General features: G+C 66.9%; 8 protein-coding genes and 1 long non-coding RNA gene across 15 annotated transcripts; 5 read left to right on the top strand and 4 right to left on the bottom strand.

Moving 5' to 3' along the window:
• The first annotated feature begins 15,804 nt into the window (after window positions 1-15,804).
• LTBP4 (latent transforming growth factor beta binding protein 4) lies at window positions 15,805-42,019 on the top strand. Its single transcript, XM_074937932.1, is given in 33 exon segments — window positions 15,805-16,042; window positions 21,121-21,336; window positions 21,545-21,756; window positions 22,827-22,929; window positions 23,295-23,369; window positions 23,993-24,115; window positions 24,570-24,734; window positions 25,697-25,846; window positions 26,274-26,378; window positions 26,556-26,684; window positions 26,806-26,931; window positions 27,446-27,538; window positions 27,541-27,570; window positions 27,757-27,882; window positions 28,513-28,638; window positions 28,890-29,015; window positions 29,528-29,647; window positions 29,839-29,964; window positions 30,037-30,162; window positions 30,491-30,505; window positions 30,508-30,612; window positions 31,036-31,167; window positions 31,474-31,605; window positions 31,804-31,929; window positions 32,173-32,316; window positions 35,710-35,913; window positions 36,822-36,890; window positions 37,349-37,477; window positions 37,763-37,912; window positions 38,871-39,023; window positions 39,689-40,135; window positions 40,600-40,740; window positions 41,144-42,019. Coding segments are annotated over 33 exon segments (4,617 nt in total). The 3' UTR covers window positions 41,299-42,019.
• Window positions 42,020-42,708: 689 nt separating this feature from the next.
• LOC141976405 (HHIP-like protein 1) lies at window positions 42,709-49,393 on the top strand. The gene is given in 11 exon segments (XM_074937394.1): window positions 42,709-42,753; window positions 42,789-43,139; window positions 44,070-44,716; window positions 45,184-45,327; window positions 45,629-45,675; window positions 45,678-45,956; window positions 46,631-46,757; window positions 47,226-47,371; window positions 47,754-47,835; window positions 47,984-48,081; window positions 48,402-49,393. Coding segments are annotated over 11 exon segments (2,958 nt in total).
• A 365-nt stretch (window positions 49,394-49,758) lies between these two features.
• Window positions 49,759-57,172, bottom strand: KCNK6 (potassium two pore domain channel subfamily K member 6). Of its 2 annotated transcripts, none has more exons than XM_074937222.1 (3): window positions 56,851-57,172; window positions 52,167-52,562; window positions 49,759-50,958 (listed from the first exon to the last, which is right to left on the bottom strand). In XM_074937222.1, the coding sequence occupies exons 1-3, from the start codon at window positions 57,158-57,160 to the stop codon at window positions 50,429-50,431; spliced, it is 1,236 nt and encodes a 411-aa protein (XP_074793323.1). In that variant the 5' UTR covers window positions 57,161-57,172; the 3' UTR covers window positions 49,759-50,428. The 2 variants fall into 2 exon arrangements, with proteins under 2 accessions (XP_074793323.1, XP_074793324.1); XM_074937223.1 differs by having other exon boundaries at window positions 50,630-51,002.
• YIF1B (Yip1 interacting factor homolog B, membrane trafficking protein) lies at window positions 56,984-69,776 on the top strand. 3 transcript variants are annotated; one of them, XM_074937225.1, is made up of 8 exons: window positions 56,984-57,109; window positions 64,549-64,772; window positions 64,979-65,083; window positions 65,778-65,856; window positions 66,386-66,443; window positions 67,500-67,655; window positions 68,076-68,169; window positions 68,514-69,776. In XM_074937225.1, the coding sequence occupies exons 2-8, from the start codon at window positions 64,584-64,586 to the stop codon at window positions 68,667-68,669; spliced, it is 837 nt and encodes a 278-aa protein (XP_074793326.1). In that variant the 5' UTR covers window positions 56,984-57,109; window positions 64,549-64,583; the 3' UTR covers window positions 68,670-69,776. The 3 variants fall into 3 exon arrangements, with proteins under 3 accessions (XP_074793326.1, XP_074793325.1, XP_074793327.1); XM_074937224.1 differs by lacking the exon at window positions 56,984-57,109 and adding an exon at window positions 63,090-63,195; XM_074937226.1 differs by lacking the exon at window positions 56,984-57,109 and adding an exon at window positions 63,576-63,603.
• A 629-nt stretch (window positions 69,777-70,405) lies between these two features.
• On the bottom strand, window positions 70,406-74,702 carry C23H19orf33 (chromosome 23 C19orf33 homolog). 2 transcript variants are annotated; one of them, XM_074937227.1, is made up of 4 exons: window positions 74,493-74,702; window positions 71,827-71,891; window positions 71,548-71,616; window positions 70,406-70,650 (listed from the first exon to the last, which is right to left on the bottom strand). In XM_074937227.1, the coding sequence occupies exons 1-4, from the start codon at window positions 74,685-74,687 to the stop codon at window positions 70,602-70,604; spliced, it is 378 nt and encodes a 125-aa protein (XP_074793328.1). In that variant the 5' UTR covers window positions 74,688-74,702; the 3' UTR covers window positions 70,406-70,601. The 2 variants fall into 2 exon arrangements, with proteins under 2 accessions (XP_074793328.1, XP_074793330.1); XM_074937229.1 differs by lacking the exon at window positions 74,493-74,702 and adding an exon at window positions 72,293-72,419 and having other exon boundaries at window positions 70,436-70,650.
• Window positions 72,929-76,997, top strand: LOC141976304 (uncharacterized). Its single transcript, XR_012636097.1, has 4 exons — window positions 72,929-73,019; window positions 74,513-74,644; window positions 75,747-75,791; window positions 76,217-76,997. It is a non-coding gene; the product is annotated as an uncharacterized LOC141976304 (long non-coding RNA).
• Window positions 76,998-78,360: 1,363 nt separating this feature from the next.
• Window positions 78,361-90,382, bottom strand: SPINT2 (serine peptidase inhibitor, Kunitz type 2). Its single transcript, XM_074938083.1, has 8 exons — window positions 90,247-90,382; window positions 82,831-83,001; window positions 82,296-82,355; window positions 81,174-81,224; window positions 80,510-80,671; window positions 80,063-80,233; window positions 79,747-79,788; window positions 78,361-79,520 (listed from the first exon to the last, which is right to left on the bottom strand). Exons 1-8 carry the CDS (start codon window positions 90,356-90,358, stop codon window positions 79,354-79,356), a joined length of 936 nt encoding a protein of 311 aa, XP_074794184.1. The 5' UTR covers window positions 90,359-90,382; the 3' UTR covers window positions 78,361-79,353.
• A 6,026-nt stretch (window positions 90,383-96,408) lies between these two features.
• Window positions 96,409-104,247, top strand: PPP1R14A (protein phosphatase 1 regulatory inhibitor subunit 14A). The gene is made up of 4 exons (XM_074938085.1): window positions 96,409-96,677; window positions 101,686-101,766; window positions 102,490-102,522; window positions 103,864-104,247. The coding sequence occupies exons 1-4, from the start codon at window positions 96,471-96,473 to the stop codon at window positions 103,954-103,956; spliced, it is 414 nt and encodes a 137-aa protein (XP_074794186.1). The 5' UTR covers window positions 96,409-96,470; the 3' UTR covers window positions 103,957-104,247.
• Window positions 104,248-110,060: 5,813 nt separating this feature from the next.
• LOC141976269 (cdc42 effector protein 2-like) lies at window positions 110,061-118,666 on the bottom strand. Of its 3 annotated transcripts, none has more exons than XM_074937176.1 (2): window positions 118,647-118,666; window positions 110,061-112,790 (listed from the first exon to the last, which is right to left on the bottom strand). In XM_074937176.1, exon 2 carries the CDS (start codon window positions 112,512-112,514, stop codon window positions 111,798-111,800), a length of 717 nt encoding a protein of 238 aa, XP_074793277.1. In that variant the 5' UTR covers window positions 112,515-112,790; window positions 118,647-118,666; the 3' UTR covers window positions 110,061-111,797. The 3 variants fall into 3 exon arrangements, with proteins under 3 accessions (XP_074793277.1, XP_074793276.1, XP_074793274.1); XM_074937175.1 differs by lacking the exon at window positions 118,647-118,666 and adding an exon at window positions 118,286-118,339; XM_074937173.1 differs by lacking the exon at window positions 118,647-118,666 and adding an exon at window positions 117,342-117,467.
• Window positions 118,667-124,581: the final 5,915 nt, after the last annotated feature.

Genomic DNA, 124,581 nt, shown 5'->3' with positions numbered 1-124,581 from the left:
GCTGGGGGACTGAGACCCCCCTTTTCACCCCTGGGACCCTGAGCAAATGCCAGGCCCATGGCTTATAAGTGCAGCCTCTGAAACAGCTTGTGGGGCCAGGTGGGAGCCAGCGCCCCCGAGGGGAAAGGCCCTGGGCCCCATTCCCTGCCCCCTTCCAGTCACATCCCCCCAGTGGTCGGTTGTCGAGATTCTCTGTTTTTGTGGGCTGTCGGCTCTTTCCTGGCTCATCAGAGGGAGTTGCCCTGCACCCACAGCCTTAACCCCCAGCCGCCCCACAGGACGGGGCATCTACCCCACGGGGGTCCAGCTGCCACTGCCCCAAGGAGGGGACGGGGGCTCTTCCCATCCAAGTGCTTTATGGGGTGTCAGACAGCCGCGCTGGCTCAGCGGGGCTCTGTGCAGCCCCCGGCACTCTCCGGCCTTCCTCTCCAAGCACTCGGGGGGGGGGATCCCTGCCCCCCACCCCACTGTGCAGAGCCTGGGGAATGAACACAGTCCAACTCCTCCCTGGGGAGAAAAATTTCTCCCCACTTCCCAGGCCGGCACTGGGGCGAACACTCCTTGCAAGGGGGCTGCAAAGTCCGGCGGAGTCTGGGCCCCTTTCCAGCTGCAGCCGGCACGGCATGTCCGGGGGGCACCGAGTGAGCCTGCAGGGTGAGCCCCTCACCGGCCCAGAGAGCCAGGAGAGTCCCCGAGGCCCCTGCCCAGGGGGGCCCCTGGCTCTCGACCCTCCAAACACAACGGCCTGAGCTGGGAAGAGTTCCAGACTTTTCTACCCCCTGCCCCCGGTTCTTCCATGCCCGGCGTTTGCTCTGGCGAGGGAATTGTGCCAAACACGTGTGTGTGTGGGGGGGTCTTTGTTCTCCTGCTGGGGTGGGGGGGAGCTTTTGTACCTATCCTGTAGGAATTGGTGGTTTTATATGCAAGGGGGGGTGTGTGTGAAACAATCACAATGAAATATTGATGGACTTCAGCCCCTGGGTGCTGGAATTGCTGCTGGAGGCGGGAGCAGGTGCATGGAGCCCCTGGGCCACCCCCCAGGCTCTGGCTGGGTGTCTCCGTGTCGCGGATCCGCCGTCCTGAGGAGGAACGTCTCCAGCATGCCAGAGCCCCAGCGCCGGCCACGCAGCCCCCCCGCCGGAGTCTCCCGGCCAGGCCCACCAGGCCCGGCTCCAGGCCAGGGGCTCATCCGCTCCACAGGGCCTGACGCACCCAGCCCGGAGCCGGGGGCACCCAGGCCGCCTGGCCAAAGGCGGGTTCACTGGGCCCCAGGAGTGGGAGCTCTCAGCTTGGCCTGGAGACCCCAAGGTTAAGACGTCCTCTGTCCTGGCGTTTCTCCTCTGTCTGTCCGTCCTTCTGCCTGTCCCCGCCCCGCATCTGGCACCTTGCGGCCCCATCGTCCAGCTCTGCAGAGCCCTGCTGAGCTCCCGGGACCCAGCGGCTGGGGATTCCCGGCCTCTGGGGTCAGCAGTCAGGCCAGGAAGCTCCGTTCTCTCTGGACCCTTCATTGACCCGGCTGGGCTCAGGACCCATCCGTCCCAGCCCCTCCCATCTCTGTGCCACCCCCCAGAGCGGCTTTAACCCCTTTGCACCCGCTGGGTAGCTAGGCCAAGTGCTGAGGGAAACTGAGGCACGCATTGGCACCATCAGATGCTGGCTGTTCTGTCAGCCCCTTGCCTTCCTCCTATTGCCCTGGCTACAGCAGGGGCAGAGGGGCTGCCCATGGGGGGCGGGCGTTGCAGAGCAAGCCCAGCCAGCAGGGCCAGCTCCTGTCCCGTGGGGCTGGCTTGGCCCCCGCTCTGGCCACAGGCTGGCAGATGAGGCCTGACCCCCACCCCACAGCCAGGAAACAATACAGGTGGGAACAGTTAGAAGGGGGTGGGAGGTGGGCTGGAGCCAGGACTCCTGGGTTCTCTCCCCAGCTCTGGGAGGGGCTGGTGGATCAGAGCAGGGGGCTGGGAGCCAGGACTCCTGGGTTCTCTCCCCGGCTCTGGGAGGGGTGGCTGGTGATCGTGGGGGTGGGAGCCTAGACTTCTGGGTTCTCTCCCAATCTGTCCCCCGGGGCCCAGGGGTGACTCCCCCTCTCCCGCTCGGCCCCGCCCAGGGTTGCAGCCCCCTCCAGGCACCTGCGCTGCGGGGCCCCTCCCCGGCCCCCGGCCATTGGCTGCGGGGAGGGAGGGCCGGGGACCGGGCCTGGCCGGGCTCCCATTGGCCGGGCGGCGAGGAGCCGGCTCCGCCGCTTCGCTCTTGTCTCCTGCCGGAGGGAAGCCCGAGCCGCGTCCCCCCTGCACCCCGAGCCCCCCCGAACCCCTGCACCCCGAGCCGCGCGCTCCAGGCCCCCCCTGCACCCCGAGCCCCTGGACCCCCCCGAGCCGCGCGCTCCAGGGCCCCCTCCCCGCGCCCCCGCCGCCGCCCCAGCCCCGGGGGATGCCCTGGGGCTCCCGGCCAGGATGCAGCCCCCCGCCCTGGCTGCCCTCACCCTGCTGGCCTCGCTGCAGCTGCTGGAGGTGCGAGGGGAGGGCGCGGCTGGGTCCCAGGTGCTGAGCCCCGCCCCTAGGGACCAGCCCCCCCGGCCTGGCCGCCCCGTCCCCGCCGGGCCCCAACCCCCCCGCCTGGAGAAGCGCAGCCGGACCCTGGCCCGTCGGGGGCAGCGAGCACCCAAGGCAGCCAGGTGAGTGGGGGGAGGTTGGGGGCCACCAGGGGCCATGGGCTCAGATCTGTCTCCACCCCCGCCACTGCTCCCTGCCCCTCGCCTGGCCCTGGCCCCAGCCCCGTCCCCACCCCCCCTCCGCCCTCGCTCCCTGCCCCTCGCCTGGCACTCCAGCCCCAGAGCCCAGGCCGGGAGGGAGAGCGACACCCCCAGCCTCTCGAGTGTGGGGGGCTTGGCAGGGGCTGGCTCCCCATCCGGGACCCCCGGCCTGGCAGAGCAAAGGGGGGTCCTAAGGGGGCCGAGCTGCCCTGAGCGCCCAGGCTGGAGGAGCCCAGAGCTGGGGGGCAGGGGCCGAGTGGGGGGTGGAATCCCAGGGTGGGACGCTCCGCGCAGGGGCTGGGCGGCGTCTGTTCCCCTCGTCAGGCCGCGGGGGGTGGCCGGGGCCCGGGCTCGGCTCCATCTGGAAACACGCTCAGGGGCCAGGCAGGCGCTGAGCTGGCAGACCAGCCCCCCCCCATGGGGCGGGGCTGCTGTGCCCGCCCCCTGCCTGGCCCCCCCCACCCCTCCGCCCTGGCCCCCACCTGCCCTCGCCCCCCGCCCCTCCCCTGCCCCCGGCTCCCTTAGGGAAGGCACCGGAATGGGCCTCTTCCCACCCAAATTGAGCAGGTGCCATGACCCCTGTGAGGTCCTAGAGCTGTGACCCCTGCCCGGCCCTGCCGGTGCCCCTCACGCCCGACCCGCAGCCCCTCACCAGCCCGGCCCTGCCGGTGCCCCTCACGCCCGACCCGCAGCCCCCTGCTAGCCCGGCCCAGGACTCCCCGCAGCCCTGCCGGTGCCCCTCACGCCCGACCCGCAGCCCCCCGCCAGCCCGGCCCCGCCAGTGCCCCTCACGCCCGACCCGCAGCCCCTGCCAGCCCGGCCCTGGGCTCCCCCGAGCTCTGCTGGTGCTGAGGGAGGCGGGTCTGGGGAATTTGCATTTGAGGGGGTTTTGGCCCATGGCTGCCCCAAAGGGAAATGCCTTCAAACTGCACCCAGAGGGGATGGGGCCAGACCTGGCAGGGAGTGGCTCAGGCTCCAGGCCGAGTTGCTGTGCGGGATAGAGACCGAGCCCTGCACCCCCTGACCGGGCTGCTCCTTTCCAGTTCTCCCCACTGGCTCAGCACTACAGGGCTCATGACACACACCCAGCTCCCAGCAGGTGCAGCCCCTGGCACGCCGTTCAGCCCCCGGTCCAGTGCCCTGGGACCCGACTGCCGCAGCCGAGCGTCTGGGGTTCTCTGGGGCGTTGCCCCCCACAGGCACACTGGAGTGGCTCAGCCCAGTCTGGGGCGTCCTGCCCGGGGACAAGCTGGCAGGAGCTGTGGGCGGGGGGGACTGCTGGACCCCCGCCTCAAAGAGGGGCTGAGGGAGGCTGAGTCCCAGTGTGTCCTGCCCCACAGGGACCTGGCTCTGGGGTCAGCGCTGGGCAGAGGCGCTGGAGCCCATCGGGGTTCCTGCCTCGGAACATCCTGGGTTACGCCGGGGCCCCCACTCCTGCCCCCCACTCCTGCCTCTAATCCTCACTCCCGCCCCCGCCACCCTCCATTCCCGCTGCAAATCCACCTTGTAATGGGATCATGAAACCGTGGGATCATGGCTGAGGGGCACCAGCAGAGCTGGGGCAGGGGGGGCCCCAGGGCTAGGGCAGCAGGGGGCTGGGGGTCGGGAGTGAGGGGCATCGGCAGAGCTGGGGGGTGTCAGTGGGCTGGGAACTGGATCAGCCTTGGCCCCGGGTTGAGAGTCGGGGCCCTGTGCCGGGGGGGGCGGGGGTCAGATGCCCTGGCTGGTCTAGGGGTTGCCCCGCTGCACCCCCCAGGCCTGGCCCCCAGGCTGCGTGTTGCGGGGCGGGGGGCAGGCGGCTGATGGCTTTTCCGTGCAGCTGGGGGGCTGCAGGGGAGGGGGCCCTGGCAGCTCCTGGAGGAAACGTGGCTGAGGAATTTCGGGGCCAAGTTTCCGCCTTCTGGAGCCGCCCCTCCCCCACCACGTCTCTGCAGCGCCGGGGGGGCCTGATTCTGCCAGGAGAGGAGCCCCCGCCTCTGCGTGCGCGTGGCGGGGGGGGGCGGGCTGGGGACAGGGCAGGGCAAGGAGGGGCCCCGGCCAGTACAGCTGGGGGGCTGCCCCAGGCCGGGGGGGTGGCTCAGTTGCTGGGGGCCGGTTCCTGCACATGGCTCCCAGCTGCAAAAGCCATTTGGGGCACAGGAGGCTCTGCTAGAGCCCTGCCCCCCCCACCCCCCCCTCTGCCCCCCCCAGCCCCCCCATCCAGAGCGTCCCCAGCCCCCCTGTCCAGAGCGTCCCCAGCCCCCCCTCTGCCCCCTCCAGCCCCCCCATCCAGAGCACTCCCTGCCCCCCTCCATCCCTCCCCCACCCAGAGCGTCCCCAGCCCCCCCGCCACCCCTCCAGCCTCCCCATCCAGAGTGTCCCCAGCCCCCACTCTGCCCCCTCCAGCCCCTCCCACCTTCCCACCCCCGGATCTGCTGGGGGGGCCGCAGGGCACAATGTTCCCTCTAACGTTTCCCATCCACATGCAAATGAATTTGTATAATGTGCCCCAATGTGGAGGTGATGTGTGGTGGGGGTGGGGCCAAGGGGTGCAGGGGGCGTGAGGGCTCTGGCTGGGGGGTGCAGGCTCGGGGTGGGGCTGGGGATGAGGAGTTTGGGGTGCAGGCTGCCCTGGGGCTGTGGCAGGGAGAGAGGACTCCCCCACCCCACCCCGCGCCCTCTCTTCAGGCAGCTGGGGGAGGGGCACCCTTGATAGCCTGCTGCACCGCCCCACAGGTTGGAGGGGACTTAGGCGCGGGCTGGGAGCCAGGACTCCTGGGTTCTTTCCCTGGCTCTGGGAGGGGGGTGGGGGCTAGTGGTTAGAGCGAGGGGGGCGGGCTGAGAGCCAGGATGGGCTGTCCCCACCCCTTCCAGCCACTCCTTTCCCATCTGTCCTATGGAATTGCCTCCTCCTGTCCCCCCCCCACGGAGCCAGGTGACCCCCCGACCCATTGTGCTGCCCACAGGGGGAGGGTCTGACCATGCCCCTCCCCCACCATTTTCACTCTAACTTGTGATGGGGCCTTGGGGCCAGGAGACCCTGAGCTGCCGTCCAGCCCCTCTACCAGTCCCGTCCCCCCCATTCCTGCAGGACTGGGTGGGGGGGTTGTGTCTATGCAGCCCCCCGGCGAGATGGGACCCAGGGTCTCCTCCAGCCCCAGGGTCAGGGCAAAATAAGTCCACTGACCAGGCGTCCCAGGGGTGAGAACCAGAGACCAGCTCTCAGCCCAGCCCCCTGCTCTGCCCCCGCCAACCCCCCTGTCACGGGGTCCTGGGCGATGCTCTGGACCTGCTCCCCAAGAAGTCAGGCAGGACTCTGGGGGAGTCTCCTCTCGGGGAGCAGCCTGTCTGCAGGACACACAGCTCCCCCGGCTCCACCTTCCTGGCTCTGACCTCGGAGCCTTCAGCCTCCTCTGCCCCTCCCTGCGCTTCCCACAGCCAGTCCGCCCAGGCGGGGTCCTGGGGGAGCCAGAGGGTCCTGCCCCCCAACTCCGCAGTCAGACGGGACTCTCAGCCAGCCAGGGAAACAGAAGGTTTATTAGACGACAGGAACATGGTCTAACACAGAGCTTGTAGGTGCAGAGAACAGGACCCCTCAGCTGGGTCCATTTTGGGGGCAGTGAGCCAGACAACCACGTCTGCCCTTCACTCCATGTCCCAGCCAGCCCCAAACCGACTCCCCCTCCAGCCCCTCCTCCTCTGGGCTTTGTCCCTTTCCTGGGCCAGGAGGTCACCGGATTCCTTTGTTCTCCAACCCTTTCGCTCGCACCTTGCAGGGGGAAAGGGCCAGGCCATTCTCTGTGCAGACACCATCACACAGGCCCCCTAGGGCTCTGCCACAATCACACCCCCTGATCCCCCCACCTAGATACTTAAGAAATGCCTAGGGGAAACTGAGCCACCCCTACAGTATTCAGAGGAAACATTAAGAACAGTCCCACTTCATCACATCTCTCCCCCCTTCAAGACCGAACTGAGCGGGGTCACTTTAGCTGGTGACCTGGGGAAGTTCGAAGCCACCAACGTTCCCATGGATGCCCCAGCATCTCTCCCCTTCCTTGGTGGGAGTTACACCAGGCCCTTCCAGTATCACGCCCTCCCTTCAGTCGGGGGTGGTCGATAGCACTCGCAGGCCGCATGTGGGAAGGTTTATGCGGCTTGTGCCCTTTGGCCACCCCAAAACCCCAGGGGGTCAAACTGGGATCGGGTCTTCTCCCAGCGCTCCAGTCTGGAAGGCTGTGATTTGGGCTCTCTTGGTTAAGAGCCCCCATCTTGACCTGGGCCGGCTCTGGGCTTGGGCAGACGGTCCCCACCTTGTGGCCCAGGTACAACGCCTCTGTCATCCCCACCTTACATCCTCCAGCTGTTACCGTCAGTCCTGCCTGCTTCAGGCGACCCAGCCCCCTCTTCACCTCGGACACGTGTTCCTCCCAGGCCTGGCTAAAGACACCGATATCCTCAACGTATGCCAGGGCCAAGTTCTCCATCCCCCTCAGTAGCGGATCCACCCGGTGCTGGGGGGTGGCCGATGCGCCCTTGAGATCGAAAGGCAGGACCAGGAACTCAGAGAGCCCCAAAGGGCTGGTGAAGGCAGATTTCAACTTGGCAGCTGGGTCCAAAGGCACCTGCCAGTCGCCTTTGGTGAGATCCATAGTAAAGAGGTAACGAGCCCCCCCAGCTTGCCTAGGCCTGGTGAGATCCTAGACATGGGGTAGGCATCGGACACGGTGATGGCATTGAGCTTCCGATAGTCCCCACAGAACCAGATCGACCCGTCTTTCTTGGGGACCAGCCCCCCGGGTGAGGCCCATGGGCTGTTGAAGGGCTGGATCATCTCTAAAGCCCGCATGTCCTTGACCTCTCTCTCCAGGCTCTGGGCTGTTTTCCCAGTGACTCTGAACGGGGGACACCTGATGGGAGGACTGGCTCCCACCACAGGGAAGAGATCCCCCAGGGGATCTCCCCCCTTCACCTCCCAATCCTCCCTTTCCAGGTCCAGGGGTCCCCTCACTCTCCTCCCCCAGCTCGAAAGGGAAGAACCCGGTGGATTCCTGGGGCACGTCCCCGTACCACGGGTAGGGTAGGAACTTGTCCCCGTCCTGCGGATGCTGATCCATAGAAGTCCTCAGCATCATCCCCAGGGTCCAATAGACTCTCTCCACCAGCCCGTGGGACGGAGGGTGACCTGCAGAGGCCTAGGTGGGCCAGACCCCCCCATTTCTCCCGCCAGCCCCAGAGCCGGGCTGACAGGACATTGGACCCCTGGTCTGTAAGGACCTCGCTGGGGACCCCCCCTCTGCTGAAGACGGTCAGCAGCGCGTCTGCCCTGGTATCTGCCTCGGTGGAGGACAGAGCCCCGGCCTCTGGGTAGCGGGTGGCGAGATCCATCACCCCCAGGACGTATTTCTTCCCTGCCCGGGTCGCCTTGCTGCGGGGCCCCACTATGTCCATAGCCCCCTTCTGGAAAGGTTCCTCTATGATGGGTCTGGGTCTCAAGGGGGCTTCACCCTGATCCCGGCCTTCCCCCCCCGGCCGGGGTCGCAGGACCTGCCGTGCCGCTGGGCCACGTCCCAGACTCGGGGCCAGTCACAGTTCTGCGGCAGCTGCTGCCTGGGGCATCATGGGTTAGCTTTGGGGTCCAGTGAGGGGGTGAGAAACTGGAGCCTGTCTCCAGGGTCAACCCTGTGCATCTCGCAGGCCTTCTCAAAGGCCGTCAGGAAGCTATCTATGTCCTCCCCCTCCTTCCGCTGAGCCAGGAAGCACTTATCAAAGCTCCTTGCAGTCTTGGGTCCCCCCGCACTCACCTCAGCCGGGGCCCCACTGCTCCTCAGCTTGGCCAGCTCCAGCTCATGCTGTCTTTGCTTCTCTTCATGCTGCCTCTGTTTCCCCTTCTCCTCCTGCTCATGCCGACGCTGCTTTTCATGATCCTCCAGCTCCCTCATTTTCATCTCCCTCTCTCATTCCAGCCGCCTCCGCTCCAGGGATGGGGAGCTCCGCCGGGAGGATCCCCTGCTGGCTGCTGGGGTCAGGGTGCCCTCGGTATTCGCTGGGCTTCCCTCCGGGACAGGGATTGGGGCATCCAAGCGATCCCTCTCCTCCAACTGGGCAATCAGCTGTTCCTTGGTGGACCCCCCAATGCGCAGCCCCCTCTGCCTGCACAGCTCTACCAGGTCGCTCTGAAGGCGTTTAGCGTACATCTCCCTGCTGGCCACTCGCAGGCCGGGCAGCTCCCCACGGTTTCCAAGGAGAACCCCTCGTGTGCCAGTCCTTCTTGAGGTCACCACCTCTTTGCCAGGGTCGAGCTGCAGACTCCTCCGCCCCTTGGACCGCTCGCTGCAATCCCCCGGGGGACCCTGTTACTGCAAAAGTCCTTCTCTCTGGTCACACACTCCTAGGGGTTAACCGCCCCCAGAAACCGTCTCTCTCTGAATCTTCAGCACGCCTGGTCCTCGTCAATCCCCCTTCGTTTTACTGCTCCCCAGTCACTTACTGCAGGAAGCACTGTTCACGGGGTGCAGTAGATCCCGCCTCGGCCACCAGTTGTCACGGAGTGTGGGGGAGTCCAGGCCCTGCACCCCTCTTCCTGGGATTCACCGTGACTCTCAGCCAGCCAGTAAAACAGAAGGTTTATTGGACAATAGGAACACAGTCTAAAACAGAGCTTGTGGGTACAACCAGGACCCCTCAGTCAAGTCCTTCTGGGGGGCAGGGAGCTTAGACCCCAGCCTTGGGGTTCCCTGCGTTCCACCACCCAGCCCCAAACTGAAACCAAAACCCCTCAGCAGGCTCCCTCCTGCAGCCTTTGTCCAGTTTCCCAGGCAGAGGTGTCACCTCCCCCTCCCACTCCTGGCTCAGGTGACAGGCTCTCAGGTCTCCCATCCCCAATGAAACTCCCCTGCCACATTCCCAGGTCAACACCGCTCCCTACTGTGTCACAGTAGCTCCTCTGCCCCCCGAAACTGCTCCTCTCTGAGCCTTCAGCCCGCCTGGTCCTTGTTAATCCCCCTTCGTTTTACTGCTCCCCACTCACTTACTGCAAGAAGCGCCATTCACGGGGTGCAGTAGATCCCACCTCTGCCACCAGTTGTCACGGAGTCCCCGGGTGATGCTCTGGAACTGCTCCCCACGAAGCCAGGCAGGACTCTGGGGGAAGTCTCCTCTCTGGGAGCAGCCTGTCTGCAGGACAAGAGACTTCCCCAGCTTCCCCCTTCCTGGGTCTGACCTTGGAGCATTCAGCATCCTCTGCCCCTCCGTGCGCTTCCCACAGCGAGTCCGCCCAGGCGGGGTCTTAAGGAAGCCAGAGGGTCCTGCCCCCCAACTCCGCAGTCAGACGGGACTCTCAGCCAGCCAGTAAAACAGAAGGTTTATTAGACGACAGGAACATGGTCTAACACAGAGCTTGTAGGTGCAGAGAACAGGACCCCTCAGCCAGGTCCGTCTTGGGAGGCAGGGAGGCCAGAGCCCCATCTTGCCCTCCTTCCATGTCCCCAGCCAGCTCCAAACTGAAACTCTCCAGCCCCTCCGGCCTTTGTCTCTCTCCTGGCCAGGAGGCCACCTGATCCCTTTGTTCTCCAGCCCCCTCAGTTGGCACCTTTGCGGGGGGGGGCCAGGCCATCAGTGGCCAGGAGACAGGGTGTCGGCCATTCTCTGTGCAGATGCCATCACACTGGCCCCAGGGCTCTGCCACAATCACACCCCCTGATCCCACCACTACTTAAGAACTGCCTAGGGGAAACTGAGGCACTCACACAGTATTCAAAGAAAACATTAAGAACGGTCCCACTTCGTCGCGCCCCCTCCCAGAGCCAGGACAGAACCCAGGAGTCCTGGCTCTTCCCTCCCCAATGGGAGGACCCGCATTGATGGCCACCTCATGGGGGGAGGGTCCTGTTAACTCAGGCAGCCTCAGCCCCCTCTACCTCTTTGGCCCCCCACCCTGGAGGGCCTGGGTGTCTCAGCAGCAACCCCCCATGAGGCTGGGTGTGGGGGCTAGGCCTGGTTCTGCAGGGGATGGGGGCTGGATCTTGGGGGGCTATTGGGGGGCTGTTCTGGTGGGGGGCCCTGCTGGTGGGGGCTGGATCTGGTCTGTGCCCCAGGACTGAGTGGGGGAGGGGAGCCAGGTCAGGCAGGGCCTTGCGGGGCACAGAGTCCTGGGGCAGGGGTGGGGGTGGGGCTGGCCCTGGGGTCCCCCCCTCACTGCATCTGTCTCCTCTGCAGCCCCCATTTGTGCGGAGTGACCTGCTGCCCCGGCTGGAGCCTGGCCCCCAAAACCCAGAAGTGCACAAAAGGTACTGGGGGGCGGGGGGGAGACAGGGGACCTGGGACACTGGTGGGGGGGCCAGGAACACCGAGTGGGGCCCCCATCTCCAGGGCAATCACTGAGGAGTTCTGTCCCCCCTCCCCCGGGAATGTGCCCCCCCCTTCCTGGTTCCTTCCTGCCCCACTTCCCCCCCAACTCCACCCCCCCGGTGCTGCTCCCAGTCTGGGCTGCAGGTGGCAGCAGACCCCCACCTGCAAAGCCCAGGGCTGGTGATGTGGGGGGGGACACGTGACTCCTGGGGGGAGCCTGCCCAGACCCCCTTCCTTCCCTCCACCCACATGTTTGGGGTCAGCATCACCCTCCCCACCCCCCAGGCCAGGAGAGGGGACCCTGGGGAGGAAGGCAAGCTGTCCCCTGTCCTGGTTTGGGGGCACAGCCCCCCGGGCCATGGGAAGTGGCGGGGCTGTGGTGAATGGGAGCTGGGAAGTGGGGGAGGACCTGGGGGGAGCAGGGGCCTGGAAGCAGTGGGGGCTGGGAGGTCGGGGGGAGTGGGGGCTGGGAAGTGGGGGACCTGGGGGGCAGGGGCTGGGAAGTGGAGGGGGGAATGAGGAGGTTGGGGATTGGGGGTTACTGGGGGAGTTGGGGGAGGGAAGCAGCGGGGGCTGGGGGGAGCCAATGTTGGGGAGGATGGGGAGACCCCTCGTGTCTCCCCCTCCCCCGTGACCTCTCGTGTCTCCCTCCAGCCATCTGCACCCCGAAGTGCCGCAATGGGGGGCTGTGCCGGGAGCCCCAAGTCTGCACCTGCCGCCCGGGGTTCGCTGGCCGCCGGTGTGAGCAGCTGGTGCCCCCTGAGCCCCCCTTGGGGCTCCCCCCAGGGCCCAGCCCCCGCCCAACCAGCGCCTCCGCCCCGCGCCCCACAGCCCCCAATGCTAGGAGGGGCAGCGTCCGTGCACTGGCAGCCGCTGACGTAAGTGGGGCGGGGGCCATGGGGTGATCGGGGGGAGCGATGGCCATGGGGAGGGGAGTGATCAGGGGGTGAGGGCTGTGGGGAGGGGGTTGACCTGGGGGGTGAGGGCCTTGGGGAATGGGGTGATTGGGGGGTGAGGGCCGTGGGGTGACCGGGGGGGCAGGGACCAGGGGGTGATTGGGGGGCAGAGGGCTGTAGGGTGACCGGGGAGGTGAGGGCTGTGGGGAAGGGGTGACCGGGGAGGTGACGGCTGTAGGGAAGGGATGATTGGGGGGGGCGAGGGCCGTGGGGTGATTGGGGGGTGAGGCCTTTTGGGTGATTGGGGACTAACTGAGGGGGGGCCTCTGTGGTTCTGATCTGTTCCTCTAAAATCTCACTGCAAATTATTCCCTTGGGTCCGGCCATGCCCCATGGGGAGCTGGGGAGCCCCCCCCATTAGCCTGGCTGATTTTGGGGTGCTCCGGGGCCCTGGTTTGGGGTGCATGGGGTGGATCGGCTATGAGTTCTTTGGGGGCAGGGGCAGCGCAGACTCCCCATGAGCCCCCCAACACCCCCCAGGAGACATGCCCCCCCATGGGGGAACAACATGGGGGGCTAATGGCCAGGGGGCAGCGCCCCCAGAGTGGACCCCCCCCCCAGCCTGGAGCCTGGGGGGCGACTCTGTGTCTCTCCGGCCGCTCCGGGGCTATTTATAGACCTATTAAAATTCCCCCCGCCCCCCGGCCTGCTGCTGTCGGCCCCTATTTGGTAGCCGATGCTCTAGGGTGGCAGGAGAGGGGGCTTGCGGGGGGCTCAGCAGCATCGGGCCCCTGGGCTGCTCGGCCTCCCCCCAGGGGGCTCTGATGCCCCCCAGCCCCCCTCCCAGCTGCTGGGGTCTCCTGTGCTGCAGGTGGGGGCCCCCAGCCTGGGGGGCAGAGTCTGTCCTGCTGCGGGGGTCAGGTTCCCATGCAGGGGCTGATCCGTGTGGTTTGGGGGGGCCCCGGCGGTTCCCAGGCCCTGCCCTTCCTGGCTGGCCGGGGCGGGGGCCCAGGCAGCCAGCCAAGGCCCTGAGCTCATGTCCCAGCTGAAATGGGGGTGGGGGAAGACCAAGGAGCTGCCCAGCTTGGCCATGGGGGGGTCGGTGGGTGGGGGAAGGGGCAGGGGGTTCGTGGGGGGGCAGCGGGTGGGAGGCAGGCGGTCACTAGGGGGAGGGGGTTCCTGGGGGGAGAGGTGGGGGAAAAGGCAGAGGGGGGCAGGGGGTTCCCGGGGGGGGGAGTGGGTGGGGGAAGGGGGTTATGGGTGTCAGCGGGTGGGAGGCAGGCAGTCACTAGGGCGAGGGGGTTCCTGGGGGGAGAGGTGGGGGAAGGGGAAGGAGAGTCACTGTGGGCAGGGGGTGGTTGGGGGTGGGGGAAGGGGCAGAGGGGGCACTGGGGGGTAGGGGGCCACTAGGGGGTCGGCAGAGGCGGGGCACAGGGAGGTCTCTGGCCGCGGTGCCCCCCGCTCAGTGCCCCGCTCCCCCCCAGGCTGGCAGAGCTCCAGGCCGTGCTGCAGCGCCGGGCCGCTGGCCCCACGGACAAGATGGCGTCGGTGCTGGCCAAGCACCTGGAAGCCCAGCGGGGCCGGGCCGCCCGCCCCGCGCCCCCCCCAGCACCCGGCCCCCCAAGAGCGGGCAGACCCTGCACCACAGCCCTCGGCCTGGTAAGGGGGCAGGGTGGAGTTGGTGGGGGGCGAGCCATGCAGGGGGTGAGGGGGCAGTGGGGAGGGTCTGGAGGGCAGGGCGGGGGAAGGGTGGCCCCACCAGCCAGGTCCTTCCCCTGCCACTTGCCCCAGCAAGGTAGTTGCCCTCCAGCCCCCCATTGGCAGGGAGGGGGCTCACTTGGGCCAGCTGCTCCCTCCCTGGCTCCCTCCCCCCTGACCCTGGCAGCTGTAACGAGCATTTAGCTAATTAACTGGCACTTTTCCCAGGCTCTGACATGAGAATGAAACGGCTGCGGGGGGGGGCACCAGAGAGGCCCCCCTGGGCCCCCCAGAGCCAGGGCAGAGCCCCACCCCCCTTGCTGCACAGGGGTCACTGGGACAGGGAGTCACAGAGTCGCTGGGGCGATGCCCGGGACCTGCTCCCCGCGAAGCCGGGCAGGACTCTGGGGACCCTCCCCTCTCGGCGCCCACTGTCCCCAGGGCACGACGCGTCCCCAGCTTCCACCTTCCTGGGTCTGGCCCCGGAGCCTCCAGCCTCCCCTGCCCCACTGTGCGCTTCCCACAGCCAGTCCCCCCGGGCGGGGTCCTGGGGGGGCCAGAGCCCTGCCCCCAGCTCCGCAGTCAGACGGGACTCTCAGCCCGCCGGGGAAACAGGAGGTTTATTGGACGACAGGAACATGGTCCAACACAGAGCTCGTTGGTGCAGACCACGGGACTCCCTCAGTCAGGTCCATCTTGGGGGGCAGGGAGGCCAGAGCCCCCCTTGGCCCTCCCTCCATTTCCCCAGCCAGCTCCAAACTGAAACTCTCCAGCCCCTCCGGCCTTTGTCTCTCTCCCGGCCAGGAGGCCACCTGATCCCTTTGTTCTCCGGCCCCTTCAGTCGGCCCCTTTGCAGGGCGGGGCCCAGGCCATCAGTGGCCAGGAGACAGGGTGTTGGCCAGTCTCTGTGCAGACACCATCACACTGGCCCCAGGGCTCTGCCACAATCACACCCCCTGACCCCCCCACCTAGAGACTTAAGAACTGCCTAGGGGAAACTGAGGCACCCAGCCAGTATTCAGAGAGAACATTAAGAACAGTCCCACATTGTCGCACAAGGGCATGCGGGGAGCCCAGGGCTGGGCTGGCAGGGGCTGTGTGTCGGGAGCGAGGGGCACCGGCAGGGCTGGGGGGGCCCAGGGCCGGGCTGGCAGGGGCTGTGGGTCGGGAGCGAGGGGCACCGGCAGAGCTGGGGGGAGCCCAGGGCCGGGCTGGCAGGGGCTGTGGGTCGGGAGCGAGGGGCACCGGCAGAGCTGGGGGGAGCCCAGGGCCGGGCTGGCAGGGGCTGTGGGTCGGGAGCGAGGGGCACCGGCAGAGCTGGGGGGAGCCCAGGGCTGGGCTGGCAGGGGCTGTGGGTCGGGAGTGAGGGGCACCACGGAGCTGGGGGGAGCCTCTCTTGTTTCCCACTCAGGAGATGTGCAGGGTTGGGTGACTGGCAGGCAGGAGCTTGGGGGGGACCACAGCGAGGGGGGGCAGCTGCTTCTTTGCTCCCCTCCCCCATCTCCTTCCCCCCCCCCCGGACTTTGGCAGGAAAAGGTGACATCACAGCTGTTTCCATGGCAACTGGGCATGACCTCATGGGTGAATTGTCCCTCTGGGGACGGCCCAGCACCCCCCCGCCCCCCGCCCCGGCCAGGACACCTGGCACCCAGCCTCTGCTCACGCTGCCCCCACCCCAATGCCGAGGAGGGTCTCCTGCCCATTGCCTGCTACGTTGTTTGCAGCAAAGGAGGGGGACTCGGCTGGGGGGGTCGTGGTCAGGTCACTGGGGGGCACAGCCGTGGCTGGGGGGGGAGGGGGGGCACGGCTGCTGGTGCCCATGAGCTTGCACTAGTGAATCTGGGCGACACCCGTGAGCACCTGGTGAGGGCAGGTCGCAGGCGAGGGCCGGGCGGGGGGCAGCAGGGCGGCGGGGGGCCGGCTCCGGGCGCCGGGGGTGGCCGCGCGGGGCCGGGAAGAGTTAACGCAGCCGGCGGTGGCTCAGGTCCCTCACAAACATTGTTGCTGGAACCCGGCCCAGCCCAGCTCCCCGCGCTGCTTCCAATTAGCCGCCCGGGCACTCGGTGCGGAGCCGGAGCCGCGCGCCACCGCTCCCTGCCTGCTCCGCGCCGGCCCCGGGGCAGAGGCGCAGGCATGGCCGGAGCCCTCGCCCGCCTGCTGGTGCCCGCGGCCCTGCTCCTGCTGGCCGCCCGCCGGCCCCCGGCCGCCGCCCAGGCCCCCGGCCAGCTGCGGGTGCTGTTCACCCCCACGGTGTGCCGCGTGCACTGTGCCGGGCCCCGCTGCGCCCACCGCTGCGAGCGCGGCAACGCCACCGTGCTCTACAGCGGGGACCACGCCGGCCCCGCCGCCCGCGCTGCCGGCTTCCGCGTCTGTGAGTACCCGGGGCCGCGCCCGGCTTCCCGCCGGCTGCAGGGCGCCCTCGGCAGCCGGGCCGGCCGGGCCCCACCCCGCTGCGCCGGGGGGCTCTGCAGCCCCCGCCCCCGGGCCAGCCGCAGGGCTCCCGCTGGCCCCTTCGCTCCCTGCCCGGCTGCCAGCCGGCAGCCAAGGGCCTGCACCTGCAGGCGCTGGCTGGCGTCGCAGCTGCGTGGGGCTGGGCCACTGGGACGCCGTGGGGCTGGGCAGGGGGAGGTTTGGGGTCTCTGGCTGAGGGGGGCTGCGGGGTGCGTGGCTGGGAGCTGAGCTGTCCGTCTCGGCCCGGACCCCGGTTCCGTGGGGTAGGAGGTGCCGGGCTGCCCCGTGTGCTCCTGTGTGGGGTTGCCCCTACCTCGCCACATCAGGCTGAGCGGGGGGAGGGGGCCCCATGCTGTATCCTGGACCCCCAGGCTGCCCCACAGCATGGGAGTGCCAATGCCCCCCCATACTCTCTCCAGGCACCCCCATGCTGTGGGGCAGCCTGGGGGTCTGGGATGCAGCATGCCCCCCACCCCCCCAGCTCAGTCACTGTCCTCCGGCCTTTCCTGTCCCTGCTGCCTGCACCGGGGTGGGGGGAAGGCTTGGGGGGCTGTGGCTGAGGGGCTGTCAGAGGTCAAGGCTGGCTGGGGACTGTTGGGGGTCCCAGCTGGATGTGGGGGGCTGGCGGGGGTCAGAGCTGGCTGGGGGTTGGCTGGGGTCACAGCTGGATGGGGGGACTGATGGGGTCAGGGCTGGCGGGGGTCAGGGCTGGTCGGGGACTGTTGGGGGTCACAACTGGATGTGGGGGGCTCTGGGGGGCTGGAAGAGGTCAGGGCTGGCTGGGGACTGTTGGAGGTCACAGCTGGATGTGGGAGGTTCTGGGGGCCTGGCGGGGGTCACGGCTGGCTTGGAACTGTTGGGGGTCACAACTTGTTGTGGGGGCTCTGAGGGGCTTTCACAGCTGGATTTGGGGGATTCTGAGGGGCTGGCGGGGGTCAGGGCTGGCTGGGGACTCTTGGGGGTCACAGCTGGATGTGGGGGGCTCTGGGGAGCTGGCGGGGGTCAGGGCTGGTGGGGGCTGTAGGTTTAGCTCTGGCCGGGAGCTGGGGGAGGCTTTTCCCAGCCTGTCCCAGCTGCTCTGGGTCCCGCCCACGCTGCCCCATGAGCTCATCCCCAGCCCCTCGTGTGTGACCGCCCCAGCCCCCCCGCTCCCCGCCCCAGCCCCAGGTGGGTGTGGACCCCTCGTCCGGAGCCAGCTCCTCCCCGGCTCGGCGACTGGACCCACCCAAACGTCCGGGGGCGAAACCTGGGAATTTGGAGAATAAACAAGGGCCTCAGGCAAGGGAGTCCGAGTCGCTGCCTCCGGACGCCTGGGTTCTCGCCCGGCTCGGGGAGAGGAGTGGGGCCAGTGGTTGTAGCGAGGGGGGGGGGGGGGTGTGGGGCAGGCTGGGCGCCAGGGTGCCTAGATTCTACCTTGAGTGAGGCCCTTCCCCGCCCGGTGCCTCAGTTTCCCTGGGCGTGGAGCTGAGCGGAGGCGCCGTCTCTCCAGCTGAGGTTACCCAGCCGAGCCCCCCGTGTCCCCAGCGCTCTGGGCTGGGGGGTGTCTGTCCTGCCGGGGCCGTGTCCCCAGCCCAGTTCCCGTCCCCTGGGACACTGCCCAGCCTGCGCCCCAGCCCTGGAGGGTCCGGGGGAGGCGGCCCCCGATGTCAGGGGCCGAGGGGAGAGCGCAAGCCACGGCCCGGTCGTCTGGGTCGCGCGGGGCACCCTTCGCCCCCCCCCCCCGGCACAGCCCCCCTGAGCTCTGCCAGCTGCTGCCGAGTGCCAGACACCATCTCCTCTGGCCCCCCGCCGCGTCCTGCTGCGGGGCCCCCTTGCCGGGGTCAGGCTGGCATTGGGCTTCGCCGGCCCTGGCGCCCCCCCGCCTCAACCACCCAGTGCGTCCGGGCCAAGCCCCCTGCCCCCCCCCGGCTGGACCCACAGCCACGCCCTGGGCAGGTGCCGCCCACCCCATAGCTGTGGGGCTGGCGGTGGGGCCCCAGCTATGCTGGGAACAGCGGGGGGGCAGGATGGGAGGGGAGCTTTCTGAGGAATGCCCCCCCCGGGCCACTTCCCAGCACCCCCCTTCCTCAGCGGTTCCCAGCTGCTGATGGGGTCCCCGGCCACGGGGGGTGTTCCCCTCAGTCCTGGGCACTTGGGGGGCGGTTGGGCTGCAGACGCCCCCTCCCCCAGCTCATTTCACGCAGGGGGCCTGCGAGAGGATGAGGCAGAGCCCCCCTCCCCGGTACTCGGCGTCTGATGGGGAGCAGGGGGGGTGCAGACAAAGCCCCCCCCCCCGTGCCCCCAGGAGGGCTCTGCCCCCTTCCCGTGAGGGGCTGGTTTAAGCTCAGGGGGCCCCGTGCCAGCAGCTCTGAGGCTGCCTGACCCCCACATCTCGGATCCTGGCGTCCCCTCGAGCTGCTCAGCCCCCGCGTGGGGGGGACTCGGCCTGCCAAGGGTCCACTCACGTCTGGGGCGGGGGAGGGGGCACAGCTGGCTGGGCTGGGAACATCTGTGCATTCGGACCACAGCCAGTTTGGGGGGAGGCGCTGGGGTGAGGGGGAGGTGGCTGGGTCTGGGGGGGCACCGTGGCTGGGAGGGGGCGCTGGCTGGGGGGGCACTCAGCTTTTGTGGGTCCAGCCCAGCCCCAGGCTGCTCTGGGTCGGTGTGAGATGAGCTGCTGGGTCTCTGCCCGTCCCTGGCGCGGGCCCCCCCCCGCCTCCCCCCGCAGCCCTGGCGCCGGGCTCTTGGGCCCATTTCCCAGCCATCGCAGCCCAGAGGGACCCAGGCGTCCTGGGGCCTGGCTGAGCATTTCCCACAAGGGGGTGGGTGTGTCAGGGCTGAGGTGGCTCCTGGTGGGACCTCGGCCCAGCTGGGGGGCAACAGGGCTGGAGCTTTGGGTCCCTGAAGGTCCCCCCAGGACGGACCCTCCACGGCGTCCTGCCCAGGGCCGGGGAGCGGGGGGGATGGCGGTAACTGGCCCCAGCACCCTAAGGGTTAATGGCTGAACTGCGTGGGAGGAACATCTGGATCCAGCCAGGCCCCCCCGCCCCCCACCGCCCGGCAGCTGTGCCTTTGTGCTGGGAGCCTGCAACGGCCAGAGGAGGGACGAGCTGCCTCACTCCCGACCCACAGCCCCCCACCCCGGCCCTGCCCCCCGGCCCTGCCGGTGCCCCGCACTCCCGACCCACAGCCCCCCCCGCTACCCCGGCCCTGCCCCCCCAGCCCTGCCGGTGCCCCTCACTCCCGACCCACAGCCCCCCGCTACCCCGGCCCTGCCCCCCGGGCCCTGCCGGTGCCACTCACTCCCGACCCACAGCCCCCCCCACCCTGGCCCTGGCCCCCCAGCCCTGCCGGTGGCCCGCACTCCCGACCCACAGCCCCCCCCCACGCCGGCCCTGCCCCCCCGGCCCTGCCGGTGCCCCTCACTCCCGACCCACAGCCCCCCCCACCCTGGCCCTGGCCCCCCGGCCCTGCCGGTGCCCCGAACTCCCGACCCACAGCCCCCCCGCTCCCCCGGCCCTGGCCCTGCCAGTGCCCCTCACTCCCGACCTGCAGCCCCCCCCACCCCGGCCCTGCCGGTGCCCCTCACTCCCAACCCACAGCCCCCCCCACCCCGGCCCTGGCCCCCCAGCCCTGCCGGTGCCCCTCACTCCCAACCCGCAGCCCCCCCCCACCCTGGCCCTGCCCCCCCGGCCCTGCCGGTGCCCCTCACTCCTGACCCGCAGCCCCCCGCTACCCTGGCCCTGCCCCCCCGGCCCTGCCTGTGCCCCGCACTCCCGACCCGCAGCCCTCCGGCTACCCCGGCCCTGTCCCCCACGGCCCTGCCAGTGCCCCTGTCACGGGGTCCCGGGGCGATGCTCTGGAACTGCTCCCCATGAAGCCAGGCAGGACTCTGGGGAAGTCTCCTCTCTGGGAGCAGCCTGTCTGCAGGACACACAGCTCATGCAGCTTCCACCTTCCTGGGTCTGACCTCAGAGCCTCCAGCTTCCTCTGCCCCTCCGGGCGCTTCCCACAGCGAGTCCACCCAGGCAGGGTCCTGGGGAAGGCAGAGGGTCCTGCCCCCCAACTCCGCAGTCAGACGGGACTCTCAGCCAGCCAGTAAAACGGAAGGTTTATTAGACGACAGGAACATGGTCTAACACAGAGCTTGTAGGTGCAGAGAACAGGACCCCTCAGCTGGGTCCATTTTGGGGGGCAGGGAGCCAGACAACCCCGTCTGCACTTCACTCCATGTCCCCAGCCAGCCCCAAACTGAAACTCTCCCCAGCCCCTCCTCCTCTGGGCTTTGTCCCTTTCCCAGGCCAGGAGGTCACCGGATCCCTTTGTTCTCCAACCCTTTAGCTCTCACCTTGCAGGGGGGAAGGGCCCAGGCCATCAGTGGCCAGGAAACAGGGTGTCGGCCATTCTCTGTGTCCAGACCCCTGCACACACCTGCCCTCTAGGGCTCTGCAAGGATCATACACCCTTACCCCACCACTGAGATACTTAAGAACTACCTAGGGGAAACTGAGGCACCCCCACACTATTCAGAGGAAACATTAAGAACAGTCCCACTTCGTCACAGCCCCTCACTCCCGACCCGCAGCCCCCCGCTACCCCAGCCCTGCCCCCCCAGCCCTGCCGGTGCTCCGCACTCCTGACCTGCAGCCCCCCGCTACCCCGGCCCTGCCCCCCCCAGCCCTGCCGGTGCCCCTCACTCCCGACCCACAGCGCCCTGTGTGTAGCTCAGGGTCTGGGCCAGCCCAGCCCCATCTATCCAGACGCGCTGGTTCAGCGAGACACAAGCCAGGCCCTGTCACAGCCCACCACCGAAGGCGCTTGGCTCCCACCCACGATGTGACCCAACCAGACCTCCCCAGCTGGCCCCTCCCACCGCAGGCAGGCAGCCCTGGGAGGGGCACTCGGGGGTGGGGGGTCCCTGGGCCCTGCCCTTCGCTCCCCAATAGACAGCAGACCCCTGCAGCCCCCCTCGGGGGAGACGCCCCCCGGTACCTCCTGACTTGCGCCTTTGCCTTGCAGTCCTGTGCCCCCTGCTCTGCCAGAACGGGGGGGTCTGCATCAAGAAGGACCAGTGTCTCTGCCCCCCCAGCTTCACTGGCAAGTTCTGCCAGATCCCGGCCCCCCGGCCCCAGGCCCCGGCCCCAGCGCAGGAGGAAGACAGCCCGGGGGGGCCGCAGCCCCTCACCAAATCGGTCTACACCCTGCCCCTCGCCAACCACCAGCAGGAGCGGGACGGTAAGGGGCCCCGGGGGGGCTAGGCTGGGACCGCCTGGGGGGTGGAAATGTGTCTCTCTGGGGAGCAGGTCGGGGGGGTGCACCGTGGGAGCTGAGCTGGGGGCTTTGCAGGGACTGGCCCCATACACAACCTCCTCCCCTTGGATCGGCCCGGTCCCTGGCTCTGCCCCATCCCTCACCCGGGCACTGCCCCTCTCTGCCCCCTCAGGTGCCCTGTCCATGGTGAACGTCCACGTGCAGCACCCCCCCGAGGCCTCGGTGACCATCCACCAGGTGGAGCGGGTGAGTGAGGCCAGCGCCCCGGGGCAGCCGCCCGCCAACGCCCTCTACACCGTCCTGGCCCAGAGCAGCCCCCGCGCCAGCGGGTACCACGAGGACGCCGGCTACGGGTACTGCTTCCGGCAGCTCCACGCCGGGGAGGTAACGGCCCGGGGGGGGGACTGCATGCAGGGTGGGGGCTCAGCAACAGGCAGGGGGAGCTGGGCAGAGGCCTCACACCCACCCGTGGCCACGTGGGACGCTCACCTGCTGGCACTTGTGTGCGCGGAGCGTGCCGGACCGGCCAAGCCCCCCGGGCTCGTGTGGCACAAACACGCTCAATCACCCCCATGGGTGTGATCCCCGGCACACGCACTCCCGCCGGCACACGCACTCCCGCCAGCCCACGCCCCCTTGGCACACTCGCCATGCAACCAGCCGTGCACCCCAGCACACACACTCCCGCCAGCCCATGCCCCCTTGGCACACGTGTCCCCCAGCGAGTCCACCCAGGTGGGGTCCTGGGGAAGCCAGAGGGTCCTGCCCCCCAACTCCGCAGTCAGACGGGACTCTCAGCCAGCCAGTAAAACGGAAGGTTTATTAGACGACAGGAACATGGTCTAACACAGAGACCATGTAGGTGCAGAGAACAGGACCCCTCAGCTGGGTCCATTTTGGGGGGCAACGAGCCAGACAACCCCGTCTGCACTTCACTCCTCATCCCCAGCCAGCCCCAAACTGAAACTCCCTCCAACCCCTCCTCCTCTGGGCTTCGTCCCTTTCCCGGGCCAGGAGGTCACCGGATTCCTTTGTTCTCCAACCCTTTAGCTCTCACCTGGCAGGGGGGAAGGGCCCAGGCCATCAGTGGCCAGGAGACAGAGTGTCGCCATTTATGTACCCTGGCTCTTTGCTCTGCAACAAATTACACTCCTGCCTTATCCCACCACCCAGAGACTTAAGAACTGCCTAGGGGAAACTGAGGCAGCCCTACAGTATTCAGAGGAAACGTTCAGAACAGTCCCACTTCGTCACACCCGGCACACGCACTCCCGCCAGCGGAGGTCCCGTTAGCACCCTTGGCCGCGTGAATCGACGGGCGCTGGGCAGCAGCTGGGACAATTCCAGCCACGCAGCCGGGAACGTCTCAGGCTGGGGCGCCCAGGGGCCACGGCACAGCCTGGACCCCCTCGAACCCCCAGCTGGCCGCGCTGACCCGGCCCCTTTCCCTGCAGTGCAGCGCCCCCCTCCCCGGCCTGCGGACCCAGGACGTCTGCTGCCACGGTGCCGGCGTGGCCTGGGGCGTCCACGAGTGTCTGCTCTGCGCCACCCAGACAGGTGGGGCTGCGGCCGAGGGGCGGGGGCAGGGCCAGGGTGGGGTCAGTGAGGGGCGGGGGCTGGGGATCAATGCAGGGTGGGGGCAGAGGCTGGGGTCAGTGTGGGGTGGGTCAGTGAAGGGCGGGGGCTGGGGTGGAGTCAATGCAGGGTGGGGGCAGGGTGGGGTCAGTGATGGGCGGGGGCAGGGGCTGGGGTCAGTGTGGGGTGGGGCCGGGGGCAGGGCAGGGGCTGGCGGGGGGGACCCACCCTGGGGCTGTTGGGACCCTGGGGGTGGAACAGGGAGCTTGGGTGGCTCTGGGGAGGGCAGTCTATGGGGAGCGGGGGGAGGGGCACTTCTGGCTCTGAGCCCCCCTCTCTCCCCACAGCGAATGCACCCGCCCTGGGGCAGCAGGAGGCCCCGTGCCCCAAAGGCTTCCAGCGGGTCAATGGCTCCTGCCAGGGTGAGTTGGGCCGAGCCCTGGGATGGGGGGGGCGGGCGTGTGCCCGGGGGGCTCTGGGGACCCAGCATCCCAAGCCCTTAGTTAACGAGGGGCGGGAAAGTCCTAGCCGACCCCCAGCCCCCCCAAGTCCCAGGCTGGGAGCGTCTCCCGCGTCCCCCACAGAACAGCCCCCAAGGGCCCCACCTCCGACCTCTGTCCTTGGTCCCGGGCAGACGTGGTCCCCGGGCCTCCTCCTGGCCCTTTGCCCCAGCGGGTCGCGCCCGGCTGCCTCCCTGCCCGGGGCACCCCTCCCTGGGCGTCGGGTGCCCAAAGTCCGGGCCATTGGAGCGGCTGGTGTCTTCGTGGACTCCCCATGGGCGTGGGGCCAGGCCCCCCCCGCTGGCGTCGGTCACGCCTGGGTCTCCGCGAGGAGCCAACTGCCTTTTCCCATCCCCTCGTTACACCACGCAGGGGAAACTGAGGCACACACAACCGTCATCCAAATTATGCTGAAAAATTCCCACTCAGCCACACATGGCCCCAGCCCCCTGCCCCTCCCGTCTCTGTAGGGCACCAGAGCAGCCAGCTCCCTGGGCTGGGGGCGCCGGCTGGCCCTGCTCTGACCCCCTCCCGTTTCTCCCCAGATGTGGACGAGTGCCGGGAGGGCGGGTTCTGCCAGAACGGGCTTTGCACCAACGCGCCCGGCAGCTTCTCCTGCCTCTGCCACACGGGCTACATCCTCGACTCCTCCCGCAGCAGCTGCATCTGTGAGGGGGCAGCCGGGGGGGTCCCTGGTCTCGCAGAACTGCGGGGGGGGAGCAGGCTCCCAGGAGGCCCAGGGTGGGGGCTGGCTGACTCGGGGGGCTGGGGAACGGGCCCTGGGGGGGGGCTGGCTCAGGGGGCTGGAGAATGGGTGGGGGGCGAGGGCGGGGGCTGGCTGACTCGGGGGGCTGGGGAACGGGCCCTGGGGGGGGCTGGCTCGGGGGGCTGGAGAATGGGTGGGGGGTGAGGGCGGGGGCTGGCTGACTCGGGGGGCTGGGGAACGGGGCTGGGGAATGGGCTGGGGGCGGGGGCGGGCAACGGGCTGCAGGGGGGCTGGCTCGGGGGGGTGCACGGGGCGATTCCCCGGCGGGGGCCCCGGCTCCCATCCGGCCGGGAGCCCCGGCAGCGGCTCCGTGGGGGGCTGAGCGCCCGTCTGTCCGCGTGTCCGTCTCTCCCCAGCCCACCACGTGATCTCGGAGGCCAAGGGCCCCTGCTACCGGGTCCTGCGGGATGGGGCCTGCTCCCTCCCCACCCTGCGCAACATCACCCGCCAGATCTGCTGCTGCAGCCGGGTCGGCAAGGCCTGGGGCTGGGGCTGCCAGCGCTGCCCGCCCTTCGGCTCCGGTGAGCCCCCGCCCGGACGCCTGGGTTCTCTCCCGCTGCTGGGAGGGGTGAGAGCAGGGGCGGGAGCCAGGACGCCTGGGTTCTCTCCTGGCAGTGGGAGGGCAGTGGGGGCTAGTGGGGGGGGGGGAGCCAGGACGCCTGGGTTCTCTCCTGGCAGTGGGAGGGCAGTGGGGGCTAGTGGGGGGGGGGAGCCAGGACGCCTGGGTTCTCTCCTGGCAGTGGGGGCTAGTGGTGGGGGGCAGGAGCCAGGACGCCTGGGTTCTCTCCTGGCAGTGGGAGGGCAGTGGGGGCTAGTGGTGGGGGGGGGAGCCAGGACGCCTGGGTTCTCTCCTGGCAGTGGGGGCTAGTGGTGGGGGGCAGGAGCCAGGACGCCTGGGTTCTCTCCTGGCAGTGGGAGGGCAGTGGGGGCTAGTGGTGGGGGGGGGGAGCCAGGACGCCTGGGTTCTCTCCTGGCAGTGGGGGCTAGTGGTGAGGCGGGGGAGCCAGGACGCTTGGGTTCTCTCCTGGCAGTGGGGGCTAGTGGGGGGGGGGAGCCAGGACGCCTGGGTTCTCTCCTGGCAGTGGGGGCTAGTGGGGGGGGGGAGCCAGGACACCTGGGTTCTCTCCTGGCAGTGGGGGCTAGTGGTGGGGGGCAGGAACCAGGACGCCTGGGTTCTCTCCTGGCAGTGGGAGGGCAGTGGGGGCTAGTGGTGGGAGGGGGAAGCCAGGAGGCCTGGGTTCTCTCCGGGCAGTGGGAGGGCAGTGGGGGCTAGTGGTGGGGGGCAGGAGCCAGGACGCCTGGGTTCTCTCCTGGCAGTGGGAGGGCAGTGGGGGCTAGTGGTGGGGGGCAGGAGCCAGGACGCCTGGGTTCTCTCCGGGCAGTGGGAGGGCAGTGGGGGCTAGTGGTGGGGGGGGGAGCCAGGACACCTGGGTCCCCGCATAGCTGGGGGCTCCGGGCTCCTGATGCTGCCCCCCCCGTGCAGATGGCTTCAAGGAGATCTGCCCAGCGGGTCCCGGCTACCACTACTCTGCCTCCGACCTGCGCTACAATGCCCGGTTCCTGGGCCCCGACCTGCCCCGCGTGCCCGTCGGCCGCCAGCAGGGGGCGCGCACGGCCGCCCCGCCCGCCACGGGTGAGAGCCGCCCGCTGTGCCCCTCCCCCCCACCCCGTCCGTCCCCCTGCCCCGTCCGTCCCCCCCCGTGCCCTGCCCCCGCCATGGCCCCCCCCACAGCGACCCTCCCCCACCCATCCCCCCTTCCGCACAGCACAGCTCCCCATCCGTGCCCCTCCCCCCCAGCACCCCCCCACTTGTCCGTCCCCCCCCCCGCATCGCGCTCTGCTCCTCTTCCCCCTCCCCGGCAGGCCCAGCTGAGGGGCTGGATGGGCCACGGCGCCTGAGTCCCCCCCCCCCCCGGGGCAGGGCTGGTGGGGGAGGGGCAGGGGAGGTGAAGGTGCCCGGGTGTCCCTTAGTCTCACCCTCCCCCCCCCCGTACCCACGTATGGGCCCAGCCCCTCCCCCCCACTCCACCATGCTCACCCCCCTCCTTGTCCCCCTGCAGCCCGCTGGAGTGCCCAGCCCACGGCACCGGGGGGGCAGCACCCTGCCCAGCCCCCCGCAACCCTGCCACCTGCCCCCAAAGCTGCCCAAGAGGGGCCGACCTCAGGTAGGGATGGGGGGAAGGAGTGAAAGGGAGGGGAAGGCAGCAGGGTGGGGGGTGGAGATGCTCGGGGTGGGGGTGCTGAGGGGTGGGGCACCCCTGCGAGGGGTTTGGAGGAGTGTGGGGGGGCTGTTGGGGGTGGGGATCAGGGGACAGACCCCAATCACCCCCCGTTCTCGGCAGAGCCCAGCAGCGTGTGTGAGCGGAACCCCGAGATCTGCGGCCCGGGGCGGTGCGGCCCCCGCCAGGGCGGCTACACCTGCCTCTGTCACCCCGGCTTCTGGCTCAGCACCCAGGGCACCCACTGCATCGGTGAGGGGGGCGCCGGGGGCGGGGCGGGGGGTCTCGGCCTGGCCCCCCTCTCTCTGGGCCGCCGAGGGGGCCCCCCGTGCCCTCGCGTGGCTCAGGGACTGACTCCGTCTGTCTGCGCCAGACGTGGACGAGTGTCGGCAGAGCCCGCGCCCCTGCGCCAACGGGCGCTGCGAGAACACCGTGGGGGGCTACCGCTGCGTCTGCGCCCCCGGCTACCACGCTGCCCCGCCGGGCACCGAGTGCCGAGGTGAGAGCCGGGGCGGGGCCCTGGGCGCGGGCGGGGGCCCGGGGTCCTGCTGTCTGGGCTCCGCAGGGCCTCGGCCCTTCCGGGCCGCCAGAGCCCAGCCAGCCTGGAGCAAAGGCTTCTGTCCAGGCCTGGCCGGCCGGCCGGCCGGCTCTCCTTCCTCAGGCCGAGGTGAGCCCGACTCCTCTGGCACCCCCCAGTCCTGCCCTCCCGCCTCCCGGCGATCGGCCTCCAGCCGGGGGGAGAGGCGGGTGGCCGGACCCTCCGGCTCGTTGGTCGCCAGCGTCCCGGTGGCTGGATCTGCCATGGTCTTCTCCTGCTCCGTGGAGACGGGGGAGGCCAGAGCATGGACCTCAGGAATAAGGCCGCAGAGGGGGGAAACTGAGGCACACACAGGTTTTGTAAAAGTATTACAAAAAATTTGTCCCTTTGTCACCGCTAGGGCCTTGGGGCGGGGGGAGTGAGTCTCTGACCCCCCCCCACTAACACTGCTCTTTTCTCCCCTCTGCCCGAGCAGACATCGACGAGTGTGCCCAGAGCCCCCGCCCGTGCGCCCAGGGCCGCTGTGAGAACACGCCCGGCTCCTACCGCTGCGTCTGCCCCACCGGGTACCGGCCCAACCCCCTGGCACCAGCTGCAGCGGTAACATAGCGCCCGCCAGGGCTGGGCAGGGCCCTAGGTTTGGGGGGCTGGGTGATGCCACTTGGGAGGCAGCTGTGCCACGGGGAGCAGACGGGGCTGGGTGGGGGGCTGCCATAGGGGGAGGGACGGGCAGGGGGAAGGAGGTGCGGGGGGACCAGGGGTTCACAGCCCCGCTGTGCCCTGCAGACATCGACGAATGCGCCCAGATCCCCCGCCCGTGTGCCCAGGGCCTCTGCGAGAACACGGCCGGGAGCTACCGCTGCACCTGCCCCCGGGGCTTCCGGGCCAGTCCGGCCGGCAGCGAGTGCCTGGGTAGGTGCCCCGCCCCCGGGGGTTCCCCTGAACTGCCCCGCCCCCGGGGGTTCCCCTCCCCCACCTCCCGGGGGGGTCCGGGGGTTCCCCTCCACTGCCCCGCCCCCGGGGGTTCCCCTGCCCCCTGCGGGTTCCCCTCCCCCGCCTCCCGGGGGATCCGGGGGTTCCCCTCCACTGCCCCGCCCCCGGCAGGGTCTGGGGGTTCCCCTCCACTGCCCCGCCCCCAGGGGTTTCCCTGCCCCCCGGGGGTTCCCCTCCACTGCCCCCCCGGGGGGTTCCCCTCCCCCACCCCCGGCAGGGTCTGGGGGTTCCCCTCCCCTGCCCCGCCCCCGGGGGTTCCCCTGCCCCCCCCGGGGGTTCCCCTCCACTGCCCTGCCCCCGGGGGTTCCCCTGCCCCCCCCGTGGGTTCCCCTCCCCTGCCCCCGCCCCCTGGCGAGCCCATTTTTGCAGGGAGCCCGGATGCCGTTCCCCTGGGCACGGGGGCCCTGCGGGGGCTCCCCGTCCCATGGCTCCAGACACAGACCTGAGCAGGGACGGGTGCAGCAGGGCCTAGGGGCGGGGCTTGGGGATCCCCGGGGGGGTCCCATCTCGAGGCCGAGCAGCTCTGATGCCCAGCCGTGACCGTTGCAGACCTGGACGAGTGCCGGCGCAGCCCCCCGCCCTGCGAGCCTGGGCGCTGCGAGAACGTGGCCGGCGGGTACCGCTGCACCTGCCCCAGCGGCTTCCGCCCCAGCCCCGCGGGCACCGAGTGTGTGGGTAAGAGCTGGGCTGGGGGGCGGGTGCAGAGCTGCCCCCGGTGTCTGGCGGGGCTGGCGGCGTGGGGCGGTTGTGACTGGGACAACCTTCCCCCCTGCCAGCACATCCCTGCTCCAGGGCGGGCTGGACCCAGGGGCATGAATCTGTGGGGCCCAGGGCACTTCCCCATGGGGAAGCACGCGGCTTGGGGGCAGTGGGCTGTGCCAGGCAGCGCCCCCCGCCCCGCTGTCGCTCTCTGTCTCTCCCCATAGACGTGGACGAGTGCCGGCAGAGCCCACGGCCCTGCAGCTACGGGCGCTGTGAGAACACGCCCGGCGGGTATCAGTGCGTCTGCCCGGCCGGCTTCCGGCTCGACCCCCAGCAGCGCCAGTGCCAGGGTGAGCTGGGGGAAGGGAGTAGGGCACTGGAGGGGCAGGGAGAGGGCTCTGGGGGGCAGGAAGGGGGGTGGGGGGTAGGGCACTGGATGGGGCTCTGGGGGACATGGAGGGGGGCACTGGAGGGGCAGAGATGGGTCTCTGGGGGGCAGGAAGGGATAGGTGACTGGGGACAGGGGGTCCTCTCTTGTACACTGTTGGGGGGCTCTGTGCCTGTCCTGGGGCCTCCGTGTGCCCTGGGGGCCCCGTGTCTCTGTGGTGCTGCCCAGCGGGTCCGATGGGACCAGCCCCTGGCCGTGGCCCCTGTTGGCAGTGATGCCGGGTGGCCCCGTCCCTAGGGACCCGGCCGGGCTGTCTGGCCCCGGGCCTTAGCCTGGGAAAGCCCCGTGGGTGCAGCCCCCGGCCTCGGCTCCGAGCCCCCAGCTGCCCCGGGGCTCCCCGCCCGGCCAGGCGGCTGAAGGGGCCCGGGGGGGACAGGCGGGTCGTTAACCCCACATCCCCGTTCGCCCGCGCAGACATCGACGAGTGCGAGAACCACCTGGCCTGCCCGGGGCAGGAGTGTGTCAACGCGCCCGGCTCCTTCCAGTGTCTGCCCTGCCGGGATGGGCACCGGCTCCACAATGGGCACTGCACAGGTACCGGCTGGCCCCGGCACTGACCCCCGCCCCGGGCCCCTTCCCGGCCCTCCCTCCGCGGGCACTGGCCCCCTCCTGCCCTTCCCCCCCCGATTTCCCCCCCAGCCCTTCCCCCACAAGCACTGGGCCCCCCAACCTCCCTCTGAGGGCGCTGCCCCCCCGCCCGCTCTGACTCTGCCCCTCGCTTGCAGACGTTGACGAATGCGCGACAGGCTCGCCCTGCGGCCCCCACGGCCGCTGCTCCAACACCGAGGGCTCTTTCCGCTGCCAGTGCGGCCAGGGGTACCGGGCGGGCGCGCCGGGGGGCCCCTGCGCAGGTAAGTGCGGGACACGAGGGGGGCCGGCCGGGCTGGGCCAGGTCCCCACCCTGCTGACACCCCCCTTTGCAGATGTCAACGAATGCCTGGAGGGCGAGTTCTGCTTCCCGCACGGCGAATGTCTCAACACCGACGGCTCCTACACCTGCCTGTGTGCTCCGGGCTTCGCCCCTGCGCCAAGCGGCACCGCCTGCCTCGGTACGGGACCCAGGCGTCCGGGGACCACAGCGCCTCCTGCGGGGGGATGGTGGAGGACCCAGGTGTCCGGGGAATTCGGTGCCTCCTGCATGGGGACCCAGGCGTCTGGGGACCTTGGCAATCACTGCATGGGGACCCAGGCATCCGGGGACCGTGGCGCCTCCTGCAGAGGGAATGGGCGAGGACCCAGGCGTCCGGGGACCACGGCACCTCATGCAGACAGACCGCAGCGCCTCCTGTGGGGGGACCCAGGCGTCCGGGGAGCAGAGGACACCGTGCGTGTGGGGGAGGGTCCATCCCGCCCGCTGAGCCGTGTCTCCCTTCGCAGACGTTGACGAGTGCCAGCGCGGGGGGTGTGCGAGGGCGGGCGCTGTGCCAACACGGATGGCTCCTTCGACTGCCACTGCCGGGCCGGCTTCCGGGCCAGCCCCGACAAGCGCACCTGCCAGGGTGAGACGCTGCGGGGGAGCTCTGTGGGGAGGGGGCTGGGGTCCCCGCTTGCTGGGGCTGGTTCCGGCCCCCCCGGGCAGAGCACGCGCTGCACCCCCCAGATCCAGGCTGGGACGTGACACCCCCTGCCCCCGGGGCAGGGCCTGGGGTAGACCAAGCTCCGGGGGCGGGGGCAGGGCAGGGAGCTGGGCACATGGGGCTCTGCCGCCCCACCCCGTGTTTGGGGTGTTCTGTCCCCTTCCCACTGGGGTGTGGCTAAGCACCGCCCGGACACCGGGGTCCCGCGACAGGTGCATCCCGTCCTGTCAGTGCTCTGCTGGATTCTTCTCAGCTCCGGGGGGGGGGGGCGGGACGGACCCTGGGGGCTCAGCCCAGCGCCCTCCCACCCCTGCTTGTGCCTCTGACTGCCCCCCCACCCCCCAGATGTGGACGAGTGCCAGCAGTACGGGGGCGCCCTCTGCGGGGCCCAGCGCTGCGAGAACCAGCCCGGCTCCTACCGCTGCGTCCCCGCCTGCGAGCCGGGCTACCGGGCCGGTGCTGCCGGGGCCTGTGTCGGTGAGTGCTGGGGGCGGGGGGGGGGTGTCAAGGAGGCAAGGGGGTTCATGCCCATGGGCGGGGGGATCCGGTTCTGGAGCTTTGGGGGTAACGTGCCCTGTTCCCTGGGGGTTGCGCTGGGGTCGTACCTGCTGGGCAGCCCCTGCCCTGGCCATGCAGAGTCCTGGGGGGCTGCAAAGGGTCCTTGCCCCCCAGGGGCACAGAACCAGCCCTGCCCCCCCTTAGCCCCTTTTTGGGCCGAGCTGCCCCGCCACCCCACATTCCCCCCATGGCCGGATCCTGACAGTGCCTCCCCCCACCCCCCAGATGTGGACGAGTGCCAGGAGTATGGGGGTGCCCTCTGCGGGGCCCAGCGCTGCGAGAACCAGCCCGGCTCCTACCGCTGCGTCCCCGCCTGCGAGCCGGGCTACCGGGCCGGTGCTGCCGGGGCCTGTGTCGGTGAGTGCCGGGGGCGGGGGGGCGGGAGCAGGGGGGGTTTGCCTGGGGAGGGGCCGTGCCGGTGGGTGCTGGGCTCGAGCTTGGAGAACAGGCCATGGGGAGTGGGTCCGTGGGAACCGCGGGGGGGTCTGCGGCGCCGTGGGAACCGTGGGGGGGGGCTGCGGACGCCGTGGTGACCGGCTGTTGGCTGTGTTTCAGACGTGGACGAGTGTGCAAACGGGACGCTGTGCGGGGACCACGCCATGTGCCACAACCTGCCGGGCTCCTTCCAGTGTCTCTGCGACCAGGGCTACGAGACTGCCCGTGACGGGCGCCACTGCCAGGGTCTGGGGGGCTGCTGGGGTCGGGGGGGGCAGGCCAGGGGTGTGGGGGGGCTGCTGGGATTCTGGGGGTCGGCCAGGGTCTGGGGGGCTGCTGGGATTCTGGGGGGCTGCCAGGATATGGGGTGGGGGGTCGGGATCGGGGGGCTGCCAGGGGCAGGCAGGGGACAGGGCGGGTGGGGGAGCTGGAAGCTGGGCCATGGGCCCCCCCCCCCGCCCTGCTCACCAGCTGCCCCCACCTCCCCAGATGTGAACGAGTGTGAGACGCTGCAGGGCGTGTGTGGGGCCGAGCTCTGCGAGAACGTGGAGGGCTCCTTCCTCTGCATCTGCCCCAGCAGCGCCCAGGAGTTTGACCCCATGACGGGGCGCTGCACCCACCCGCCCAGCCCCCGTGAGTGAGGGGGGTGCAGGGAGTGGGGGCAGGCACCAGAGGGAGGGGGGTCAGCTGGGGGTGGGCAGGGAGTGGGGGGGCACAAGGGGAGGGGGGCTGGTGAGTGGGGGAGGGAGAGGGGTGTGACGGGTTCCCCCTGGGGTGCCGCTTGGAACTGGGGTACCACTGACCCCGCCTCACCCACCAGCCTGGGCTCCCTGCACACTGCACTTTACCAGCACACACGGGTAGGGCCACACGCAGCCGCAGAGCTCAGCCCTGCATGGCAAGACTCAGCTAAGGACCTGCCCAGCTACTCAGGCGCACCCCGCTCTGGAGGGCAGACCCCAAATTGTACCGTCTTGCGCAGCACAGAGATCTGCACAGCGTGAGCTCCTGAAATTCGCCCCCTCCCTCAATGTGGAGAGAGACGCAACAGCTTTGGCCCCCGGTTATGTTTTCCATGCACTGATCTTAGACAAAACAAGTTTATTAATTACAGAAGATGGATTTTAAGTGATTATCAGGGACAGCGAACAGATCACCCAGCAAATAAACAAACAAAGCTTAGTATACTAAAGCGAGGGTGAGAATTTGCTACTCGTGTCTGAATTGTTGATTTAGGCAGCTGGCAGAGATTCTTGAGGGGCAGGCTGCACTCGCTTGCGGCGTGAAAACGCCAGGCGCTCCTTTCACAGGCTAGAAATCTCTCGAATCATAGAATCATAGAATATCAGGGTTGGAAGGGACCCCAGAAGGTCATCTAGTCCAACCCCTGCTCGAAGCAGGACCAATTCCCAGTTAAATCATCCCAGCCAGGGCTTTGTCAAGCCTGACCTTAAAAACCTCTAAGGAAGGAGATTCTACCACCTCCCTAGGTAACGCATTCCAGTGTTTCACCACCCTCCTAGTGAAAAAGTTTTTCCTAATATCCAACCTAAACCGCCCCCACTGCAACTTGAGACCATTACTCCTTGTTCTGTCATCTGCTACCACTGAGAACAGTCTAGAGCCATCCTCTTCAGGTAGTTAAAAGCAGCTATCAAATCCCCTCTCATTCTTCTCTTCCGCAGACTAAACAATCCCAGTTCCTTCAGCCTCTCCTCATGAGTCATGTGTTCCAGACCCCTAATCATTTTTGTTGCCCTTCGCTGGACTCTTTCCAATTTATCCACATCCTTCTTGTAGTGTGGGGCCCAAAACTGGACACAGTACTCCAGATGAGGCCTCACCAGTGTCGAATAGAGGGGAACGATCACGTCCCTCGATCTGCTCGCTATGCCCCTACTTATACATCCCAAAATGCCATTGGCCTTCTTGGCAACAAGGGCACACTGCTGACTCATATCCAGCTTCTCGTCCACTGTCACCCCTAGGTCCTTTTCCGCAGAACTGCTGCCTAGCCATTCGGTCCCTAGTCTGTAGCGGTGCATTGGGTTCTTCCGTCCTAAGTGCAGGACCCTGCACTTATCCTTATTGAACTGCATCAGGTTTCTTTTGGCCCAATCCTCTAATTTGTCTAGGTCCTTCTGTATCCTATCCCTCCCCTCCAGCGTATCTACCACTCCTCCTAGTTTAGTGTCATCCGCAAATTTGCTAAGAGTGCAATCCACACCATCCTCCAGATCATTTATGAAGATATTGAACAAAACCGGCCCCAGGACCGATCCTTGGGGCACTCCACTTGACACCGGCTGCCAACTAGACATGGAGCCATTGATCACTACCCGTTGAGCCCGACAATCTAGCCAGCTTTCTACCCACCTTATAGTGCATTCATCCAGCCCATACTTCCTTAACTTGCTGACAAGAATACTGTGGGAGACCGTGTCAAAAGCTTTGCTAAAGTCAAGAAACAATACATCCACTGCTTTCCCTTCATCCACAGAATCAGTAATCTCATCATAGAAGGCGATTAGATTAGTCAGGCATGACCTACCCTTGGTGAATCCATGCTGACTGTTCCTGATCACTTTCCTCTCGTGTAAGTGCTTCAGGATTGATTCCTTGAGGACCTGCTCCATGATTTTTCCGGGGACTGAGGTGAGGCTGACTGGCCTGTAGTTCCCAGGATCCTCCTTCTTCCCTTTTTTAAAGATTGGCACTACATGAGCCTTTTTCCAGTCATCTGGCACCTTCCCCGATCGCCACGAGTTTTCAAAGATAATGGCCAATGGCTCTGCAATCACATCCGCCAATTCCTTTAGCACTCTCGGGTGCAACTCGTCCGGCCCCATGGACTTGTGCACGTCCAGCTTTTCTAAATAGTCCCTAACCACCTCTTTCTCCACAGAGGGCTGGCCATCTACTCCCCATGTTGCGATGCCCAGCGCAGCAGTCTGGGAGCTGTCCTTGTTAGTGAAGACAGAGGCAAAAAAAGCATTGAGCACATTAGCTTTTTCCACATCCTCTGTCACTAGGTTGCCTCCCTCATTCAGTAAGGGGCCCACACTTTCCTTGGCTTTCTTCTTGTTGCCAACATACCTGAAGAAACCCTTCTTGTTACTCTTGACATCTCTCGCTAGCTGCAGCTCCAGGTGCGATTTGGCCCTCCTGATTTCTTTCCTACATGCCCGAGCAATATTTTTATACTCTTCCCTGGTCATATGTCCAACCTTCCACTTCTTGTAAGCTTCTTTTTTATGTTTAAGATCCGCAAGGATTTCACTGTTAAGCCAAGCTGGTCGCCTGCCATATTTACTATTCTTTCGACTCATCGGGATGGTTTGTCCCTGTAACCTCAACAGGGATTCCTTGAAATACAGCCAGCTCTCCTGGACTCCTTTCCCCTTCATGTTAGTCCCCCAGGGGATCCTACCCATCCTCGAGACTGGATTCAGCCCTTCCCCAGTTCAGTCCTTGCCTCTCTGGTGTTTCCAGGCCTTGTGAAGACCCTGGAGGATGTCACTCCCCTGCCTTAAATAGGGTCGGTGGAGAAACACGGGTAGCCCAAGGCGGGGCGCAGGACCAGGCCACGTGGTCACATGACCCCAGAGTGTCATCGCAGCCAGGAGTCAGAGGCGGTTTGTAGGGTCCCCGGGAAGGCGCCCCGGAGCGAGATTAGCCCCTTCTCAGGGCGGCTGTCCCCGCAATGGCCCGTCCCAGCCGTCTGGCCTGGCTGCATCCTGCCTCGCGGGCGTTCCCCGGGGTAAACGCTTGTCAGAGGTGCCCAGACAATCTTCCCGACTCGGATGCCGCAGGGACACCTGCATCCGAACAGGACAATCCGCTCAGCAGGTCGAGACCTTGCCGACGACCCCCCCCCCGGACCCTCCCATCCCAGACTCGTAGCGTAATTCGACTAGAAGAACCCGGGGCGTAACTGGGTGGCGTCGCCCCAGGCCAGGTGGGGCCGGGCCGAGGGCCTGGCCTGCCCGTCTCACTGGGGCTTCCCGCCCCCCGCTTGCCTTGCAGCCCAGCGCCCCGGTCGCCTGCCCGCCCCCCAGCCCGAGCCCGAGCCTGGAGCGCCCGTGCGGGACCCCAGCCGCCAGGAGTGCTACCACCAGGCCTGCGAGAAGGTGCTGGCCAGGAACGCCACCCGCCAGGAATGCTGCTGCAGCCTCGGGCACACCTGGGGCACGGCCTGCCCGGCCCAGCCCTGCCCCCACCCGGGCACAGGTATGGGGGGGCCCGGCCCGGCCCCGCCCCCACCCGGGCACAGGTATGGGGGGGCCCGGCCCGGCCCTGCCCCCACCCGGGCACAGGTATGGGGGGGCCCGGCCTGGCCCCGCCCCCACCCGGGCACAGGTATGGGGGGCCCGGCCCGGCCCCGCCCCCACCCGGGCACAGGTATGGGGGCCCGGCCCAGCCCTGCCCCCACCCGGGCACAGGTACGGGGAGCCAGGCCCCGCCCCCACCCGGGCACAGGTATGGGGGGCATGGCCCAGTCCTGCCCCCACCACCTTCCCACCCCTAATCCTGCTCCTCCCCGCCCCCCTCTGCCCCTAGCCCTATGCCCCCTCAGTGCCCAGCCCAGGTCTGGGGGTGGAGCCAGGGCTCAGATCCAGCCTTGCTGTGAGCCCACAAGTGACAGCCCCCAGCACCCTGCCCCACCAGCCCCCCTCCCTGTCAGAAACAGGTGTTGTTCAACCCCCCCGCCCCCCCCCCAATCTCGCCCAGCCAGTGCCCGCAGGTTCAGGAGCTGGGTGCTCGCCAGGATCTGCCCTGGCAGCTGGAGCCGGCCCCTCTGTGGCTCCCAAGCCAGCCGGCCCCTGTGCCCGGCCCAGCATCCCAGATGGGACCCCCCCTGCCCCCGCTCATGGTGTCCCGCTGGACAGCCAGGGGGGGTTGCCCCAGTGCCAGTCCCACCCTGGGGCTCATAGGCAGGGGTTCTCTCCCAGCTCTGGGGGGGGAGGGGAGCTGGTGGAGGAGGGGGAGCTGGGAGCCAGGACTCCTGGGTTCTCTCCCAGCTCTGGGAGGGGAGTGGGTCCCACGGTTGGAGCGGGGGGCTCCCTGTGAGTGCTGGGGGGCGCCGTGGGATACAGGAGGAGGTTCCCGGCTCTCACGCTCGCTCTCTCCGGCTCTAGTGGAGTACCAGGCCCTGTGCCCCCGTGGGAACGGCTACGCCGCACCAGGACCCCTCGACGCGCTCACAGGTCGGTGCTGCCTGGCGCCCCCTTGTGGGGGTCTGAGCGGGGGGAGGGGTGGGTGGCAGCTGGCGGGAGCCAGGCCTCTGGGTGCTCCTGACTCCCCTGGCCAGCGTCCGTCTCTCTCCAGCCACCGGGGCAGAATTGGGGCGGCCCAGGCCAGCGTTCGTCCCGGCCAAGCTGCCATGGGACCCGTTTCTCCTCTTGTCTGTCCCAGGTCCGAGCTCCGCGTCCTCTCACCGGGCTCCCCGACTCCTCCTGCCCGCGCTCGAGCTCAGGCCTGGGCTCCCGGTGTCTTTTTGGACCCGCTCTTGGCCCGTCCGTCCCACCCCCTGTGACCGACCCCCTCCCGTCTCTGCGCTGCCCCCCCCCACGGGTCGCGAGGCCAAGTGCAGAGGGAAACTGAGGCAGGCAGAGGACGCCAGACAGTCCCCCCATGGTCAGGCCGTGTGTGTCTCCCCCGCTAGACGTGGACGAGTGTGCGCTGTTCAACACCCAGCTGTGCCGGGGGGGCGTCTGCGTCAACAAGGCCCCCGGCTACGCCTGCTACTGCCCCAATGGCTACTACTATGAGACGCACCACCTGGAGTGCATTGGTGAGACCCCCGGCCCTGCTCCCCCGGCCCCCCACCCCGGCCCCCCACCCCGGCCCCTGCTCCCCCGGCCCCCCAACCAGCCCCTGCTCCCCAGGCCCTCCTCCCCCGGCCCCCCAACCCAGCCCCTGCTCCCCAGGCCCTCCTCCCCCGGCCCCCCAACCCAGCCCCTCTTCCCCCCACCCCAGCCCCCCAAACTGGCCCCTGGCGCAATGGCTGCTGCTCTGAGACGCGCCGCCTGGAGGGGCCGTGGGGGCGACGCCGCGGTGACCCCTGTGTCTGTCCCAGATAATGACGAGTGTCTTGACGAGGAGGCAGAGCCCTGCGTGGGCGGGGGCTGCGTGAACACCATCGGCTCCTTCTACTGCGCCTGCACCCCCCCCCTCGTGCTGGACGGGTCCCAGCGCCGCTGCGTGGCCAACGACAGCCAAGCCCTGGGTGAGTGACGCCCCCCCGGACCCGCCCGCACATGGCCTGGGCCCCCCCATGTCCTAGGCCCCCCTCCATGCTCTGGGGTCCCAGCATTGGCCAGGGCGAGTTTCTCAGTCACCTGGTGCCCAGCCAGGCAAAGGAGCAAGGCTGGGCACGTTGCCGGCCCTGGCTCTGTGGCCCGGAGCCCAGCTCTGAGCTCCCCGACACCTCCCCTCTGTTCCCCAGCTCGGCCCCTGCGGAGGGGTGGGGAATCTACTTCCTCGCTGGCCGTGAGGCATGGCTGCCCCGGTCGCAGGGGTCCCCTTGTCCGTCCGGACCCCGCAGTGACCCAGGCCGGTCCAGCCCCCACAGCAGCGCCACCGACCCTGACATCTCCACCCGGCCTGGGAGCAGCTTTAACCCTTCGGAGCCTGCAGGGTCGCCGTCCCCAGTCCGCCAGGCGCCTCCCTCGCCAAAACGTTACCGGCAACTTGCGGGTCGTCCCCCCGGCGCCCACAGGGGAGGGCCAGACAGTCCGTGTGCACGTGCTGAGACTCGGCACGCAGCTCCGGGGGGCGCTCGCACACTCCTCGCACATACAGAGTGACAGGGCACATGCAGGCCCTGGGTCGCTCACAGCACGCTCATTGCACAGCACGGTCAGGCTCACACGCTCCATCACGCCCACTTGCGCACACTCATCGCACGCTCACGGCCCGGCACTGTCAGGCTCACACGCTCCATCACGCCCATGTGCAGACACTGATCGCACGCTCATCGCACGCTACTGTCTGGCTCACACGCGCCGTCACGCTCACATGCACACACTCATCGCACGCTCATCGCACGCTACTGTCTGGCTCCCACGCTCCGTCACGCTCACATGCACACACTCATCGCACGCTCACGGCCCGGCACTGTCCGGCTCACACGCTCCGTCACGCACCCCCACCACACGCTCGTGGTCGCACCTGTGTCTCCCCAGACGAGAACCAGGCCGTGTGCTGGCAGGAGGTGGGGCCGGACCTGGTCTGCAGCCGCCCGCGCCTCGACCGGCAGGTCACCTACACCGAGTGCTGCTGTCTGTACGGGGAGGCCTGGGGCATGGACTGCGCCCTGTGCCCCGCCCGAGACTCAGGTGAGGGGCCCAGCCCACCGCCCCTCCCCCGGCTGGAGCCTGTCGGACCTGGGGCTGCGGGGGGGCGCCGGCTCAGTACCCGGGTCGCTGCGGAGGGGCGCTGAACGGGCCAGAACCCCCCGTCGCTCCCCAGTGAGTGCTGGAGCCTGGGGTCCCTGCCCCACGGTTCCTACATCCCCCCAGTGAGTGGCGTCTGGGGGGGGTGTGGCCGGGGGCCCTGCACCCTGCAGTGGGGGGCAGCGGGCTCCCTAGGGGTGGCGGCCAGGGGCCCTGCAGTGAGGTGGGGGGTCGGGGGCCCTGGGGGGAAGCCGGGGGCCCTGCAGTGAGGTGGGGGGGTCAGGGGCCCTGGGGCGAAGCCGGGGGCCCTGCAGTGAGGTGAGTGGTCGGGGGCCCTGGGGGGAAGCCGGGGGCCCTGCAGTGAGGTGCGGGGGTCAGGGACCCTGGGGCGAAGCCGGGGGCCCTGCAGTGAGGTGGGGGGTCGGGGGCCCTGGGGGCAAAGCCGGGGGCCCTGCAGTGAGGTGGGGGGTCGGGGGCCCTGGGGCGAAGCCGGGGGCCCTGCAGTGAGGTGGGGGGTCAGGGGCCCTGGGGGAAGCCGGGGGCCCTGCACCCTGCAGTGGGGTCCCCTGGGGTCCCGCGCCCCCCAGCAAAGGTCTTTTCCCCCCCAGATGACTTTGAGGCTCTGTGCAACGTCCTGCGCCCCCCGAGCTACGGCCCGGCCCGGCCCGGCCTGGGGCTGCCCTACGAATATGGCCCCGAGTTCGTCCCCGGCTACGGGCTGCCCTACGGCCCCGAGCTGTTTGCCAGCTCCGCGGCGCGGGGCCCCCAGCCTGGCCTGCGCCCCGACTATGACCCCTACGCCCTGGGGGGCTACGCCGGGCGCCGCGACTCGCTCTACAGCTCCCCCACCTACGAGGCCGGCGACTTCGAGGACGTGGCCTACGTGGACGCCCGCCCGGAGGAGCCGCCCGCCCCCTACCGGCGGCCTGACGCCCCCCGCACCTACCGGCCCCGCAGCCCCCCGGACCCTGAGCCCGGCCCGGCCTGGCACTACCCCCCCAACCCTGCCAGCCCCTTCCCCGAGCAGCCGGGCCAGGCCAGCGAGACCCACACCGGTGAGTGACGGGGGGTGCCGGGCAGGGCGGGGCTGGGGGCGTGTGGGGAGGAGCACCGGGTATGGGGGTGCTGAGCGGAGGGGTGCCTGGTATGGCAGGGCTGAGAGAGGGGTGCCGGGCGTGGGGGTGCCGGGCGTGGGGGGGCTGGAGGAGGGGTGCCGGGCGTGGGGGTGCTGGGCATGGCGGGGCTGGGGGTGTGTGGGGAGGAGCACCAAGTATGGGGGTGCTGAGCGGAGGGGTGCCAGACATGGGGGTGCCAGGCGTGGGGGGGCTGGAGGAGGGGTGCCGGGCGTGGGGGTGCCGGGCATGGGGGGGCTGGAGGAGGGGTGCCAGGCGTGGGGGGCTGCTCCAGGTCAGGCCGTGACAGCCCTCCGAGAGGGCCCCCTTGGAGCAGGGGCTGGGGTGGGGGCGAGCAGGGCCCGGCGGGGGCGGGGGGCTGGCGCTGATGCCCCGCTGCCCCCCAGAGCGGCTCGAGGGGCTGCAGGCCGAGGAGTGCGGGGTCCTGAACGGCTGCGAGAACGGACGCTGCGTCCGCGTCCCCGACGGCTTCACCTGCCACTGCCACCCCGGCTTCCGGCTGGACACCGCCCACATGGCCTGCCTGGGTGAGTCTGCCCCACGGCCGGCCCCTCCACCGCCCACATGGCCTGCCTGGGTGAGCCTGCCCCACGGCCGGCCCCTCCACCGCCCACATGGCCTGCCTGGGTGAGCCTGCCCCACGGCCTGCCCCTCCACCACCCACATGGCCTGCCTGGGTGAGTCTGCCCCACGGCCGGCCCCTCCACCGCCCACATGGCCTGCCTGGGTGAGCTTGCCCCACAGCCACCCTGCCTGGGTGAGCCTCTGCCCCATGGCCAGCCCCCCCGACCCGGATTCCCTGACCATCCCACGTAGCCTACCCCCTGCCCCCGCCAAGCTACCCCAATGTGGCCTGGGTGTGAATGCCCCAGGGACCCCCCCGCGCCCAGCCCCCCAGCGCCCTTCACCCTCTCCCTCTCCTCCCCACAGATATCGACGAATGCGCCGAGGCCGAAGGCCCCCCCGCGCTCTGCCTCAACGGGGGCTGCCTGAACACGGACGGCTCCTACCGCTGCCTCTGCCCCCGCGGCTATGTCCTCACCCCGCCCCCCCACTCCTGCACCCCTGCCCGGCCCCAGGCCTGAGGGGCGACCGGAGAGCCCGTGCCGGGGGTCGGGGGCAGGGAGGTATTTATTGTGTGGCTCTAGGGCTGCCCGCCCCCTGGGAACAGGGGGCATGGGCCCCCCGGGGGGGGTGAGTCCCCAGGGGTTGGGGTCAAGCGATTCCTCCCCGGGGCGTGAACCCCGGGCCCTTCCGTGCTGAGCCCAGCCTGCCCCTGGGGCTCAGGGAGCGACTCCAGCCGGCAGCACTAGGAGGCTGTTACCCTGTTGTCCTCTCCAGCTGGCTGACCCTGTCGGGGGGGGTGGGGTGTCACTGTCCATCCCCGGGGGCCGCATGAGGCTTCTCTCCAGTCAGTGGGCCCCCCAGCCCCCTCGCCTAGACCCCCACAGCCCTCTGAGGCGATTTGCCCAGCGGCCCACCCAGCTGGGACCCCCAAGGCTCTGGGTGGGGTGACAGGTGTGGGGCTCCCCCCAGAGCAGGATAGGGAGATGGGGGGGCCCCCAGGGACAGAGGGGGTCACAGGAGGCAGGCGGGGTGGGGGGACCCTGGGCCTGTGTGTTGCGGGGCTGGCGTCCAAGTTACTCCCCTTCCCTCCCCTGGGAGAACCAGCCTTACCCTCCCGCATAGCCCTGGGGGCCCCAGCCTGGCGGGAGGGTCTGGGGGGCTCGGGTCCCACTGGTGAGGGACGGGGTTCTCCGTGCACCCAGCCCTGGGAATGGGGCATCTGCCGGCGGCTGGTGGGAAGCGAAGAGTTAACAGCACGTGGCTCCAGGGCGCCCCCACCCCGCTCAGGCCAGCAGCACCCTGGCCCCCCCCAGCCCCGGGGGGTTGCTATAGCTCCCGGCCCCTGGGTCTCGTCTCCCCCCTTTGTTACAGGAATAAAGGTTTTCTATAAAAGGAACGCAGCGTCCGTGCAGTGTTGGGGGGGGCAGGGGGGCGGGCGGGGTCATCTCCCCCCATCACAGCCCTTGGCCTCCACCCGCCCCAACCCTTCTTCTGGGGCCGTGGGGCTGGCACCCGGCCCACATGCACGTCCCAGGGCAACGGAGCCTCCCACCCCTGGAGGCCACAGGCATCATCCCCACGTCACAGCAGGGAAACTGAGGCCCAGGGGAGAGATTTGCCAAAGGACAGTGACTCAGTAGCAGAAAAGAACCCAGGCGTTCTGGCTCCCAGCCCCTGACCCCACTGCCCTCCCAGAGCCAGGGATAGAACCCAGGAGTCCTGTTCCCAACCCCCACTCTAACCCCACTCCCCTCCCAGAGCGGGGAATAGAACCCAGGAGTCCTGGCTCCCAGCCCCGCCCCCCATTAACCCCTGCACCCCACTCCCTCCAAGCAGGGATTGCTCTCGACGCTCCATGGAGCCCCCAGCGCCCCTCTCCCCGGGCCCAGCCAGCCCCAACGTGCAGCGGGCAGGGGCGCGCGGGGTTAATGCTCCCCCCTCCCGCGCCTCCCGCCAGGCTCACCCTGCTATTACAGCTGCCCCGTCAGCGGGGCGGGGGGACGTGGCCCAGGCCTGGCCCCGGCTCCCCTGCACACGTGTTCCCAGCCGGCACGGGCAGAGCCGCCCTGAGCCCCCCACGCAGGGCACTGCCATGGGGCCCGGGGCCACAGCACTGGGGGCCCTGCTGCTGCTGCTGGGCCAGGACCCCTGGGTCCTCCCCCACCCCCAGTGCCTGGACTACAAGCCGCCCTTCCAGCCCCCCCAGCCCCTGGCTTTCTGCCCCGAGTACTCGGCCTTCGGCTGCTGCGACGGCCGGCGGGACGCCCAGCTGAGCGCCAGGTTCCAGGTGCTGGGCACCTTCCTGGCCCCTGCCGGCCTGCGGAGCTGCGGGCCCTTCCTGCGTGACCTGCTGTGCCAGGTGAGTGGGGGGCGCAGGCCCGGCAGCCCGGCTGGGGGGGGCCACAGGCCCGGCGGCCCGGCTGGCGGGGGGGGCACAGGCCAGGCAGCCCGGCTGGGGGGGCACAGGCGGTTGCAGGGGTGCTGTGGGGCTGGTGGCATAGCAGGAAAGTGGGATGGGGGGGTCAAGGGAACTCAGCCCCTCTCCCGTTTCACCTCCACGAGCAGACATGGAGGAACCCTGGGGGCCCCGTTCTCTTGCCCCCCATCAGCCTGGGAGGCCCTGTCGGCACTGACTGCATGGGGGGGGCCAGAGGGGCACTGGGGGAGCCCCCAAGCTCCGAGCCTGGGGGCCCAGGTTCCCCAGATGTGCCTCACCCAGCTGCCCTGGGCTCCTGGCGAGGGGGGGCACGTACAGCTCCAGGCACCAGGCCGCATCAGGCTCCTGCCCCACGTGCCCGGCAAGGGAGCCGGGGGGGGACCCCAGCAGCTCTATGGAGCACGTGTCCAGCTGGGTGCCTTTGGCATCCCCTCCCCGTGGCTCCAGACGGCTCCGGGCAGTGGCCCAGCCCTCACCACATCCTGTCTAGGCTGGGACATGGGTGACCTCACCCGGCAGCTCCAGCTGGAGGCTACACATTGCGGGGGGATGGGGAGGGTCTTACATGGGCCCATTCCCAGCCTGTCCCCAACCCCCCACCCCCTGGAGTTCTGGTCTCGGCAGGCCCGGCATGAACACAACCCTGGAGTCCTGAACCCCCGGCCCCGTCCCTTCCCAAAGCTGACCTTAGGCAGGGGGTAACACGGCCCTGCAACCCAGGGGGCTGGGAGCCCGGACTCCTGGGTTCTATCCCTGGTTCTGGGAGGGGACTGGGCTCTGGTGGCTTAGGGCAGGGGAGGCTGGGAGCCCGGACTCCTGGGTTCCAGCTAACCCCCTTCCCCTGCCCCGCAGGAGTGCTCGCCCTACGCTGCCCACTTGTACGATGCGGAGGACATGAGCTCCCCGGTGCGGGCGCTGCCCGGCCTGTGCCCCGCGTACTGCGCGGCCCTCTGGCTCCGGTGCCGCTCTGTGCTGAGCCTCCTCACCGAGGACCCCGCCAGCCTGGCGCTGGAGAGCGACCGCGCCCACTTCTGCGGCGCCCTGGAGCTGGGCGACCCCAGCTACTGCTACCCGGCGGTGGTGGGCAGCGCGGCGCTGAGCCAGGGGCTGGGCCAGGTGCGGGAGGGCGCCCGCGGCTGCCTGCAGCTCTGCCTGCGGGAGGTGGCCAATGGGCTGCGGAACCCCGTGGCCATGGTGCACGCCGGGGACGGCTCCCACCGCTTCTTCGTGGCCGAGCAGCGGGGCTGCGTCTGGGTCTTCCAGGCCAACGGCTCGCGGGCCGCGCGCCCCTTCCTGGACCTGCGGGCGGCCGTGCTCACCTCACCCTGGGCGGGCGACGAGCGGGGCTTCCTGAGCCTGGCCTTCCACCCCCGCTTCCATGCCACCCGCACCTTCTACGTCTACTATTCCGCCCGCACTGGGCCCCACGAGACCATCCGCGTCTCCCAGTTCCGCGTCTCGCCCCACGACCCCAACGCCGCCGACCCCCGCTCCGAGAGGTGAGTGGCCCCCCGCCTGGGCACTCCTGGGGTAGAACCCAGGCGTCCGGGCCCCCAGCCCCTACTCCCTTCTCGGAGCCAGGGATTGAACCCAAGTGTCCGGGCCCCCAGCTCCTACTCCCTTCTCGGAGCCAGGGATTGAACCCAAGTGTCCGGGCCCCCAGCTCCTACTCCCTTCTCGGAGCCAGGGATTGAACCCAGGCGTCCGGGCTCCCAGCCCCTACTCCCTTCTCGGAGCCAGGGATTGAACCCAGGCGTCCGGGCACCCAGCCCCTACTCCCTTCTCGGAGCCAGGGATTGAACCCAGGTGTCCGGGCTCCCAGCCCACCCCCGCACTTTCACCCACTAGCCCTGGTCCCGTCCACTTCTGAGCCAGCCCCCGTCATGTAGCTCCTGCCTCCCCGCTCCATCTGCCCCACCGGTTTGGGGTGCCCCCCCTCACTTCACCCGGCTCCTCTCACCTGCAGGATCCTCCTGGAGGTGCTGGAGCCCGCGTCGAACCACAACGGGGGGCAGCTGCTGTTTGGGGCCGATGAGCTGCTCTACATCTTCACAGGGGACGGGGGGCGAGCGGGGGACCCCTTTGGCGCCTTCGGCAACGCCCAGAACAAGTGAGAGCCAGGGCGGTGTTGGGGGGCCCCTGGAGCCAGCATGGGGTGTTGGGGGGCCCCTGGGGGCAGCATGGGGTGTTGGGGGAGATGCCCCCTTGCAGGAAATTTGGGGCGGGCAGGGCGGGGGGGCCTTGATATGTGAGAATTTGGCTCCCTTCTGCCACCTGGTGGCCAAAGTGCAGACCGGCTGGCACCATGTGGGGCAGGCAGCTCCCCCAAAACCCTGATTTCCCCCCGCACCCCCCCGGGGCCCTGAGCCCCCCGGCCCCTGTCTGTTCCCGGCTCCCTGCCTCCCTCCCAGGTCGTCCCTGCTGGGCAAGGTGCTGCGGATCGACGTGGAGCCGGGGGCCGGGGGCCCCCCTACCGCATCCCGCCCGACAACCCCTTTGTGGGGCAGCCCGGGGCCCGGCCCGAGGTCTACGCCTACGGGGTGCGGAACATGTGGCGCTGCTCCGTGGACAGGGGCGACCCCATGAGCGGCGCCGGGCGCGGGCGCATCCTCTGCGGGGACGTGGGGCAGAACAAGTACGAGGAGGTGGACCTCATCGCGCCGGGCGCCAACTATGGCTGGCGGGCGAAGGAAGGGTTTGCCTGCTACGACCCGGTGCTGTGCGCCAACGCCTCGCTCGGTACGGCCGCCTCGCGCCAAGGGGTGCCAGGGCCCCACGGGCCTGTCCCCTCCGGGGCGGGAGTGGGGCACGGGGCCTGTCCCCTCTGGGGGTGCCATGGTCCGACAGGCCTGTCCTCGGCAGGGGGTGGGGAGTGGGGCATGAGGCCTGTCCCCTCCGGGGGGGCGGGGAGTGGGGCACGGGGCCTGTCCCCTCTGGGGGCGCCATGGCCCGACAGGCCTGTCCCCTCCGGGGGGCGGGATTGGGGCACGAGGCCTGTCCCCTCCAGGGGGGCGGGGAGTGGGGCACGGGGCCTGTCCCCTCTGGGGGCGCCATGGTCCAACAGGCCTGTCCCCTCCAGGGAGTGGGGCATGGGGCCTGTCCCCTCTGGGGGCTGGGGAGTGGGGCACGGGGCCTGTCCCCTCTGGGGGCGCCATGGTCCAACAGGCCTGTCCTCGGCGGGGGGCGGGAGTGGGGCACGGGGCCTGTCCCCTCCGGGGGCGCCATGGTCCAACAGGCCTGTCCTCGGCGGGGAGTGGGGCATGGGGCCTGTCCCCTCTGGGGGGGCACTGTCTCCACCCAGGTCAGGGGACCGCGGTGCCCGCACCTTGGGGGCGGGAGAGGGAGGCTGCGTCCAGCCGGGGGGTTGCTGCCCCCGATCCCCAGCTGAGCTGCGCTCGTGCCGTGTCTTGCAGACGATGTGCCCCCCATATTCGCCTATTCGCACCAGCTGGGGCGCTCGGTGACGGGGGGCTACGTGTACCGGGGCTGCCACAGCCCCAACCTGCGTGGCCACTACATCTTCGGGGACTTCATGAGCGGGTAGGTGGGGCCCCTGGGGCCGGCGTGCTCAGCCGGGCTCAGGGAGAACAGCCTGCTACTGCTGCAGGCTCGTGGGAGCTCTCCGGTAGCACACCGTGGGGCGAAGGGGGGGTTCACACCCTGCTGGTGACCCATGAGGGGCTGTGCGGGCACATGGCCATGGCAACAGGACTAGCCATGGCCCAGAGGGGCTATGGGGCTGCCCTCTAGCTGCGCTCAGGGCATCTCCCTGACCAGATGCCCCCCCCGCGGAAGACTCTGCCTTGGGGGGGATGTGTAGGGTGGGGGATGTGGCGGGGGGTGCAAGTTCCTGTCCCCGAGGGCCCCAGGGGGCTGCAGGGTGCCTGTAGGGGGCAATACAATGTCTCCCCGGCTCCTATGGAAGGGAGTGGGTACAGCCCCCCCATGGCACCTGTGGGTGGGGTGGGGTACAGCCAACCCCATCCCCACGGCTCCGTCTGCCCCCAGACGCCTGATGTCGCTGCGGGAGGAGGCTGGCTCCGGGGGCTGGCACTACAAGGAGCTGTGCGCAGGCCAGGGCCAGACCTGCGCCTTCCCCGGCCTCCTCAACCACTACGTGCCCCACATCATCTCCTTCGCCGAGGACGAGGCCGGTGAGCGGGTTGGGGGACCCAGGCAGGCCTAGCCCAGGACGCGCCGGGGCCCAGGACCCAGGCAGGCTAGAGCCATGGCTCCACCAGGACACCTGGGTTCTCATCCCAGTGCTGGGAGGGGTCTGGGGTCCAGTGAGGAGAGTGGGGGTGGGGGGCTGGGAGCCAGGACTCCTGGGTTCTCATCCCAGTGCTGGGAGGGGTCTTGGGTCCAGGTGGGAGAGTGGAGGGGGTGCTGCTGGGAGCCAGGACGCCTGGGTTCTATTCTCGTTGCTGCCTCTCACTTGTGGCCTTGGGCAGGCCCCACCCTCCTGTGCCTCAGTTTACCCAGTTGCGCCTGGTGGGAGGACTTGGTGGCAAGTCACTAACCCCGCTGTTCCCGCAGGTGAGCTGTATTTCCTATCCACGGCCATCCCTAGTGCGGCAGTGCCAGCCGGGATCTTGTACCAGATTGTGGACCCCTCCAGGTACCCACTGTTCCACCCCTTTGCCCGCTGGCCCTGGCAGGTTTATGGGCAAGGAGTTGCCCCGTCTCAGTCTGACACAGCTTGGCTGGCTCCCAGGGTCTGGGGTGGGGGCCGTGCATGGGCCCTGGCCCCTGTGCCCCCGTAACAGGCCTCTCTCCCCACAGGCGGGCGTCCCTGGACAGTGTGGGATCAGCCCTGTGCCCGTCCCCATCCAAGGGAAGCTGGTCCACTTCCGCCCATCACAGAGTGAGTGTGTGGGGCAGGGGGGCACTGGGGGCCGTAGGTCACCACTGCAGCTGGCTGAGGGCTCTGGAGAGCTGCTGGGCCATTGGGATGTGGAAGGGGGGCAGTGGGGTGCTGGGAGTGGAGTGGGGACTATTGGTTAGCGCAGGTGGGGTGGGGGAGCCAGGACTCCTGGGTTCTATCACCAACTCTGGTGCCGACTCACTGCGAGGGGCAGTTCTGCACGTGTGTTCTTCTGTATATGGGGGATAAACGTGTCGGGGGTGAGGCAATCCAGGGGGGCAGAGCTGTATCCCAAACAAGCCCCCCCCTTCCTGTTTCAGAATTCATCACACCGGCCCCGCTGCCCACAGGGACCACCCCACTGCTTGGCACCGGCTCAGAACCGACAGGCACAGCTGGACCCCCCATGGTGCCTGTCACCCACCCCCCAGGCCTCAGCCCCCCCTACCCAGGCCCAGAGCCCCCTGCAGTGCCCTCGGCCCTGCCCAGCCCAGCTGTAGCTGCCAGGCCCCCAGCGCACCCGGACTCTGGGGTGCTGCAGGTGTTTCCCACACCCTGGCCAGGGCCGAGCCTGCCCCCCACCACCCCCAACTGGTACCAGCAGCTGCTGGAGCGCCTGGGTGCCAACAGCAGCCCATGGAGCCGCACCTACCGGCCCCCCCGCACAAGGCCACCCCACCCAGCCCACAACCCCGCTCTTTCCCCCAGCACCCACCTCCAGCCCAGCACGGGGCTGCCTCCTACAACCCACCCAGCATCCAGCCTCCACTGGCCCCCCAGCACAGGGTCACCCTCTCCAGTCCCCAACCCCCAGCTGCCCCCCACAACTTTGCCATCCCCTGCCACTCCTCAACCCCCCAGGCAGGAGGCTGGGCAGCACCCCAGGAAGATGGGGCCCCGGCGGCGGCTGGGTGCAAAGGGCCCTGCCCGGCAGCTGCCCCCTGGCACGGTGCGGCTGGTGCACAGGGGCGCAGGGCCCGGGCAGGGCCGGCTGGAGATCCTGGTGGGGGGCCAGTGGGGCACGGTCTGCGACGATTTCTTCGACGAGCGGGCGGCCGCTGTGGTGTGCCGGCAGCTGGGCTACAGGCAGGCGCGGAGGGTGGCCCGCCGGGCGGAGTTCGGGCAAGGGGCCGCGCTGCCCATCCTGCTGGACGACGTGCAGTGCGAGGGCTCAGAGCGCAGCCTGCTGGAGTGCCGGAGCGCCCCCCCCGGGCAGCACAACTGTGCCCACAGCGAGGACGTGGGGGTGGTGTGCGGGCACCGGGAGGGCCAGGGGCTGCCCAGGGGGAGCCGAGGGGGCCAAGCCCTGTAACTTCTGCCTCCTCGGGTGGGGGGAGGGGGGAGACACGGCCGGCCGGGGTTGGGGGCTGGGCTGGGCCCTGCCACCCCCATCCAGCCCAGCCCCCTACTCCCCCCACAGCTTCAGGGACTTGGGAGCCACATGGCCCAGAGGCCCCCAGGAGCAGCTGCTCAGGGTTCCCGTTTTCCTTTTACAACGGGGGGTTTGAGAATGGGGGGGCTTCTCCCCCCACTGCTGGGCCGGGAGGTGTCGGTTCTGGCGGGGGGGGCGGGGAGTCAGGACTCCTGGGTTCTACTGTTGGCTCTACCCCTGCCTTGAGCACCGGGCCGGGGGGGGGAGGGGACAGAGGGCACAATACCACGCCACCGGCTCCTTCCAGCAATGGTTTATTCAGACTCCTGGTCCCCATCTGTGCCCGGGACCATTCGCCCTCCCAGCTGCCAGGAACAGCTGGCACACACAGGCCTGGGGGCGGGCGGGGGGGATTCCCGGGGGCGAGTGCTTGAGCCAGGGACACAGGGGTGTTCGCTCTACGTCCGTCCCCCCCCCCCCCCGGCTGATTCCCAGGCTGGCAGAGGGCACTGCCCTCGACACCCCAGCGGGGCTGAGGGGCAGTTCTTGGCAGCATGGGAGGGGCCATGACCCCCGTGGGCAGTGCCCATCTTGCCACGCTCCATCCTGCACCTGGGGCCATGGAGGGGCAGCAGCTTCCGGCCCTGGCAGACGCCTGCAGTGGGGGGCAGGCACATGCGGCAGCCCCAGACCCCTCCCTGAGCGGTGCCAGGCAAGACCCCGTGACGGTTCAACCCGGCTCATTAAAGGGTTTGCATGAAAGGGATCCTGGCAGAGTCCAGCGGCTGTGCAGGGGGGGGGAGGGGGGTCCTCTCCCCTCCCCCCCTGCAGGGGGACCCAGACAGGCTGAGTTTCGGGGGGCAGGAGGGGCATTGCCCCCAAGCCTCGGGCATGCATGGAATCACCCCCCCACATATAAAACTCAAACTAGGCCTGGCCAGGCCCCAGCTCAGCCCCACACACAACCTGTCACCTTCACCCCCCTCGGTCAGCCAGAGCCCGCGGCGCCGGGCGGCTGGCCCAGGCTGGGCCCCCGCAGCCGGCTCCATGGCCCAGGGTCCCCAGCATGGCGGGGGTGAGTCTGGGAAACAGGGCAGGTCCCGGCCACCTGCCCCGCGATAAAACCTGGCGAACGGCCGCTGAAAACGGGGGCGCGCTTATTAAAACCCTGCGCCAGCTCCCCCCGCAACAAGCAGACAGGAGCCGGGCCAGCCCCAGCACGGCCCCGGGCGAAAGCCAGAGCCTGCCGCAGCCGCCGGCGCGGTCCCCGCAGGGAGCTGCCCCGGGAACGCAGCCCCCTCCGCGGGGCAGGGCTGACGCTATCGGCTGATGGAGGCGTAGTTGGCTCGGCTGCCCGTGTTGAGCTGGGCGCTGGCAGGTGGCGGCTTCTCGCCCTGCTCCGGCGGCTCCTCGGGCTGCAGGATGGGCTCCTGGTCGCTGCGGCCAGCGGCCGGCAGCAGGAAGAGGTCGGTGAGGCCGTGCAGGTCGGCCGCCTTGTGGAAGGTCTGTAGAACCAGCAGCACGGCCATCAGCCCCAGCAGCAGGTACACTGGGCGAGAGCGAGGGGGCGTCAGCCACCGCGGGGACCTGGGGGTCACCCCTGGAGCTACAGCGGCGCTGCGCCCCACAGCAAGTAGGGAATAGAACCCAGGCGTCCTGGCTCCCAGCCGCCTGCTCTAACCACTAGTCCCCACTCCCCTCCCAGAGCCGGGGAGAGAACCCAGGAGTCCTGGCTCCCAGCTGCCCTGCTCTAACCACTAGTCCCCACTCCCCTCCCAGAGCCGGGGAGAGAACCCAGGCGTCCTGGCTCCCAGCCGCCTTGCTCTAACCACTAGTCCCCACTCCCCTCCCAGAGCCGGGGAGAGAACCCAGGAGTCCTGGCTCCCAGCCGCCTTGCTCTAACCCACCAAACGGCAGTGTACCCTAGGTAATGTTCGGGATGTAGCTGTCCCCACGGGACTCTAATAGACACACCAACGCTGCACCCAAGTCTCCCCAGACTGTGCCCTGTGGGGCTACTGGGGCCCCCTCTGCCCCCCCCAGGTACCTGCCCCCTAGACACCTGTGACAAAGCGAGGGGGGGGGTTTCCCGTAACGTTTTGCATGAGCACTGCGTGCCTCAGTTTCCTCTGTGTCTGACACAATGACCTCAGTGGTGGGACAAGGGGGTGTGATTTTTGCAGGGACCCAGGGTGGCAGGTGTCTGGCAGGACTCAGGAGCCAGGTGGCTGCCGCGAGAGGTGGGGGGCAGTGACTTGTTTGCCCAGGAGGAGGAGGGGCAGCAGGTGTGTCAGGGGCTGGGCTGGTCAGTCTCCTGGTTGGGACTGGGGCCGGTGGGGGGAGTGGTGGAAAGCCCATGGCCTTTGCTGTAACTTCCTGCTTCCTGTGAGCTCTGTCCTACCCTGTGTTCCTGGTGACTAATAAACCTGTTTTCCACGCTGGCTGAGTCACGGCTGACTGGGGAGTGGGGGGCAGGGCCCTTTGCGAGCGTGCGAGGCTCCCCGAGGCGTCCCTCCAGGGGACCAGGGGGCTGAATGCTTCCAGGTCGGACCCGGGACGTGCCGGAGCCAAGCAGGCTCCTTGCCCTGGTGCCGGCACCCCGAGGGGAGATGCACCAGGAGGAGGGTCCTGCCTGACCTTGCTCGGAGCGCACCTATGAGACCCCCCCCCAACGGAGCTGCCCCCCCAGACCTCCCCCCCGCCCGCTGCTCACCAGTGACCGAGACCTTGTAGAGCGCCCGCAGCTTCTGGCCGGGCTGCTCGCCTGGCACGTAGTCACCCAGCCCGATGGTGCACAGCGAGATGAAGCAGAAGTAGAAGGCGTCCAGGTAGCTCCAGGTCTCCTCCAGGGCGCTGAAGATGGCGGCCGGCAGCAGAAAGAAGGCGACCAGCACAGCCAGCAGCAGCAGCAGGAAGTGGGCCCGGGCCAGCGCCCGGTGGCTGTAGCCCGACCGCAGCTGCAGGTACTCAAGGGGCCGGTGGACGAAGAGCCGGGCCAGGCGCTGCACCGTGGCCGTCAGCACCAGCATGGTGAAGGGCACCCCCAGCAGGGCATAGAAGATGCAGAAGGCCTTGCCGGAGTCCGAGAGCGGTGTGGTGTAGCCGTAGCCTGGACGCGGGGCACAGAGGAGATGATGTTACCCCCACGTGTGTGTAGGGGTCTCCCGCATGGGAAACTGAGGCATGGACAGGCAAAGGCATCCCACAGGGGTCAGTGTCAGAGCTGGGGATAGAACCCAGGAGTCCTGGCTCCCACCCCCACCCCCGCTCTAACCACTAGATCCCACTCCCCTCCCAGAGCTGGGGAGAGAACCCAGGAGTCCTGCGTCCCAGCCCAGCCTTGCCCTGTGCAGCCCCTGGCTCTGTCCGGCAGGTCCCAGGCTTCATCCCCGCCCTAGCCCATGTGCCTGGGCTCTGCGTGAGGCCAGCTCCTGGAACGGCTCCGGCGCGGGGAGCTGGGTAATGAGATTTCACACCCCGGTGGGTTCTAAGCCGGGCAATTAGGCGGCTGCAGGGGGCAGTGAAAGGCTCCATTGTGGGGGGCAGTGCCGCACCCGCCGCTAATCCAGAGGCAAAGCCAGGGCCCTGCGGGGGGCTGCAGGCTGCACATGACCCCAAGCGGGGAGGGACTCGCCCTGGCCCAGTGACTGTTTTACGGTAGCACCCAGAGGCCCCAATCCGGGATCTAATGATGCCCGAGCACAGTGACACAGGCTGGTTGAGATACCAGGGTAACAGCCTACTACTGCAGCCAGCCAGCGGCGCTTCGGGGCTCCAATCGCACCGCGAAGGCACTGGGTGACGGGGCAGCTGCTGCCCCAAAGTTCCACTACCGGGGTGGCAGCCACAGGGCTCCCCAGCATGGCAGGGCTGGCCCCGCATCCCCCCTGCCATGGCTGTATCCCCAGGCCTTTCCTACCCCTACCCCAGGATCCAGACAGGCTGAGCGCCCGGCTCCTTAGCCCATCCGCACTATGGGGCAGCTGCACCAGGGGCTGGGGCCGAACACCAGGAAGCCCGTGCGGTGGGGGTGAATCCCGTGGGGGAGCCGGGTCACTGGGGAGAGCCCTGCTCCCCCTCCCCACCCCATCAGAGCTGATGCCCAAGCTCAGAGCCGGCCTGTCAGGGCCTTGCCCACCCACCCCAGGGAGGCAACCCAGCCCACTCCCCTCCCAGCTGCCAGGGAGCTGTTTACTCTGAGTGTTGACCCAAGGCAGGCACGGGGCAGAGTTCGCTCTGCATCAACCGGAGCCTCCCGTCCTCCCTGCCCTGGCAGGGTGAGCCCTGCCCAGGGATCCCCCGCGCTGGCCAGCTGCCTCCGGACCCAGAGGTCCCGCAGGGAGTGCTCTGCGGGCCAGGACGGCTCAATCTATCCTTGGGCCGTGGTGGGGCAGAGGGGCTGATGTCCTGACACACACAGAGCCAGACAGTTCTCAGCTTCAGCACCAGCCCATGGAGACAGACCGACACGGCCGGACAGACGGGCATGTCTAACCCCCCCGTCCCCCGCAGCGGACACCCCCAAGGGATGCACCACAGGACCTGTCCCGCTCAGGAAGGTGCACCGTGGTACCCAGGGACAGACAGCGACAGCCCTGCTGTGGGGCCACACAGCTGCCTCAGGCCCCCCCAGGGCACCGAGCTGCCAGACCGGGCAGTGCCCAGACCCAGGGGATTGTGTGGCAAAGCCCCTGGGCACTGCGCCCCATGGGCTGTGCCCCCCCATGGCGTCACTGGGGCCAGGTGCTGGGAACGCACACGCCCTTGGCCTGGCAGGCAGCTGGACTCCCTGGCTCGGTGCCAGGCCCGGGCAGGGCCAGAATGCCCGGGCCCTGGGGAGAGGCACCAGCTCATGTCCGGGTTAACCCCCTCCCTGCCAGGGCTTGGCTCACAACCCCCAGTACAGGGGCGGGGAAAGAGCCAGAGTCTGGGCAGCTCTCCAGAGCCCCGTGCCGCCAGCCCTGTCTGTCAGGAGCACTCGGCACTGTCAGGAGCGTGGCAGTGCTCAGCCGGGCTGGGACCCGCTCTCCCTTCCTCGTCAGCCAGCCAGCAGCTGGCTCAGCATTTCTAACAGCACATGGGGCCAGCCACGACTTCCCCCGGGGGAGCCAGCAGGGTGGCCCGGACCCACGAGTCCCATGAGCCAGAGGCAGCTGTCACCCCTTTGGGCTAAACATCTGAAGGACTAACTGAGCTGTATGGGCTCATCAGGGAGCCAGGACTCCTGGGTTCCATCCCCAGAACTGGCAGGGGAGTGGGCCTAGTGGTTTCAGTGGCGGGGCGGGGGCTGGGAGCCAGGACTCCTGGGTTCCATCCCCAGCGCTGGCAGGGGAGTGGGGCCTAGTGGTTAGAGCAGCAGCTCTCTAGAGCAGAGACTCCCGGCTCCCAGATGAGGGAAGGGGGCCAGGCTGGAGAGCAGGGATTCTGGCTGGATCCTGGCTGGACCCGGCTGTAATCGGCACCGACGTGCCCACCCCAGGACCTGCCGACCTGAGAGACCTGCTCATTTAGGGCTGGATCCAAAGCCTGTCAGAAGCCAGGGGGGGCAGGAGAGTTCCACTGGGCTGGGGGTCCGGCCACATGGACCAGTCTGAGCACTGGGGGCTGCTGGCCCTGGTGTAGGCCAGGCCAGGAATCTCTGAAGCTAAGGCCCCACAGGGGATCCAAGGCCCAGCAGCCAGACCCCTCCCCCCCTCAGGAGCACCTTTGTGCTCTAGGATTTCCGCAAGGGCCTGGGGGGGGGGGAGAGAGAGGGGAGAGAGAAGAGGGAGAGAGAGAGAGAGAGAGGAACTAGGCCAGGATGGAGGGGGAGGGTTGGCGCTCTGGCTGCTAACTCTGCGCTTTCACTTTCCTTGTCATCTGGGGCCCAGGTGCCGGATTGGGGGTGGGGGTGCAACCAGTTCTTCCAAAGCAGCGTTCAGGAGCCCCCCGGGGAGCATTTCACAATATACCCCCCTACACACACACCCCCCAGGGCAGGAGCGGGATCTTGCTGAGGCTCCTGGCCCGAGGAACAAGGCCAGTCCCAGAGTCCTAGCATGGGGGAAGTCCCTGGCATGGCCACTCCGTCACCATCACCCAGGGCCCGAAGCCAGAGCCCAAAGAAGCCGGCCCAGTGAGCCCAGCCGACACCAGCCCAGAGACCTTCTCCAGTCAGTTTTGCTTCTGACAGCTGGCAGGGGCCCAGCAGGCCCTGCCCAGACCTGATCTCTGCTCTGGCAGGTGCAAAGGAGGAGTCCCGGCGCAGCGCCGCCCGGGTGTTGGGACACTGCCACCCTGGCAGCATGCAGCATCCCGTGAGCCCAGTCACCAGGCCCAGCGCCTCGTTCACACCCCATGTCACTCCAAGGCCCAGCAGACACTTCGGAGAAAGGGCCTCAGAGTTACAGCTGCACCCGCCTTGCCTAAGGGAGCTCGGCCCGGGGACACCCCGGGCCCCCAGCAACACCCCATGGACCCAGCACAGACCTCCCAGGTCCCCTCCCCACACAGAGCAGGAAGAGGGGCACACGCCCCATGGCCAAACGCCCTGCTAAGATGCCTTTCCAAACCCAATCCCACTCTAGGCCCTGCAGAGAACCCCCGTGGGTCAGGGCCTGGTGGGGCAGATCCGAGCCACTGTGCGGTGGTGGGGAGGGGCAATGTTTGGTTTGTGGGTTGAGCTGGGGGCTGTGTTAGCCGGGGGAGGGGGAGGAGAGGGCGGCTGTGTTAGCCGGGGGAGGGGGGACTCTGATAACCGGGGCGGGGAAGGGGAAAGGGGCGCTTAGACACTTTCACTCATACATTTAACAAACTTTCTGAAAGTTTCTCCAGCTGGCTCCGGCTCTGGGCAGGGCCCGGCCCGAGGGGGGCGGGCATCATCCATCGGGAACAGCCCCCGCTTGCCCGAGCAGAGAGTGACATTTGTGTGTCGTGTTTCCCCCCCCCCCCCCACACACACACACACCTCAGTCTCCCGGCGCTGCTGGATTTGTAAACTCCCAACCAAGCACGAGATTCGCCCTGGGTGCTTTAACGCGCTTGGGAACAGGGCGCGTGTGTGTTGGGGGGGGGGGTTGGGTTTAAAATCACTGGGGGGCTCTAGGGACACAGCCCTGGGACCCACTGGGGGATGGGCGCAATGGTCTGGAAGCTGGTGGGGACACCCCATTCCTGGGGGCCCCGGGGGAGCGCGGGGCGCCTGGGGTGGTACCGAGAGACTCACGCGCTGTTCGGGGGCGGCTGCCCCGGCGGGGGCAGCTGGCGAGGGGGCGCGCAGAGGAGGGGGGCGCTCCGGCTGGGCAGGGGGGCGCTCCGGCTGGCGAGGGGGCGCGCAGCGGAGGGGGGCGCTCCGGCTGGGCAGGGGGGCGCTCCGGCTGGCGAGGGGGCGCGCAGGGGCGGCGGGAGCGGGCGCTTACCCACGGTGGTGACCAGCGTGCTGGAGAAGAAGAAGGCGGAGGCGAAGTCCCAGCTGGAGGCGCCGGCCGAGCCGTTCCGCAGCACCGAGACCCCGTAGCGGTTGGCGCTCAGCACCCGCTCCAGGAAGCGCTCCAGCGCGCTCTCGTTCAGGCAGGGGCTGGCCCGCAGGAAGGCGGCCTTGAGCGAGCGCAGCTCGGCCCGCAGCCGGCTCTCGTAGGGGCGCTCGATGGCGGAGACGAGCAGCGCGCCCAGCAGCAGGTAGCCCGCGTAGCCCAGCAGGCAGAGCCCCAGCACGGCGCAGCGGTTCATGGCGCGGCCGGAGCCCCGTGCGCCCTGGGCGCGGGCCGGGAGAGCGCAGCCCGGAGCGCCCCGCGCGCAGGGGAGACCCGGGGCCCCCGGAGGAGGAGGACGGCGGGGAGGGGAGACCCGGGGCCCCCCGGGCAGAGCCCTCGGTGCGCCCCAGGGAACGGGGGGACCCGGAGCCCCTCGGCCGCTGCTCGCCCCCTGGCTACGTGTACTTGCAGCGGAGCTTCCGGCTGCTGCCGCCGGCTCCCCGGAGCGAGCCCCGAACCCAGAGACCCGCCGGGCCGGTCCCCGAGCGGCCGCGCAGCGACCCCTGCCTGCCGCCCGGCGGCTTCTTAGGCTGGGGACAAGCCCCGCCCAGCGGGGCGGGCTGGGACTCGGGGCCCCGCCTGGTCTCGGGGGGACCCCAGGGGATTCCCCGGGGCGGAGGCGGATTCCAGGGCCAGGCAGGAGCCTGGTCCCTGCCGGGGGAGGGAGGAGGGAGCCACATGCACCGACCCCCCCCCCATGCCCCCTCCCCGCTCATCCTTGGCTGCTGTCTGGCTCCTTTCCTATAGAGATCTCAAAGCACTTCACAGACAAGGGACCAAGCCTCCCATCCCTCCGGGGAAACAGGTCACTGCTGTTCCTATTCCACAACTGGGGAAACTGAGGCAGGGCCTTGGTCCAAGGACAGAGCCAGCAGCAGAGCTGGGAATAGAACTCAGGAGTCCTGGCTCTGAGCAGGAGGCCCCGCTCTCCTCCCAGGGAGAAAAGCCTGAAACTTTCTGAAAGCCACTCTGGAGTCTGGCCAGTGGGAGGGGACGTGTAATCAAGTGACATGGGTTTTAACACAGATGGGTGCATGGACTCCCCCTCACTCCCCTCCAGCCAGTGCAGTGAGCCTGGAACAAGGGCATCTCTGTCTCGCAGGACTTGTTCTCTTGTGCACAGTAAATAGCGTATGGGTGACATTAACACACACACACACACACTGTAACTCAGCACCCTGCCTCTGCCCTGGGGGGCTCTCACACCAATCAGGTCTCATGTCTTTGCAGGCAGGATCAGCAGCTCAGGGGTCACCTGCTGGGTGATGGGGGTACCCCAGTGGCTGGGTCACTCCAAAAAGTAATTTTCTCTGGGTTGTAACTCACCCCTTCTTGTCAACTGTTGGGAATGGGCGACGTCCACCTTGATGGAATTGGCCTCGTTAGCGCTGACCCCCCACGTGGTCAGGCAACTCCCATCTTTTCATGTACTGCATACGTATACTTATGTATACGGCTTACAGTCTTATTCACTGCATGCATCTGATGAAGTGGGTTCTAGCCCACGAAAGCTTAGGCCCAAATCAATGTGTTCGTCTCTAAGGTGCCATGAGGCCTCCTCATTGTTTCTAGTGGTTCCCTCTGACTCACCACCCCCCACCTGTTCCCTGATCTGTGCAGTCTGGGTCAGGCACCAGGGTAACTTGGGAGTGGAGCAGCCAAGGTCAGTGAAATTGCACTGGGGTAAAACTGGTGCAGATGGGAGGAGATTCAGCCCTGGGTGTTCTCCGGATCTTCTGAGGGAGCTTTGTCCCTGTGTAACCCCCTTCCCCTCTCTTCATCCTCTCAGGCTGCTGAGGAACTGTAGGAAGGGGGGTGCTAGGCAGGGACCCTGCCCTAGCCCCCTTGCTGAGCAGCGTGGAGTGAACCATGCCCAACTGATAACAGCATTCCTGCTCCAGGGCTTGGTCTGAGGTCACCAGCCAGGCCAGGCCAGGCCAGGCCAGCACAGCACAAACTGCAAAGCGAACCCAGCCCAGGATGGGGACAGGGATTTGGTGGGTCAGGAGGTCAGAGCCTGAATGTGCCAGGAAGCTGCTTTGGGCATAAGGGGCACTCCTGGAAGAGGAGCGAGCAAAGGGAGCTGCCAGGAGGGAAGGCCCAGCAGGGTAGAGGAACTGGCAGGGGGTGCAGGAGGGAGGGCGGGGAAGCCAGTGCTGGGGTGCCTGTGTATCCCAGCAACGCCATGGGGCACGTCCTCGTTCCCCTGTTCCCAGTAACGCTGAGGCTGCTGTCTCCCACCTACTGGTTGAATTTTTCAAAACATCCTAAGGAACCTAGCACCCCATTCCCAACCCCCAGGCAGCTTAGAAAATCCTAGTCCAAAGTCACCGTCTGAACAAAACACAGAGGAACCAGCTCGACCCTGGGGGAAGGAGGGACAAGGGCTAGGGGAGCAGGTGAGAGCCCTCGTCCCTCTGCCATCGGCTCCTTACACTGCAGATGTGACTCTGGAAATTGCTCCGTCTGGGCCAGAGCCACCTACCAGGAAAGTCCAGTTTGGGCAGCTTTTGCAAGGAACTATCCCAGCCCTTGGCAGTCCCCTGCAATCTGTCCTGGGGGCCCCCAGGGGTGTCATGACCCTGGAGAGGGGGGGCCCTGACTGAGCCTTACAGGAACTCATGTATTAGAGGGGTAACTGTGTTAGTCTGGATCTGTAAAAGTGGCAAGAGTCCTGTGGCACCTTGTAGACTAACAGACGTATTGGAGCATGAGTTTTCCTGGGCGAATACCCACTTCGTGGGATCCATGTCGTGGAACTTTCCAGAGGCAGGTATAAATATGCAAGCAAGAATCAGGCTAGGGATAACGAGGATCAATCAGGGAGGATGAGGCCCTCTTCAGCAGTTGAGGTGTGAACATTGAGGGAGGAAAAACTGCTTTTGTCCTTGGCGAGCCATTCACAGTCTTTGTTTAATCCTGAGCTGATGGGGTCAAATTTGCAAATGAACTGAAGCTTAGCAGTTTCTCTTTGAAGTCTGGTCCTGAAGTCTTTTTGCTGCAGGATGGCGACCTTTACATCTGCTATTGTGTGTCCAGGGAGATTGCAGTGTTCTCCTACAGGTTTTTGTATATTGCCCTTCCTAATATCTGATTTGTGTCCATTTATCCTTTTACGTAGGGACTGTCCAGTTTGGCCGATGTACATAGCAGAGGGGCATTGCTGGCACATGATGGCATATATTACCTTGGTGGAAGTGCAGGTGAATGAACCGGAGATGGTGTGGCTGATCTGGTTAGGTCCTGTGATGGTGTCGCTGGTGTAGATATGTGGGCAGAGTTGGCATCGAGGTTTGTTGCATGGATTAGTTCCTGAGCTCCAGGACCTCATGTGACCTGATTCCAGACTGGAGGGAGGCGCCTGGTTAAAGTCTAGGTGGCCTTTCTCAGGGGTGCAGCCCCCACCCCTCGCCTTGCATTACACATTCGAGGTCCTAGCGGGCAGACAGGGACTGGGCGACCATTGGGCTCAACGGGCACTGTCTCTGGCTCAGACCAAGCGGGGGTGTGGAACGGCACAGCACACAGGTTCATGGCCCTCAGTGCATGGCCCGGTTTGTAGCAGGCACTTGCCACAGCTGCAGCGCTGGATTGCGTGATATTAAAAAACAAGGGGGAGCACGAACTGCATCAAACACCCAGTTTAGCTGAGGCCTGGTCTACACTGGAAATTAGATGGACCTCTATGCCCCTCAGGGGTGTGAGTGTCACACAGGTAAAGCCACCTGCCACCCCCACCCTTGGAGGCAGCGCCCAGGGGAAGGGAGAATAGTCCTGTCAACCTAGCTACACCCCCCAGGGGAGGTGGAGCACCTACAGCACGGGGAGAACCTCTCCTGTGGGCACGGGTAGTGTCTTCACTGCTCTAAGTGCAGACCAGGCAATGGGCTTTAGCACGTGTTCACCTGGGCCAAGGTATTAAAATCACGGCGCAGGAGGAGCCGTCATAAGCCCATACTCTGTGCACAGGAGCTGGTTTATCTATGGTGCCATTAGTGTGCTCTCTGAGGCCCTGCTGGGCTCTCCCCGGGTGAAAGCATTCCCACTGCAAGGTCCTGGGCTTTGACCTGACTGAGCATATCTCCTTTCAGAAGCTGCTTCCTGGGAAACAATCTCAAGATAAAGAGCTGAAGCAGCATCAAACACAGCACGTCCCCCACCATTCAATTCCTGAGCAGCCAGGCTGCCTCTTTGAAATGCAGATAGACTGGATAGTTGTGTGGATAGTTGTGAACAGAGGAGAGATGGCCTGCAAAGCTTGGCAATTAAACTCAGAAATGGGCATTAAGACCTGTGTTTACCGGGCGGGCGGGCTACTCAGCACTAAATGTTAATTTGGATTTGATAAATTCAAGTTAAGTGGTGTTCATACCAACATGGGTGATGGAAGCTCAGGTAAACGTGGAGTTTTCAGTTTGTGACTCACTATTTTAAGTTTCCTCTTTTCAACTAAAAAGAGGAAGCTGTAATGCCCCTAAAACCCCTCACAGCAAAGCCCCTTGTGGGCTGAAGTTGGGGGGAACTTCCCTGTGGGTGCAGGGTTGCAGAATGGTCCACTGCAGGCATTCTCACCTCTTCCAAGTTCCATTGGACTGACAGCAGTGGATACAAGGGCTGGAGAAGGGCTAGTGGGCTAGGTGGACCCCAGGCCTGACCCAGCCTCACAGTTCCTATGAGAACGGAGGAAATACCTTGTATCACCACCAAGGGGGTAAGTATTGGACCGAGCTTGCTATTTTCAAGCAACACCAGATCAAAGACTCTATCTCGCACCTTTGCCTGTCTTCCCTAGCCCTGGAGCTCAGAGGAACCCGCCTCAATCAATCCCCTCTAATGAGGAGTTTGTGTATATAATGCAGGCGGAACCAATGTGCTGTGTGCTGTCCAGACACAAAGTCTGCAGAAATGCCAGGTCCCAGCTTGCAATGCTCCTGCTTGACCGGCGCGAGCCTTGGAGGCGGCAGTCCCGGCCTCCCTGGCTCCGTCGTACGGCGCGAGCCTTGGAGGCGGCCGTCCCGGCCTGCCTGGCTCCGTCGTACGGCGCGAGCCTTGGAGGCGGCCGTCCCGGCCTGCCTGGCTCCGTCGTACGGCGTGAGCCTTGGAGGCGGCTGTCCCGGCCTGCCTAGCTCTGTCGTACGGCGCGAGCCGGGGAGGCGGCCGTCCCAGCGTGCCTGGCTCCGTCGTATGGTGCGAGCCGGGGAGGAGGCCGTCCCGGCCGGCCTGGCTCCGTCGTACGGCGCGAGCCGGGGAGGCAGCCGTCCAGGCCGGCCTGGCTCCGTCGTACGGTGCGAGCCGGGGAGGGGGCCGTCCCGGCGTGCCTGGCTCCGTCGTACGGCGCAAGCCGGGGAGGCGGCCGTCCCAGCGTGCCTGGCTCCGTCGTACGGTGCGAGCTGGGGAGGAGGCCGTCCAGGCCGGCCTGGCTCCGTCGTACGGGGCGAGCCGGGGGGCGGCCGTCCAGGCCGTCCTGGCTCCGGGGGCCGGCTGCACGCTCAGGGTGCCCTGTCGGGGTGCGGGGGCTCGGAGGCTCTGGGGCCGGGCTGGGACAGGCCAGGGCCTGCAGGCTCTGGGGCAGGGCGCCCGGCTGCCCACTGTGGCTCCTCGGCCTCTCGGGAGGCCTGAGGCCCCAGGCCCAGGTTCCCCCCAGGGCCGGCCCCGGCCCCGCAGGGCCCAGCTGACGCCCAGGCTGGGCGGGCGACTCCAGCCATGGGTGTCCCAGCCCCAGGCCCTGGGGGGAAGGGCGCGCTTGGGCCTGGGCCTACAGCACTGGGGAAAGCCTGAGCTAGATTAGCCGGCCGCCATCTTGGAAAGGGGCAGCGACAGGGACGTGCAGCCACGTGACTGCCCCGCAGTCGCCATCTTGGGCAGGGAGGGGGGGCGGGGCACTTCGGGTCGCGCGACCGCACACGCAGTGCGGCGTCTTGGCAACGTGACCTTCCGGCGCATTGTCCAACGCACGCGCTACGACACCGCGCCGGGCAACGGGCCCCCGCCGCTTGCCCAATGAGCGCGGCGGCGGCCCGGCACGTGACGCCTCTTCCCGACCTGTGATTGGCAGGGCGGCGGCGGCGCGCGCTGATTGGCGGCGCCCGCGAACAGTGCCGTTCTCCAATTGGTCGGTTGGCCCTAAGTGGGCGGGGCTTCCCTTAAAGCGGCAGCGAGGCCCAACTGACAGTTCGCCGGGGCGGAGCGAGATGAACCCGGACGGCGGCCCCGGCGGGGGGCTCCGGCAGCGTCAGTGGGGGAGGGGCGGCGAGGGGGTGTCGGGGGGGTGGCGAAGGGCTGTCCGGGGGGAGGGGTGTCGGGGGGGTGGCGAAGGGCTGTCTGGAGGAGCTGTCCGGGGGGAGGGGTGTCGGGGGGGTGGCGAAGGGCTGTCCGGGGGGAGGGGTGTCGGGGGGGTGGCGAAGGGCTGTCTGGGGGGAGGGGCTGTCCGGGGGGAGGGGCGGCGAGGGGGTGTCGGGGGGGCAGCGAAGGGCTGTCTGGGGGGAGGGGCGAGGGGCTGTCCAGGGGGAGGGGCGGCAAGAGGGTGTCGGGGACTGTCCGGGGGGAGGGGCGGCGAGGGGGTGTCGGGGGGTGGCGAAGGGCTGTCCGGGGGGAGGGGTGTCGGGGGGAGGGGCGGCGAGGGGGTGTCTGCGGGGAGGGGCGAGGGGGTGAAAGGGGGAGGGGCGGCGAGGGGGTGTCGGGGGGAGGGGCGAGGAGCTGTCCGGGGGGAGGGGTGTCGGGGGGGTGGCGAAGGGCTGTCTGGGGGGAGGGGCTGTCCGGGGGGAGGGGCGGCGAGGGGGTGTCGGGGGGGCAGCGAAGGGCTGTCTGGGGGGAGGGGCGAGGGGCTGTCCAGGGGGAGGGGCGGCAAGAGGGTGTCGGGGACTGTCTGGGGGGAGGGGCGAGGGGGTGAAAGGGGGAGGGGCGGCGAGGGGGTGTCGGGGGGAGGGGCGAGGAGCTGTCCGGGGGGAGGGGTGTCGGGGGGGTGGCGAAGGGCTGTCTGGGGGGAGGGGCTGTCCGGGGGGAGGGGCGGCGAGGGGGTGTCGGGGGGGCAGCGAAGGGCTGTCTGGGGGGAGGGGCGAGGGGCTGTCCAGGGGGAGGGGCGGCAAGAGGGTGTCGGGGACTGTCTGGGGGGAGGGGCGAGGGGGTGACAGGGGGAGGGGCGGCGAGGGGGTGTCGGGGGGGTGGCGAGGAGCTGTCCGGGGGGAGGGGTGTCGGGGGGGTAGCAAAGGGCTGTCTGGGGGGAGGGGCTGTCCAGGGGGAGGGGCAGCAAGGGGGTGTCTGGGGCGGGTTCAGGCCCCCTGGCCATGGGGCATCTCCCTGCAGTGGCCTTTGGCGGTTGCTGCCTGCGAGCCCGTTGGTGGGGTGAGGTTGGGGGTGTCTCGCCCTGTCCCCAGGGACTGGCTGTCTCGGGGACCCCCCCCCACGGCCGGCATCGCTGGAGGGCCCTTCGTGGGCAGCCCCAGCAGAGAGGCCCGTGGCTGAAGGGGCTGTGGAGAGCCAGCCTCTCCAGCCTCTAAGCCGATCGCGTGGGGGTGCCCCCCTGTGCCAAGTCCCTGTGCCCTGGGGTCCCATCACCCCAACTCACCTGCTGTCTCCTTTCCGCAGCCTCCAAGCGCCGGCTGCCGGCCGCCTCCTCCAGCATGGCTGATCCTCACCAGCTGTTCGATGACACCAGCTCCAGCGCCCTGGGCAGGGGCTACACTGCCCCGCAGTCCCCCCCTGTGGGCTACCCTGCACAGGGCTCCTTCCTGGCCGAGCCCATGTCCAGCTTCGCCATGGCCTACGGCAGCACCCTGGCCAGCCACAGCAAGGAGATTGTGGACAAGAACGTGAGTGTGGGGCCAGGGGGAGGGGAGTGGGGGGAGACGTCCCATCCACAGCGCGGCCTCCAGTTTGTCCTGTTGCTGGGACAGAAGATGCAGTGGCTGCTTCTCTCTGACCCTACTCTCTGCACTTGGTGCTCCCCCCCACACATGGGGCCCCCCATCCTACACCCCTGCCCCCTATGCCCTGAGCTGCTTTCCTCTCCTTGCAGATTGACCGCTTCATCCCCATGACTAAGCTGAAATATTACTTTGCTGTGGACACTGTCTACGTGGGCAAGAAGCTGGGGCTGCTTCTCTTCCCGTTCATGCACCAGGTAAGCCCAGAAAGGCTGAACCTAGCTGGGTAACTGGAGCCACGGCCTTGTTCGTCAGCAGGTTGGGTGATGGGTGTTGCAAAGGGCTCTTTGGCCTGCAAACTTCAAATGGAGGATTGAAGAGTCCAGGACGTCACCTCCACCATCCACCTCCAAAATCAGCCGGCGCCTAAGTCTGAGTGGTGTCCCAAAAGGGACTCCCTGCAATTACATACCTCGTGCGCATACAGGGTTGTGCGTGTCGTCCCCATCTAGGGCCGCTCCGCTCCCTGGTGTGGGGCACACTCTCTGGACGGTCAGTCTGACTCCACAGGGCCCATTCTGCAGCCCCTTACAACCACTCTGCTGTAGTGTTTAACACCCATGGGAGGGGAGACGCTGGTGGTAGGGCCGTGCTGCCGGCAGGGCTCAGGGTGATGCAGCACCCCCAGACCCGCACACTACATAAGTGACTCTCCAGTGGAGGGCGATTGGCCCCGGGGCGCTGGCTCCTGGTTGCTGAGTGCCGCACCGAGGGACGCTCGCTGGGTGGCCTGGGTTTAACGCTAAACGAGCTTCCTGGCTGGCTCGTACTGTGGGCCAGTTCGGGAGGATGGGCACCATGCAGAGATTGCCCTCCCTTGCCAGCTCACCCCTTCTGGCTCTGCAGCAGCTGGGTGTCTGGGGCTCCCCTCACAGGAGTGTCTCTTGGCAGGACTGGCAGGTGCGATACCAGCAGGACACTCCTGTAGCACCACGGTTTGACATCAACGCCCCTGATCTCTACATTCCAGGTACCTTGCTGGGCAGCAGCGCGTGGTCTGATTTGACCCCGTGCAGAGGGCAGGCCCTCGTCCTTCCGGGCTTGTAGGCTGAGTCCCGCAGACCCTAGCCATGCAAATGCAGCACTGGGCGCTGGGTGTTATGGCCTGACTTTCAGGGGTGCTTGCATGGGAGGTTGAAAGTTGCACAGGTCACCGTGGATCCGAGCAGGAATATAGATTAGTTTTCTCCCTGAAACCTTCCCTGGTTTCCGAGGCCTTGTCTACAGGAGGAAGCTGAGCGGCCTGGCTACGGTGGGGGAATTATTCTGCTGTCGCCAACTCTTCGGGAGTAAAGGCAGCAGAGTTACTCCCTCCACCATCTCAGAGTTTCCTGTGGTATTGGGAGCCCTCTCGGCTCTGCTTAGTAGCCCAGGTTGGCATCTCCCATGTGCCCTTTCAGGGAGATCTATGCATTCCCTATCCCCTGGGCCGGACTGGTCCCCTCTGCATGGGAGCAGTGACTCTGGGACTCACCAGCTTGTGTCTCTTTCCTTCGCAGTCATGGCTTTCATCACGTACATCCTGGTGGCTGGCTTAGCACTGGGAACCCAGAACAGGTGAGGAGAGTGCTCCCCAGGCATAGGCGCCGACTCCGTGGGTGCTCCAAGGCTGGAGCACCCACGGGAAAAAGTTGGTGGGTGCTCTGTACCCACTGGCAGCTCCCCGCCCCAGCTCACCTCTGCCTCTCCCCCTGAGGCGCCTTCCCTGCATCTCCCAGCGCTTGCCGCCGCGGAACAGCTGCTTCATGGCGAAACAAGCTGTGGGAGGGAGGCGGGAGGAGCGGGAACATGGCGCTCTCGGGGCGGGGGGGGGGGCAAGGCGGGGATTTGAGGAAGGGGCCCAGTAGGGACAGGGAGGGGGCAGAGTTGGGGCAGGGACTTTGGGGAAGGGGTTGGAATGGGGGTGGGGTGGGGCAGGGGTGGCGCGAGCACCCACCGGCGCCAGGAGAAGCTGGCGTCTATGTCCCCAGGTACAGCAGCGACCTTGGGTCTGTGCTGTCCTGAGGACTCGGATCTGCCCCGTCTGCGTGTGGTTCTCCTGAGCGTGGGGGTGCAGCAGCCTCGTGCTGGGGGTGGGCTCTTTCCTAGACCCTGCGCCGGGACACAGCTGAGCTTTTGGCTGCGGTGCCAAAGGTCAGGCTGATCCATGTGAACAGAAGCTTGACCAGGTAAAACTGGCACCTGCTGAGTGCCCACATCCTTTCCAGGAATGCCCTCCAGGTGGGGGATTTTACTGGGAGTGGGGGGACCCCAGCCTGAACCGGCCCCACCTTCCCAGGTATCTCAGTTGGGAACGCCATGCTCTGTTCCTGGAGCAGACCGTTCTGTGGTGGCCTCTAGCCAGCAGTACAGGAGCTCTCTGCGTCTCTCCGTGCCCAGAGGGAGGGCGTGGGGTCAGCCTGACCCTGCTGCTGGTGCCCGGCATGTGGCCGTGCTCCACTGATCAATGGCCTGCAGGCTCCCCTGGGGGCTGGGCGGTGGCCGCATGGGAAGCGTTGTAGGTCCTGCCAAGCCTAGGCTGCCAGGAACTCGCCCATCGGCAGGCTGGCGCCCTTTGACCCTCCCAGTCCCAGCTGGTGCCCTTTGACCGTCCTGACCCCTGTGCGAATGCAGGTTTTCTCCCGACATCCTGGGCTTGCAGGCCAGCTCGGCCCTGGCCTGGCTGATCGTGGAGGTGCTGGCCATCCTGCTGAGCCTCTACCTGGTGACTGTGAACACGGACCTCACCACCATCGACCTCGTTGCCTTCTCGGGGTACAAGTACGTCGGGTGAGTGCTGGCCCCTCCCCGGCCTGGAGCTGCAACCACGGCACTCGAATGGGGGGAGGAGACCAGTCCTGTGCCCTGCAGGGAGAGGGGATCAGGCCCCAGTCTCTGAGCGGCAGACGGGCTGGGGTCTCGTGGGAGACCTGGCTGGAGCAGCGCTCTGGTGCTGACACAGATGTGCAGTGTGTGGAGTTAAAGGGGCGTGACTCTGGGTGTGGGTCCAGATCTCTGTCAAATGAAATTAGCGCCAGGGGGATGCGTTTGGGAACGTGTCCCTCCCCCCACCCCGTGAGTGACCACGCTGCAGTGGGGTGCTGGGCCAGGGCCCTGGCATGGGAGGGGGTGCTGGTGGCACGGATCTGCTACCCCCAGGGCTAGGGGTGGCACCCCACACCCGCTCACTTCGTGCCTCTCCTGCGGCAGGATGATTGTCGGCATCGTGTCTGGCCTGCTCTTCGGCAAGACTGGCTACCACCTGCTGCTGAGCTGGTGCTGCCTCTCCATCTTCGTCTTCATGGTAAGGGCCGGCTGCGGCGATGGGGCAGGTGGCCTGGGTCAGTCATGGGGTGGGGTCTAGCTCTGGGACTGGCTACTGGTTTGGCTTGTTCTGACCTCGGGGCCGCACTGCTGGTGCCGGGCCCCGTGGTATCAGCGTCTCCCCTGCGCTTCCTCTCTAGATGCGGGAGCTGAGGAGAGCGTCCCATGCTGGGCCCTTGTCCTGGGGACCAACCGGCTAGCGGTGCCCAGTACATTGGGCTCGGACGGCTGGGTGGGGAAGAAGCGGCAGCATGTGCCATGTGGCCAGTGGCCCAGGGCTGCTCCCACCAGGCCCTGGCCTAGCGCTCTCCCCTCGCCCCCCAGATCAGGACGCTGCGGCTGAAGATCCTGTCGGAGGCGGCTGCGGAGGGCGTGCTGGTGCGGGGGGCCAAGAACCAGCTGCGCATGTACCTCACCATGGCTATCGCCGCCCTGCAGCCGCTCTTCATGTACTGGCTGACCTTCCACCTCGTCAGGTGATGGGGCCTCCCTGATGCATCTCCTCTCCAGCTGCCTGGGACCCTGCCCCTCGCTCCCCAGCCGCGCTCCCTGCCTGGGGCCTGTTCACAGGCAGGCTGATGGCGGGGGTCAAACAACGCCGTGTCCGCTCCAGCTTGTGCTCTGGTGACGTCCTTGTGTTAGGGTTAGCGGGGTGTGGGGGGGCTCCTGGCCAGGATCCTGGGGCGGGGTTCCCTCTCTGATGGGTTTAGCCCTTTAGTAAAGAGACACTGCAGGGTTTTGTTTAAGGGCCCCAATCTGGGGTGTGGAAGGGATCTCGCTGTCAACGGGGGAGGCGCTGCCCTTGGGGGAGGCAGCTGGAGCTTGGCATATTCCAAGTGACTTGTCTCTGAGAATGGGACCAGCTCGGGAGATCCCAGGTTCTGCCCTGGCAGTGTCTGTGGAGGGGTGGGACCCTCAGCTGGGCAGTGTCTGAGGGGTGGGGGTGTCCCTTACCCTGCAGTGCCTCCTCCGTGGGCAGCTGTCTTCCTGCAGGGCCGTGAAGAGCCAGCTGCCTGGAGCTCCGTGTGGGCCAGCCTTGCCCCCTGCACCACCTCGGGGGCTGCCTGGTTCTGCACCAAGCTGCTGGGGTGGGGCTAGTTTTGCATGTGAAATGCCAGCCTACGTTCCTGCCTGGAGCTGCCCCCACCTCCAGGCTGGGCATCCCAGCGCTCACGGGGTGCTGGGGGCATGTCTGACTGTCTGGCCATTTTGAACCAACAGCTGTTTTTTGTTTCTCTTGGTGCTGGTCGGGGGCGGCTGCCAGGCTGGGGCCCAGGCCGCTGGGGCCAGTCTTGCCCTGGACACGGCCTCTGGGCTGGTGCTACGTAGGCCCCCCTGCCCGGTCTAATGCCTCCTGTCACTGGCCTTCAGGGCTGGCTTCCTGCAGCTCCAGCTAATGCCTGGGCAGGTCTCCCCAGCTTTGCTAGACCCCCCCCCCCCCCCGGTGCATGTTAATGCATGCGTGCTGCTGCCTGGTGGTTTCTCAGTTACTCTGCTGCGGCTGGGGGGCAGGCCGTGTCAGGGCTGCCTCGCCGGGGCTGCGTGCGGCCTGAGCCACCCCCTCAGAGCCTCTGTATCCACAAGCCAATAAACAGTAGTTATGGTGGCTCCGTGTGCTGGCTTCACTGGGGCTTTGCTCAGTGCATGGGGGGGGGCACTCACGTAGCCAGCAGCGGGGACACCCCAGGGAGACTGCCTGGCCCCCAGGAGCGCAATTGAAGCGTCCCCAAGGGCACCAGCACCCATTTGCTGTCCACACTGGAGCTGGCTGGGCGTACGGCTGCTCCCCAGCCCCACACTCTGGCCACTGCGCTCCTGCCCTGAGCGGGGCGGCTGCTCCCCAGCACCTGCCGCAACTGGCTGGCTTGTCACACACCAGGTCTGCTGCAGTGCAGGCAGGAAGCTGGAGAGCCTGGAGCTGCTCCACATTTCTGCAGCTGGGGGCCGCTCGCCTCCCCAGGGCCACCTGCCAAGCTGCTGTTCCCTTCCTGGCAGGTGGGGCCGAGAGCACCTCCTGCCACCTTCTCCTGACCCCTTCAGAACCTGTTCTGTGGGTCAGGCCACACCTGGAGGAAGCTGCCTGGGCTGGCCCTGCCCGAGGAAGCTGCCTGGGCTGGCCCTGCCCTAGGCTCCTGCTCGTTAGGGCAGGCTAATAATCCCCTGCCTCACACAGCATCTGCAGGGCAAGCTCAGACCCACCCTTGTTTATTTCCAATTAAGGCTCCAAAGGGCAGGCTCCAAAGGGACAGATAACGGCAGCGGGTGCCCGGCTGAGCTGCTGGTTCTCCTCCCAGCCCTGCTCTCGGGCCGGGTCTCTGCCCAGCGCCAGGTGTGCAGTGTGGGCGAGACACAGCCAGTCCTGGTGCTGGCATCAGTGGCTCTTCTTCTCCTTCTTTGGCTTCTTCTCCTTGTTCAGCTTCTTCTCCTTCTTCTTCTTGTGCTTGTGGCCTGGGCAATGGGGCTGCGGGGAGAGCGTGGAGGTAAGGGGGGGGAAGGGCCTGGGCTCCCCAAGAGCCCGGCTCTGTCCCTGGCCTGCACAAGCCTCGGTTTCCCTCCTCCCTGCATCTGGTGTGTTCAGACGGAGCTTGCAGCGGGGTGGTCTCCTGCGGTGGGGCAGCACCTGGTCCCCTGGGGTCTCTAATCTCCAAGGCTCTGCTGCTGTGATCCACCTCTGTTCCCCGGTGGATCGGGCCCAGGCCCTGACCCTCCAGGACCGTGTTCGCCTGCTAGTGCCAGCTGCTCTCTGCAGCCAGTCCCAGCCCTGCTCTGCCCAGCAGCTGGGGCTGCGCCCACCCTGGGGGCTGTGGGTCCCGCCCTGCTGCCCTCTGGCCCTGACAGGGGCAGAGGCTGGATTCTAGCCCCAGGCTGGGCTGCGGGGTGCCAACAGCCCTGTGGTTATCAGTGTGCGGGCAGCGGAGCTGCCAAGTGCCCTTGGGGGGCTGGGATGGCCCCCAGACCTGGGCAAACAGGGCCAGGAACCAGGCTCCCTGCAGGGGCTGCTGGCCATGTACCCTCCCAGCAAGAACAGGCTGTGGGGCTGTCTGCGGGCAGGGGAACCTTGGCACCTGGGTGGGGAACAGACACCCCCGTTCCCCTGGCATGGGGCGCTCTCCTTATCCCCACCGCATGGGGCTGGGGCAGAGCTAGGAAGAGCAGCCAGGAGTCCTGGCTCCCAGTGTCGACCCCCCTCCTCTAATGCTCAGCCCCATTGTCCCCCCTTACTCAGAACCCCCCCGCAATGGTGGCGGCAGCAGCAGGCGCTGCGGGAGGGAGAGGAGGAGGCTGGGCTGGCAGAGCTGCTCAGAGGGGTGCCCATCTCAGCCCTTCCCCCGGGGGGTCCTGGCCCCTCACCCCCTACCTTGCCATGGTGCTCCCCGCTGCTCTCACTGGAGCTGCTGCTGGAGTCCGAGGAGGATCCGTGCTCGTCCTGAGAGAGAGATGAGGTTCAGCCTTGCCCGGGCCCCCCAGCACTGCAGCAGAGTCAGCGCTGCAGTGGGCATGGGGGGATGCCCAGAGCAGGTGCCCCCCATCCAGGCACCCTGAGTGGTTACCCCTCCCCCACCCAGAGCACCCCCAGACACGGGGCCTGATTCCTGCCCTGACCCCACCCTGGCTCCCTGAATCCTCCCCCCCATACCTTGTGCTTGGTGGGGTGCCCCACTTTCTTCCCTTCCTCATGTTTCTTGAGGTCCGGGCCAACAGCTGCGGGGCAGAGAAGAGTGGGTCAGGCTGTGCCCAGCCCAGAGCCCTCCCGCATGGATGGCTATGGGACACGGGTCAGGGAGCGGGGCAGGCAGGGCCCCTGTGCCGGGCTGCTGGTGTCTCTCCCCCACCCCTGCAGCGCCCAGCACTGGGCCCTGTTCCGTGCCTACCCGCCCCCCAGCCTGGGGAGCGCCGGGGGCCCCCACTCAGCACCGGCAGGGGGGAACCTGGAAGACCGGACCTGGGGGGGCTCTGCCTGGGGGGGGCGGGCTACCGGGGTCTCTGCTGGGGGGGGGGGCTGGCCCCCGTGGGCGCTCCTGGGGTCTCTGCCCCCGGGGGGGCTCTAGGGGGTCTCTGCCCCGGGGGGGGGTTCCTGGCTCCTGGGGGGGCTCCCCGCTCACCCGCCGCCCGGTTACAGTCCATTACGCTCCCGAGTCGCGGCGGGGCCGGGCCGGGCGGGGTTTTATGGGCAGCTCCAGGGCGGGACCGAGCGAAGCTTATGCCCGGCCGCGCCCCACGGCTGGGGCTGGGGCTGGGGCTGGGGCTGGGGGTGGGGGTGGGAGGGGGTCACCCCCCGGCTCTGGGTGCAAACGCCTCGTCCCCGCCTGCGGCCCAGCGTGTCGCAGACAGCGCGGGGGGAGGGAACCCAGGCGTCCGGGCTCCCAGCCCCCCCCCCCCCCAACCCACCAGACCGGCGGGTCTCACACAGGGCCCGGGGGGGCGCGACACTCGCCGGGGCCCAGGGCAGAGCCGACGCCGCGCCCTGGGGGGGGCTCCCGGGCCTGGCCCCCGGGCACCAGCCGGGGGGGTACCCCCTGGGGGGTCCTGTGCCGTGGGCCCCCCCCGGGGCACCAGCCGGGGGGGTACCCCCTGGGGGGTCCTGTGCCGTGGGCCCCCCCCCCGGGGCACCAGCCGGGGGATTACCCCCGGGGGGAGGTCCTGTGCCCGGGGGCTGCCCCCTGGCCGGAGTTTTACAGCGGGGGGGGGAACCTGCCGGCCCCCCGGGCGGTTTCAGCGCCCGCCGCGGTGAGGGCGGCGCTAGGACCCAGGGGAGGCGGAGCCCGAGCGGGTCTGGGGATCCCGGAGCCAGAGGCCGCCGCCGCTCCCGGGTCCCGCTCGGTGCCGCGGGTGAGTGAGGCCCGGGGCCGGGGGACCCAGGGCCGGGAGGGAGCGGCAGGGCTTGGGGTGGGGGGCACCGGCGGGGGCGGGGGGAGTCAGGGCCGGGAGGGGAGGGGCTGCGGGTCGGGGGTGGGGGGCACCGGCGGGGGTGGGGGGAGCCCAGGGCCGGGAGGGGAGGGGAGGGGAGGGGCTGCGGGTCGGGGGTGGGGGGCACCGGCGGGGGTGGGGGGAGTCAGGGCCGGGAGGGGAGGGGCTGCGGGTCGGGGGGCACCGGCGGGGGTGGGGGGACCCAGGACCAGGAGGGGAGGGGGCGGCGGGGCTGGGGGTGGGGGGCACCGGCGGGGGCGGGGGGACCCAGGGCCGGGAGGGGAGGGGCTGCGGGTCGGGGCTGTGGGGCACCGGCGGGGGCGGGGGGACCCAGGACCGGGAGGGGAGGGGGCGGCGGGGCTGGGGGTGGGGGGCACCGGCGGGGGCGGGGGGACCCAGGACCAGGAGGGGAGGGGGCGGCGGGGCTGGGGGTGGGGGCACCGGCGGGGGCGGGGGGAGCCAGGGCCGGGAGGGGAGGGGCTGCGGGTCGGGGCTGTGGGGCACCGGCGGGGGCGGGGGGACCCAGGACCGGGAGGGGAGGGGGCGGCGGGGCTGGGGGTGGGGGGCACCGGCGGGGGCGGGGGGAGCCAGGGCCGGGAGGGGAGGGGCTGCGGGTCGGGGCTGGGGGGCACCGGCGGGGGTGGGGGGACCCAGGACCGGGAGGGGAGGGGGCGGCGGGGCTGGGGGTGGGGGGCACCTGGCTGGCCGGTTTGTGTTTTTCTGCCCCGGGTCGGCGCGTGTGCCTGGTGCGCTCGGTGAGGACGCTCGTGTGACGCCCTTTGGCACGTGTGTGTTTGTGCCCTGGTGCGAGGGCAGCTGGGGTCGGGAGCACGAACCCCTCGGGCCGCAAGTCTCCCTGTCGCCTCCCACCCTCCCTTGTCCCCAGGCCGCAGGTGCCCGGCGCTGCCTTGCAGCGTTCCCCCCGCCCCCCACACGTGCCCAAGGCTGCCGGGGGGGGGCATCAGTGATGGGTCACGGGGCCGCCCCACGGGCCCCTGTCGATCACCCCGTCCTGGGTGCAAAGGGGTTTGGAAGCCGCTTGCTGTCAGGGACCCCCCCGTTAATCCCCTTTGAGACCCGCTGGTCTCCTGCCCTGGCCTTCTAGGCGTGGCCCCATGACCCAGTTGCCCCAGCGCCGCCCCCCGGCTCGGGGCCGAGAGAGCTCCCAGGGCCGCACAGAGCCGTCAGCCTGGGGTGGGCAGAGCGCCCCACCCACGCTGGGGCCACATGCGGGCACACGCATGGGCAGGCGCTGGTAGCGCCATCGAAGGGGCCCCGGTTCGGGTCTCGCTCCCTGTGCGAAGCGGGGGGCTGCGTGCTGGGCCCCCAGCCATTGCCCGGTGCGGGCTTGGCGCCTGCCCCCAGCCCGGGGTGCGGAGCTGCCCGTCCCAGCACCTTCCCTCTGCCCTTGGCAGGATGGCGTGTGAGCTCTTCCTCCTCTCCTCCCTCTGGTTCCTCTTCGTCATCTTCTGGATGGAGACCATCAGCCTCTGGCTCTTCCTGTGCAACTTCTACCAGGACCGAGCCTTCTACCACTGGGGGGAACGGTGAGTCCCGCGGGGGGCCCGTCTGGGCCAGGGCAAGGGCCATGTGAGCACCCCCAGCCAGGCCAGCCGCCTGTCACCTCCACACACACAGCCGCCCATGGGCCTTGAACTCTCCCCCCCTCAACACCCCCGGTTGGGTTGCCCAGGGCCCGGCTCAGCGGGACCCCCAGCTGGTAGGAGCTGAGCAAACCCCAGGAGTGGCACAAGAGGTTAATCCTGGGTAACCTTGCCTGGGAGATGGTCAGAGCAGGGGGCTGGGAGCCAGGACGCCTGGGTTCTCTCCCAGCCCCACCTCAGACTCTGTGCAAAGTGCCCTGCCCCAGTGTAGAGCTACGAGGGGTCCGGGTGGCTCTGGGCCCACCTGCCAGTTGTCTCCCTCCCCAGCTCTTTGCCCAGAGAGGGGCCAGTTCTGCAGGGTGCCCAAGGCTGGTCACTGACTCTGGGGCAACATGGGGCTTGGCTGCTCCCCAGTGACTCAGCATCTCCCTTGCCCCCCCCCCCCCCCCGGCAGGGGCCCAGGCAGGGAGCAGAGCTGGCGAAGGGCCCAGGCAGGGAGCGGAACTGGCCTAAGTAACAGGAGAGTGGCCTGAGCTGCAGGCAGGGAATCCACAGGGGGAGAGAACCCAGGAGTCCTGGTTCCCAGCCCCCCCCCCCCCCCCCCTGCACTAACCACCAGACCCCACTCCCCTCCCAGAGCCAAGGAGAGAACCCAGGAGTCCTGGCTCTCAGCCTGCCCCAAGCTCAGACCCCTCTGGCATGTTGCCCCCATGGCAGTCGATAGCAGGGGTTGGCCGTGGCTCTCCCCGGGCTCAGCGGGTGCCTCATGCAGCCGGCGGGGCTTGAGTCGGTGCCTCGAAAGCAGGCTGCTCCTGTGACCAAGCCCCAGGGCCCCCTGGGGAGAGCGAGGCAGGGTCGGGCCTGGCCCCACGTGAGCTGGGTTCAGGAACCACCTCCGCTGACACCGCCCCCTGGGGCAGCTCCATCTGTGTGAAAGGGGGACTGACCCCCCAGGGAGGCCAGGAGGAAAGTACAGGTTGGTGGGGCCCAGAGGCCAGGGGGACGGGCCCGCTGGCCCTGGCTGACGGACTGTTCCCGCCTGCAGGGTGTTCGTCTCTGACCCAGGCCATATGCTCTACGTCTTCGTCAGGTGAGCACCGGCTGGTTCCAGGCCCCGCCCGGCCGTTCCGGTACAGAACCAGCACCGAGCCTTTGCTGTGTGAACTCTCGGGGTCCCAGGCTGCTTGCCCAGGAACAGCCCCGAGCCAGCGGACGCAGCAGGGGCCCTGGCCCGGGGCAGCCCCAGGGCAGGAGCTCCCAGCTGGGACCGTTCCCCCTGCCCGGCAAAGACAATCCCTGTTGGCCCCCGAGGGCAGCAGAACAGGCCTGTGCCAAGCGCTAAGCCGGGGTGATCCTGGGGGGAGACCTGGGGCTGTGTCCAGGGCTGCACAGTCGGTGGGACCCCCTATTGCCCATGGTCCGGCTAACAGGAGCAGGGCTGGGCCTGATCCAGCTCTGCAGCTCCAGGAGCGCAAGGGGCCGAATATCTCTGACCCAGGCTTTATCTCCTAGCAGCGCTGGGCCTGGCCAGCTGTAGACCTGCTCCCAGCACAGCGGCTGGGGAAGACGAGGAACCCCCAGGTGGCTGGAGGATGCTCGGCCACTGCAGAGCCACGAGATCAGAGGCAGGGATCCCAGGGTAGGAGGCTCCTGCTGCCGCCCCCATGAGCCACGTGCCCCCGCCAGGCTCAGAACCAGCGCAGGCTGCAGGAAGCCAGCTGGGCACCATATTGAACCCTGGCCACGGCCCAGGGCATCGGGGCCAGAACTCGGCCCAGCTGCTGGAGCGTGGCAGGGGCACACAGACGCTGTCCCCTACCCCCCGCTCTGAGGTACAGAGGCAGCCTGGTGCTGCAGGCTCAGTGCAGGCAGCGTGGGCCATGGCTGGGATCCAGAGCCAGGACACCTGGGTTCTTCTCCCCTTTGTGGGGCCTCCAGGAATTCTGCCCTGTGTGCTAGGGCGAATATGGAGCTAGCTGCTGTGGGAGGCACAAGGCCGTTAGCCAGCCCCTCTGCAGGGGTGCAGGCCGCTGTACACCTTTGTGCTGGGCCCTGCAGTTAGAGCAGCCTCAGGGCTGCTCTCAGTTCTGCTCTGCCCCCCGTGGGCACCAGGGAGCAGCAATTGTGGGTGTGGAGACTTCTGCCCAGGACCCTGCTCCACGGGCACCAAAGACCCAGGGGACTGGTCCCCTCCACTGTGAGAGGAGCCCCCGGGGGGCTGAGGAGGTGACACAGCCAGGCGGTGCGGCCTGGACACCTCCACGACCCATGGGGGTCTTGTGTAAATAAAAGCTTTGGCACCAACCTCGTTTCCATTTTATACCAATGCTCCTGCCCGTCCCCCCCAGCGCCCAGTGCCACCCCCTGCTCTGCCTTGGACAGACACTGGTGAGCGCACCGGGAGCCCTGCAACAGCCCCCCAGCATGTGTCAGAGGCGTGGCACGAGGCCCCTGCCCACAAGCTTCAGCCAAAGGGGCCAGGTCCGAGGCTGGCTTAGCTCAGTGCCCACCCAAAGCCTGGCACAGGTTGACCCAGGCTAACCCAGCGCGGTGCCAGTCCTTGGCCCTGCCAGCCCTGGGCTGCGGCACTGGTACCATCCCACAGCATGTGTCCCTTAGCAGCTGGCTCTGCCCTGGGGGGCAGTAGCCTGGGCAAGACAGAGGGACTCCCGGGGCTGATCTCCCTGCTCTGCATGTCGCTGCACCTGGACGGGTTGTATGGCCCCCCAACCTGGCCCTGGCCCCCAGCCTGGGCAGGAAGACAACGGCCAAGGCTCGGCCCCAGCTACTCCCGAGTCCCCCAGCGCTCAGGGGATGGGAGAGCGGCTCCCGGCTTGGGGGGGGGAGTGGGGAGGAGAAAGTCCGCTCCTGTGCACTCAGCTCGTCTCCATTAAAGAACCACAGCGGGTGCGACGCTCACAGGCGTGCGGGTAGGGCTGGGGCCCAGGCTGGAGGCAGGCGCAGGAGAGGAACGGTTTCCTTCTTTCCTTTATTCAAAGAAATCTCAGTGTAAAAAACCAATTTAACAGCTAGCCCGGCCAAGCGCCCGGCGAGCTCCACGCCCCACACTGTTGAAAGACTGCCAGCGACAGGGGGCTCAGACGCGAGAACGGGCCCTGCCCACCCCCGCCAGTACCGGGAGCCAGGTGGCTGCGGCGGGCCCAGGTGCCGGCTGGCGTCAGACACCGAGCGGAGGCAGAGCTGGAGTGGGGGAGTGAGTGCCCCACGGACACAACTCGCTCCAGGGACCCGGCCCAGGGGAGACCCAGCCAGGCTGGTCCCTGGGGTGTTTCAATGAGGTTTATGCCATGGAAAGGCATTGGAGCGTGGGTTGCATTGAGCTCCGGTTAGTACCAGCCAGTGGAGCACCCTGCAGGCCAGAACTGCCCTGCTCTCCCAGGGACGGGGCGCCCTCCCTGGCATGGACTTGCCCATGCCCCTGTTCCGGCTGCCCTGAGGGCAGGTGACAGCCCCACACCCAGCCCACGCCTGCAGAGCCCTGAAGAGTTAACAGGGCCTAACACACCCACTCCCTGGGAGCCCAAGGGGCAGGCGGCCCGTCTCTCAGCGCTGCAGCCACAGCTGCTGGGCTAGGGGGGCCTGGCTGGGCCCATGGGAGGACTCGGCTCAGACACTCCCTAGGAAGCGGGGGGGGGGGGGGGAAGAGGGGGGAATATACCCACAGGGCAGTGCTGGACCCCTCCAGCCCAGGAACTTCCTGGCCCCTGTTATGCCAGGTTCAGGGCCAGGGGTTGGGTCACCCACCCCACCCACAGCGCTGCCACCCCAATCCCATGGCACCAGCGTGCCTGGAGCCAGGACAGGTCTGACCAGGAAGTTACAGCCAGCACAGCACCACGTGTGTGCCGCGCTGCAGGGCAGGAGCCACTGCTGCCCTAGAGGTGCCTCGGGGCCGGCTAGGCAAGGGCTGGGGGGAGATGGGGTCCCCCAGGCAAATCAGCTGCTCAGTGGCAAAAGGAGGCAGAGCAGAGGGGGGTGGTTGGGGGCTGGGCAGGCTGCTCACAGAATTCCAGACCCCCTGCCTGTGGGGCACCCACCGTGCGTTTATACCTCCGACGCTCACGACGCCCATGCCGGGGACATCCTACCACCAGCTCCCTGAGCAGCCCCTCCCAGCGGCCGCTCCGCACTTTAGGGAACGGGGCCCCACAGCACCCCAGGCAGGCATGGCCTGTGAGCGGCCAGCACTCATGTGGATCTGGCTATTTAAATCTCTCCCAACCAGACAACACCCTCCCCCCGTCCCAAGATTATAAAGGCTGGTTAAGCAGAGGAACAGCACCAGATGCCCCAGCGAGGCCCTGCTGGGTGGGCAGGTGTCTGAGACCCCAGGTGTCTGCCACTAGCAGTTTTCACAGTAATTATTCTGGTAAAAAAAAAGTTTAAAAGTTTAAAAAAGTGGAACCAAGGACAACAAAAAGAGCCCTTGGTGCAGCGAAGGCCCCGCCCGTGTGGCCGGGGCACAAACACGCAGCGGCTGCTGGCGCGGGGAGTTTATAACCCAGGGATAGTCCTACAGACCCGGCTCGTGCCGGTTCGAGTCACCCTCTCCGGACATGTGCCGCTCTCTGCTATATACACGCGGCCGAAGCCCAGCGGAGCAGGGGCAGCCCCTGGGCCGGCGCCCGGCCTCACAGCGTATAGGCATTGCTCATCAGGTACTCCTTGTCGTCCAGGGGGCTCCAGGGCACACTCAGGGACAGCTCCTGGTTCCTCCTGCACAGCCAGACGAAGAAGACGACCACGGAGCCCAGCAGGACAGCGACGAGGATGGCCAGCAGCACGGCCAGGGCCACCGCTGTGGGGAGGAGAGGCCCAGTGAGCCGCAGGGTTCAGAGCCAGACCCCTCCCGGCACAGCCTGAGCAGAGCAGCAGGGGCCAAGGAGTGGGGAGACCCCAGCTGGAGCTGGAGCCAGGGCCAGCTCTGCCCACGTCCCCAGCCCCAGGCCCAGGGCGGAGCCCAGCCTGGCCACGGGGATCCCACCCAGACCGCGTGGCAGACAGAGCGCTCGAGCGCCGCTTACCTCTGGTGGAGTGAACGCCCGGCTCCGGCCCCTCAGCACCCCCTGCAAGCGGGAAAGGCGAGTTGAGACGGGCTGCGCCCTAGACGGCCCCTTTCCTGTCTAGCCCCCTGAGCAGCTTCCAACTCCCTGGGTCAGCTGAGGGCCCGGCCCAGCGCCCCACGCAAACCGCAATCCCCAGGGCCGTGCCGGCCAGCCCAGAGCTCCGCCAGCCAGCCAGCCCGCCCCCTACCTACGCCCTGCCTCGCTGCAGGGAGCCGCCCCCGCCTCCGCCCACGGGGGGCAACGAGCGGCTCCGGGGGGCAGGCATCTCCCTCACCCGCAGCCCCGCTGCACTGGCGCAGACACAGCTCCTCCTGCAGGTAGTTGTTCTTGTTCCCCTTGCAGCCCCCGTAGACGAACTGCTTGCAGGCCCCCGCAGCCGGGTCGTAGTACCAGCGGGGGAAGGCAGCGCGGCAGGGGCCGCTCAGGCGGGGCGCAGCACAGGACTCTGGGGGGGACAGGGCAGCGCGTTAACACAGGGACTTGGCTCCCCACTCCCTGCCCCACAGCACCAGCCCTGCCTTACAAGGAGACGCCCACAGAGGCCGGTGAGCCAGCCTGCTTCTACCCCGGCGCCAGGAGCCCCGGCCACGGCCACTCAGCCTGCCCCGTGCGGTTTGCTGGGGCAGGGACAGAGGTCGCCCAGGGACTGGCCCCGGCTCCTCGCCCTTTGGCACGCGGCGTCGGGCCCGGCCCTCAGAGGCCCACACCGGGCCGCACTCACCTGAGCACCTGGCCAGACACTCGGCCTCACTCAGGTAGTTGTTCGGGTTCCCTCCGCAGCCCCCGTAGGTGAACTGGCGGCAGGTTTTGGTCTCCACGTCGAACCACCAGCGTGGGAAGGAGGCACGGCACAGGCCGGTGGCGGCTTTGGCCAGGCAGCGTTCTGGGCACAGGCAGGGCGAGGGAGCAGCGTTAAAGCTCTCGCCTAGAGCAGGGGGGCACGGTTATCCCCCCCCCGCCCCCGGGGGCAGCACGTCAAGGGGGTGTCCCCCCCCCACCCCGGCAGCCCAGGACAGAGGAACCGCTGCCCCAGCAGGACCCAGCTTGCTTTCCCTAGGCTCACACACTCGGTGCATCGCCCCAGCGGGGCAGGCTCAGGAACCCACCTCCAGGGGAGTTCAGGCCCAGGTCACCTGCTCCAGCCAGCGTCCGTCCTGCCTCTGCAGCAGACAGACGGATGCAGCCCCAGGAGCGCAGGAAACCGAGCCCCTCGTCTCCGCTCCTGCCGGCGCTGCTCGGATCTCCCCGCGAGTCGCTGCTCGGCGAGGGGGCAGCGTGACCAGTTCTCCGGACACCCACCCCTGGCACGTGGCCTCACCGCCCTGCCCACGGGGACCCGGCCCACGGGGCAGACGAGCCTCCCCAGAGACGTGGAGAAACGTTACCTTCGTAGGTGAAAGTGTTGTTGGCCGGCTGGACGCGCCTGGGGGACTCCTCTGGGAGAGGGAGAGAGAGAAAACGGGCATGTCAGGGGGGTTCACGGCAGCCGATCCAGCACCCAGAGCTGCTGCAGAACCAGCTCCAGGCTTCCTTTGCAGGGCAGGTCCCTACTGAGCCCTGCAGCCCGCGTGCGCCTCCGTCCTTCCAGGCCACCGCCCCCGTTCTGCAGACAGGCCCAGGGAGACTCACGCCAGGGCACAGGGAGGCAGGGCAGAGCCGGCAGTCTCAGGCCCTAGCCCAATGCCCTAAGCGTGGCCCACGCACCCCGCTAAGGAGGGGCACCAGGTGGCTTTAACGCCCCCAGAGCACCGGGCTGGATGCTGCAGAGCCGCGGGGGTCACACGGGAGCAGCCTGGGGCCGATGGCGGCCGTTGCAGATTGTTCTCCAGCCCGTTACTCCAGCAATACCTGGCCGCTTATTCAGACTCGGGTGGGGTGGGTCCTGCCCCCGCTGTCCAGGGACAAGGTTCCCAGCCCTGGACGCAGCCCGGGATTCACCGCAGGGCAGGAGGCAGCCCCCGGCGGGAGGAGACCTCAGTGACCCTGGCCTGAGCGTTCTCCCGGCCTGGGGGGGGGGGGAGGAAAAGAGCCAGAGAGGGGCTGAGGGACTCCAGAGTCTGACATGCAGACCCGCGCTCTCAAGGGAATGGGAAGCCGGGGCCAGGGGGAACAGCAGCTGACGGTCACTGGGAAGGGAGGGTCGAGCCGCCACCATCAGTGCCCACGGTCCAGCTCCACACAAAGCCCTGGGCTAAGGGGAACGCCAGCCCTCGACGGGCTGCAGGGCTCACCCGGGCTGGGCCGCAGTCAGCAGGGTGCTGAGCAATGCGCCATGAGATGTTCCTGGTTCACCAGAAGGGCACATTCCTGGCAGCTGCTTATCTCGATGCTACGCAAGGGAAAGGCGCCCGGCCCCAGCAAGGAGCCACTCAGCATGTCCTGGTTATCAAAGTCAGGGCTGGGAGAGCCCTAAGAGGGCTCTGTCCCCAGGTGGGGAGCAGGATTGGTCCCTACAGAAGAGCCGGAAACCCCCACCCCCCCCAGCGGCAGGAGCTCCTGATGCTCACCGTCTGCACTCTGCACAACTCTGTGGCTGGCCTGCGGAATCTCGTTCACGTCCTCCCCATCTGGAAATCAAGGGGGGTTAACGTCAGACCTGCGCCGAGAGCGAAACGCGCAAGCCAAGCGTTCCCCCTCCACGAGGCCAGCCTGCTAGAGGAGACCGCGTCAGTGCCCGCTGGCTATGGGTACCGCACCTGGAGATCTATTGCCTTGCAGCCGAGCTTGGGGTTCCCTGGAGCCAGGACAGATTATTGTCCGTTGCACAGACTCTCCTGAGTCCCAGCCCCTTCGCCGCGAGCCCACTGGGCCTCTGAGCAGCTCAGGGGCGAGAGACGTTTCTTCCCTAGTCTCCTTCTGCTCCCGCTCGGTCCCCAACCCTGCCTTAATGCTCCCTGCCTGGCAGGCGTGTGCTACGCCCGAGCAGCCGAAGGAAGAGGGCCGGGCACCCCACAGCCCCCTAGACCTTCTGCCAAGCTACGCAGCAGCCAGGCCACACGAGGCCGCAGCCCGAAACGACAGCGGGACCCCCCGCGCACTCACCTCCGGCCGCCGCGCACCTCGCCCGGCAGTCGTCCTCCGCCAGGAAGTTGTTGAGGTTGGCCCCGCAGCCGCCGTAGGTGAAGCGCTGGCACGCCTGGCTCGTGGCATTGTACCACCAGCGAGGGAAGGCGGCCCGGCACCTGCCCACCACCTTGGGCAAGAGGCAGAGCTCTGGAGACAAAAGCAGAAGCGTCTCATCAGCGCTAAGCTCACGTTTCGTAAGCGCCCGACCCCGCGGCACAAACCGGACCCAGACGGGCCCTGCCCTGAGCGGCCGGCAGCCTGAGCACAGCACAGACGGCCCGACGGACGGGGAAACCTACAGACAGCTGGTCAGCGCCGCAGGCCACCTGCGCGCTCAGCCCACCCAGCCGGGCGTTAGTCGGCGTGGCGGGTCAGGAAGTGGCCTTAGCTCCTCCCGTGGCCAGGAGAAAGCCCGAAAGGGCAGCTCAGCCGAGAGGACACTGCACGGAGGGGGCCCCCCCGGCAGCCATCTAACCGGTGCAGAGTGAGCGCCGCTCAGACCTGTCCCATCCGCCGGGGTTTGGCAGCGGTTCTCAAACGGTGGGTCGGGACCCGGTTTTAATGGGGTGGCCGGGGATGGCGTTACACTCGCTGGGGCCCAGGGCAGAAGCCCTGGGTGGCAGAGCTCAGGTTCGAGGCCCCCCAGCTGGGGCTGCAGCCCTTGGCTCTGATCCCCCACACCCAGGGCAGTGAAGTTCGGGCATCTGCACATGGTGCCAGCGACGGCCTGGGATGCCAGGCCGAGAACTGGGCCAGAGCGTTGCAGCCATTGCTCTGCTGGGTGGAGCCCAGTTTCTTCATGCAGCTGCAGGACCAGGGCTATGGCGGGCCGAGAACCCCTGCTGCCCCCCCCCCGCCCCGCGTGGAGCCCCCAAAATGCTTTCTGGTTTTCACAGCACTTCTTGCAAAGCAGTTTCTAAATTAGACCCGCCAAGTGCTTCCTGGTTCCAGGACTGGTTCCATGGTTGGTAAACAGGGATTTAGCAAAGGCCTGGCAGAAGGCCGAGGGGAAAGCAGGAAACACTCAGAGAGGCTGTTCGGGGTTTGCCCGCCCTCCTTTCTGTGTTGTTTCAGGTGGAAGCAGGTCTCCTCCGTTCCCCTCCCCTGTCAGTGTCTGGGCCAGGTCCGGACTAACTCTGTACCCGAGGCGCCTGCACACAGCCAGGGGAGCCTTCTCCCAAACCAGCAAGCAAAGCGGGAGGGCAGCCTTGGGGCCACAAGCAGCGCTCCAGCCAGCTCTCCAGCACCTTCGTCTTGCTCGGGACGAAGCACAGGGGTCTCAACCCCCCTTAACACGGTCAGACACCCAGGGCACCAGGAGCCAGCAATACTTCCACAGCCAGGCCCCTCCCGCCTGGCCAGAGCCAGACTTGTTTACAGAAATCCCCATTGCACAATCCCAGCTCCAGCCCCTGCGCCAGGGGCTGCACAACCGGCCCCCAGCGCGGGAACAGCTCTGAGCGACCCAGATGCAAACCTGACCAGCTTTCTCCCACAGAACCGTGACCCCAGGAGGAGCCGAGGTCCCGGCCTGTTTACAACGCACTCCTCCCACAAGGGGCAGGGAGGCTGCCAGCTAACAGTCGCTGCGTTCCCAGCTCCTCGGGGGGGTCCCCATAAAAACCCCTTGGCTCTCCGTACATCAGACCTCACTTCCCCAAGTGCCTGCTGCAGGCTAAGCCTGCTGTTCTCCAGGCCCCCGGCCAGCCAGGGGGTAGCCAGGCCCCAACGGCTGTCCTTTATTTTAACCCTTTCAGGCTCGAGCCACCATAAAGCAGCAAAGACTCAAGCCCAGTGGCCTCCCCCCGCCCCTTTGTAAGTCACCTTTAAAAGGCAGGTAGGAATGAAACAAGTCTCCGTGCCCAGCCCCTCAGCCAGTGTCCCTGTCCCAGGCCCCTCAGCCCATGGGGCTGGGAAGAGGAAGGAGGAGGAGTTAGAAAACAAAGGGATCAAAGCAGCTTTCCATGCCGACCTATTCTGCCAGACAAGACAAGCCCCTAATGCAGCTCCCAGGAAAGGCAGGCAAAGGCCTCCATGGGGCCCCCTGCACCAGCCCTTCGGCTGGTTGATCTGGGAGCCGGGGAGGGGAAGAAGCTGGGGAACAGAGGCTCGAGCCTCCCATGACTCCTCCAGCACGGTGAGTGCCAGGAACGCCAGCTGCCAGGCAGGGCAACTGGAGCCCCCCCGAGAACACCGGCGCACCTGTTCCCGGCACAAGCTATTCCGGCCAGAGCCTTCGGTGACCCAGAACAGGCTGGACTGGCTCTGCCACCCGCAGTTTCATTCTGGCTCACGCCCCGGAGCTGCAGCTCTGCAATAACCCGAATCCCCGGACGCTCCGTTTGCTGAGGGTGCTTGGCACCATTATTTACATGGGGGTAGCATCTCAGAGCCTCAGTCCCAGACCAGGGCCCCTCCCACAAACCAAGAGACACCCCCTGCCCCAAAGCAGTCCCCTCCCAGGGCCTGATCCAACCCACTGGCCTCAGTGGGCTGCTGGCTCAAGCCCCTGGCGCCCAAGCCACGTGTGTGAGGTCAGAGAGGCGCCCTTATCTGTGAGCTCGCTCAGCCCCCTCCCTACCCCGCTGCAGCTCACAGTGGAGCAAGGCAGAGAGGCAGGAGACATGGGAAAGCCCCGGATCCCTGCTCTCTGTGGCCCCTCTCAGCAAGGGAGCCGCAGTGACACTTTGTGCTCCTTGGTGGTGCTAATCGACTAAAGCTGCCAGGGGCTGGGGTTTGTTCAATGCACCAGAGCTCACCAGGCCGGCATGGTCCTCTCGGCACACGCACTGCCCACTGCAGGCAGGGCCTGAGCCAGACGTGCACTGGTTTACTTCCCGCTGCCAGCAGGAGGCCCACCTCCAGTCTAGACAACACTGAGTTCCTCCCGCTTTCCTTGGAACAGAGGGCTTCATTGAGAGGGAGCTATGATTCACTCCACTCAGACACAGGGAGGGGCGGGGGGAGACAGACGCTGTGAACCTGCTTGCTCTGCTTCTCTTCGCTGAGGGTTTGTTCTCTATTCCAGACACGCAGGACCTGAGAGAGGAAGTTCTGAGCCACCGATCAGACCGTGACCTCACTGGGCCAGGAACTGGGTCGCCCTGTGACCCACTGGTGTGGGCAGCTCCCAGGTGTGTACAGCGCCTGGCACAACGGGGCGACTGCAAAGAATAATTCTAGCCCCATCAGAGGCCACTCCACTGTGCCCACCCAAGTTTAAATGCAAGTTGCTTCCTCCCTGCCAATGGAGAGGCGGGATTGGAGTGAGTATTTACCTGCTGGAGTTTCTCACATCTCCCCTACACCCCTCCCCGCCCCTCCGGAAGCAAGTGACCTGCCATTGGACCGGGCAGGGACCGGCCAGCAATTGAGACATCACAGCCAGGGCACGCAACAGCGTAGTTACCACCTTGCTGTGACCCCGGCACACGCCCTCCCCAGCCAGGCCACCGTGGTTTCAGGAGAGCAGTTCACATCGGCCTCATGACTGGCGCACGCACGGCTGAGGAGCCAGGGGAGGGGCGGGTCACACACCAGGTTCCAGAGGAGCTGCCAGCCCCATGGGCACCATTTCTGCTGCCCTGAGCCTTGTGCAGGCGTTTAACCCATTGCAGAGCGGGCACGAAGCAACCCGTGTCAGAAGGGTGGCACTTTGCACCTGTCACAGGGTCCCCGGGCGATGCTCTGGAACTGCTCCCCATGAAGACAGGCTGGACTCTGGGGCAGTCGCCTTCCTGGGAGCAGCCTGTCTGCAGGACACACAGCTCACCCGGCTTCCCCCTTCCTGGGTCTGACCCCGGAGCCTCCAGCCTCCTCTGCCCCTCCATGCGCTTCCCACAGCGAGTCCGCCCAGGCAGGGTCCTGGGGAAACCAGAGGGTCGTGCCCCCCAACTCCGCAGTCAGACGGGGCTCTCAGCCAGCCAGTAAAACAGAAGGTTTATTAGACGACAGGAACATGGTCTAACACAGAGCTTGTAGGTGCAGAGAACAGGACCCCTCAGCCGGGTCCATTTTGGGGGGCAGTGAGCCAGACAACCACGTCTGCACTTCACTCCATGTCCCAGCCAGCCCCAAACTGAAACTCCCTCCAGCCCCTCCTCCCCTGGGCTTTCCCCTTTCCCGGGCCAGGAGGTCACTGGATTCCTTTGTTCTCCAACCCTTTAGCTCTCACCTTGCAGGGGGGAAGGGCCAGGCCATCAGTTGCCAGGAAACAGGGTGTCGGCCATTCTCTGTGTCCAGACCCCTGCACACACCTGCCCTCTAGGGCTCTGCAAGGATCATTCACCCTTATCCCACCACCTAGAGACTTAAGAACTGCCTAGGGGAAACTGAGGCACCCCCACAATATTCAGATGAAACAGTAAGAACAATCCCACTTCGTCACAGTACCGTGCAAACAGCCCAAGGAGACTCAGACCCTCCCCACCCCCACCGAGTTTCCCTGCCCCAAGGACAGAAATCGAGCTGCCCTGGCCTGGAGAAGCACGGGAAATAACCCCTGAACCATGGCCGTCTCGCACGGGAGGAAAGCGCTGTGCAGGGCACAGAACAGGACGGCACTAGCTTTGGAGATGCAGCCGCTGCAGGAGAGCCTCCTGACCTGTGTTCGTACAGCCCCTCCCTCACACACCCGGCCCCTCCCTCACACACCCGGCCCGTTCTCAGCCAGCCCTTAGACGCTCCCATAATAGATGCAATTAGCAATGTTTTAACAGCCCTTTGAGTGCAGGAGGGTGACTGGCTCCCACCCCACGTGTGTGAATTCAGCATCCCACAGACTGCACGTGTCCAGTAACAATTGAGGCTACCCCCGGTGATGCTCTCGCACTTCGGCCTCACCGGCACCCCTCTGAAATTCTTCAGACAACCCTGAATCGGCAGGTCCCGAGTCTCCGGACCACATGGCCTCAATGAAGGGCAAGTCCCTTCATCTTTGCCACCCCCCAGTTTTAGCTCTGGGGAGCTATCGCGTTCCCGGGGCCCCTCTGTGTCTCCGCACATTACACCCTCAGAACAGACTTGTCTACGGGGGGAAACCCATGCCATTTATATCTATTTAAAAGCCAAGTCCAGTTAAACAGTGCGACCCCGTGTGAGCACTCGGGTTTCCTCTCGCTGGCGGGAACAGGTTTAGGTTAAGCAGCAACAAGCTGTTCTTCAACCCAAATCGGAGCAGCCACCCTGAGGGTTGCACCCGTTTAACTAGCCCTGTTTAAATTCACCCCTTGGGTTACACCGGTGCAGGGTGAGCTCACCCGTGGGAGGCCGGGGCCCTCAGAGCAGCCAGCGCTGGGCCCTCAGAGCAGCCTGCGCTCACCAGGAAGTTGTGTTGTTGGCAGGGTGGAGGTGGGGTGGGGAGAGGAAGCTGCAGAAAGCTTCCTGCTGGAGGCCAATGACCTTCAGTCGGCACAGAGTCAGAGCAGCAGGGCAGTGGAGTCATCTTTACCCCGCGGGGGCTGGTTCTGGGTTACAGAGGGTTGCACGGTACCCCAGGGAAATGGCAGCGACTGGCACCCTCTTCACCTGTGAGCCACGGTTCCGCCCCAGGGTCTGCACTGCTCGGCTCCCCTGCAGCCTGGGCCTTGGCGCCCCTCCATGGCGAGCTGCCTGGGGCTGCCTTTAGCCAGATGCAACTGGCCCAGGTAACCTGATCCTAGCTCCGAGAGCCCCGCCATCCTCCCTTTCCCTCCAGCCCCTCCAACAACTAGTTCTGGTGCTGACAATCCCTAGTGTGGGGCGAGACGGGGAGGGAGGTGTTTTGCGTACCCCAAGTTTCACTTCACTTAAACACTTGCTTACAAAATCAGACACAAAAATACCGACGTGCACGAGTACTGAACAATTGCTGACTTTCTCACTTTTACCCTATAATTATGCAGTAAAGCGATTGGCATATAAACAGGGCACTTACATTTCAGTGGATAGTACATAGAGCAGTATAAACAAGTCATTGCGTGAAATTTTAGTGCGTACGGACTGTGCTAGGGCTTTTCATGTAGCCTGTTGTAAAACTAGACCAGTCTCCAGATGAGTGGACGGACCTGCGCGCCCCCCAGGGTAAGCACACCCCTGGTTGAGAACCACTGCGGGAAGTCACTAGAGGGGAGGGCAGGCACTCTCCTACAGAAACCTGATCCCATCCGCCTCCAGGGATGAGCAAGGGCGTGAGAATGCCCATTGCTAGAGCCACTACCCTAGGAAAGGATAGCCCAGAGACAAGGTGGGGGAGGCCATTTCTGTTACCAGCTTGGCTCTCTCACCAACAGCAGCTAGTCCAATAACAGACACAACCTCACCCATTGTCTCTCCAATATCCTGGGACCCACAGAGCTACACAGAGGATACTCAGCCTAGTGGTGAAAGCACAGGGTGCGGGGGTCAGGACTCCTGGGTTCACGTCCCAGCTCTACCACCCCGCCTTAGGGACAGCAGACCAGCTCTTTGGGTCAGGTGGCACCTTTTTGCTTTGTTTGTACAGCCCCTAGCACAGCGGGGTCCCAGCCCACAGTGGGGCAGCGAAGGGACCTTACAGGAGGCCTAGCCTCGGTGAAGAGCTTTGAGACCCTCTGCCAGAGAGCGCAGTGTAAAGGCAGGGGCAAACCTCAATGACGTGCAGCCACTTCTGGGGTGGGACGGCAGCAGGCAGAGGGGACCCTTTGGCCAGGGACACGAGCGCAAACACCCTGCCAGTGCCCCGGGACTCAGAGTCCGCTTCCGGTGGCTGTGAGGGCTCCCCCACCCAGTCGAGTCACTCACACACCCGCCATCTGGCTGCACAGCGCCAGGGAACATCCACCACCCTGCCAGGCGGTTCTTCCAGGAAGTCTCACCAAGCCGGGGTGGGCTGGCTGGTGTGTGAACCCCCCACCCCGGTGTCAAGACGGGCTCCCTTTTGCTGGAGACCCCAGCCAAGGGAGGCTCCCGCAGCCCCCGGGCGGGGGCAGGGCAGGGGAGGGGGTGAAGTCCCTGGCAAAAAGCCAGGCCCTGAAGGACATTGAACAGGTGTTAAAACCCCAGCAGCAGAGCTGGGGACGGGGTGAGGGGAAGCGATCCACACCCCTGGCTACGGCCCCAGGGTTTGATCCGGAGGCTGCCAGGGCAGCAACTGGGGTCACACGCCCCCGCCCCACAGTCATGGGGAGCCAATGAGCAAGGCCCCCCTTCAGCCTACACCCCTATCCCCACAGGGCTCCCCCATCTCTCACCCATGCTCCCAGATCGGACCCCCACATTCTCCCCAGGGGGCCCCATATGCCCCCACATTCCTAACGCCCCCCACAAGTCTTCCCAGCGCACTCCCCACACCCGCTCAGCACCCACGCCCCTTATCACACTGCCCCCACCCCAGCTGTGCTCCCAGCCCCGCCCCCAGGTCCCCCCCGGCCTTACCCGGCGGCCCCGGCGCGGGACTCCCCGCGGGCTCCCCCGACCCCTCGTGGCCCCGGGCCCCGGCGCCGAGCGCGGCCAGCAGCATCAGCATCAGCAGCCCCGCGCACCCCATCCCCGCGAGCGGCTCCTACCAACTGAGCCCAGGCCGGCCCCGGCCGCGCGCGTCACACAGGTGAGCTCCCGCCCCCCGAGCGAATACCCAATCACAGCCGCCCTCACCTGGGACGCGCCGCCCGCCCCCTGCACGGGGAAGCCACGCCCACTCGTTTGCATACGGGGCGGGTTCTTCCCCACCGTTCTGGCCGGCTGGAGGCGGCGGGGGCGGGCCCGAGCCGGGGCGCGGGGGAGATCAGGGGGGCTGCGGGTGCCGGGGGAGGGGCCGCGCTTGGTGGGGGGGGCGGCTGCAGCGCCCCCCACCCCGGCACGAGCTGCCCGCGGCCCCGGCGGGTCCCGTTTGTGCCGAAACCCCACAAAGCCAGAGGGGGCGAGTCTATGGCCCCCACGTGCTCGGGACCGCAGGGGGACCCCCACCCCGGGGCTCTGGGTCCCGCCCCCCAGTTCCGCAACCCACCCCCAAACTCCAGCTCCTCCCCATAGCATGTTCTGAGGGGAAATGGGGTCTATGGCCCCCCCCTGCTGGGGGCTGCAGGGGGACCCCCACCCCAGGGTCTGGGACCCTCACCCCAGTTCTGCAACCCACCCCCAAGCTCCAGCCTCTCTGCCCCTCCCCAAAGCGCCGCCCAGCCTGGCACACCGCAGCACCCAGTGTCAAGGCGCAGGGCTTGTGGGGGGCTCCCGGGGAGCGGCTGCCCCAGGGCCCAGGCTCCAGGCGGGGAGCTGGGGTGAGGGAGGCCGGCAAAGAGGGCCAATGATTGACTCGGGCTCGGCCTCTGTGTCGAAGCGGGACTGTTCTTAATGTTTCCTCTGAATAGTGTGGGGGTGCCTCAGTTTCCCCTAGGCAGTTCTTAAGTATCTAGCTGGTGGGATAAGGGTGTATGATCCTTGCAGAGCCCTAGAGGGCTCTCCAGGCAAGTCTAGCTGGGCCTTCTGTCACCATACCTAGATCTCCCCTTCGCTTGAGATCCAATCTCCACACGATTCAGAGGAAACATTAAGAACAGTCCCGCTCTGTCACAGCCTCCTCCTGGGGTTATTGCCGTGTTATGGCTCTAACACCCTCATTCGTAACCCCTCCTGCCCCCGCCCGGAATCACACACACACCTGCCCCAGTGGGAGCCTGGCATGAACTGGGGGGCTCACGCCCCCGCAGGGCACCGGCCCAGCCACGCTGCTGTATCCCGGCCGGCGGCCAGCCGTGGGCAAAGAGGATGGTGGTGGGGGGCGGGGGCGGGGGATTTTCCTGGCACAGGAAGTGGGTTTCTTGTCAGTGTTCTGGTCTGGGAGGTGCTTTTCCCTGCGGGTGCAAGGCCAGGCGCTGGTTCGCCCTGGCTAGCAGCCCCCCTCAGCCAGGGGAGAGCCGCGGGGCTATGCCCTCAGAGCCGTGACGAGTTGTGTTTCTGCAGAGCCTGGGGCCTCAGCCACGGACCCAGCCCTGCACACACCAGTCCCTGCCCCAAAGAGGGACCTTACACACAGCTGCCAGGGCTGCACCAAAACCTGGCCAAGTCTCTCCCCTCGGGCCTGACAAAGCCCCTTTAATTCAGGCTGTTTCAAACACTTGGGGTGTTGCTTAGGGCGGCGTTCCTAGGGGAGACCGGCCCCCGGCTGCAGTAACAGGCCAGGGCTCCTGGGGGGGCTGCAGGCTTCACCCCTGTGGGGGGGATGTGCATGTTAAAGATTCAAGCCGGTTCCAGCTAAGGGCTGTAATGATTCTCAGGCCACATTTCTGCTGCCTCTGGCCAAGAGGACCTGCCACACCACCCGTCTGTTTCCAGCGCGCCCAGAGCCAGCCCCACCCCAGGCCACCTCTGAGCTGGGGCCAGGGGTTACGCCCGGTCCTAACGAGCTGGAGGTAAATGAGGGACCACCTAGGCAGGAGAGGCGCTAAAGCTGCCAGACTGTGTCCCACGCCAGCCTGCGGGACGGTGGTTAGTTACATTTGTCTTCCCATTGCAGAAGGAGAATCGGGACCCCTCGGGGGAAAGGCCCCGTGTCCCACCCCCCCCGAGCCAGCCAGAGCATGGCCCAGTTCCCACCTCCCATCCCTGGGCCAACCAGTCTCCCCGACCCAGCGCTGGGCCAGAGGTGGCGCCCCCTAGTGGAGACAGACACCTGCCATTGCCACAGAGTCCCACAATTGGGGGGCGGGATGTCGCCTCAGCTCCGGCCCGTCTCGACGCTGTGACCTCCCTCCCCCAGCAGGGGGCAGCAGGGGGGTTCTCCTTGGGCACGTGGAACGGCCCCCAACACAGGGCCCGACCTGGCAAAGAGGCCCTGGATTCCGGTGTGGGTCGCGGCCTGTGCCACTCACCGGGTCTCCCGGGCCCCCCGGGATGGGGAGAGCCGCCGAAAGGCTCAGTCGCCGGTAACAATAAAGGCTGACGGGGCGAGGTGCACAAGGGAGACCCGCACACTGGGTTGGGCCACCCGGGTCCCAGCCAAGGGCGGTGTGGAGATCGGGTTCGGTAAACAAAGGAGAACGGGGTGGAAAATGAATGGACCAAAACTGGTGCACTGGACACTAGGCTTAATTGGCGGACGACATAATGAGGAGGCTGGACTATGCTGCCCACCCCCCCCCCGGAGTCCTTGGCAAGAGATGGTGGGGGGAGGGTTGAAGTGATGGGGGGGTGACGAAGTGGGGGTTTATTCGTCTTGCTCTGTTACATGGGAGTCCTACTGTCCTATACGAATACAGGGTGTGCCTTAGTGTCCCTGTGTGCTGCGCCGATGCGTCGGGGGTGGGAATTGGGGCTGTGAGTTTGCGGAGGCCCTCGGGGCAGGTGAGGCTGCCCAGCTATTTGCAGCTTTGTAACCTGAGACCTGGGGGGGGGGGTCGACCAGGTGACACCTTTGGCCCGGGAAGCGAGACAAAGAGGAGGAGGAGGGACAATGGGGGGGGGTCAGAGGTCGGGTGGCTGGAGGTTGGCAGTCTCCGTGGGGGAACTGGAAAGGGGGAATCCAGGGCGTCTGGCCCAGAATTCCCAAGATGGACTTGGCTGAAAGTCACTGATGTCTGAAATAACAAGCTCTGTTCTGTGCTGTGGTCCTGTCGACGAATAACCTGTCTGTTTTATGCTGGCTGAGTCCCATCTGACTGCGGAGTTGGGGGGCAGGACCCTCTGGCTTCCCCAAGACCCCGCCTGGGCTGACTCGCTGTGGGAAGCGCACGGAGGGGCAGAGGATGCTGAATGCTCCGAGGTCAGACCCAGGAAGGTGGAAGCCGGGTGAGCTGTGTGTCCTGCAGACAGGCTGCTCAGAGAGAGGAGGCTCCCCCAGAGTCCTGCCCGGCTTCGTAGGGAGTAGTTCCAGAGCATCCCACTGCTATCACCTGTCACGGAGTCCCCGGGCGATGCTCTGGACCTGCTCCCCATGAAGCCAGACAGGACTCTGGGGAAGTCTCCTCTCTGGGAGCAGCCTGTCTGCAGGACACACAGCTCATGCAGCTTCCACCTTCCTCGGAGCATTCAGCATCCTCTGCCCCTCCCTGAGCTTCCCCCAGTGAGTCCGCCCAGGTGGGGTCCTGGGGAAGCCAGAGCGTCCTGCCCCCCAACTCCGCAGTCAGACGGGACTCTCAGCCAGCCAGTAAAACAGAGGTTTATTAGATGACAGGAACATGGTCTAACACCGAGCTTGTAGGTGCAGAGAACAGGACCCCTCAGCTGGGTCCATTTTGGGGGGCAGTGAGCCAGACAACCACGTCTGCCCTCCACTCCATGTCCCCAGCCAGCCCCAAACTGAAACTCCCTCCAGCCCCTCCTCCTCTGGTCTTTGTCCCTTTCCCGGGCCAGAGGTCACCTGATTCCTTTGTTCTCCAAGCCTTTAGCTCTCACCTTGCAGGGGGGAAGGGCCCAGGCCATCAGTTGCCAGGAAACAGGGTGTAGGCCATTGTCTGTGTCCAGACCCCTGCACACACCTGCCCTCTAGGGCTCTGCAAGGATCATACACCCTTACCCCACCCCCTAGATACTTAAGAACTGCCTAGGGGAAACTGAGGCACCCACACACTATTCAGAGGTAACATTAAGAACAGTCCCACTTCGTCACACCACTGTGTGAGGATGGGGTGGGAGGGTGGAAAGAAGCAGCTTTGTCATCTATCTGCTGAGCCCCGGGATCCCATCCGCCATGGCACCTTCACCGTCCAAGTCATGGGACGTCCCGGCCAGGCCAGAGAAAGGGCCCCGATGAGATCGTCCTCTCCAGCAGCTCCGGCTAACTCTCTCAATGCCTTCTGGGCCATGAGACTGGGGCTCCTGCGGCTGCCACGCCCGCCCTTGTTTTCGTTTGTCTTCCTCAGTGTATTTTTTCCTCGCTGGTTCCTATCTGAGCCGGCCGGGCCTGTCTGGTTGCCAGGGCTGCTGGGAGCCCGTGCCCAGAGAGGCAGTTAAAAGCAACGCCCTAAACAGCCCATGTTGGTATGAGTTTGCCAGGTCTCGGCGCAGCTGCTCAGACCATGGCCCGGGCCCCGGTTTCTCCAGCGCTGAGGCTGCATATGAGGGTCAGCAGTGGAGACAGACGCTGGGGCCCCTCTCTCATGTGGCTGTTCCTCTCTGCCTTTGCCTGGGCTTCGCTTGTTTAGTCATAGGAGAAGCAGGGATGGTCTTTAACGACAGCGGAGGGACGGATGAGACCCTCTTCAACGGTCTCTGAATCTGTACACGCTGCTGCAGCCGCAGGGATCGGGGGTGCTGGGAAAACAAAAGCCTGACAGGTGCTCTAACTATTCGCCCTTCTTTTTTCCGTAGTAAAAGGCTATAAACAAGGACCGGTGCCTTTGCCAGGGGACCGAGCGGGCTGTGTCTCCCTGCGCAAACCCCTGCCCCGGGCGTAAGTCTGCGTGGTGCCAGGGTCCCATCACGCCAGGGACTCTCTGGCCCAGGCATTGCACTGCAGGCTGGCATACTGAATTCGGACCTTTGTGAGCGACCCGGAGCCGATGCTGTGCCGGGGAGCGGGAAATCAGGAGAGCAGCGCTCGTGATGCGGGTGGAACAACGAACACTGCAGAAGTCCCCGGAGACGCTCACAGCTCCCGAGGCCGGGGGAAGAGAGGAGAAAATGGCGCAAAGATGGAAGCAGCGGAATCGTCTCGATGCAAATGAACGTTTGGGGCCAGGCCACTTCTCCATTCCTGAGCCGCTCACCCAGCCCAGGGGAAGCACTGGCGGGGCCGTGGGCAGGGCGCGCACCTGGGCCGCGGGGGACCGAGATCAGATTCTCTGCTCTGCCTGCCCATGGGCACGGCCCTGCCTCTCTAGGGGCGCGCCCGGGTGCAGGGCCACTGAGTGCTCCCTGGGAGGACTGGGGGCTCCCCAGAGCTCTGCCACGACGCTGGGCACGCACCTGACACCAACCTCTGCGGAGAGGAAGCACAGTCTAGTGGTTAGGACGCTGGCCTGGGGTGGAGGTAGCCGGGTTTCAATTCCCTGCCTCCCCAGACTGGCTGTGTGACCTGGGGCAAGTCACCAGGGCCCAGACCCTCCCTGGGTGCAAAGTGTCCTCACACAGTGAACGTGGATTGACACCAGCTGAGGGTTGGCTTCCCGCGCCTCCCTTCCCCACCTGCCAGGGCACGGGATCGGGAGCCACGGCAGAGCAAGGGCCCAGCCTGACCGAGAACCCTGGCCAGCCTCCCACATCAGACCTGCCCAGAGGCCAATGCAATGGGGGGGCTGCCACCCAGTGCCTGGGCCTAGCCTGGGAAAACCCCTCCCCCAGCGCCTGGGTCCTGACCGTGGGCACCCCAGGCCAGGCAGTACGCTGGCCTCGCACTGAGCCCCCCACCGTGTGCCCCCAAGCACCAGTGCCCCCCAGGCTCCAGCCCTGCTTCCCCCAAGCCCGGTGCCGCCTTGGCCCTGCCCCGCTGACCCTCAGCCCTGCCTCCCTCCCCTGCCTCGCTGCCCCCCAGTGCCCCCCACGCGCGGTGCCCGGCCAACCTTTCCCCATCGCGCGGCGCGCCCTCCCCACGCACCGTGCCCCCCAGGCCGTGCGCTTCCCGAGGGGCAGTGCCTAGCCCGGCCTGAAGCCCCGCCCGGCCCCGCCCCACGCCATAAGCCGCCGGCTGAGCGGGGTTGCGGCTCCCGTGGCGGCGCAGGGCAGGGATGGCTGCGAACCGGGTGGGCAGGCGGCTGGGACGGGGGTCCCCGGCGCGCTCTCCGGGGAGTACCCGGGCGGAGCCAGCCCGCAGCCCCGGGATCCAGAAGCGCCAAGCCCGGGTGACGGTGAAGTACGACCGGCGGGAGCTGCAGCGGCGGCTGGACACCGAGAAATGGATCGACGGGCGCCTGGAGGAGCTGTACCGGGGCCGGGTGAGCTGCGCCGGGGCGCACGGGACGGGACGGGAGAGCGCCGGGGCCGAGATGGGGGCGCTGCGGCACCCAGAATTTTCTTCTCTCGGAGCTCGGGACAGAACTTGGCACCTGCCTAGCGCTGGATGGAGATCACTGGGTAGGGCCATGGGACAGCCACTAGCCCCCACTGCCCTTCCAGAGCCAGGAGAGAACCCAGGAGTCCTGGCTCCAGCCCCCCTGCTCTAACCACTAGATCCCACTCTCCTCCCAGAGCCCTTGGCCGAAAGGGGAGCTCCCGCTGCTGCCGGGGCCCTCCTTCCCTGAGAGCCAGGCTCGGAGCTGGGGTGACCCTGGGTATGAGGCACCCTCTGCCAGGGGGTCTGTTAATGATGTGGGGGAGGGGTCTCTGCTGCGCCCCATGCAGACAGCAGCCCGCGGCTCCTAGGGGTGCACAGTGGCTGACGGGGGTGTGCTGACTCGTGCCTCTGGCTGTGAGGTTGGAAGGGCTGTGTCTGAGCTCGAGGCTAATGGCTCCCCAGCCCTTTGCTTTCGGGGGCCATGATGGGGCACGTTGGGTATGTACTGCAGTCAGCCCCGCTCTGGAGGGCCGGCTCGGCAGCCCCTGGCCAGGCTGGCTGCTGGGGCCACTGGCCACAGGTTGGACAAGACCCTTTGCCTTGGGCTGGGCTGGTGCCGTGATTAGCCAGGACTCCCCGGCTGTCCCGGGTGTGGGGGTGGAGAACAAGGAATGGAGACCTGAGACTCGGGGCTCCCTCCCTCTCTTGGGTCTCCACAGGGCGGCTGCATCCCGGGCTGCCCTGTGGGTCTCTTCACTGCCCTGCTGCTTCTCAAAGGGCTACAGAACTTCGGAGGGGCTAGGGGCAACTTTCCAAAGCAACCGGGGAGTGTGGGGGACCCACCAGGAGCTGCTCCAGCCTCAGTGCTGTCTGGAAAGTCATCAGGGCCCTGCAAGGGGTCTCAAATTGGGGCTCTGACGGCCCCTGGAGCCGTCTCCAATCTAGGGCTTGGCCTGAGGGTCGGGCCCCTGCACCAGGCTTTCCTGGCTCAGCTGAGCCCTTGGCTGGCTGCGCTCTCCATTTCTTCCTGATCCCCCCCTGAGATCGGCCGTTTGATTCTGCTAGGTGACTCCGGGCAAGACCGAAGTGCCGCCCGGTCAGGCCTGGGCCAGGTGCCCGTGTGTGGCTGTGTGAAACGCGAGTCTCTCTGGTCAGGGACGTGACTGTCTGAATTGCGGCCGCACACCCGGCACCGGTGCTCGTGCAGAACGCCCGGCCCAGGCTTAGACTGGCTGTTTAACGCTGCAGTGTCTCTAGCTGGGGGGCTGGTTTGCAGTCAGCACGTACCTCCCCATCCCAGCTGACCTGGGCTCCCACCTCTGCCTTCCTCTGGGGCTAGGATTAGCCAGGTCTGGCCCTTGTGGCGAGAGGCTGAAGTTGGCTCTGTCTCTGCTGGGGTCCGTTCAGCATGTCGGGCTGCATGCGCCGGGGCTTCTGCCAAGCTGAGCCAATCTCTGGGGACGAGCAGCCGTGTCTCACGCTTCAGAATATTGGGCCCGATTCTCTGCTGTCCTGCACCCAGCGCAGACACTAGAACCCGGGCCAAATGCTCCCCCTCCGCTCTGCGCGGGTGGATGTGGCTGCCCAAGGAAGTGCAGAATCAGGGCCTAGCTGCCTCCCCCAAGACTTGAAATGCACCTTGAGGCTGCTCTTTAATTTCTCCTTCAGTGTCCAAACCCTAAAACACTTTCGCCCCCGCCCGGCTGGCCGGCCTGGGGAACCTGCAGTCTCAAGTGCTGCGAGTCGGGAATCTCCAGCTACAAAAATAGGAGACTTTCCCTTTTGCTTCAGCTCTTCCATGAAAGGAGAGAGCAGCTGGTGCGGGCAGCCTGGAGAGCTCCAGCTGCGTTTCCCTCCCAGGCGAAGAGAGATCTCTGCTCTCGCCCAGAGCTCTTCTCGCACCGAGGGAGCTGCACGTACCTGGTGCAGATGAGCCGTGCACTGGTGCAGCCTTGTCACGCCACGCCGGAGCAGCGTCTGCACGAAGGGTTTGCCCCACTGCAGCGTAGAACAGGCCTTGCAGAAGGCAGCTGTTAACGCGGCTGCCTGGGGTGTGAAGGGGCCAGCAGGCGAGACCAAGCTGTTCCCTCTAACTCACCCCTGCTTCGGGCCAGGGCTCTGAGGAAACCAGCCCCCAGCATGGGATCCCTGAGGCAGCTCCTGTGTGGCGCTGAGGGAGCTGTTTGGGAGAGAGTCCAGCGAGGCGAGGCTGCAGATGCTGGGGAGCAGCTGCAGCGGGGTGTTGTGACAGCGGGGCCCTCCTGGCTCGCCCCTGGCTGGGTGAGGGGAGGCAAAGCGCCCTGCAGATGCACGTGAGGCCTGGTGCTGCCCAGCCTGCGCTCAGGCCGGGTGCTGGCTTGGGCAGGGAGGGGGAATGACTGCAAACCTGCTGCAGGGGAAAGCCATGGGGAATCCATAGACACCCCCCGTCAGGTCCGGGGAGCCCATCCCTCTCTGCAGGGCTGGCTCCCCTACCCAGGCAATATGAACGCAGCTCTCTAGCTGGTGCGTGGGGCAGGAGCCTGCGGGGGCCGTCAGGAAGAGGCGGCTTGGCAGCTGCCTCCCCTGCAGATGCCTGGCTGGGCAAGGCGCAGGTGCTCTGGGCTGGGCTCTCCACATCAGGAAGTGGATCCGTGGGTGGCCTGTGGTTGGCGGCATGGCTCAGACTTCCTCAGCCACCTCCACGTTCACATCCTCTGCTGGGGGGGGGGCTTCAATGGCACCATCGCCCAGAGCCTGGCCCAGCTCTCAGGCAGATGCCATAAAACCCAGGGCTGGAGCCTGCTCCACGTATCCCGCTGTTAACCCGGGTGCAACGCCCAGCCCCTTCTCGAGAGCAGCGCCAGGCTCTGCGCCATGGCCCGCTTTGCTCCGACTGCCCATGGCCTGCACCCAGCCTGGAGAGCAGGGCCGGGGGGGGGGGGGCTGGGGGGCATAAGGACCTGCATTGGTGGGTGGGGGGTTGTGGTACCTCGATCCCATTAGCTGTAAGTGTGTGGGAAATTCTGGTTTAACCCTTCACATGCCCGGCTCAGGCTTCCCCCGCCCCCAGCCTCCCTTTCTCCAGGCCAGATGGGGTGGGACTGGGAACAGCTGTTCCATTGTCCTGAATTGTTCCCCTCCTCCTGGGGGCTGATTGCTGGTGGGGGATGGGAGCCTCTTTCCGGGCCTGGACACTGGCTCGGGGAGGGGGGACCGGCAGGTCCCTGCAGAGCAGCCCCCAAGCCGAGCCGTGGGCTGGTCAGTCCGAGCTGCGTATGGCCCAGAAGGAGCGGAGTGTGGGGGGAGGGGCCTGCAGCCTGTCTGGTGACTGGTAGGGCCGGGGGGTGCTGGGCACAGGGTTTGTAACCTGGCAGCGCAGGGCACCAGCAGGACAATGGGGCTCTGTACCGGGCACGTCCGGAGCAGCCTGGCCCTGGACCCAAGGGAGGGGGCAGCTTCCAGCTGGAGCTGGGGTGGGAGTGCCCAGGGGGGTGTGGGGTGTGCAGAGGAGCAGGCTCTAGCAGGCCCCTGAATTCACATGGGGTGCAGGGCTGGCCCCCGGGGTGCGAGGCTCCGGCAGGTCTTCCAGGATGCCAGGCCAGGAGACCATGGTGGAGGGGGCTCTGCCCCAGCCAGGCTAGGAGAGCGGGGGGGTGGGGGTGGGGGGAAGGGCTCTGCCAGAACTGGGGGAACAAAGGGGTCTTAAAGAGCCCTCTGCCCTCACCCGCTGGGCTGGGTGCCTGTGGGTGTTGTTGGGTCAGGCTCTGGCACTGGGTGTGAGGATGGACCAGCTGATGTGGGCCTTGGGGCCTGGCCTGGCTCCCTTCGCCAGACCGGGGCCAGCTGCTCCTGTATCAGGCTCTGGCAGGAAGCAGCCTGCATGCCCCAGGCTGATTGCTGGCATTTCCTGGTGCTGAATGAGCAAACGGGCCAGGAGGGAGGAGATCCCAAGTGACAGCAGGGCCCGGCCTGGGGTCACATGCAGGCTGGGCACCGTGAGAGCCGAAGCCCTCCGCGAATGTGCACAGGGCACAGCTTTGCCTGCCAGAGGGGCTGGAGCCTGGCGCTCCGGGGCTGGGGGGCACTGGGTTTAACAGGCTCTGGGGGTGCCCAGTGCTTCTGCAGATCTGGGCAGAGCTGGGTCTGGAGCCCAAATTCCTGCCACCTGCTCCAACCCACAACCGCTGCTGGGGTCCTGCATCCCGCTCGGGTGCCCACAACTCATGGAGGAGCTGGGTCAATTGGAGGGGTCCGAGAAGAGCCGCGAGAACCAGCAAAGGGTCAGAAAACTTGCCCTGGGATGGAACAAGCTCCGTTTAGCCTCGCAAAGAGAAGGCTGTGGTGACTGGAGCCCAGGTGATCCGTACCTACGGGCCCCGGGGGACCAATACTGGATCCTCGGCTCGTCCGTCTAGTGCAGGAAGATCTGACGTGCCACGGGCTGGAGGCTGAAGCAAGACAGATGCAGACTCTTAAACGTTTGCACCTTATTTCCGGCGAGGGAAATCCCCCAGGAACAGTTCGCCAGGGGGTGGGGGGGATCTCCATCACCCCCCAGCTCAAAGCGAGAGCAGCTCTGCCCTAGGAGTTACTGGGGGGGCTGGGCCCTGTGGGGGTCAGCTGAGATGAGCACAAGGGTCTCTTCTGGCCTCGGGAGCTAGGAATCCTCTGGCCCCAGCTTCCTGGAGCTGGCAAGGGCGGCTTTCAGTGGGGGAGGGCGGGGTGCTGGGAGACCCTGCAGGGCAGGAGGGAAGCCCCAGGGTGAGGTTGGGGCAGACAGGGCCCCTTGCATGTGGCTCTCCTGTGGGCTGGCATGGGATCCACTCCCCAGCACAGAGCAGCTTGGAGGAGATTACAGCAGAGACCTGGCAGCTCTAGGGAAGTTGGGGGGCTGTCTGGGCTGCTCAGTGCCCCGGACCACAGCTGCAACACCCCCCACCACCCTCCTGAGCCCCCTCTCATTGCAGGAGGCAGAGATGCCGGATGAAGTGAACATTGACGAACTCCTGGAGCTGGACGCAGACGAGGCACGGGCCGCGCAGCTGCAGGTGGGTGCTGGGGTCCGGCCAGCCCCCTCCCCTCTTGTCGGCTCACGGCTCTGGCCTGGGGCCTGTCTGTCAAGGGGGCGTCTGGCCCTGTGCTCTGCCCGCAGGACTGTGGGGCATGGCCCGGGCTCTGGCCTGGCACGGAGGTGGTGCCCGGGGGGTCAGGTGGCGCTGGCCATGGGTTGCAACTGCTGTCAGAGGGCTTGTTCCACAGCTTCTCTTCTGAGCTGCGTGGGGCTTTGACCAGCGGGGCCCCCCGGGGCTGTGTAATTCAGGCAGAGAAACAGCCGGCGCTGACAGGGCCAGGGAGAGACCTTCTCCTGGGGGCCCGACGGGCCGCATTTCTGCCTCTGGGCCGCCAGTGGCCACCTGCGGTGAGGCAGGCCCCCTACACTGGAATCGCTCCAGAGCACAGGGACGGGGAAAGCTGCTCCACTCTCAAGTGAGGGGGACGGCTCTGCCCCTCGAGGCCTCCTGGCTGGGCATGCCAGGCTCACTCCGGAGTCTGGGGAAGGATTGAACCCCCCCGCTGTAGGGCACATGCCAGTTGGGGGGCAGGTCCTGAGCTGGGGTGGGTTGTCCCATGGCGGCTGGGGCTGGGGTGGGTTGTCCCGTGGCTGCCGGGGCCCGGAGCTGGCAGGTCCCATCCTCCCGCATGGGTCGGGGCATGGATCTGCAGCAGGGACCCCGGGCGCCACGCTCAGGTCCGCCTGTCTCTGTTTCCAGGGCATCCTGAAGTCTTGTCACAACAACACGCAGGTAAGTGGCGCTTGCCGAGACCCCAGCCGCGTCACTGCTCCCATCCTGGTGGGGCCCCAGCGCCTGTATCTTCATTCGCAGCCCGCAGGGGCCCTGCCGCCACCGGCTCCCTCTGCCTCGGGGGAGAGCCCACAGCTCCCCAGCAAAGGGACCCAGGGCTGCTGCGAGCGCCAGGCTGGCCCCTGAATCTACCCCCAGCCCAGCTCAAGCCAAGGGAGCAGGCTGGAGCTCCCTTCCCAGAACATGGCCAGTGCTAGCTCCGGTCACAGCTTTCCCAGCACTGACCCCGGCCAGCGGTTCCCACGGGACCTGGCTGCTCCGGAGCATCGCGGCCCCACCACAGCCGCCGATCAGGGCTTTAAAAGGGAGAAACATTCATCCCTCTGCTTCCTCCTTGGTGGCGTGGGGCGAACGGGCGGGGGGCAGCCTTGGAACTCGCCTCCCCCACCCCCGCTTATCTCCGGCTCGGCCAGCTGCCCCATCCCCCAGGTTGGCGACAAGCTGCTTGCAGGAGGCAGCTCTGGCCCCTCTAGCGCTCCGGGTGTGGGGCAGGCAGCTCCAGGGACCAGGGGGTGCAAGGCCCAGGGCTGGCATCCTGCCCTGCCCCCAACAGTCCCTGCACCGAACCCTGTTGAGGGCTCCCCCCTCAGACTCAGCTGTGGCCTGCCGCCCCCTTGCTGCACATCTGGCCTTGTGGCTAAGAGCTTGGGGGAGCTGGGCCCTATTCCGGGCTCTGCCAGACACTCTCGGGGCCTCTGCAGCACCGGGGGTCGGGGTTGGAGCCTTCCTGTGTCTGCTGCGACCAGGCCCCTCCCGCTGTGGGGCTGCAGCGTGCAGTGCCGGGGCCCTGCTCTCCCAGCAACGGTCTCCTCCCAGCCCAGACCTGGCTCCTTCCCTCCTGGTACTGCAAGGGCACCTAGACTGCAAAATCTTACCCCTCTTAGGGACACCCTCCCCCGCAGCGCCCTGAGCCCCAGCACCCGCTGGCACTGACCTCCACGCCTGGTACCCAGATGCCCTGGTGACAGGCACGCTGGGGCTCCCAGGAGCTGGCATCCCAGGGTTTCCCAGGCAGCGAGGGGCTGGGTGGCGTAAGAGCCGCTGGCTCGGGGCAGGGCCGCGTCAGCTCCTCCAGCTGTTGGGCCCAGCTGGGAAGCCTCTGGCAGGAGCGATGATGTGGGAACAGCTGCAGATCGGCCTCCAGCGAGTGTCTCTGCTCCCGTGCCGCCGCCCCCCCCCACAGCTGTGTTCCCGGGGAGATGTGGGGCAGGCTTATTCGGGGCTCCCTTCCCCCAGGGGGGTGACCAGGGAAGGATGCTCTGCAGCCTCTGTCTCCCGCAGGCCTTCGTGCAGGAGCTGCTCCTCAAGCTACGGGGGCTCCAGAAGCAGCAGGCCCTGCGGCGGCCCAGCCCGGAGCTGCAGGAGCGAGCGTGACCCCTGCCCAGGGAGGGGCCCCCCGCGGCCCTTGGCAGCGGCAGCTTCCTCCAGAGGAATGGGACCAGCGAGGCCCTGCAAATCCAGCCTGGGGCCGCTCGGCGGAGCCTCCTGACGCGATAGCTTGTGCCCCTGCAGCCGGGGGTGGCACAGGCCTGGCTGTGCACAGAGCCCCCCCCACAGCCCCCTGGACAGTATCGCCCTGCCCCCGGCCTATGACTGGCCCCAGTGTAAATCTCGGACGAGCTGGGTGCTTGGGGCTCAGCGGGTGCCTTTGGGTCTGTAATAAAGCCTTGCTCTGGCGCGCTCAGGGCCGGCTCTGGGGTTTTTGCTGCCCCCCCGCAGAGGTGGGGCTGGGGCTCGCGGGCGGCGCTGGAACGGGAGGGAGTGACGTCACCTTCCCCCAGCGCCTGCAGGGGCTTCCCTCCTCCCCCGCCCGGCCGCGCGGAGAAGCCCCCATATAAGGGGTGGCACAAGGCGGCGCAGCCCCGGCTCCCCCGCAGGACTCGCCCTCTCCTCCCCAGGTAGCGGCTGGGCCCTGGCCGCTCAGCAGCCCGGGGCTGGGGCTTCCCCTTCCCGCTGCGGCCGGGGGCCCGGTGCCCTCGCCCCATCGAAGTGGCGCAGCGCCGAGAGAGCCACTGCCCCGAAGGAAAAGGAGGGCTGGAAACGGGCCAGCCCAAGCACATGCTTGCTTTGCTGGTGCCTCGAGCCGGTCCTGGGCGCGGGGGCCTGGTCCCTGCCGCGGGCGCCGGGCCCTTCAGGACCTGTGGCTCTGCTGGCACTTAGCCACTGTCTAGACACCCAGCCAGCCCCGGGGCTGGGCTGACCTGGCTGGGACTTGGCCTTGGGCCTGGGGCATGCTCAGCTGAGCCTGGGGGAGCTGCCCTGACTGCACCCTCTGTTCCTCTCTCTGGCTGCAGGAGGGATTCCCAAGCCAGCAGCCTCGGTGGGACCATGCTGGGCTAGGCTGCAGTGGGGGCAGCTTGGGGGGTGGAGCCCCACCCCTCTGACTCCGGGGCAGGGTGGGGAACTCCTCTCGCGGCGATATGGCCCCTTGTCCCTGTTTTCCCTTGTCCTGCCCCGGGCGGGGCTGCTCCCCACAGGGCTCTGCCAATGGCACTTGGCCTGGCAGGGTGCTGGGCAGGGGGAAATCCCCTTCTGTGGGGCTGAGCAGCTGCTGTAGCCCACTGGCCCTGGGGCAGCGCCCGCTGGCACTGGGAAGAGCGGCTCTCCCTGGTCTGGGTCTCAGGCCGGTGCCTCAGCGGCGAGGCGGCTGGGTGGTGCACCAGTACCGGGGTCATCACTGTGCAGGAACCTGCTTCTGCACCTCCCCTAGCCAGCTGCTGCTCCCTCTTTGCTTTCCGGCCAGCCTGCACTGCCGAGGAGCCCGCCCAGGTGCCCTGTGCAGCTCAGCTGGGCTGGTGAGCAAGGGCCGGGCCAGCCCCGGTCAGCTCCATATTTAGCCATGTGCTGGGCATTCCCGGTGGTCCTATCCATCCTGCAGACAGCTGGCATGCCTGGCAGCCATTCCTGGGCGGGCCTGGAGCCGAGCTCCAGCCGGGAGTTGCAGGGAACGGCTGTGGGAGCGGGCCAGTGCTGGGCCCCCGACGGGGCCGGGGGCAGCCGGGGCACCTGGCAGGGACCTCACCTGAGCTGTTCACCTCCCTTTGCCTGGCTGCAGGGCACTTGGAACAACGCTCACCCTTCTGCCTCCCGTGTGGGACTTGGAATGTGGCCCTGCTGGAACCCAGGGCCAGCTGGAAAAGTTGGGCCTTCCCCTGGGAGCCACCTGGGTACAATTCCCCTTGGCGGGGAGAGGGCCTGGCCCCCAGAGCCACTGGCTAAGGTAAGACTCCAGCCCGAAGGTCACAGCTGGGCCTCCCACTGCCAGATGGAGGCTGGCTTAGTCACTGAAATGGTGCCACCTCTGGGGTGTAACGGGGCAGCTGGTCGAGCAGCTGCACAGCGACAAAGCAGGGCCCCCAGTGAAGGCGAATCCTGTGAGTGAATCGGGCTGCGGGGCGCAGCTGAGGGTGCATGATTGGAATGGACGCTCTCGTTGCTCTTATGCGCCCCCTGCCCTGGGGGTGAAAGCAGCCTGCCGTGCGCTGCTCGGGGTCCCTGCTTAGGCCTGAGCAGCTGTGGCTGGTGGCGTGCGGGGCTGGGGATCAGGCAGTTGCCCTCCATCCGGTGTTTATACCTTCCTGTAAACACTGGGAGTAAACCGCTCTGCTGGGGCCGCTGGCTCTGGACTATCTGACCCCTCTCGGCGCTTTCCTGACGGCCGAGCACGTCCCAGGACCTTCTGGATCCCCAGGGGGCCGCGTGCCAGGCGCTGCTGGGCACAGTCACGGGGGGCGTGTCAGACTTTGCCTTACGTGGTGTGTCCTGCTTTCTGGGGTCCTATCACTATCATGCAGCCGAGGGGATTGGGGGGAAGCCCCATGCTCGAGCCAGGTCACCTACTGCTGGAAACCCACCCAGGGGCTTGTCACGGGGGGGCCCTTAGACCCGTGGGCCCAGGCCCTCAGCTGGCACAAATCAGCTGTTTACCAGGACTCCTGGTGTTGGGAGCTTCTGGCCAGGACTCATCCTTCCCCTGCTCTCGCCACCTCGGCAGAAGGCATCAGCGGGAGCTGTCTACAAGGAAACAAAGTCCTGGTGACTGGGGTCCTTGCAGGCGGGCTGGGAGGGATGAGGGGGCTCTGGCACGACGGGGCCCTGGTCTCGGCCGGGGTCTGGGCTGTGTCCTGCCCGGTGCGACGGGGCCCTGGTCTCGGCCGGGACCGGTAGGTGCTACTGTCACGCACAGGGTAATTAGCTCCCTGCTGCCCTGGCATGGTCTGACACACACCCCCGCCCCCCGGCCATGCTGAGCGCTAGGGTCTGCGTGGGTGGAAGGGGGCTCGGTCTGTGTCCTGGCAGCAGCTGGGCTGAAAACTCAGCTACCGAACCCCCCTCCCACGGGGGAGGGAGCCCTCTTCTGCGGAGTGATCCCGCCTAGCCGCAGGATGGAGACGAGGGCTGGCTGCAGCAGGAACCCCAAATCCCCAGAGCATCTAAACCCAGGTCTGTAAGCCCCAGGGCACCAGCCTGCAGCCAGGTCTGGGGTCAGCACGGGGCCAGGGGAGGCACCCAGCTGTCATGCCTGCTGTGAGGGGGTGGGGAGGGGGAACGTAGATCAGAACGGGGGTACTGCTTCCCCTTTGCCCCTGGACATTGCTCATAGAGGAAGGGGGCTGAAATAAATGACTTAAAATAAGAAAGTGTTACGTGGAATTAGAGTCTGGTATGGGCAGGGGGACCACTAGCCCCCACTCCCCTCACAGCGCTGGGGAGAGAACCCAGGAGTCCTGGTTCCCAGCCCCCCTGCTCTAACCACTAGCCCCCACTCCCCTCACAGAGCTGGGGAGAGAACCCAGGAGTCCTGGCTCCCAGCCCCCCTGCTCTAACCACTAGCCCCCACTCCCCTCACAGAGCTGGGGAGAGAACCCAGGAGTCCTGGCTCCCACCCCCCCTCTGAGGGGTGGGGGCACAAGCTGCTCTGTGCTCGGAGTCACGGCCCAGACTTGGCCACTTCCCCACCAAGGGGGTGAGCGATGGGTCCCTGCAGCGATAGCCGGACAGCTGCTCAGCCTGGGGTAGGACCCAGGGCTGCTCGGGGAGATGCGTGTGCCCACGCCCACGCCCACACACCACTGGTGAGTTACACTCTGGACCGAGGCCGCCCTGCGATGTGCCTGGGGAAGGAGCCAGGCTGGCAAGGCCCAGTGAAGGAGGGCAGGGGGGCTTGTTCTCCTGGGCCTCAGACCACCCTCATTGTTACGTTCTGGTTCCCACGCCCGAAATCCCGAGGCCCCCAAGGCAGAGTGGGGCAAGCAGCTGTCCGGGAGCCCAGCGGGCAGTCGAGGGGGCACCTGCCCCCTGGCGGCCAGGCCAGGTCTCTGCCAAGCCCCAGGAATTTGTCCGGGGGGCCAGGTCTGTGGGTGCAGATGGAGCCACAGGGCCAACACGAGGGAGACATACCAGACATACCAGAAAGTCCCACTTCAGCCCAAAGCACCCACTGGTTAGAGCAGGGGCTGGGGGCCAGGACTCCTGGGTTCTCTCCCAGTTCTGGGAAGGGAGTGGGGCCTAGCGGGTTGGGGTGGGGGGGTGCAGCTAGTGCCAGGGCCAGGGCTGCCGTTGCGCTCTGCAAGGGGCAGGAAGGCCAGTCTGGTGCTGTTTTACCTCCTGGGGAGCCCCGCGGAGCCCCCTCCCCGCTCAGTTGCTGGGAAGCAGCCAGCAGTCAGAGCCAGTGTCAAAGCACCGGGGGCGGGCGGGGAGGGCTGGGGCAGAGACAAACGCTCCCCAGGGAAAGCCCCAGCCCCACACTGCTCTGCTCAGAATAACAGCCCCGGGCCTGCAGCAACCAGGGAGACCCTACAGAAACAGCCCAGACGAATGGGAGACCATATGTTGTTCCACTCACCCCTGGAGCACCCCCTGGCGCACCAGCGTCCTCACCTCCAGCACCCCCTGCACCGCCAGCTGGTCTCTGGTCACAGGTCCGGGCCCAGCCGGGTCGGGGTCAGCCCCAGGAGAACAAGTGTCCAGCTGACGGATCCAGCACAGCCCCGCAGGCGACGTGGCCATTCCCTGCTCGTCACCCCACCCCTGGGCGCTGCAGGGCTCCTGCTTGGCCCCCCGGCGGGGTGCAGCTCCCTGGGGCCCTGCCTGCCAGTCGGCGGCCCCACGGCCTCCCTGCTTCTCACAGGCTGTCCCTGGACCTCCCCTGCGGCCTGGCTACTCCCTGCGACTCCTTCACTCAGCCCCTTCCCCTCATTTGCCACCCTCCCCACGAACCCGCCACAGCTGGGCTCGTTAGTGCTAATTACGGCTCAGACTGGGATCAGCTGGGGGCCCACTGCCCCCTCACAGGCCAGGCTGAGCCCCACTCCTTGCAAAGGGTCACCAGCCTGTACCAGGCCCCACTATAACAGCCCCATGTGTGCAGCCGGGGGGCTCACGGGAGACCCTGCGATAGCACAGGCTATTTGGGATGTCTCAGCCCCGCAGCGCAGGGCCCGTAGCTGTGGTGACTCGCGCACAGTTCGCACGCTGTCACCGTGCACCAGGGCACGTCTGAGTGTGTCAGAGCCCAGGACACTGGGGCGGCCAGGCTGATTCTCACGGTCACAAGGAGGTGGGCCCCCCCAGCGAGTGAAGGGCACAGACAGGGCCAGATTGTGCGCTGGGCAGCGAGGAATGCCAGGCTGGTGATGTGGTGCGTGGCCTGTCACACCCGCTGCATGCCAGGGCCCTGGGTCACTCATTGGAAACAGCCACCCACAGTGACACTCACCGCCCTCTCTGGAATGCAGCGGTTCAAATTCCCGGGGGTGGGGCCAGGAGCCAGGACTCCTGGGTTCTCTCCCCAGCTCTGGGAGTGGAGTGGGCTCTAGTGGCTAGAGCAGGGGAGGCTGGGAGCCAGGACTCCTGGGTTCTGTTCTCAGCTGTAGAAGAATCAGAGTCGGTGAGCCTGGTGTAACTTTAGGGCTAGACCAGGCCTGGGAGTTTGGTGCCAAACGTGGCTCATGGAGCCTGATTCTCTGTCCCCCAGGTCCCTGTGCTGGCATCTCCCCGGGTGCCAAGCCCTGCCCCTCAGGCTCAGCCGTGACCGCACAGGCGCTGCAAAAGGGACCAAGGCACTAAACCCTCTGGGCGCTCTCAGCGGAGTGGAGAGGGAGCGTGGCCCAGTGGTCAGGGCTCTGCCCTGGGACGCGGGAGACCTGGGCCAAGTCCGGGCTCCAGGGAACTGCGTGGGCCTGCCTCACCCGGCGCCGTGAGGGCAACGCCACGGCTCTACGGCGATGGGGGCCAGAGACGAACCGGAGCACAGGACAGAGCCCTGGGAAACCGACCCTCCCAGCGAGCCTTGCGCAGGCGGAGGGGCTCTCCCCTTCCCAGGCACCCCTGGGGTTCTGGCCTGTTTGGCTGCTGAGGATGCAGAGCCGTGGGGCAGGGGCACGCCCGGGGGCGCAGCCGGTCGGGAGCCCGGGTCACTCGCTGGCCCTGTGGCGCCCGTGGGGGCCGGGCGCCATCACAGGAAGCAGGCGCTGGGGACGAAACACTTTTATTGCTGACGCACGGCTCCAGGTGGCAGGAGAGCGAGGGGTTCAGAGGCCACAGTGATGGGCAGAGGGGGGATGCGCTGCAGGGGGCTCACGAGGGGAGGGCAGGAGCCTTTCTGCAGGGGGCAGGAGCTGCTGAAGGGCCAGAACTAGACGCCAGCCAGACGATCCCACGCGAAGCCACGCGCCAGCCTCTGTGGTTAGAGGGGCAGGCGTCACCAGCTGGGATTTGCCAAGGATGCTGCAGGAGCCCAGGGCAGAACCTGGGGGGCCTGGCTGTGGCTGTAGGGCGGCCCCCCTCCCAAGGGGGCAGGAAGGTTGGTGCCTGAACCCCAGGGGTGCTTCCCTGGCCTGCTCCATCCCGCAGCCCGGCCCCCGCAGAAGGGCAGCAGCATCCGCTGGCTGAGATGCAGGAGCCGCTGGGAGCTGGCAGCAAACAACCCAAGAACAGTATGAGTGTGTGTGTGTGTGTAGGGGTGTGTGTGTGTGTGTAGGGGTGTGGGGGGGTTGTGTGTATGGGGTGACTGTATGGGTGTGAGGGGTGTTTGGGGGTGAGTGTGTGTGTGTAGGGGTGTGTGTGGGTTTGTGTGTATGGAGTGTGTGTAGGGGTGTGGGGGGGGTTGTGTGTATGGGGTGACTGTATGGGTGTGAGGGGTGTGTGGGGGTGTGTGTGAGCATGGGATGGGTGTGGGTTTGTCTGTGTAGGGGTGGATGTGTGGGTTTGTGTCTAGGGGGGTGTGTAGGTTTGTGTGTATGGAGTGAGTGAGCATGGGGTGTGAGTGTAGGGGTGTATGTGGGGGGGCAGGGGTGTGTGTGTGTGTGTGTCTCCCCACTCCCCTTCCCGGCCACCAACCCTCCCCATCCTTTTCCACCTCACGCCCTGGAGGCCCCCAGTCCTCAGGGCTCCATGCGCAGGGACGTGGGGGGACGTGGGGGAGGGCTCTGGACAGGGGCAGCCCCTCCCTGTGGGAGGGGGGTCAGAGGTGAGGATGCTGCTGCGTGCCTGGGGGGGGACATGCCCAGACCTTCCTGCTGTGGAGTGTCACATGGGTCACCCTGGCCCCAGAACATCTGGGAGCCCCCTCACCGGGGTCAGCAGCCAGCCAAGGCCCATGGCAGGAGGCAGGGACATTTGGGGGAGGGGTCTGTGGTTAGGCTGGGTGGGGGGGTTAGCGTTTAAATCTGGGCTCTGTGCCCAGTGGGGCAGGATCCCGCATCCCCGAGCTGGGTCCCAACCCGTTCCACGGGGCCCGCGAGTCTCCAGCTGCAGGAAAACCCAGCGGCGGGGCCGCAGAGCGAGGAGCCCGGGGCTCAGCGCACGGCTCAGCCCGTACCCTCGCCGGCCAGAGCCAAGCCCGCCCCGGGGCAGAGCTGGGCAGGGAGCGCTGAGGGCCTGAAACTTTCTGAAGTCCAGCTGGTGTTTCTGGACAGGCAGAGCCGGAGGGAGTGTCCGTGCGCCGGGTTCCCCTCCAGCCAGGCGACCCCCGAGGCCGGTTCCTGAGCCGCACTGGGCCAGGGGCTAAGCCGTGCCCCTCGGTCCCCTCTGGGGGCCAGTCCCAGCAGGCGGGGGAGCTCCCCACAGACCCCAGGCTGCTCGAGCCACGGTGCCCCTCCTGGGCCCAGGCCGTGGGCGGCTCAGAGGTCAGGGCATTCTCTGAGGGGGCAGCACCCCGCAGCTGGGCGGGGGGGCCGCCGGGCCAAGGAGCCTCCATGGCGTGGAGGACGGATCTACAGGGCCTTGGCGCCCGGCAGCTTGTACTCCTCCATGATCCGCAGCACGTCGTCCAGGATGGAGGGGCCCAGGTCCAGGTCCAGCCCCAGCAGGGACTCGGAGCGCGGGACAGAGGCCCCGGGGGAGCAGGGGGGCTCCTGGGTGTCCGTGCCGGCCCGGGCGCCGTAGCCCAGGCCCCAGGGGCCCGGGAAGGAGCCCTCGGAGGAGTCGGCGGAGAAGGAGACGGAGGCGGGCAGCTGGTCGTAGTGCGGGAGGGAGAAGGGCAGGCCCTGCCCGCTGTGGAAACAGCCCGCACCGCAGCTGACGGACATGGAGCGCTGGCTGCTGGGCAGCTCCTCCAGGTGCAGCCGGGGCGGCTTGGGGGGGGCCTGCTCCGGGCTCGGCGCCCCGCTGAAGACAGGCAGGGAGACGGCGCTCTTGAGCAGGCTGCGGTAGCCGCTGGCGGCGGGGCCCCGGGCCGGCTCCTGGCCCACGGCCTGGGCGCTCTGCGAGGCCAGGCGGCAGCCCAGGGCGGGCAGCAGGTCGTACTTGCCCTGCAGGAAGGAGAGTTCCCCGAACATGTCGCCCTCGCCCGCCGGCCCGATGTGGGCGCTGTGCCGGAAGTCCCCCAGCGGCGGGCTGATCATGTCGCTCGACAGCACGTCCCGCAGCCGCAGCTTCCGGCCCCGCTTCGGCGTCGAGGGCTTCAGGTAGATGGGGGTCTTGGCGGGCATGGCGGGGCGGCCGGCGGCTCTGAGGCCTGGCAGGCGCCCCCGGGGGCCAGGCACTTCTCCGAGGCCCAGTCCCTCCCCGGCCTGGCGGGTGCTCTCGGGAGCCCGGCTGGGACGGTACCTTGGGAGCTCAGCCGCCAGCAGGACCGGCCCAGGACGTCCCCTTCCTCTGGGGTTTCGCAGGCACCCCCGGTCGGCACGCCAACTCCGGATCCCGGCGTCGGGGCGACCGCCCTCGCTCTCGCCCCCTCAGCCGGCCGCGGGGGGCAGCATCTCCACCTGTAACAGCCAGAGCAGGGAGCGTTAACGGGGGCCCACGGCACTGTCTGGGGCACCCAGCCTGGGGGTGTTCACGAACCGCGCGGCAGGGAGTGTGGGGCCGGGGCTGAGGCTGGGTTCCCGCAGGGACGGGCCAAGGCAGCAGGAGGGGCTGGGACTTGCAGAGCCGAGACCTGGCATTGCGGGGTCTCAGGGACGCGGCTACGGAGCAGCCCCAGCCCCAGTGAGAACGACCCCCTCCCTGGGGGCTGGTTCCTGGGGCCACTTCCACCCAGCCGGCCTAACGCGCTCCGGGCTCAGACACCTGCTGTCCGCAGTGGGATGGGTTAGCAGCGGCTTCACGTGTGCAAACACCCCACACACACACAATGACGTACACCGCACACACTTGACAGCCACATGCATACACACACAAAGCTCCCAGCACCATGCGGACCCCCCCCATCCCACCAGCAGCTCCCTGCCCGCTAGCCATGGGGGGTCAGGCCCTGCTCCATTTCCGCCGTGCAGCGCGAGGCTCCGGCTGGAGCCACCAAGGGGCCAGGAGCAGACCAGGGAACCCTGGGCAGGGCTGTGCTTGAGGGACCCCAATGCGGCGCGCTGGGCAGCCAGCGGGATCCTTCCCACGGGCACGTGGACCAATCCACGGGCCCCACTACAACCCGGGCCACCAGGGCTCCCTAGGGCAGCTTTCCAAGAGCCTTCAACTGGGAGGGGGCTGAGTGTGTGGACGCAGGTGAGTGCACACGTGTGCGAGTGTGTGCAGGTGCAAGTGTATATGCATGTGAGTGCACACGTGTGAGTGTGCGCTTGTGCAAGTCTGTGAGTGTGCATGTGTGCAAGTGTGTGTGAGTGTGTGCATGTGTGTGTGAGTGCATGCATGTGTGACGAAGTGGGACTGTTCTTAATGTTTCCTCTGAATAGTGTGGGGGTGCCTCAGTTTCCCCTAGGCAGTTCCTAAGTATCTAGGGGGTGGGGTAAGGGTGTATGATCCTTGCAGAGCCCTAGAGGGCAGGTGTGTGCAGGGATCTGGACACAGAGAATGGCCGACACCCTGTTTCCTGGCCACTGATGGCCTGGCCCTTCCCCCCTGCAAGGTGAGAGCTAAAGGGTTGGAGAACAAAGGAATCCGGTGACCTCCTGGCCGGGGAAAGAGGAAAGCCCAGAGGAGGAAGGGCTGGAGGGGGAGTCGGTTTGGGGCTGGCTGGGGACATGGAGTGAAGGGCAGACGGGGTTGTCTGGCTCACTGCCCCCCAAAATGGACCCGGCTGAGGGGTCCTGTTCTCTGCACCTACAAGCTCTGTGTTAGACCATGTTCCTGTTGTCTAATAAACCTTCTGTTTTACTGGCTGGCTGAGAGTCCCGTCTGACTGCGGAGTTGGGGGGCAGGACCCTCTGGCTTCCCCAGGACCCCGCCTGGGCGGACTCGCTGTGGGAAGCGCAGGGAGGGGCAGAGGAGGCTGAATGCTCCGAGGTCAGACCCAGGAAGGTGGAGCCGGGTGAGCTGTGTGTCCTGCAGACAGGCTGCTCCCCGAGAGGAGACTTCCCCAGAGTCCTGCCTGGCTTCGTAGGGAGCAGGTCCAGAGCATCGCCCTGGGACTCCGTGACAGCATGTTCATGTGAGTGTGCATGTGTGTGAGTGCATGTGCGTGTGCCTGTGTGAGTGTGTGTACAGGTGCAAGTGTGCACACACGTCTCCCCGGGGGCCTGGCCGCCCGGCTCCTTCCATCCTGCTCCCGCTCTCCAGCCAGTCCCTAGTTTTGTTACCATAAATGGCCAGGCTGCCTCCACTTCCTGCCGGGAATGGACCCAGCGGGGCAGCTTAAGGGGGAGGAAACGCCCCCCCCCCGCCCATCTTTGCACTGGGGACAGCAGGGCCCAGCCCCCCCCCTCCCAGCCTTTGTGCTGTAGGGCTGGAGATGGCACAGTGGGGTCTAGTGGTTAGTGCTGGGAGACAGGACTCCTGGGTTCTATCCTTGGCTCTGGGAGGGGGGTGGGGGCTAGTAGTTAGAGCGGGGCGGGGGGGGGGACTGGAAGCTAGGATGCCTGGGTTCTATCCTGCTCTGCGAGGGGCGTAGGGGTCTAGTGGTTCGAGCAGGGGGGGCTGGGAGCCAGGACTCCTGGGTTCTCTCCCCAGCTCTGGGAGGGCGGTGGGGGCTGGTGGTTAGAGCCAGGTGGGGGGGACTGGGAGCCAGGACTCCTGGGTTCTCTCCCCGGCTCTGGGAGGGCGGTGGGGGCTGGTGGTTAGAGCCGGGGGGGGACTGGGAGCCAGGACTCCTGGGTTCTCTCCCCAGCTCTGGGAGGGCGGTGGGGGCTGGTGGTTAGATTCACTGACTGTGCCATCTAACAGGGGAGGTGGCTGAGTGCAGGAGACACCCCAGAGCAGACCGCACACTGACTCTTCCAGCTGCGACAGGAACCAGCAGAGCAGCTGATTCATTCAGCACCACGTCCTGCCCAGGACTGCCCTCGCGCGTCCCACGCCCAGGTCAAATCGAGGCCAAACCTCGACCCTGGGGGTGGCGCAGATGGTGGGCAGATTGGACCAGATTCACCAGGGGGCCCTTCCCTGAGGCCGCCGACTCTGAGACCTACGGAACCTGCCCAGCGCCGGAGATGTGTCCGCACAGCCCAGCGTCAGCCTGCAGCAGGGGCCCAGAGCAGCCCCTTGCGCACAAGACCCTGCCAGCATCTCCCACTGCGGCCAGGCCCAGCAGCTCCAAAGGAAAGTGCTAGGAACCCAGCCTTGGGCAGCCGTGGGACAGCACAGCGCTGCCTGGTGAGAGCCGTGTTCCCCGAGAGATGGCCTGTTATACTCCCGCCCATGCCACCTGGAGCATCATCCCAGCAAAGCCCCAGGGCCCCGTCGCGCCAGGCGCTGCCCAGACCCCAGCCAAGGTTGGGGACCCGTCGCGCCGGGGGCTGCCCACACCCAGACTGTCTCCATACTGAAGAGCTCACAACAACCCTACCAGACCAGGCAGACTCATCACCCTGGTTTTATGGATGGGGAACAAAGGCCCAGAGAGATTCCCAGATTCCAAGGCCAGAAGGTACCATGGCGACCGGCTGGTCTGACACCCCTTGACCCCGGTATAACACAGAGAACTGCCCCAGGGGAATCGCTAGAGCAGAGCTCTTAGGAAAACCTTCTACCCTGGTTTACAAATGGCCAGTGCTGGAGAATCCCCCAGGTCCCTGGGAAGTTGCTCCAGTGGTTAATTACCCTCACTAGCAAAACTTACACCTTGTTTCCTGGCTGAATTTATCTAGCTTCAAATCCCAGCCAGCGAGCCGGCCAGGAAACATTTGTTCCCCCCAGGCAGCTACAGACGGGGATCAAGTCACCCCTGAACTGTCTCTGTGCTCAGCTAAGCAGCCAGGGCTCCTGCCGTCTGTCGCCCCCAGGAGATTCCAAACCCGTCGGTCATTCTCCTGGGTCTTCTCAGACCCCCCGATTGACCAGCGGGTCCCAGAACCGGCCCCAGGCTCCCAGCAGCGTCCCACCAGGGCCATACACAGGGGAAACCACCTCTCTGCTCCTGCTGGAGATTCCCCTGTTCTGGGGCCCAGGGTCGCCAGACAGGGTCGTGTCCAGCTGAGTACTCACCACAACCCGCAAACCTTTGTCAGGGTCCCTGCTCCCCCGGCAGCATCCCTCCCCTGTCAGCGCGGGCATACGGCTGCCGTTCTCTGCTCCTAGCCGTCTACATTTGCGTTCAGCCGCATTAAAACACACAGTGTTCACCTGCGCCCAGCTTGCCAAGAGATCCGCATCGCTCTGTGCCCGTGACCCGGGCTCGGCTTTGTTTCTCTCTCCCCTCGGTTTTGTGCCATTGGCAGCGACTTGCCTGGGAAGGGTCTGCAGCAGAGCTGGGACAGAATCCAAGTCGCCTGCATCCCTGACCCACCCCGTCACCACATCGCCACCCTGTGCGAGGGCCCCCGCATCCCTGCCTGCTCCTCCCTGCCTGGCCCAGCCTGCAGCTGCCAGGACAAGCCCCGGGGCTCAGGACCCCCGGCCCTGAGGTTCAAGGACCTGGGACCAGGGACTGGCTAGAAACCCCCAGCCCAGTTTCACTCCTAACCAATGTATGGGGAGGGGCCCCTGCCTGCCGAGACCCACCTGGCTCCCCCCTTGGTCCTGCCTCCTTGGGGGCATATGTTCCTGGCTGACCCCGGCTCAGGGCCGGTGCAGGAGTGGGGAGGGGTGCATGCCGTGCCCAGCCCAGGGGAGCCTGGCCGTCGGATGCGAAGCCAGGAATGGCAGGGGGGCACTGAACCAGCCGAGCAGAGCGCGGAGCGCTGCCCTGCCCTTCCCGGCGGCACCAGAGGGGGACGCTGCCTGGGAGCCAGGCCCCGCTGCATCTCGAGCTGGGCACCCGCTGTCCGACGCGGCCTTTGCCTCGCCCCGCTGAGCTCTCCTTGCCCCGGGCCCGTTCCCCGGTCGTGTCGGTCCCCATGCGCCCAGGCCCATCCTGGCACCGTTCTCCACTCCCGGCGCACCGAGCCAGGCCCAGCGCCTCCCACGAGCCTCTGGGCGAGACCTACCCCCTGGCCAGGCCGCAGGGACCCCGCCAAGCCCTGGGTCACACCACAGGGCAGCCGAGCCCCAGGATGCCTCCGGGTGGTGCCTCTGCGCCCGTCCACCCTTCTGGCCGAGAAGAGCCGGCGCTTGGCGCTCCCCCCCCCACACGCACACCGGCGTTGTGTAACACTGCAAGTGCCCCCCTGCCCCGGGGAGGATGTGACACGCTGGGTTATAAATAAACCGCACGCCCGGGAGCGGAGCCACTTTAATGCCAGGGCGGGAGGGGGGAGGGCGTCCGGATTAGGGACTAATCCTGCCCCCAGGGCAAACCCCCCGTTCTGGGCTCTGGGGCGTGAAGGGAGCAAACAGAGACGTGGGTCTGGAAATCTGCCCCTGGCAGCACCCGGAGCTACAGACCTGTCCCCGCGCTGGCCACAGCCCCTGGCCCAGGCCAGCCCCCCTGCCCTGTGCCACGGGGAGGGAAAGGGGTTCACGGGTGCAAACACCGTGGGGACACACAGGCCGGCAACCCCGGCTCACCCCCCGAAAAAACCATCCCCACCCACCAACACACAAATACACATGTCCACAGCCAAATCTGGCTCCCATGCACAACACACCACACTGACACACACTGACACCCACGCACACACGCGCTACTCTATATCCACAGACTAAGCCCCCCGTGTTAACACACAAGCAGAAAGATGCACTAATGTGCACGCCGGGCACACCCACGCACACCCACGACCATGCACACACACCCAGACACACACACCCACTGACACACGCGCCCTGCCCAGCCAAACGCCGTGGCCGGACCCAAGCTCCCCCCCAGCCCCGGGTCGCTCCCGCACCGGGGGCCGGGGCCCGGCGCAGACCCAGACCCAGACCCGCGCCGGGACCCCACCGCACCCATGGGCGCCCGGTGGCGGGCGGGGTCGGGGGCTGGAGCCGCACTTGCCTGGTGCCGCCGGCAGCTGCCCCCGCTCGGGTCCCGGCGGCTGGCGCGTCCTGCGCGGGGCTGGCTCCGCAGCCTGGAGCCGGGCGCTGGGGGCCGCGGGGCGGGGGCCGGGATCAGCCCCCGCCCGGGATCGCCGCGCCGCCGACGTAAAGCCCCAAGCCCGGCGTAAGCCCGGCCCCGCTGCCCCCCCAAATCCCGGGCCCTGGGGCTGGGGGCTCGGGCGGGGCGGGGCCGCTCAATCCCCGAGCGTGACACAGCCTGGCTGTGCGCGTGCAGCTCTGTGTGCAACCGCGAGTGCACAATGTCAGTGCAAACGTGTGCGTGCAAACACGTGACGGTGCAAAAACGGCAGGGTACGCACGTGTGCAAACGTCCGGGCGGTCAGCCGCGTGTGTGCAAACGTTTGTGCACACGTGTGCGGATGGGAGTGTGTGCCCACGTGAATGTGCAGTGGGTGTGCAAATCAATGAGTGTGCGATGTGTGCAAACTTGTGAGTGTGCAGTCGTGTGAATGCAGGGTTAGCTGATGGGGCATGTTTAGACAGGGCTTGGGAGGGACAGGCTGCAGGTGGGGGGCTGTGAGGGGCACAGGCAGGTTCGGGGGAGATCTGGGGGGCACAGAATGCGGGGCTGTGTTTATGGGGGGGCCACACAGACCCATTTATCTGCAGAACTGTTCCATGAGTCAGGGCTTCCTCTTCCCCTGCACAGGGAAATGGCTCCCTCCTGAGTCTTTGGCCCCCCTGGGAGTGGGGGGCGACAGAGCGAGGGTGAGTCAGGGACTGTGACTGTGTGACACACGGATTCCCCCCCCCCCCGCCCCGCCAGACAGACAGACAGACAGACCCTGTCAGCACTCAGCTAATAATGGGCGAATGAAGCAGGGCGCATTGTGGGGGGAGCCAGGACTCCTGGGTTCTCTCCCTGGCTCTGGGAGAGAAGTGGGATCTAGTGGGGGGGCGGGGGGGGGGCTGTGAGCCAGGACTCCTGGGTTCTATCCCTGGCTCTGGGAGGGAAGTGGGGTCTGGTGGGGGGGGGGGCGGGAGGGGGCTGGGAGCCAGGACTCCTGGGTTCTCTCCCCTGCTGTCACTCACTCGGTGGGCAATGATGAATCATCCCTCTGCACCTCAGTTTCCCCATCTCTCAAATGAAGCGCCACACCCGCCCCACATGGGCTGGGGTTGGGATGTGTGGGGCGTGTTGCTGGGGCAGGGCAGGGCGCGGAGTCAAATGCCGCTCTTGGCCTCGCAGCCCCTGTGGCACCTTCAAATCCAGGGGAAGAGGCGCTAAGCCCCGCAGCTCCAGCAGAGTTTGGACAGAGTGTGAGGCCCTGACACTGGGGCCGGGGGGGCAGGGCTGTCTGGACCCCCCAGGGCAGAACAGGCCCCAGGTGACCCTGGGCCCCAGTGTGTTCTAACTGGGAATCCCCTGGGGGATGCTGAGTGGGAAGGTGTGGGTGGGGTGTCCTGTGGGAAGAGTTTGATGTTGTGTGGAGCTATGGGGCAGGGAGGTCGGGGGGTTATTCTGTGTGGGACGGGGAGAGATTGTTCTGGGAACTGCAGGAATTTCCCTTCTTTGCCTCCTGCAGACGAATCCCAGGAACCGGAAGTCGTGTCCATCCGTCCGTCCCACACACACACAATCACCCCATGGGGACAGGAGGGGGAGGAGACGGAGGGGGCAGTTTCCTGACAAAATAAAACAGGAAATTTCACAGGAAAATTAAATTGCAACTAAACAAAAAACCCTGATCCCAGCTCCCAGCACTGGCCAGACCCATCCCCCCTGTTCCATTCAAACCCAACCCCATAGATTTGCCAGTGCCCCTCAGTCCTGACCCACACCTCTGCAATCCCAGCCCAGGGCTCCCCACACCCAGCTCTGCTGGTGCCCCTCACTCCCGACCCGCAGCCCCTGCTAGCCCAGCCCTGCCACACCCCCCACACCCTATAGCTGTGATTTCTGTCTTTGCAAGTGGCCCAAGTTCCAATCTCAGCTGGCTGCAAAGAGCTTTTATGATTCCCAGCATCTCTCACTGCCCCCCGCCAATGAGCCCTGTAGAGTCATGGGGGTCCACGCAACACGGGGCCTCACAGCCGCCCCGCGCGGCGCTTGATGCCGGGCTGGGGTGGATGCCTCCCCACGGCACGCAGCAGCCCCACTCACAATGGAGCGATGCCGTTGGCTCAGATCACTGGCTCAAGCCACTTCCCCCAGCCAGGCCTGTGCCTTTGAGTCCAACCCCCCATGCCAAACAGCACGATCCAGGTCCCTGAAATCACAAGACTGGCTTGAATCATAGCCAGCACTGCCTCTTCGCCTCCTGGTGACTGTTGGGCGTCCCCGTTCCCAGCTTCCCTCCCCAACCAGCAGGGACGGAAACGAGCCCTGTCCAGTTAAAACCGAGATTCTTGCCTCATCCCAGGACTCCAGGAGCTGGGGCTTTCACAAAACACCAGAGATGGTGAGAGTTGGCAGCACCATGGAGGGAGCAGCTACTAGAGCCCAGCCAGGGGAGAGTGCGGGGCACGGGGGGCGGCCTGGAGGGGCGGCCTGCAGCTCTTCTATTCCCAGAGCAACACCCGCGGAAGTGACAGACACCCTCTGCATCCGGCGTCCTCACTGGTCCCCTCCCCAGCCCAGGGCTTAACCTGCTGCCCAGGGGAAGGAAGCATCAGGCTCCAGCCTGAGCCAGGGCGCCCCCCACGCACACCTGCCCCAAGCACTGCTCCCACCCCAATCTGCCCTGGAGTCCTGGGCCATGCTGGCCTGGGCGCGGTCTGTGCTGCCCTAGCACGACGGCTGAGTGGACAGGGACTGAGCCGTGTGCTGGGGCGGCTCAGAGGGCGCTGGGGCTCTGGGGCCAGGGCTGCGTCCCCCAGAAGCCTGGGCCCACAGGGCTCCCTGGCCACTGGGGGCTTGCACATCCTGGCTGCGGAGTGGCATGTTCCCAGCCTCCCCTGCAGTTAGAAGGTTGGTTCTGGGCTCGTCCTGGCATCGTCCGCTCAGCACCGCCCCTCACTTGCCATTCCCATGGCCATGGGGCCCTGTGAGATTACCCAGCGCTAGCTGCCGAGGCACTAATCCACCACGGGTTTGGAGCTTCATTAGGTCCCTGACCCACTTTCCCTGTAAGAGGATGAGCATCTATATATAGCGGTCCCTCAGGCATGGGCTGCATTAGCTCCCCCAAGGGTCGATTAGTCTAATGAGATCGCCCACAAAGACCCTGATCCCGGCACACCACCTGCCCTGGCACCGCTTTCCAGGGTGCCAGGCCAGAATGAGATTAATCTCCCAGGAGGAGAGGCAGCTGCAGAGGGAGGGCAGACAATAGCCATCTCCAGAGCAGCTTGTGGATCCACTGGGGCTGAACGACCTGGGACATTCAAGGCAGGGGTGTCAGAGAACTTGGCAGCCCCATGCTCTGAGCTCCAGGGCCCCCATGTGCTGGTCTGTTACATAATCGTCCGTCTGCAGCAATGACCGTGGTCCTGGACCAACGTAACCAGGCAGGACCATCAATGCAGCAAAGGGCTCCGTGACCTTGGGGGAGCCTTTGCTGTGGGTCAGACCCCGTCCGTGCCCTGAACCCTAATGCACGGTTAGTCCCTTTTGCACCTACTCCTGCAAATACCCCCTATGCGGGGCACTGACCCATGGCCTGATGGGCACGGTTTCCAGGATTTGGGCAAAACAGCCCTTTGCTTGATCTCACCCCCTCACCCCAGGCTGCATTAAGCTCTGAAGCACTTGGACAAATGCCATCAAATGAAGGCAAGTGAGTTGGGCCAGGTCCACACTAGGAATGGCTAAGTCATTATGCAAGGTAACCTATTTCCCCTTGTTTTTTCCTACCCCCCCCCTCCACCCCCCGCCTTCCTCAGACGTTCTTGTTAAACTCTGGATTTGTGCTGGAAATGGCCCACCTTGATCATCATACACATTGTAAGGAGAGTGATCACGCTAGATAAGCTATTACCAGCAGGAGAGTGGGGTGGGGGGAGAGAAAACCTTTTGTAGTGGTAAACACCCATTTTTTCATGGTTTGAATGTATAAGAACATCTTCTGTATCTTCCACAGTATGCATCCGATGAAGTGAGCTGTAGCCCACGAAAGCTTATGCTCAAATAAATTGGTTAGTCTCTAAGGTGCCACAAGTCCTCCTGTTCTTTTTACTAGGAAAGAGGTCGGTCTAACTACATAACTCAGGGTATGAACAATCCACCCCCCTAAGCAATGCGGTTACCCAGTGCCGACAGCACTAGGCAACGGGAGAAGTCTCCTGTCGACCCCGGCTACCCCTCTTGGGGAGGTGGATTAGCTATGCCGACAGGGGGTGGCCTAGGCAGCGTCTCCACTGAAGCAACGCAGCTGTGATGTTTTAAGTGTCGACGAGTCCTAAGTCACGGTCACAAAGCCCTGTGCAGTTCCACCTCTCCCCAGGCACCAGGCCCCTATTGCTACGAGCGGGGCGTGTGCATGCCAGGGAGCTCCTGTCCCCTGTCCCACCCAAGTCTACCAGTAACTTAGGGCACATCACACTTGAAATGCTGGAGCGCCCCCGTCTTGTGTCAGCGTGACACTGCCTACGCTCCCACTGAGCTGTTCTCTCGCCCCTTCGCATGCACCAGGCCCTGCTGCTGCCTGCACAATCTGGGCCCCCCAGTCTGGCTGCTGTGGGTCGGATCCCACTCGGCTATGGGAACGTTAAGGCCCCAACGCCAGCCAGTGGTAGGGAGGTGTCACGGCACCACCTAGAGGGTGTCAGGGTTAGAAGCAACACACAGACAGCAAAGAAACCCGTCATGCAAAAGACTCTGGGTGTCCCACACCTCGCAGCAAAAGGTGGCTGTGACAAAGCGGGACTGTTCTTAATGTTTCCTCTGAATAGTGTGGGGGTGCCTCAGTTTCCCCTAGGCAGTTCTTAAGTCTCTAGGGGGTGGGGTAAGGGGGTATGATCACTGCAGAGCCCTAGAGGGCAGGTGTGTGCAGGGGTCTGGACACAGAGAATGGCCGACACCCTGTTTCCTGGCTACTGATGGCCTGGGCCCTTCCCCCCCCTGCAAGGTGAGAGGTAAACAGCTGGAGAACAAAGGAATCAGGTGACCTCCTGGCCCGGAAAAGGGACAAAGCCCAGAGGAGGAGGGGCTGGAGGGGGAGTTGGTTTGGGGCTGGCTGGGGACATGGAGTGAAGGGCAGACGGGGTTGTCTGGCTCACTGCCCCCCAAAATGGACCCGGCTGAGGGGTCCTGTTCTCTGCACCTACAAGCTCTGTGTTAGACCATGTTCCTGTCGTCTAATAAACCTTCTGTGTTACTGGCTGGCTGAGAGTCCCGTCTGACTGCGGAGTTGGGGGGCAGGACTCTCTGGCTTCCCCAGGACCCCACCTGAGCGGACTGGCTGTGGGAAGCGCAGGGAGGGGCAGAGGAGGCTGAATGCTCCGAGGTCAGACCCAGGAAGGTGGAAGCCAGTGAGCTGTGTGTCCTGCAGACAGGCTGCTCCCAGAGAGGAGACTTCCCCAGAGTCCTGCCTGGCTTCGTAGGGAGCAGGTCCAGAGCATCGCCCAGGGACCCCGTGACAGTGGCTGTAAAAAGTTTTTGGGGTCTGATTTCCTATTAGCTGAGACAAGATGGGACAACTTCTGATGGTGAGAGACATGTTTTGGGGCTTACACCGAGCTCTTCTTCAGATCTGGGGAATGTACTCAGTGTCACAGCTAAATTCCTCCGAGCTAGGCTGTTTCCAGTCCTAACGAGGATGGGGAGGCGTTTCAAACTCTACATCGGCAGTGATTAGATCGCCTGCCAGCTCAGGAGAAATCCCAATTCCCTGCACAAGGCTCCTGGGCTCTGTTCTCTGCTTATCTATAGTGAGCAGGATTCTCAAGTGAATCTGGTGGCACCGGCAGCTTTTATGGGCACCCTTCGCAGAGGAGAGCGCCACAACCCTGCATGAAGTATTTTGCAGTAGTCAAAGATGCTAATGAACCCTGCTGGAGAGGCCAGTGAAGGGCTGCCCCCTACAGTCCATTCCCCATCCCTTGTCCAGTTCTCTCTCAAATGTCTCATGCATTGCAGTTTCCATGCAGTCCCTAAGAAAATTGTCCCACAGCTTCATTGTCTGGAGTGGGCTCCCGATATTAGCCATGGAGTCTTTATCCTACCCCGCACAACGATAGCCCCTTTGTAGCACCCTCAGTCTCCACCCACTCTTCCACTGTGCAGTGCCAACCTGCCTCTCACATCCCCTCCGGGCCACATCCAGGCTTCCCGATTGCCCCCCAATTTCTCCC

This window comes from Natator depressus, chromosome 23 (genome assembly GCF_965152275.1).
Source record: "Natator depressus isolate rNatDep1 chromosome 23, rNatDep2.hap1, whole genome shotgun sequence".
NCBI classification, from domain to species: domain Eukaryota; kingdom Metazoa; phylum Chordata; order Testudines; family Cheloniidae; genus Natator; species Natator depressus.
Note: the sequence above shows the minus strand (reverse complement) of the source record. Positions and strands in the feature narration are given on the sequence as shown.

What these genes read in the sequence shown, in the direction of transcription:
- PPP1R14A (XM_074938085.1), top strand. Translation starts at nt 96,471, where the DNA reads ATGGCTGCGAACCGGGTGGGCAGGCGGCTGGGACGGGGGTCCCCGGCG. An exon ending in CACGGGCCGCGCAGCTGCAG is followed by an intron (nt 101,767 to 102,489) that starts GTGGGTGCTGGG and finishes CTCTGTTTCCAG; the next exon opens with GGCATCCTGAAGTCTTGTCA. An exon ending in CTTGTCACAACAACACGCAG is followed by an intron (nt 102,523 to 103,863) that starts GTAAGTGGCGCT and finishes TGTCTCCCGCAG; the next exon opens with GCCTTCGTGCAGGAGCTGCT.
- KCNK6 (XM_074937222.1), bottom strand. Translation starts at nt 57,160, where the DNA reads ATGAACCGCTGCGCCGTGCTGGGGCTCTGCCTGCTGGGCTACGCGGGC. An exon ending in CACGCTGGTCACCACCGTGG is followed by an intron (nt 52,563 to 56,850) that starts GTAAGCGCCCGC and finishes CCCCGCGTCCAG; the next exon opens with GCTACGGCTACACCACACCG. An exon ending in CTACAAGGTCTCGGTCACTG is followed by an intron (nt 50,959 to 52,166) that starts GTGAGCAGCGGG and finishes CTGGTTCTACAG; the next exon opens with ACCTTCCACAAGGCGGCCGA.
- C23H19orf33 (XM_074937227.1), bottom strand. Translation starts at nt 74,687, where the DNA reads ATGGCCCTTGCCCTGGCCCAGACGGGCCCCCCGCGGGACTCACCGTTC. An exon ending in CTGCCAAGGGCAGAGGGAAG is followed by an intron (nt 71,892 to 74,492) that starts GTGCTGGGACGG and finishes TCTGCCCCGCAG; the next exon opens with CTGTTGGCCCGGACCTCAAG. An exon ending in GGCACCCCACCAAGCACAAG is followed by an intron (nt 71,617 to 71,826) that starts GTATGGGGGGGA and finishes TCTCTCTCTCAG; the next exon opens with GACGAGCACGGATCCTCCTC.
- SPINT2 (XM_074938083.1), bottom strand. Translation starts at nt 90,358, where the DNA reads ATGGGGTGCGCGGGGCTGCTGATGCTGATGCTGCTGGCCGCGCTCGGC. An exon ending in TCCCGCGCCGGGGCCGCCGG is followed by an intron (nt 83,002 to 90,246) that starts GTAAGGCCGGGG and finishes TTTTGTCTCCAG; the next exon opens with AGCTCTGCCTCTTGCCCAAG. An exon ending in GGGCGTTCACTCCACCAGAG is followed by an intron (nt 79,521 to 79,746) that starts GTAAGCGGCGCT and finishes TCCTCCCCACAG; the next exon opens with CGGTGGCCCTGGCCGTGCTG.
- YIF1B (XM_074937224.1), top strand. Translation starts at nt 63,156, where the DNA reads ATGAACCCGGACGGCGGCCCCGGCGGGGGGCTCCGGCAGC. An exon ending in CGGCGGGGGGCTCCGGCAGC is followed by an intron (nt 63,196 to 64,548) that starts GTCAGTGGGGGA and finishes TCCTTTCCGCAG; the next exon opens with CCTCCAAGCGCCGGCTGCCG. An exon ending in TCTTCCCGTTCATGCACCAG is followed by an intron (nt 65,084 to 65,777) that starts GTAAGCCCAGAA and finishes GTCTCTTGGCAG; the next exon opens with GACTGGCAGGTGCGATACCA.
- LOC141976269 (XM_074937176.1), bottom strand. Translation starts at nt 112,514, where the DNA reads ATGCCCGCCAAGACCCCCATCTACCTGAAGCCCTCGACGCCGAAGCGG.